This window comes from Nipponia nippon, unplaced genomic scaffold (assembly GCF_047370975.1).
Source record: "Nipponia nippon isolate SJK-2023a ecotype South Korea unplaced genomic scaffold, ASM4737097v1 scaffold_3, whole genome shotgun sequence".
NCBI classification, from domain to species: Eukaryota; Metazoa; Chordata; class Aves; order Pelecaniformes; family Threskiornithidae; genus Nipponia; species Nipponia nippon.
In genome coordinates this window covers 78,722,663-78,832,945 of record NW_028262347.1, presented here as the reverse complement: position 1 = coordinate 78,832,945, position 110,283 = coordinate 78,722,663, and the positions used below count along the sequence as shown (strand labels likewise).

The window sequence follows — 110,283 nt, the reverse complement described above, 5'->3', positions numbered from 1 at the left end:
TCCAAACCAGGGTATCTGCCTGGGCTCTGTGTTTCAAATACCTAAAGACCATTAGAAGAGGCTTGGCTTACTTTATAGAGCTTTCCTCGTGCAGACAAACCCTTTCACTGCTAGATTAATCTCTGAACATTTTTTTCCTCTTTCCATAGATCAGTTAAATATTCCAGACTGGGACTCAGAACCCTGAGCCCTCTTCAACATCACTGCTTCTAAGCATTTTGAGTGTTTACCCGTTTTGGAGTTTGTATCCATTTTGTAAGTGTTGCCTACATTTTCTTTTCTTTCCTGTCTGATTAAGAAAAAAATATATATAGCTATCTTGGACACTCAAAACACACGCTGGTTTTCTATTAATATGTATAGGGTCTGCTTCTAAGACAAGGAGGAGTTTATTGGGGTATAAAGGAATGCTTTGATGATCCATGTAATTTCCCTTGTGGCATTACTTGTAGAATTCAGGAATAACTCAATCTGACATTCATGGGGCATTTCCTGCCTCTCCTTCTAGAGATGCATCCTCCCAGTCCCTCAGATCTCCCTCTTCCCATAAATTTCCTTTCCCCTTCTAGACTCTCTCATGTCATTGCAGGCAGAGCTAGTCTTATGTGTGAATAGGCAAGGCGTTTTCCAGGACCTGAGGCCTAGGAAGGCTGGGATCCGTTTGGATAAGCTGGAGAGCAGTGCGAGTCATGCACACATGGGTTGGAGGGGACAACGGCATCTGCCTTAGACTCTGCTTGAGGCCTCCACAAATCTAACAACAGCAGAGATCAGTCATTATTTTAGCTGCAGCCTCTCAGAGGGTGACTCTTAAATTTGTCAATCAGCAACTGTACCCATGGTTATTTTCACTGTTCAAACAAAAATAAAATCTCATTAAAAAGGGTGGGGAAAAGCCATCAATAAAGTAAATGGCTATTCTGGCAAAAGGCCATTTCCCTTCCTGACATCCTTGATAAATCTGAGCTCCATCCCTGTCAAACAAAAGTAATATCCAAGTATGTGACCAAATGATCTTTGGGGAACAGAAAATATACAAGTGAATATAAGACATTTCAGGTTTGCATAAATAAAATTCCAGAGTCTGTTGTACCTAATAGCTTAAAATCAGGAGCACAGAGTTTTCTACGTTTTCTCGTGATCACTTAAAATCTGCTTCATTCAGTGCTACTTCATTATTGTTTTATGAATTTGCTGTATTATTTACAAATGTTTTTGCACTAGTCTAATAAAGAAAGAAGCCATCCTGCCCATCTGCAAACAGTCCCAGCCTGCCAGAAAACTTTTATCTTACCAGTAGAAACTGCGATTTAAACTCAGTATAATGTAAGCAGACAGTCAGCAGAAAGAGTATGAACACTGATAAAGCTCTACAACAAATTCATGTATACTGGGCTTCCTCCTTTTCCCTCAGCCTCATAGACAGCCTCTGTTTCCAAACTTTATTTACTCATGTACCACATCTTTTAGACTTTACAGCCTTGGGCTGTAATATCTTTGTTGCAGGAACCCAAGATCATCCTTGGTGGCCTGATTCTACAAACACATGTTAATGATATTATACACAGGGAGTGGGGCTTGCATTTACACAATGCTTACACAATTCTGAGCGGTGGCTATGGGAGGGCACCTTAATAGAAATTAATTTAGAAGTTATTGTAGTGTAGCAAACTTACCATATTTTCTGGCACGATTCTACAGAAGCTGCCATCTGGCATATGCGAAGTTGGTGGACACTGGCTCTTAATTGGAAGGGTGGATGGATCAGAATATTTCTGGACAGCTGCAAAAGCAAAAATAAACAGATTAGCCCTATTAAAATGAACCTAATGGGTTAAGCTGTTCCATGCTGCATGTACCCTGTGGCTCCCAGGTCTCAGGGCAGACATTTTCATTTGTATCTACTACATTATTAGCCACAGGCCATGTAGATGAGGAGACTGGCTCAGAGTCTTCGTAGAAGAGCTGTAGTATAATTTAAGTTTGGCATAAAAATTGAGTTTTCTGTCTGTCAGGGACTACTCTGACACTCCTGTCTTAGCTCCTGGCTGAGCTCCAGAAGCAGAGCTAGCAACAGAATTTAGGTTCCATCTAAAAAACCTCAAACCAACCAGCCCTGTACTACCCATTTTATTCCAGAAAACCCTTTCCTCCCACTCTTACTGCTTTCAACTGCGATCTCACAACTGTTCTTAGATCTAGTCATAGAGTTTGGGCCTGGGTCAGGGAGGTATTCCTACAAGAGGGAAGAATAGTCCCCAGTGCAATGTATAAAAAAGACGATGTGACATACAGACAGACAGCAGCAACTTATGCCAAAGGGAGGTAGAAAAAACATGCTCAGTCTACTCTCAAAAATGGCCTCCCACCCTCTGCAAGTCGTAACTATTTAGGAATTAATTATCTGGGAGAAATGTGGCCTGCTAAACAGCAAGTTTGAGCAGACTTTAACAGAGGTTCTGTTTCCAGCTCTCTCGCTGGCTTATGAGATGCCTTTTGGCAAGATACTTACCTCTCTGTGCCTCATTTTATCTATAAGAATAACCTGATTTGTAAAATGTTTTGAGGTCCATAAAATTAAACACACTGCATAAGAGTTAGCTGTTATAAACTAGCAACCTTGAGCCATTAACTTCCCATGAATGTGGTATGAAGTAATTTAGGCCAATTTTAGCTTAACTTCTATTTCCCCTGTTGAAAAGCAGCATCTTACATAGTCGTCTATATTACAATAACATTAGTGTTCAGAATAGCTCTCATATTCTTCTCTCTAAACTTAGAAATGTACAGACAGCCAAATTTCCAGCTGAATAGCAGATATATACATTTGCTTTGATAGTTATTCCATAATTTGTACTTTACTTCTGAAATGTTCCACAAACATACAGGCCAGTCATTGTGCGGATCTAACTTGTGCATGCAAGTAATAGCTTCATTGCAAGTCAGAAAACAGGATTCTCTCAAGATTTTAGATTTCCCATTAAATAGGTGTATTCTCTGTGTATTCCGGAGAAATACAAATTGTATCTTAACTCTCATAAAGCAGATAGCTAGTAAGGTAAGCATTTGCAGAATCATTAACAGCAATCCAGAAAAAGAAGTTTCTTTATTTGTAGCTTTCACTTTTTCCCTCAGTTTATGCAATATACTGTATTTAATAGCTCTGCTAAAGACGAGTGAAATCTTGGCTCTACGGAAATCATTGGCAAAATTCCCACTGACTTCAGTGGGGCCAATATTGCTGTTAACTCTTCCCTACAAGGAAAATCCAAATTGCCTAAGAAACTGACCTGCCTCTGTTGAGACCACGATCCAGACTGCTTACAAGTTGAGCTGACCTTCTACAATTACTAAGGCTGTTATTCTTGAGAGTTTGCCAAACCTTAAGACAAAACTAGCATCATAAATTATCCCCAAACTTTTACCCTGGAGTGAAACAAACCTTCTCACTTTATAAGTGAAAGCACGTATGCAGACTTAGATCTTCCAATAGTTTCAGTGACAGTTTTGCTTTTATAGAAATTGAAAAATTCATTCTCAGTTCCAGAAAGCAACTCATGTTTCTTAAATGAACACTGATGAAATGTTTTGCCCTCAGGTCCGACATTTCACTACAAATACACTAAAATATACAAAATTTAGTGAAATATTAGTATATTATTTTGTATCTCCTGAAGCTATCAGAATTAAGGATGATTTAAAGAGATGTTTACACCAGACCATTCAGTACTATGCTTGGTATGTTTCAGCTTGCTTGTTCCCATCAAAATATAAAGATGACTTTGTGAACAGGAAAAAAAGCACTTAGAGGGCATATATGCACAAAGTACTGAGACACACAGATAACACTTCCACACCTTCCATCGAACACTTAGCAATCTACTTCAGTAATCTAATCTACTGAAGTTTCTACACTCATTTAGTTATAGTGTACCTTGCTCCTCAGATCTGTTCCATCTAGCAGCAGCAATACGAAAAGCCAACAGTTTTGTTTGCTTCATTTACTGAAGCTAGGGCATTAGTATCAGTCATAACTTGACCTTATACTGCATATTCTACTACTTAGCTATACATTACAATCATGACTGGTTTGGTCGCATTATGTTTTACATGATGCATTGTGTGTAACTTAATTCTGCCTGTTCCCTGATGGCTACAGAAGGGTTGAAAGCCAGGTCCTGAACTGTCACCAGATAACAAGAAACTCTGCATTCAACATGTAACACAAAATTCAGCAACACTGTCATAGTGCAACAAAACCCCTAAAAATCCAGCCATGAACAGTTCTCTATAATGATATACTGAGGATCTTCCATATTTAAAGTGCTTTGCTAAACATCCTAAATGCAGATACATGTTACTGGTCGTTGAATAAATCTCTGTGTCCCCTTGATAAGTCTTTCTAGCTGCTTTGATGCATTTTTCTTTTGAACTCTGGGAAGTTTTGCAATAAATGTTAAAGCACTGTTGTTCTGTTCCTAGGTCAAAGAAATTTGACTGTTCGCTCTGAACCAGCAAAGCTAAGAATAACTTTAACTTTGCAAGTAACTGCCACTGAAGTAAATGGTAATATTTCTATTGGAGTGTTGTAAGACTTGTTCCCATGAGATGGTATGTAGTCTGATTTCAATATAGCAAAACACTTCATCATTTTTCAATAGTCTTATTAACTTCAGTGGGATTACTCACACACCTTAATTTATATATGCCCTTAAATTCTTTACTGAACTGGGTTATATAAAGTGTCCTAAACAGAAAAGCTCACTCATGCTTTTCATTTTTCAAAGTATATGTTGGGAAGTGTAGTCTTTCAATACAATTTCTCAAGAGCTATTTAAAAGCTAGCATTTGCCAGACTCCATCATGGGTCAAAAGAATCTTTTTCACATACACGCTACTCATGCCTCCTTCTGTATTTTCTGACAGCTCACACAATTTGAGGTCCTTTTGACTTCCTGTGTTGTTACAGTGATCTATTTCCTTTTTTAGAAGAGCCAACCGTACTAGAAATGTCTGTAAATTCTCCCTGTTTTGCTGTTCTGTTTCTAGTAACAGAATCCATGCTGGAGCTGCTAAAGTTTTCACTGCTAGATTTCTACTCAAGTCAGTATTGGGGAAGAGGACATGAATAATACCGTCAGCATTGCTTTTATATGTCTAAAACTGACCTTACATTTTGAAAAGGTGGAACAGTCTGTTTCTCTGATATCCTGAGTTTATTTCTTCTGTGAAGGAGGCAATGACTGTTCTCCTTTTTAAAGAGAAAGCTTGTCATTGAACTTTTCTTCAGAAATTACTTTCTTGGAGAACAGACAGAAGAGTGTGTTTCTATCTCAGGAAAGTATATCCCATATTCACTTTAATCAGGAGTGAAGACACAGTAGTAGGGACTTCCAGTAGACTACAGGCAAATATGCTGTCACATCAGCATGACTATTGTTCATTGTGTTAGCTAAATGTAAGCTGTTTCAGGCATGGTTATACATGGTAGAATCTCTCCTTTATTTGATTATGCAGACATTAGCTGTATACTGCTAGAGTATCTGGCAGTGTGGCATCCCATTTGTAAGACAGACCCCTAGATATGGCCTTGATAGAAACAGTAACTAATAATAGTAATAACAGTATATGCACTTTCAATAAAAACCAAGGGGAAACCCTTTTTGATGATAGCCTAAAGAATTCCTTTCATCTGTTCTCTCTTCCTACTCTCCATGGCTCCTCCTTATACAATATACTTAATATTTGCCTTAGATGCCAGTTAAAATACTTGAGTTTTAAGCCGTCAAAGTTGCTAACAGCTCCTCATCAGATTGAGGACTTCTGAGATGGAAGATTAACTAGAGATCTTTCTTGCTGGAAGGACAAGTCTGCTCTTAAGAGCACAGCAAGGATGGACATGAGACTTAATTGTGTATGTGACTGTATACAGTCCTCACTATCATGCTAGCAGGATAGCAAGGTCAAAAAAGTACTTATCAGAAAGACTTTATCAGCCTTTATACTCCTTTCAGCATGGACTCTTTCAAGCTTATTGTAAGTATTTTGTAAATGTTTTCCTACGGTCTTATGTCCTGTATGGCCCTTACGTCCAGACAAATGATGACAGTGGAACGTCAAAATACATCTTCCTAAATTTTTTTTTTTTTTTTTAACTAATATAGGTCCTAGAGAAAGCTTCTGTCGTATCTATGAACAATCACCTATAAAGCTTTCATTTAAGAATACAGCCAAAGAACGCAAGTCATTTGTACTTTTCCTTCATCTCAGGCTGTTGTTTTAGCTACTTCATACCTGATATTCTTCAGGTTTTTGCTATTTTTTTTTTCTTTACAGTCATTTTGATGATTGCTTTGGCTGTCACGGAACCATTGTATGCCATGGTTACTCTCTGCTTTTGTGACACACTGATTAGTAAAGTCACTTTAAAGTTCCTTTGTTCTGTTCAGAGTAATGCAAAAGGGGTTTGTTTACAATCTCTTTCTTACTAACAGACACAGTTGAGCAATATATACAGTAGCCTGCAGCAATTCTAAGTTATACGTTGTGACTGCAAAGGCCTTATACTGCTTGAGAACCAGAATACACACATAATAATTTCTGTCTGTTTGTCTGTCCCATGTGACACTGTTCAAAATTTATACTTTTTTTTTTTTTTGAAGATGAGAAAATGCTCAGTCAATGTGAGTTTGTCTGGCTCACATTTTACTCAGTTTGTGCTGCTTTTGGCTTTGGCATTCCCATTTACCACCCAGGTTGTATTTTATTTGGAGGCATTTTCATGGTGCTCCTCTCTTCTTCAGAGGACTCAAATAAAAGTAAAAGGAGTAGCTGTTTTCCATTGTACATAGGACAGTGGATTGACATTTCCTTTGCAATGTGGGATTGGAACTGTCACTATAACACATACAATTACATTTATACAATGAATTGTTTAAGCACTCTAAGCTATCACAAGAACAGGATATGTGTTTTCTGGGGGGGACACACAAAAATTACTTACATTTGCTTAAATTACCACCTTCTCTTTTGACCCTAATACATATGAAAAGCACCCATAATTATTTGTGAAACACCACAAAAATGCTAAGTTTGAGCATGTATTTCTTTGCTTGTTTGTGTATTTATGCATATATACATGCATTTTTATGCTGGCCTGGTTTTTGGATCAACACATCGCCAGTTCCAGCTAAAATGCACGGGAGGTTAATGTTCAGTGTCTCTCAAAATGAAGAATTCTTGTTTAAAAGACCATTTGTACATTTCAGCAAGTTAGATGTTTTTGCCTCAGGACTCCTGCGCTCCAGCCATAATTTCAGGGAAAGACTGAACAGATACATAGTCTAAAAAGTCATCCATGGCATGAAGAAAAACAGAAGTGATATAACCAAAAATGCAAAGGAAGTATAAATATATATATGTCAAGATTCTCAACTGTGTAAATCCTCATGGCTCCACTCGTTTCAACAAAACTGTGCCAATTTACAACAGAAGGGGATTTCCAACTCTCAGAAAAAAAGGAGGTGTAGTATCCTATATATTTCTGTATTTCTATATGTAGAATAGGAAGTTTACTAGTGTTTCTTCAAGGATATTCTAGCTCATCTCTTTATAAAAAAAAAAAAAAAAAAAGAAAAAGAAAAGCCTTTTAAGAAATCCTAGCCAAAGTTTTGAAACTTATACTTGGAAAAATACCAATCACTGTAAAATCAGACCTTTAACACATCATGGTATAAAGCACTACACTTAGCTGTAATACTTAAAGAAATTCTGACACTGCTTGTAAAATCATATATAGGACTTGGATTTAAAGTTCTTTCTGTTATTACATTTCCCATCTCCTTTTTTTATGTCTTTTTTTTTTTTCCCAGAGTCAAAACTTCTTAAAACCTCTGCTTCAAATGAAAGAAAATCTGGTCCCAGATGTCCCTAATTGAGAACAGGTTAGCAGAGAGATTTAAATAGAGATGCCTGAAGTTACAATTCATCATGTGGGATCTGACAACAGCCTATTTCACTAGGCTCTTTCATTTAGTTTGTATGATAATAAGCTTTAACTAGTACCACGCAAAACACAGAGGATACATTCAAGCAGGAAAATTGCATCAATACAGGTCTTTCTAAATGCTATTAGTGTTTGCAATGTGCTATATACCATGTAAACATCTCCTTTCTACCCATAGGTTTGGCACATGCAGAGATCAAAACAGAAATCCATTAAACAAAGTATTTTGTTTCTCATAGCAAGCAACCTGTTCCTTAACTTCTGATGTTTAAAAAGTAAATTTAAATTGAAAGAGTTAAATGTCTTTCAACAGATCATTAGTCAACGAACATTTTTAAATTAATTTTCTGTAATAAACAAGATATTTGGAAAGGGAAGGAGGAGTAGAGGGAATTGTGGTTAGTTATGATGTAGACTTGGTTTTGCTGCTGGAATCAGCAGGAATTTTGCCATTAATTTCAAGGGTAGAAGGATCAAGCTAACTACATTACAGGTGCACTAAACAAATCAATGGAAATACTTACTGCCCACAGGGTTAAAATAGGCCATACTTAATTCGAAATCTAGTCTTTAAAAAAACCAAAAACATCTAATTACAAATAATGAAGACAAGTTTTCTACTTTTACATGCAAGCTTGGTCCAAAGACCACTGAAGTCACCTAACAATTCTTAACAAATTTCAACTAGTTGAAATTGCCTGATACGACTTCCTATCTGCTAATCATTTAATTGAGTAAGATACTACCACTTGTGCTCAATTAAAAATGTTGAATTAGTATTTATAAGGCTTTTTTCCTACAATACAACATAACAATGTAATTGAACATATAAATTCTAGCATGCTCCAAATTACAGTATTTTGTGAGCCTTATTATCCATTCTCCTGTGTCTCATGTTAGTCATTAACACTGGTGCTAATTGCGAGTAGACAGAGTAACAGTGGGGTTTTTCTTTCATTTTCTTTGCTTTGTCTCAAATGACTATATAAGCATCTGGGCAAGAGTTAGGTCCGTTGAAGTCTATGGCAAAATTCTCCTTACTTCATGGGAAACAGGATCCAGTCCAAGTTATGTGAGACATTTTATGTTGTGGAGATGACTTTAGACATACTCTGTCCTTCAAATAAAATGAAAACTAGCAGGCAGTTGGTATGTACATGTATGCTAATTAACCATATATTTATTATTTTAGGATGTCATTTATTAATGCGTAAATTCTTTTTACTCTTAATGTCATGGTCTTGTGAATATTAAGATCTGCATTTGAATACTGCAGTTGACATACACTGGTTCTGAAAAGAAAGGTTTTAAATAGTGAGATCCCATTTTCTTTTTCAAGATCACTTTTTATTGCTGGATCTGTAGCTTATTATAATTATTCTGATATGCAATACTAAAGAGTCTGACTCTCTTTCCTGTTGTAGCAGTCTTTGCTCTTGCTGACATATTGTGAGGTATTGTGGGAGCCAGAGAACCTCTGGACATTGAGGAAGGTGTGTCCCCTTTGGAAGCCTCAGCTCAAGAGAAGGGGAGATGAAACTTAAAATTGAATTTCAACAAAAATTGAGTTTTTCACTTAAAAGAAAATAGAGGTAAATTTTTCACTTAGTGCAACTGGCAGCTGCTCCTGAATTCTAACATGGAGTCATCTTCCTGTTGGTTTAAAGAGATTCTGTAGTTTTCATTCATTTAATCCCTGGTTTCTTTAGCGGGTTCGTATAAAGTCTCCAAACAGAAGAGCTCAGAAGGCTTAACAATGTAGGCGAAATGGAGAAAAGCAAACTGCTGTCTTCTTATAACAATTGTGCGAAACAGACAAGTAAGGTCACAAGTAAGTTTTCACCAATTTGTCTTGCAGGATATTTCAAGATCTTGAAGGAAGTGTCCAAAGTACCCTTTCAAGCTCAGAATGTCTTATCTTCAACATTTAGTGAGGAAACAAAATGGTATCCACCCTGAACAATGGCAGGATTGGCAACTTTGGCTTGTAGAGGGAAGAAAAGGAAGATGTTAGGAATCGCCATATCTGTGTTATGTTATGTAGCCATATACCTCCACACCAAATTGGGACAGAAGCAGGCATAGGCATAGACATTTTCAGTGCATGCAGCAAGCTCGCATGAAGACTTAAAGCAGATTCTCATGACAAAAACACTGAGGTGGCAACAGCATTACTGAGTGCAGTGATATTTTTTTTCCCCATGAACTGGAGCAGGCAAACACTGACATATGCTACTCAGCTCCCATCAAATGGTAAGTATATACATGCAATGTGACCAAACACTGGAAATACATGAAGTACAGCTCTTTGAAGGAATAGCCAGACACATCCAGCATAACCAGGGGCTGATGTCTTGTAACTAGTAACGCAGGTACACAAAGGGATAGGAGCAACTCGTTGAAGTACTTGCCCTGCTGCACTGGAATCTGGGGCCTTCCAGCTCTGTGGCTGTTTGTACCAAGTCTGTGAGGGTCTCACAGGTCCACAGGTTCCACAGAAGTGGAATATGATTTTATCATGGACTTTGGAGGGGTCAGAATGAAAAATGTTAGTTGGAGGCAAAAGGTACAAATGCTGTTTCTGGTTTTATGACGTCCATAGCATGCTCCAAGCATTATTGGTAGTTACTGTTAGTTATGAGTTGTACATTAAATTCATTATGAAAATTAGATACAAACACTGAGATTACTATGAGAATAAAAATCAACATTATAGCATTTTTACAATTCTCTCAATCTTCTAGAACTACTAAGAGAAGACGAAAGATACTGTAACATCCCGAAGTAATTTAAAAGCAAATATTTTTGTTTGTACCTGCTGTGTCTCCTTTCAAACAGCCAGTTTGGCTTCCCAGTGAGGAACAGGAAAAATAAATCTGCTGTGTTGATTAGAAGTATAATTTTCAGATTACATTCAGTTCATATTAAAAGATATCCACACAGGCACTAGTCTCAAATCTGTCCTACAGGGCTAAAGAAAACAAGGCAATGCAACTTCTGCTGTAGACTATAATTTTCATTGCTCCTAAACTAGGCATTTGCAACCTCTTTAGAATCTGAATTTCAAACAGATTTGCCTATACTAGGCCCTCTGGTGTACTAAAGGTAATTTTTTAACAATACGAGAAAGATAATATAGTGGAGCCTTTTTGGCAATTTGCCTGAATCCATACACGTATCATCTGTTGGCAAAATAGAAATTGTTTGGTTAAGTCAAAAGCAGCGTACATTACTTTAAGAAACAAATCTCCTGCACAGCAAGGAATTTAAACATGAGTGTAACTTTTAAGTACCTGAACAATGCTCTTAATCGAACAAGACAACTCCTGTTTAAAATGACAAACTACATTAAGCATCTTCCAGAATGAAGGCCCAAACACAGGAACTGATGCACTCTATCTTATGATTTAAGTAATATGCTAAAATATTAAATGCCATCAAGCAAACTGGCTAATAGCATGATTTATTAGAGCTAGGGGAGGAGAAAAAAATTAAAATAACAAAATTATGATCTACTCTGCTTGTATTTTTAGACTTGAGTCTTGGATGCACTGATGTTGGTAGCAAAATTCTTAGTGAGTTTTCCCTCCTTCATTCAAAGCTTCAAAACTACTCTTATTCCAACTCAAAACTTTTGAATTTTTGCACTTTATTATTTACTAGATGTGCAGACCAAGAAACAGGCTGTTGTCTACTGCCTGATATTGTTTTATTGCACATTAATCTGACATTAAGAACTAAAGTGATGTGCTAACCGTACAGAAGATTATGATTATTGAGGGTTAATATACACTGCAAGCAACAAGTATAAGCTTGCATAAATCTCATGAAGTTGAACAAAAGAGAGGATTACTTGCTGTTAATAGCATTAAGCTGAAGTTAATAATGTAAAATATACTCTTCTTAAATCCCTGGAATTCATTAAAGAAAACGTTATGCATTGTAGCTGTGGTGGACTGAATGTTAATCTAATGCATATGCTTTGGGAATGTCCATTCATATATAAATTCTCAGATTAAATATTTGAAAGCATTAATATAATCTTGGACAGCAATGTTCTTCTAGATCTTAAACTGTTTAGTTTGAGGTTTTAAGAAATATATGCATTAAGGAACCACATAATTTTTTGTTGAGTCTTAGCTGAAAAAAAGAAAAAAAAACGGTTGATCTTCAGAAAATGACATTCTAAAGGTTACACATTCTGGAGTGTTATAGAAGCCTCAGTGAATCAGCAAATGCAGAGAGCACTATTCTGCGTGAATGAACAACAGAATACATTTACGGAACAGTCATGTTTCCTGGAAAATCATGATTAACATCAGCTTGGTTTTGAACTCTTTGGTTTTTTCTCTTTTTAGGCTTTGGGGATGAAAATTTAAAATAGAAACATGAGTTTCTACTCAGCCTATATTGAAAGTATGTATGGCAGCTTAATAATCCTAAAGAATAAGAGAAGAGATGAATCCCTAATTAAAGTGCAAAAGTCAACATAATTTTAACCAGAATCGTTACTCTCTAATATTACCTGTATGTTATTTTATGCCCCAGTTTTCAAGGACAACAAATACAATGAAATATCTAAACCTGACTGCAATTCAGTCAGATTTGGAAGCCAGGCTCCCGTAATGTTTTATGAAAATATCAGCTCTAAATTCTTATTTAGATATCTAAACAGCCTAATAACACAGAACACCACATGCCCAACAATCTCTAACTGAGTGAGTTAGGTCTTCATTTTTTAAAAAAGAAACACATTATTTGCACTTTTTATATTCTCAGCATGAGTGCTCAGCATCTGCAGCTGAGTAAAAGAAATAAGGCTCATATAAGATCAGAAATGCATCTATGGATTCAGACCAGGGGTCCATTTAGCTTAGCATCTTTTTTCTAACAGTGGCCATAAGTGGATGCTTAGCAAAGAGCAACAGAGAAAAAACAGACTTGACTTTCCCTTCAGTAGTCCCTCAGTCTCTGATTATATTCAGGTCACGCAATTTCCTGAGCTTAATGGAGTTTTTCTGTTTAGTAATCTTCAGTGGATTTCTTTTCCAAGTGCTTGTCCACTCTCCCCTAAAATACACATAAACATGAGCATCTACAATGCCTTTTGGCGAGCAGTTCCATGGGTCTACTACCCTTTGCATAAAGAACTACCCTGTTATATTTGTTTTGAAGCTGGCTTGGCCAGCTTCATTTGATGGTCCTTATTTTTTGTATGAGAAGAGACAGTGAACAGCTGATCCACATCAACTGTCCCCATGAAAGCCAGGATTCTGTGGATCTGTCATCAGCCCTCTAAATCACCCTTTACCAAGTTAAGAACGCCTAGGCTGCTAAAGCATCCCTTCTATAGACACTCCATACCTTTGTCACCTTTTTTGCCTTCTCTTAACATTTTCCTGTTTTAATATACTCCTTTCTGTGATCAAGGGATCAGAACTTGCACAGTATTCAAAACATGGTTGAACTATAAATGTACATGGTGGCATAATGGTATGGCATAATGGTGTTTTCTGTTTTGTTTTCAATCCTGAAAATGCCTAAGTTGATTGGGTTTTTTGACTGTCATTGAGCAATGAATCAATGTTTTATGAAACTAAAGATCATAACCTCAGAATCTTGCCCGAGTGGTAACAGCTGGTTCAATTTTACATACGATTCTAGAGTTGTTTTCACCAGGTGTATCACTTCACATCTATCTACACTGAATTTCAACTGCCGTTTCGTTCTATAAGTTCTTCTTCTATAAGTTCTTCTTCACAGTCTTCTCTTCCCCTTTCTACCCTGAATAACCTAGTATCTTCCACAAACTTTTAATCTCAATGTTCACCTCTGCTTCCAGGTTATTTATGAGTACATTGAATAGAGTAGATCCTAGCACAGACTGCTGCTGAACTTTGCAAATGACCAGGCCATTGTAAACCTAACTTTCTACACTTCTCCTCTGTAGTCGATATTTTAGTCAACTGTTTACCCATGCAAGGACCTTCCTTTTTGTTCTATAGCTGATTAATTTTCTTAAAAGCTTTCAGTGAGGGACTTCATTAAATGCATTACATATCTACACAGACTATATAGCCTGGAACAACGTCATCCACAAATGTGTTGATCCTCTGAACGATCACCCAGAGGTCTGTAAGGCAGAACTTTCCTTTATAGAAGCCATATTGAGTCTCTTATGTAGATCATATTTAGTTAGGTTTCCACTCATTTTAATCTTTATTATGAATTTATAACAGCATTCTGCATGGAACAGATGACTGCATATTATAAACGCTAACAAATTAGTATTTCCAAACCCAAACAGGTAATGTTTTTACAAGTATGGGGAGAATAAGGCAAAGAAAGAAAGGCAGTGACTTAAGGAGAGTCAGACAATGCATCCTTGCCATAGTTCAAGTGGCCCAAGGTATAAAAGATGGGGTAATACCTTATTGTCCTGCTAGATTGCTGGGGAAATAATTATGGTTCAGAAAATCAGAAATTCCTTCTTGCAATCTTGGCACTTCTGAGGAATACAAACTGACTTACAGGTTGCGCGAGATATAAATTTGCACTGTCATGTGCTAATGACATGTAGCCGAGCTCAGCAAGTAGCTCACCAAAGCTACGTTTAATCCTCCTCATTTATGTTCAGGCTGCCTGGTCTGGAAGGGGAGCAAATGAGTACATTGCACCTTTTGCTTTTGCATGTCGAATCCCAAAGTTGAGAAAGACGTAGAATGGTCTTACTGCTCTTAACTTCTTTGTACAGATCTGCAGCTGAATTGTTATCTTCTAATCTTCTATTCAGGTTTGAGAACATGTGAAAGAGACCTTGTTACTCAGTGAGCAACGTTCACAAAGCAGAATCCGCCATTCTGTGCTTCTGAAATCTGCAGAGTCAGCTCAAACAGAAGACACTAACATCTTCCAGGATGGAGACATGGCTCTGCTATCTTCAGTCTATATTACTGTAGCCTTAGCAGTGGACATAGCCATGCTATTTCTAGTCTTTAAGCTGCTAAAATATTAGATTTCTTAGTGTGCAAAAGCAGCAGCTGATGAAGCTGTATTGATTTACATCAATGGTAAACTGGATTGCCTGGCTTTTACTTTCATTGGAATGTACCATTCTGTAAGCCAAAATCAGAGGTTTTACCAAAAATGTAAAGTCAGATGATTCATTCTTTTTCTTTAATTCATGAGAAGGAAAAGAACTAAACAATTAATTGTGAAAACCTAGAAACCTGGAAAGCTAAAGTTGTCTGGAAAGCAAACTTACATAGTTATTATTTGAACACTTTCTAGCCAGACAAAAGGTTACTTAAAAGTACCTAGGAAAACCTAAAACCTTCAAAGAAAAACACAGCATTTAACTGTGAATCTTTTCCTTCCCTATGATACAATTTGATTTAAAAATAACTGCATTAGCTAAAGTTACTTTTTTAAAGTGATACCCATAGCCAGTGTTCCACGGCCAGCTGCACTACCCTCTATCCTCTATATACCACATTGGCTTATAATCCCCAGAAAGCTCAATGTAAACAGAAATATTTTCTTTTTCTACTGTGGAGGAAGACTAGTCTCCTAGGCCCATCCATGAAAACTCCCTACGGTGCAAAATCAAAGATGGGTGAAAAAATATTGTCTGGATCATGGCATTCCCAATGTAGTGGATACATTTCTAATTAATATTTATATTAAGGGTGGCTACATTTCTAAAGATATTTGTTAAGGCATTTAATTCTCTCTGAATTCAACATGAATTAGCACCTAAATACACTTAAAACTCCACCATGTAGGACAAAATGGGAAACAGCATTCTTTTTAGAGGCCAAACAAAAGCACATGTGTACCAAAATACTCCTTATCAAAATTTGGGACAGAAAACTACAGTGACAGGTGAACACACAAATGGACGACAGGCTAACGGAAAGATGGCAGGGTACACATACATTAGTTATCTTGGTTGTCATAATAGTTGAGCTGCTTAGCATCCTCTTCGTATTTTCAGCTTTTTTTCTTTTATAAATAAGAAGTCATTCAACAAAGTAACTATAAAGTAAGTTCAAGAGGTGTACAAGGACAAACAGCGCTAGTAGAGCAGCCACAGATTAGTGTCCTGCGTGTGGGCAGCAGCTTCACGTATATAGAACAATTGATTTCTGTTTCTCCTGTTTTAATGAAGACTAGCTTATTACAGGTCTTTTGCAAAAATGAACTGATTCAAGAGGCAAAGAGTAAAGAACGTGAGTTTCTGAAGATGTGTTGTTCATGTCTGTTGGTAATAGCCAGTCTTGTCAGCACTGAAGTGTGGAAACCATATGGTAAGCTTCACAAACACTCTGAAAATACTGCTGTGAAAACTACTTAAGACAGCAAGGAGCATGTTACAGTTACAGCGTTCTTACTGTAAGCTTTGTCAGCATGGATGAAAGAGGCAGCTATAGCAACAAGACGAATATCGGAATATTTTAGAGGCAATTGCTCTGTCTTTGGCAATAGAAGCTGTGCAAGTGAGTGAACATTCTGGCCTGTAGTCGTTATAATAATAATAGTTACAATTAAACACTATTGCATAGAAAAAAAAGTGTTGGGTTTTTTTTTTTTTTGTAAATCTCATAATGTAGTGTAATCATTTGAGACTGTAATGCGTTGTAGGTTTGATTTGTTTGCAGAGCATCTCAAACAAACAACATCTTCAGCATAAATACATTTTTTGTCTAAAGTAGTAACAAAACCCAACATCCATTCAACTTCATTCAAATAATTCAAATAGCCAGGCCAATGCCTATTCCCCACTCAATCTGCTGTAGAGCAAGCATAGTACCCCATAACCTTTTTATACCTAGATTTAAGAACTCGGTGGTGGAAAGGAAATCCTTTGCTTTTAACACCCCTGTGAGCACAAAGCCTAAGCTACAATTCTGCACATATAGCTACGCTTCTAGCTAAACTGATCTGTTAGGAATACTTAGCTGTCCTTGATAAGGGAGGCTTATCTCCAATGCAAGTTTGAAATTCAATTTACCTGCCTCTTCAGTGCACCATATAATGTGAGATTCAAGAATTTTCCAACAAAGAAGAATCTTCTTAAGAAGAAACTTCTTAAAAGTGAAGAATCCCATTAGAAATCCCTCCTTTCCCTAGCCAAACACTGTAACTCGAAGTACAAATACACAGTAGAAAACCCATAGGTAAAAGATCATGACTTGCCTTACCAATGGATGGAAAAATACTTCCCGCTGTGAACTGCTGCTTCCCTGGGTACACTTAGGTTTTGTTACATCTTAGGGAGCCAATGTAAGGGGACAATGGATCAGACTGGTCTATTCAGCACGCTGGCAAATTTGCAAAACAATTTTTACCTCAGCACGTTAAAATGTCCTGCCTACAGCTGATTCTTGCTCTGTGTCACTCCAACTGCATTACTGCAATTTCCTTTTACATTTAACTGTCTTGCGTGATTTCTTGTTGAGCTGGTATAATCTCTGTAGATAAAGTCTTCTGTGGCAAACATTAAAGGCTGAGAAAAAAGAAACAAAGGCAAAAAGGATGTTAGATTGTCTAAAATACTTTTTAAAAACTGAATTAAATTCCTCTTCTGTTTTCCTAGTGCGTTCACACTTCTGTCTCTTGTATGTTATTTTCACAGCCTGAGCCAAATTCAATAGACACATAAATGTGTGAAAGATTATTAATTTTCATTAAGGCTTGTGACAATAGGTACTTGGATAAAGAATGACCTTATCTGATCCCAGGTCACTACTTCATTAGATGCCAGAGAATCATTACATGAGAGGTAGCAGGTGAGAGAAAGAACGTACAAATTTCTCAACCTTGGGCAAAGCTAAATTAGCAGCTAGAACTTCTTAGACTCCGAAGTTGAGACACAAATATACATGAAACAAGCATCATTAGTTGTTATTTTGCACATAATTTTACCAAAAAAAAAATGCGATAAATTAGTAACTGGCATAGGAAACTGCAAAATGATCATATGCAGTTGCCTCAGAGATTCTCAGAAACAGACAATACAATCCAGACAGATTGCTTAATTTCAGTTTTATACAAGGAAGATTGCATTACAGATGATAAAGAGATTTTGTATCATGCTGGAGGGAAGTTTATTGATTCCTAATCACTGGGAGTGGGTCTGTGAACTGGAATGTGACATTGGCAAACATACATTTTTGTATGTAATAGGCCTATTATAACAACTAAAAATAAGCAACCAGATCTTGGATTCTGTCATTAAGTAAGAAAAAACCATGTCATTTGAAAAGATGGAATAAAGATGGAATTCCCCCCCCCCCCTCCAATTTTAAACAGCAAGTTGCATGGCATCTATACAACTCCGTGGCTGTCTCAAATTGTAAGTGAGAAGCCAGCCTATGGAAACTAACAACCTATCTGTGCTTGTATATTACTTCAGAAATGGCTTATAATGTCTTACTTGCCTTGATAATTATACAGTCATCCAAATGGTCTGGCGGTTGTTCTTTACAACGGTATGGTATGTAGCTGACATACAGATGACATACAGATGTTCCTTCTTTGTTCCACTGAATGTTACAGTGATATTGAGATGAAAAGATGTTTAGATACATAGATGAACATTTTAAATGAAAAAAAAAACTCTACTTCATATAGCTGCCATTTCTTCTCTTTTCTCCTCCAATCTTCTACTTCCTTTCTCGTTTTCTTCTCATCATTTTTCCTGGACACTAGGTAAATATTAAGACAAGTCACACTAAAATATCAAAACTAACACTTGGTTCCTGATGGTTTTTTCCCTGTCATTATTTGAAGCAGATGTTTAAAAAGATACAAACTCCAGTTGAAGTGTTTCCTGTGGCTGAAGAAATTAAGATTTTTTTTTTTTTCTCCCATGTAGTGTTTTTGGCAATGAATACAGCTGCAGGCTTTTCTTCAACTAGACCTTTAATGAATCCTTCTCCATTACCTATATTCAGACTCATGGGAACTTCTCGCTGAGACCTTTCCCATTCAGTCAAATGTGATTGAAATTGTCTAAGGAGTGCCAACTTATTAGGGGAGCCATCCAGATACAATGACACATAGAATAGTCATATACACTTTTCCCCATAAGGACATCTGTAAATTATTTTCTGTATTCTTCTTATTCTCACTTGCTGAATCTTGGCCTAGCTAGAATATCATACTGTCTGTTTGGTTGCACCCACCAATTAGGAGGAGTAAGGCTGTTCCTCTATTCTTTTGCTCAGTCCTTATCAGGTCCCAGCTATAGACACATCGAGTACGGTAGAGTCATTTGCCTCCTCTCCCCCTGACAACTAAGAGGTAGAGAAGAACTGAAGGACAATTAAGAAAATTGAGAACCATATTAATTTTTCTGCATTGGAAACTTTAAAAGTTTTTCACTGTGACATCCTGAGTATTTTCACAAAGATAGCTCTGAATGCTACTATAAACAGAATTCTTCATCTGAACAGCGACACATATATTCCGTTCTTTTTTTAGAGGCAAGAAATGAAATCACTGAATGGTAACAGTTGGAAGGGACCTCTGGAGACCACCTGGAGACTCCCTAATCAAAGCAGGGCCACCTAGAGCTGGTTGCCCAGGACCATGTCCAGACAGCTTCTCAGTATCTCCAAGGATGGAGACTCAACAACCACTCTGGGCAACCTGTTCCAGTGCTCCGTCATCCTCATGGGAATGACTTCCATCCCAAGTACAAAAGGACAGCCCCATGCTAAAATGGCACTATACATTGTTTTATAATGAAATAGAAATGTTTAGGTAAAACCGGAAAAGCTAAAACTGAAAATTCATATTGGCAGTCAGGTAAGTCACAATAAGAATACGCTGCTCATTCTACTTCATATCTATTTGTATATTCCTATCTACTATTAGGGATACTATTCTCAACTAAAAAGTTTCAGTCCTTGTTTATTCGCTGCAAAATGAATAGGAAGATAACTATATATTTGCACTCAATACCATCATATCCTTTCATAAAGTTATAAGCACTCATCAGAAAATAGAGGACACCAAAAGTACTGAGATCCCACTATTGACTTTAATGATTTTGGATGTAGACATTAACCACTTTGAACCAAAACTCACAATGTCTCGTCAATGTACATCTCCTTCAAGATTCCAGAAAAGACAGATATCAGTTTAATCAGATCAGTAAACTTGCATATTGATGCAGCATATGACTATTATACATACTATATATGTATTTTCTCTACACATTCAAGAAAATACACCTAAAACTTAGAAACTCAACTATACTTTACCTGGAAAGTAAGAATAAAAAAGACTTCCATGGTATCTATTTGTGCACAACTGACTCAGGGCCTGAAGCTTCAGCATTCGAATCTTCACTTTCTCTTGCACATAGTCCTAATTCAGATCACAGTACGACAGTGCTATTTAGTCAGATGATCAGAATTTGATTATTCTGTGCATTTAGGACCTCACGTTTTAGCATATTAAAACTATTAACATGGCTCCATTTTAATGATAAACAACACTTTCTAGACACAACAGCAGCTTTTGTTTGCATAAATGCTTTTTACTGAATCTGAGCAGCATTTGAAAACCATACATTCTTTGTTTAATGTTACTTGCCAAGAATGAGAACACCATTTGGGCTACAAGCATAGTGACATCATTGCTGAAGAATGAAATGACTTTCCCATCTACTTAAAAAAACCTGGATGCTATATAATGTTTAAAAAAGGTAATCTCCATTGTCTGTTCCTAGTATGTACATTTCTAATAATTTACCTTTCCTAGTGGATACACCTCTTGTATTTTTAGAGAGGTCAAACAGATCATGCAGAAGATAGGGCTCATAATTCTTTTTTTCCTTTATGCATCGCAGAAAAAGGAAAAACAAAACTAGCATTGAAAAATTGCTAGTTACAGGAAAATATAAGAACACAAACTACCTATTGGATCAGACCAGAGGTCCCTCTATCGTAATATCCTACCTTTGACAGTAACTTATGCTATTTTTTTTAGGGGAAAGTAAAAGAAAGATGTAATAGACACCCCTGAAAGAACCTACCCATAGTTGTATTATCTTTCTACAATCGAACTAGTAGCTCCTGAGCCAGTAAAGCACTTAAGTGCATACCATCTTTAAGCACGAATAGTTCCATTGCCTTGAATGAAACCACGCATGTTCTTAACATGCTTTAGTGATTTATCAGATGGTGGTCTTAATAATTGGCTTAAGCCCTGAAACATGACTGTTTACGTAATAATTTTGACACCGTGCCCAAAGTAGTTCAATAGATTTTCATTAACCATATAAACAAATTATTTTAGATTTTATTAAACCATCTCAAAGATTCTATTTCCTTATATTATGTGTTGCTTTCAAACATTTCCTTCTACAATTTTAAGCATATTGCCTTCCATTTTCATTGTCTTCTCTCTTACGTTATCAGAGAATAAATAAGATGGCCCATTCACTTGGTCTATGTTCTCAGCTATACGATTTGTAGAAAGCTTGAGTGACTGGAGACACCTGAGCTAGCCCACATCAGGCCTAATTTAGATTGCAATTCTGAATGAATGCAACTGCTCTACTTTCAAGGTTGGCTGCATTTCAGAAGAAGTTGGTGTTATCACATGGCTCAGAAAGCAGTTAAATAAGTCTCTGCAAACCTGAGAAGATGCCCATAAGAACTACAGAACTAGTAAGTCCAAATAATATGAGACCTCTACTGGCTCGATGTATGTGTGTATTAGCTGAGATCTTCGGGCCTACCAGTTGCCCAATACAACTTGAAATCCATTGTACCTTTCAATTTATTTTATGTATTTTTATGTCTTTCGATGGTAACATAAAATCTTTAGTGTATTTATCTTGTTCTAGTCAGTTCTTCCGCTTTAGCTGTCTTTATAATTTGATGCAATTATTTAATCTTATGTTTTGACAGTAGTGCTGTGAAATAGTCTCTTCAAATGTCAAGTGAGCATAGAAAGTAAGAGTAGATCTTAGATAAGTATTTGTTTATATTATTTGCTACAGAATTATTCTGATTTTGCAGACCGGAAATTAAAGTCGAGAAAGCTTAAAGAATGCTCTTGTGGTCAGACATGAAATGTGTGGCAGACCAAGGATATGCAATCATGGTCTCCACTGCTCTAAACTATTGCACAAACTATTTTTTACTGAGATTCAAACTTTTTTTTCTTTCTCATCTCCAAAACGCCCCTCTCTCTACTTCAGAATTTTTTGACAGAGGACAAGCAGAGCCAAGCATAAGGTATTGGATCATATGTTACTGAGCTACATAATTTCTTAATCTGTTTGGGTTTTGGGGCAGTATCAAACTGGCTATAAGCTTTCCCCCATCTGTCTGTACTTGTCTCAGCTATTTTTTCTTCAGTGGCTACAATTTCTACTTGATAGGTGTCATTATTATTTCTAGCATGCATTGTCTTTCATTAGGTTTAACGTATTATCATGCTGCTTACTGACTTATCAGAGAAGCGTTCTATGTAGTTACTATTATACGAAAGTGCTTCCTATTGTGTCTTATGTTTTCAGAGACCTGGACTAGAGAAGGTATGATATTTATGCTATGATGTCCATAGATCACCCACCGTAACTTGCATGTTTCCTATGGAAATAAGACTTGCACAGTCACAGTGCCCATATTGCCTATATCTTGCATTCCTGCTTTCTCTTCACAGTAACATATTGAATCTCTTGCCAGTTTCAACCAAAACAAAAGAAGGTAAAGTTTTCAAATATAAATTCCTTTGAATTTCACAAGTTGAGCTTGGAGAAGGGGGAAAGAACAAAGCTAATCGTCCCACTTAGGGAGGATGCAGCAGGAGCTCAATACTTCTGTTCAATGTGGCTTTGTAGCTAGTCAGTCAGCACACTTGGAGGTCTGAACAAACCAGTTTGTGGTTAGGTGACACAGGAGGGAGACTGGGAATTTTATTGCAAATTTGCATCATTGTAGGATAAGTTTAAATACCATTATTTCATTTATCAATGAAGTCTTTTCTATAACTGTATCGTATGGGAATACAGCAAGTCTCATCTGCTAGAGACCTATTGTACAAACTCATCTTTAAGTGGAGATGCTAGCATTACTCAAATACTTTCTCTTGACATTTACCTTCAATAGAACATCAACAATCCAAAATTTAATCCTAGAGTAGCTAGTTATAAACTACAAAATTTTCCAATAAACTGAAACATATGAATTAATGCACACAATGCAACTGAACAAACATTTAAATTAATAGTAAGGCAGGTCAATAAACCCTGGGACAATGATTGTTATACAGGCATCTTTAACAGTCCATCTCACTAACAAATAACTTCTTTCTAGTTATTCTAGTATTATTTGCTGTGCTGGCCAAACTTGGTACACTTCTATTGTTCATTAGCTTTTTCTAATAAGCTGATCTTTTGTACTGAAATATGACAATAAAACAGTCTTCTAGCACTTGCTAAGGCAGTGAAGAAAGAAGTTGAGGCCTTTCTTTTTCCCCAAGCCTTTGGTATGTTGAGCTATAGATTAGTAAATTCGGGATATATGGGTTTTATCTGACAGAAATGCAAAATGTATTTTCTTCAGCACAAATCACATTTCCAGAAGAGAAAAATGTGTACTATTTCTTTAAAATCTTTTCAGCCTTACTTATGTCTAACAGAGGCTTTTTTCTGCTCCATTCTGATGCATTTCCTCATAAACTGAATTATTTCACAGTTCTGTAGCTTATTTATAGACAGGCTAAATTTAAAACTGATGCTGTATTCCAGACTTAATATGACAAGGGCTTTTGTCTTCAGTGAGGATGCAAAATCCTTTGCTTCCTCAGGGTATACAATTCAAAACTTGAGTTTTATCAGGAAGAGAGGAAAGAAAATTGCAAGTCAGGAGAACATTGCTGCAACATCCTCTCTTTTTCTATACTATTCACTTTTTGTGCTTTATTTATTCCAACATGGAATATAACTTGAAATACATGCCCATTTGGTAGCCTGTGATTCTTCCACCTCTACACAACCTGGGTCTTGAATGTAATCATGCAGGAAGAAACTCGAAGATTTCTGTTCAATGTCTCAAAAAAGTACCCAGACTCTAAGAGCAGTAAGTCTCTCAAGTGTCCTTCTGTGTTAACTAAGCCTGTGCAGAACGTGTAATTTCTTGTCAAACTGGCAGGCATAAACAACTAAATCCGGAATGAGTAAGGAAAATACTATAACAGGCGCGTGGCAAACCATGACATCTTTGCAGAATACTCATGAATCAACGCACCTTGTAAACTACAGAATAACAGGGGCTGACTTATTTCAGAGTGAAAGAGAAGTTATGGAAACCATCACCTTCCGTTGTCTTCAGCTTGGTACATGCTGCTTCTCATGTTTTGGGAGAGCAGTCACATAGCTGTACACATTTTCACTTTCAAGTCATGGCTGCAGGCAACAGTGTCCATAATCACGACCAGAACCTCAGTGACCTCTGATCTATTTTGTTCATAAATTACCTCTCAAGAGGCTCAAAACAGCAAGAATTAGAAGTATCAATTATTTCATAATTTACTCAGATTTTCATACAGCCATGCTTTGCTGTTTCTGATTTTTCATAAATTGTTATTTACTAATTTTTCTATTTTTTTCCATTCTGTTTCTCAGTTAGATATCTGAAAACATAAATGACTTAGTTAACTAGTGTGAAATCTGTTTTCCCTTGTCTAAGACAAAACTTGCCACTAACCCTTGTATCAATGAAATTCTATCCCATCACCTTACAGAAAACTATTATAGTTATATTCTATATGAGATGAAACAGTGGCTTATCATCCTAGTACTGGGTGGCAAGTAGGAATGAAAAAAACCCTGCTGTTTTGTTAACTCCACATTGTTTGTTAATGTTTTTCAGGAAACACAAGTCCTTTATGTATATTTTTCATGTCCGCACACAATTTTACTAACTAAAAATCTGCAGTAGGCAAACACTTTGTAAATGAGAACAAAGTGTTCTTCAGCTTTTAAAAGTAAAGTATACGTTATGTAACAGAAACTTTTTCCTACTAACAATAGCAGTGCTCATGTTAATTTTGTGGCTTTTGGCAAGTTTTAGAGATTTTTCATTTACTCTTCATTTAAAATCTGTTCAAAAAGATTCTTGCATTTTTACTGTACTGTCATTTGTTGCTTGTTTCAGATCTGTCTCCTATTCTTTCCAGGTCTTAGAATGTAACATCGGTCTGGAAAGAGAAGAGTTTACAACCTTTTCCCTCTGTTTGTGTGTTTGTCTGTTTTCTTCCATCATTTGATATGGACAATCTAACAAATGAGATTCTAGTAATGTCATCTTCTCCTTTTTGTTTATATAAAATGTACACACTGAAGGCCTCATGTAGACCTGGGGGGGGGGGGGGGGGGGGGGCAGAACAAAACAAAAAACAACAGGGAGAGATAGGGGATGAAATTTTGGTTCCACTCAGGGGTTAGGTTTTCACATATTATATACCTTTTAAACATACATAGGTATACACTTGTTTGAGCCATATGTGATGGATGTTCTCAGTTTTGTAAGAACTGTTATACATCCTACTAAGGTCTCAAAAATAGAAAAGCTAAAAGCCTTTAGACCCTGCCTTAATCGAAGAAATAAGCTATTTCCCAGCTCTGCACCAGCTGTATAACACTTGGCTAGCCTTGGCAGAATCTCTCATTCTTCAGTCATTTAAGCTTTCAATGAAAACCACTTTTTTTTGTAGAAAAAAGCTTATGATCTCTGTCGGAATGAACTCTGTTCCTGGCCATCCTTCTGGAAGCCCAGTATTTTATTTTTTTTTTTTAAGTCAGCAGGAGCTAAACAGATGGCTTTGAAAATTGCACTTTCATTTATGTGTAAGTATATGCATCTACACTTACACATTACACACTCATATATACAGTGGCAGGCTAAAAAATTGATCCACTGCAATTTCAGTTATCCCGAGTCTAGACTTAGTACTCAGATCTCTTAAGCTGGACTTGGATAACTACAGACACAGGGAGACCTGAATCTCCCAAGAATTCACAACTCAAAAAACTTTTCATTGCTTCAGACTGACTGTTATCCCAGCAGGAGCATGAACCTGGGAAATGACAGTGGATCCTTCTGCATGTGATAAAACAGATAGCATTTTCCAGATAGATGGTTTGCTGGAGACTGCTGAGTAGCAAATGGGTAAAATAATCAAACTCCAATTATTATGTGTCTGCACAGTCTCGTTTAACTGACTTTTAGAATCACAGAATCATAGAATTGTTTAGGTTGGAAAAGACCTTTAAGATCATCAAATCCAACCATTAACCCAGCACTGCCAAGTCCACCACTCAACCATCTCCCTAAGCACCGTGTCTACCAGTCTTTTAAATACCTCCAGGGATGGAGACTCAACCACTTCCCTGGGCAGCCTGTTCCAATGCTTGATAACCCCTTCAGTGAAGAAGTTTTTCCTAGTATCCAATCTAAACCTGCCCTGGCGCAGCTTGAGGCCATTTCCTCTTGTCCTATCCTTGCTACTTGGGAGAAGAGACCAACCCCCACCTCACTACAACCTCCTTTCAGGTAGTTGTAGAGAGCAATAAGGTCTCCCCTCAGCCTCCTCTTCTCCAGGCTAAACAACCCCAGTTCCCGCAGCTGTTCCTCACAGGACTTTTTCTCCAGACCCTTCACCAGCTTCATTGCCCTTCTTTGGACACACTCCAGCACCTCGATGTCCTTCTTGTAGTGAGGGGCCCAAAACTGAATGCAGTACTCGAGGTGCGGCCTCACCAGTGCCGAGTACAGGGGGACTACCACCTCCCTGGTCCTGCTGGCCACACTATTCCTGATACAAGCCAGGATGCTGTTGGCCTTCTTGGCCACCTGGGCACACTGCTGGCTCATGTTCAGACAGCTGTCAACCAACACCCCCAGGTCCTTTTCTGCCAGGCAGCTCTCCAGCCCCTCCTCCCCCAGCCTGTAGCGTTGCATGGGGTTGTTGTGACCCAAGTGCAGGACCCAGCACTTAGCCTTGTTGAACCTCATACAATTGGCCTCGGCCCATCGATCCAGCCTGTCCAGGTCCCCCAGGCCTTCCTACCCTCCAGCAGATCAACACTTCCACCCAGCTTGGCGTCATCTGCAAACTTACTGAGGGTGCACTTGATCCCCTCATCCAGATCACTGATAAAGATATTAAACAGAACTGGCCCCAGTACTGAGCCCTGGGGACACCACTCGTGACTGGCCGCCAACTGGATTTAACTCTGTTCACCACAACTCTCTGGGTCTGGCCGTCCGCCAGTTTTTTACCCAGCACAGAGTGCACTTATCCAAGCCGTGAGCAGCCAGTTTCTCCAGGAGAATGCTGTGAGAAACAGTGCCAAGGCTTTACTAAAGTCCAGGTAGACAACATCCACAGCCTTCCCCTCATCCACTAAGCGGGTCACCTTGTCATAGAAGGAGACCAGGTTAGTGAAGCAGGACCTGCCTTTCATAAAGCCATGCTGGCTGGGCCTGATTCCCTGGTTGTCCTGTACGTGCCATGTGATGGCACTAAAGATGATCTGCTCCATGACCTTCCCCGGCACCAAGGTCAGGCTGACAGGCCTGTAGTTCCCCGGATCCTCCTTCCTTCCCTTCTTGTAGATGGGCATCACATTTGCTAACCTCCAGTCAACTGGGACCTCTCCGGTTATCCAGGACTGCTGATCGATGATGGAAAGTGGCTTGGCGAGCACCTCCACCAGCTCCCTCAGTACCCTTGGGTGGATCCCATCTGGCTCCATAGACCTGTGTGTGGCTATGTGGTGCAGCAGGTCGCTGACCATTTCCTCTTGGTTTGCCCTCCTAAACAGGCCAAAGTCTCCCCTCTGGAAGTGCAACGTAGCAGTTCTGCTGACACCCCTCCAAGAATTGAAAATGCTACCATTTTGTGATCGCTATGTGCCAGACGGCCTCCAACTGTCACATCACCCACCAGGCCTTCTGTGTTCACAAACAAGAGGTCCAGTGGGCACCTTCCCTGGTTGGCTTCCTCACCAGCTGTGTCAGGAAGTTATCTTCCACACACTGCAGGAACCGCGTAGACTGCTTGCCAGTGACAGCATTAAAACAACAACTAATATTTAATATTACCAATGAAATATTTTGGTTTAAAAAATGGTAATACCTTTATGTAGCTGGCTGTTTCTTTTTGTCAGTTTTTCCTGTATATGCAGTATTTTCCAGTCCTCGCTTCCTTGCTAGCATTTTCAATTAAGTGGTAGGAATTAACTCTTAAATTGTTTTGATGGAAAAATGTCATAGAAAGTTTAGTAAAGCTCAAAGCTAAATAATTTTCATTTTTATATGCTGTCATAAATAGATAGCTAGTACTTACAGTACTCTTTCTTTTTTAACATATTTCAAACACCACCACTGTAATAGCAAATATTCTGTCAAGAAAGCCAGAGCACATATTGGAGTGCTCTTTTGTTTCAAGTTGGTGTGATGATGATGTATCTGGATCCTCAATATTTCCACTCTCTTGTATTGTTGCAAAATGGCATAATTAGATTAGATCATGTATTATTACAAAAGAATTACTTACTCTTATCCATCTTTTCTATGGATACAAAGAAGGGGGCTATTAGGTTTTGGAGCTTAGCATGAGTATTTTTTGCTGTGTTAACTGCAATTGTGCAATTTCTACTATGACGTCTGGTGGCTGCTGTTTATTTTCTGTGGTTTCCTCTACAGACAAGATTTTTGTGGTTTCTTCTGTGAAGAATTAGGATTGCTAATAAGAAGCCACAGGAATTAGATTTCTCAGGGTCAGAGTTCACTATAATTTTGCTCAGCAGCATTACATTTCTGAGTTAGAGCATCAATAACAAGAAAAATTCTAACAGTAATGTCCTCTCCTGACTGGCAAATACTCATGCAAATACTTCACTTTCTATATATCAGTGAAGTAACTAGTGCGTATTTCTCTAGACCTGGGACAAGTATATATTCATACGGCACTCACTTTTCATGACTAGTCTCCTGCATATATTCTGATCAATTCTCCTGGCTTGTAGTTAGTCAAGAACTATGGCTTTAAACTGCAGTACAGAGTATCTTTCTGAAGCTGGCTGCATAAAGTGCAGGTAGTACATACAATCAGTAAGATGTCTGGCTGTGCAATGCAGTCCCATTTAATAACTCTTGTAATAAATCTCGTAAAAAAGAAGACAGTATATTTGAAGAAATGTTTAAACTAACAAAAAGTATGCTGAAGTCCTAAAAAAGTACTTAAAGATTCATGCAAAAATAGGCACAGATATATATCTGTAGCAACAGAAACATACAGAACAGTAGCAATCATCTATTTAAACTGTTTTTTAACTAAAAACCAATAAGCCAAACTAACCCTTAAATAAATCTGTATTTAGACAACTCTGCTTCCAAAAAGCAATATCTATCCTGATTAAATGATCACCTCATACTCCCAGTACATCAGCCTTTGAATAGAATGTCTGCTAGATATTCAATTTTTTCCTGGTTCCGTGTGCTGTCATCTGAAAAGCATTTCACTCCATTAATAATTGCAACATGGTATGACAGAAATCACACACACAATTTACTGGAACAGACTTAACATTAAATTTCTCCCTAATTCATACAGAATATTTCCTCGCTTCAAGAATTTGAAGTACAGTTTTGTTGTATTACAGGGCTGGGAATGAACACAGTGTCCTCAGGAAATAAATGTGGAGGTATATGAGAAGCAAATAAAGAACAGTAAAATTACAGTAGGCAAACCAGAACTAACCTGGCTTCCCTAATTAAGGGCTTTTATTCGTCTATTAGCATTACTAAAGTAACATTAGATAAGAAGAAAATACTAGTAACATTTCCCTAAAAGCTGCAAATAAAACTTAACTTTGCCCTTGCAGCAGGAAAAACAGGGAATCTTAGTAAAATGTAGTTTATCCATTCAGAAATTGAATTATTAATTAAATTTGTGATTATGTAACATATCTGTCTACATTGCCAAGTTTTGAGGTTAATGTCCTCCTAATTGAATTTGATACTAAACACTATCTTCAGTTTAACACAAATAGCTAAAACCTGAGACAGTGTTCTAAAAAGAATTCTTTTGAAAAGAGAAATATAAAGATCCTCACAGAAATATAAAACAGAATAGAAAAAGAGACTTATTACTTTTTCCCATTCTGTAACCAAATTTCAGTATTTGAAATGGCTATGTTTACAAGAGCAGAAATCTCTTCAATATTACTAACTTGAGTCTCCACTACTTGCTTATGCAACTTGCCAAAATAACAGCAGCAATTTACTAAGTGAACTCCTTCAAATCCATATTAGTATACCAACTTTACACATGAAGATTTGCACTCTTCCAGCAGATGTTTCTTCTATTTGTATAGAATTTAATGACTTGTGATGATACAACTAGAATGTCATTTATCCAACCAAATACAAAATTTATTAATATAATAGGCTTGATTCTGATTAGTTCAATTCAGAGGTTCATTTTACTCAAGTCAGCAGATGAGAAAATTTAGTGAAGGGTCAAACTCAAGCCAGAATAACACTAAGATGTTTTATAAGGTCTGTTTACTCCTTTTGGATTTATGACAAACTGTTGGGGTTTTTCAACTGAAAATTTGCTTTGTTCCTCAGCATGTTTTGATTAAGTTGGAGATATGCTTTAAACATCTTTCTTGTACTATGCAAACACCCTAACTTTAATAATGTATTAAATTTTACTTCAAAGCTGTCTTTCATTAGCTACTGTGATGTTTAATTGCAGTAATTTCTGATTTTTGAACAAAAAGGAGCTGAAGCTTGCTTACTTACTTCTGATCCAAAGCTCACTAATATTTGCAAGACTCTTACTAGACTCTTCTGAGTTTTATAAGTTGGAGAAAGAGATGACATTACATTATCACAACTTAGTAAGTCAGCCATCTCTTGTAAAATAGCAAATAAAACAGACTTATTTTTCTTTAAACTTTTAATTAACTGATAAAACTGGAAAATTCATACATTCATGGAAGACAATAAACTGCCCACTGGCATGAGGATAAGAGGGGGTTTTGTTTGTTTGTTTGTTTCATTTATTTTGTCTCTCTTACCTATATGGTAAAGCTAGTGGAAATATTTTTAAAATGATCTTTTACATTCATTTGCTAGAGATTACGAAAATTTATAGTTAATAAATTAAAACAGTAAGCAAAATTAAACATTATCAAGACCTTAGAGAGAACAAAACTTGCCCAAGCATCATTAGGCAACAAAGTAAAGGAAACTTTTTCAAGGATGCCATCTTACCTCCAATGGTCGGTGTCAGAAGCAGTGGGGGAAAAAAATTGAACTCTGGCAAGTTAGATGTAAAACTTAACAATACAGACCAAAAAAAGTTTAAGGATCTCTAAAGTAAAGGCATAAAATTCGTATTCATTTCTGAATACCTCAGTAGCAGGTAATCTGAAATAGAAGCCTGTAGGAAATGACATTTATAAGAGCAGCAGTCAGAAGAAATAAGGTCATTGCAAACAGATTTAAGAATTTTTTTGTGTGTTCACAGTGGAGGAGAGCAGGGATGTTTCCAAACCAGAATCCTTTATTATGTGGAACATACTGGTACATGTCTCAAGCCATTATGTTGATTACAGAGATTACAGAACAGCGTAACAAAATGGACAGTAACAGGTTGCCAGGAATGAATGGTCTGCTTTGAAGGGAAATAACTGATGAAGTCCCACAAGCCCTTGTCCTAGGTAAAATGCTATTCAACATACTGAAAAAGGAGGTAAATATTGTGATCATATACTTCACTGCTTAACTAGCTGATACCACTGAGGAAAAAGCTCTCTGAGTTAGAGTTCTATGAAAATGCATCTCAGTGCTCAACAATGGCCAAGAAAACAAAACAGATGTTGGGATTATATGGAAATATACATATATATACACACACACACACACACACACACTACGGAAAATATGGAATAAAACAGAAAATATCATTATTACACAATCTTCTGACTCCCTCATCTCAAAAAGGTTATATAGTAAAATTTTTAGAAGTACTGAAATGGGTAATGAGGGCTAAGAAATCTATGTGACAGTTTTTTAATGAGGAATAACTGAACTAAGACTAAGGATTCTTCAGCCTAGAAAAAGGAAAGATTAAGCGGTGATGTGACAGAGGTCTAAAAAACTGTAAAGAATACAGGGAACAGCTGTTCATCTTTTAAAAATATTTTCATAAAAAGATTAACAAGCACCAAAGGAAGCTTGAAGATGTCAGACTCAAAAACAAACAAACAAACAAAAGGTATGGATTATGCAACAATACATCCTGGATGCTAAATGTGTGTAGATTCAAAAAGCGTAAGACTTTTCTATCACAGTTACTAAATGTGATAACAACCACCTATAGCTCTGTAAGTCCCTAAGACAGTTTGCTGGAAACTAATATTCCTTCATCAAAGAGAGGATAATGACTTAGTTGGATACATATTCCATCACATTTCTTAATCCCTTTTTAGTGAAAGGGATGGAAGAAGGGTAGCCATACACAGAATTTCAAACTCATTTGCTCACACCAATTACTATCATTTCAAAGACTTAACTATGCACTTTGCACTACATCACAAATAGTGAGATACACCAAAAAATACATCTCATTTACATGTATAATTAGGTAGTTCATGTTCCAATGAAACACAAAGATTTGTACCAATCCAATTTAAACATTAAAGAACCACAAACATATCCAAAACCACTGACTGCCATAAGAATCTTTTACACTAAGAATTTCCTTGGGTCAGAGCTTTGCTCCAGATTTAGCATGGAGAAATTCCCCACAGCAGGGAGCAAGGTCACTTAACAGACATCGATGGCTTCTACAACAGCCAGAGTAATTTTGTGTTTTCTTTCCCTGAAAATAATCACCATTATCCTACTCAACAGCATCATGGACTAGCATTTTTCTAAGATGCATGTAAATTCTATCAATACCACTTTCACTCTTCACCCCTTTACCTGCCTGCTTATGTTCATCTGCGGATCCAATCTTCTTTTTTGGTACATGAATCTTGCTTACAGCAAAACTAAAAGCAAATACAATTATATGAGTGAAATTATATTATGAGGTATAGACAGTGACCTGCTCATGAAAGTTATAACTTGCCTTTTCAGTGTGAAAATAATACTGTCAACATTTAATATGTGATGTTATGGAAGTATAAACTTTGAAAATTAAAAGCAAGTAGATACTGTTAAAAGGATGTCCCAGATGTAACTCAGGAAGTATACAGCAACATTAGATTAAAACAGATGAGAGAATGAATAGACCAGGCAGGGAATAATCATTAGCCTTGAGAGTATCAGCTAGGCACATTTTGCTGTCATTAACATCCATGAATTCAATAGTATTAGAACCTTTTTTTTTTTTTAATGTCTCTATAAAAAGATCAGTTTCCTTCTAGCCTCTCTTCAGAGGAGGAAATAAAAGTTCAGCTATCACATAATATACAATATTCAAAGAAATGTAGCTTAATATGAAAATGCCTCTAATATGAAATGACTTACTCTTCAGTAGGTCTTCTAGGAAAAAGTGAAAAGCTTTTGTGCATACACTGTATGAAATTATTCAAAATACCAGTGTAAAAAATCCCAAGAAAAAGTAGAACACTGGACTCAGTTCAACCACTGTAACTTCTTTTTTAAACTTTAAATACATATCTTTTCCCAGATTATTAATCCAAATCCAGTAGTGCAGAAAACTGTCATACAACCAAAGTTTAAAAAAATTTAAAACACAAGTTTAAACATGATAGGGACTGATCATCGTTTTCCTCCCTGAAATCAGATCCTAGCACGTACATCTTTCCCGAATTACTTCAGTGATGCTCCATGAAGACCATTTAACATGTGGACAAGTTTGTAGTACCTGCATCTAATTAATCTGGCTAATTGTTAAAACAGTAACAGGAACTGATGAGTGTTAGGTATTTTTTATGCAGTACTCTCAGGTTTTTTTTTTAAGTTTTTTTAAAAAGGTGGAAAACAAATATAAATTTTTTAATAAAAAGATAGTTGCCAGCCCTCTAATTCCAACAGCTGTACTTATTCCAATTAGCTGTCCAGATCCTCATACAGAAGATACTGTGTTTTTCACTGCTGTATTTATTAGAAATATCTACAAATATCACAAAGAAAAGATGACCTCAGTAATGGAATCCAACAAACACTTTCAAACAGCACCTATAATCAGTTAATGCTCTTTTAATACAACTTTTCTACTTACTTCAATACTCACCAGTAAAATTTAAGAGTGATATTTCAAAAGCTGAAGATACCAATCTGCGTCTTGTTTGTTATATAGCCATACAGGTTTAAGAAGTTCCTGCACCTCAACCCTTTATTATCACCTACTCAGTTGAGATATGCCTACTGAAAACATGGCTTGCTTCGGTGCAAAATAAAATAAGTTGGTATAAAATATCAATAACAATTAATCAGACCTTTTTCACATTACATTAAGAATGTCCTCTACAATTTGATTGTGCTGCTTTTTTAACATCTACATTAAATTTCAGTTTTTGTATTCTGAAACAACAGGTAGAAAGTAGCATGGTTGTTCTGGCAAATATGATTGATGATGCCTGAAGTCTTCCAGGGAATTTAGTGATGCCTGATCCTACCCAATTATTGAATTGTCAGTCGTCTTATTTGAATTTCTATCTAAAGGCTTCTTTGTAGTATAACTTAGAAACCTATCCTTTTTGTAACTTCAGATAAAAAGTTTTCAAGCAAGTGAGTAGGTAAATACAAAAAGGCTTTAATCATATAGTCCTTCCTTAAGGAAGCTCAAATGTCATCTGACTTGGTCTAGCATATTTAGTTAAACTGTACAGCTGTCATAAAGTCTGTAAACACCTACTCACACGAGCTGGACAAATGAAGACAACTTCATGAACTTTTCAACACTTTATTCATTATTCTGTCAGGTAACTAAAATGTTAGTTAAAAAAAAAAAAAGTCAGAGCTTGAGATATTCAACACAGATCAAAACCAACCTTAGTTAAATGAAAACTACTATAGATAGCCTATTGTTTTATCCTCCCACCCCATTTGATGGCCTTTCTATTCTAAGACAAGTAGTTGCACTCCTGAGATTGTCAATTTAATACAGTATTTGGTAATACTTCAAAGACATCCAGCCATGTGTGAATCCCAGTCTAACAAATAAATCAATCTCTAAATGCTATCACATTAAATCTCTTGAATACCATCCCTTCTTACTTCTTCATAGTCCAGCTCATCATTAACGGTGCAAGCATGGTCGTCTCTCAGCTTTATCTTCTAACTTTTCTGAATAGCACATTCTTCAGTTCCTGTTTTCAGCCATACTGCTTTTCTATGTAGTTTCTATCCATACTACAATTAGTTCCTAGTTATTAGTTATTATATTAAAACTGAGACATATCTTTTTGCTATGGGTTATTCTGGTCCCAAGACACTTCTTTACCCATTTTTATATTCTCCTTACTTGATTTTCTTCCTCCTCTCCATCTAGAGGGATTAACATAATGGTCTCTTCTTCCAAACTTCTGTTGTAACTACCTGGTTCCAAATGGTAATTAGTCCTATCAGCCTGATCCCACAGGGCCACTCTTTCGGCTGAGCAAACAGAGCTGTTCAAAGAGAGTCCCCTTTCAAGGTATGCAAACAGACCTGTTTGAATAGTCCCCTTTCAAGGAATGCTTCCTTCTAACATGTCAAAATCCTCCTAATAATAGCTATCTTGAGAACTATGCATTCTTCATTATTTTCACAAAGATGAGAATGGCTCATTAGCGTTTACCTCAGCCTCAGTTTCTTTAAACATCTTTCCTACTTAGCTTAGTGCAGTCATCTTCACACTGTTTCATCAGAATTCGAAGTTACCACTTATCCTGATACGAAGAACAATCAGAGGACTCCATGCCAATATCATCAGGATGTTTTTACTCCAATATTTATTTCAGAACCTATTCTCATAAATGGCCTCTATTTTTATTACGGGTTCACAATGTCTTAGAGGTCTTGGATGTTTAGTTGGATCTCTGGTCATCTCTCTCTCTTTCTTCTGGTTTACATCATTAAGTCTTCTAACCCTTTTTTCAGTCCTCTGTATGTCATCTTTTTCCCTTCTGGATTTCATTTTCTGGATATCTCCATCATCTATTTCTCTTGTGCAGTTAGTTTCTTACATTGCTTCTCCATATTTTCTTCTCATGTGCTTCACTTGCACATTTTTCAAATATCATTGACTGGCTCTTCCACTGCTAAGTCAATTCTGTAACCAGATGCCCTTATATTTTCTCTGTTATTTCTAATGAGTGATGGTGTATGTAGGAATACTTTCCCCCACACTTTTCCCCATTTACTATAACACACATTCCATTTCTGTGTCATGCCTCATTGCTATAATTACCTTGGTAAATATCCACATCTTCTCTTCTTATTCCTACTATTCAGGAAATAAAAGCAATACTTCTGAACCAACTTGTCCATTTCTTCCTCTTTGCTTGCTTTTGTGTCCCGCTTTTTTTACTTTAAAAAACAAAACAAAAACAACAAACCAAAGAAACCCCCCCAAAAAAACAAACAGAAAACTTTCTGCCTAGGTCATCTTTCTTCTCTCCTATAGAATCTGCTAAGTGTGCATCACCTGTGATCTATGTCAGGCAGTATACCCCTCTGACCAAGTTGGATTAAGTAGCATTGTATTTTAAATTGTGATTCCTTTCCAGAAAATGATTTCTAAAGGCATGGATAATGTAAATATTACAGTTAAGCCTGAGACACAATAGCCAACCTACTACTGAATCTACTAGTACTTTTTAGAAAAACAATCAAGTTTAAAAATTATTACAGTGTTTTCCTCTTCTTAGCACAGATGTGGCCTAGCAGACTGTCCTTTAGTTTGACTGCACTGTTTGAACACGGTAGGGAACAGATGAAAATAATAAAACATGGGATTGCACAATTAAAAATTTTAATATGTCTACATACTTCTGTACATTTCAGGTTGATGTCTCCAGAATGTCATCGGCTGGTTGTATTAAACTGTGCATAATACTGGCTTGTTGGAGAATTTGAATATGCTTCTTCTTTAAGATAAATGTTCCTAGCAATAAATTAAAAAAATGCAGTTAGTAAATGTTTTCTCATTATAATATAGAAGTAACCTGAGAAACCTAAAGAGAATATAAGGCATAAACACTCATAAGTACTCATTAAAATTCAGAATTATTATTAGAAATGGAATTAAATATAACTAGATCTTTTTCTTCAAAATGAATGCCATGCCTTAATATAGGAAACTTTTTCATCCTAAAATAACCTTTCAAAAATCTCACACTGAAAAACTAAATTAACACAATTCCAAGTGTTTGCTTTCATAATAGGAAAGCACCAGGTACTGGAAATTCTTTTGCAAAATGTATGTATGCATGCATGATGGAAGAAAGAGGGGGGAAAAAAGAAAGAGGGGGGAAAAAACTGCAAGACTAGAACACCAAATCACTTGGTTTGATTTTTTTTTCCTTCACATATTATCTTCCTCCTTTCCCATTACAGCAGACACGAGACCTGTCCACCAAGACATATCCAGTGGTTCGCTAAAAAAATCATCTAGTTTTGTCATACATAATGGAAAAGCTCCATTTGTGCCATTAGCCTGACCCTGAGCTATCAGAAACTGGCAGTTCTACTGAAGTCAGTGGATACCCATCCTTTTTTGTTTCAGAAAACTAAGGTAAATTTAAGAAACACGTACTGTTTTGCACTTGATAATATCATTTTCTGCATAGTTAATTATGTTTATTCTCTGTTTTGCTATTTATATAAACCGTCTGTTGTGAGTGGAACACAAGAATTCCAGCTACTAATCCATACACGTAAGTCAGTAACGATCATAATCTACTCTTTGAAGATTGTTTAAATAATACTGAAAAACACACTTAAGCTGAAGTGTTGATTTTTTTAAAAGTATAAACTTGTTACAAGTTTATAAAAAAGTAACAAACAATACAAGTAAAAAAGCTCTTTGAAAGCCAAGCTTTGTGTTAAGTGTAAAGAGTTTTATTTGAAAAGAAGGAAACTCCTATGGTACTTACTTTGATTTCTGCTCCTGAGATAGCTCTGCATTTACGTTATCTAAAGCTTGGCGGCGTTCCCGATTCTGTCGTTGTTGATGCCGCTCTAAAACCAACTGTGCTCGTGCAGCCTGTATACTTTGCCTGTCCCATTCAGCATCTCTTCGGCGTTCTTCCTCTTTTAGTCTCTATAGCAGTGGAAAAAAATGCATCATTTTCCTCTTTGTTCAAGGATGAGACAGTATATATAAAGTCTGACTGGTAAATTAATCCATGCTTGCCTTTACTGAACACTAGGGGTAGCATTTGAAATAGGGAGAAGTGGTAAGCGCTTCCAACACATGGGTAGGAGCCCATGCATTAGGCAGAAGTAAGATAATGCAGATGAGAAAGCTGTCCTTTTCCAGGGAGCAAGACAGACTCCTACCTCTGCGCAACGTAAGAAAATTAGGATCTGCTGCCTGGCAGAAGTAAGTTAATCAGTAGATTACTATTTCTCTCTGACATATTAGCTCTCTCTAAAAACCCAGAGCAGCAAAACAGGTTTGTTTTGTTTTTGTTTTTAAGTTCTTGTTAGTAAGAGTTGTAACTTGTTGAAGTCAGAAGTTAGTAGTCATCAGTACAGCTCACAATATGTGTAATAACTGAGCCACCAACACCAGATGAGTAGATACAAACTGTTTTTTCCACTGCCCCTGTTGTACTACCACTTCCTCACTTGTCTGACATCACATTGAACTGATTCAAGAAACCAGACCTGCAAAAAAACTCACTGTTCTTGGTGGGACTCATTTTCTTCCAGCTTAACTACCTGAATGGGTTCACCATAGCATCACAGGACAGCCAGGAAAATGACAGTTCTATCTTCAGCTTTAATAACAGCAGTAGATGAGACATAGTGTAGCATATGGTATTGTAGGAATTAAAAAATAAAATGGAACAGCTATTCATTAGCTGTTATGAATCCAGCCTCTGCACTGAATGAGTTAAGTAGCTTCCTATTTCACAATACCTGGGCCTGTACACTCGTGACTGCCTAGGAAGGGTATATTTCTTCATTTTGACTGCCTGCTTCCACCCACCTTTAGAGCAGCAATTCTTAGCAATATTTAGTTTTTCTATTCTAATTCTATCCCAGAGCATGGCTCATAGTTGTGTGGGATGGTAGAAAGGAAATTCCATTGCATTCATGAACTTGTAAGACTATGAAATATGCATGAGCAGGATCACTGGACCTGCTCTGTTTGTCTTGCTTGAGTACCCTTGAGCATGAGAACACTGCTCCAGCCTGCCCTGCTCTCACCCTCAGGTCCTGGCTCTTCTTCCCCTATGGAGCAGCCCACTTTTGCTCATCCCTTGCAGGCAGCTCATACAGTCTCAAGTCCCAAACTGCACCATGAAGCCTGGCTCTCAGGCTGTGTAGGACCTTGCTCCTCAGCTGGACCACCATGGACCATGCCCCAAGATCCCCCAGGCCTCTTGGCCCTGGGCTCCACAGCAACTGTCCTCCCAGCCCAACTCCAAGGCTCCAGCCCCCTCCTGCTGCTCCATGACATTTCCCAGTTGCTTCAGAGACACTGTGCTCAGTTTGATTGATTAAAGTTTGGGTAAAATTCAGATCAGTAGAAAACACAGTCTTATAATGGGACACGCAGGGCAAAAAATAATATTTTCTTCTACATTGTCTATAATATTATTACAACCAGGAATACAGAATGTGCACATAAGCTTAAATACCAGTTTCTCCAGAACTTGTTGCTGTTGAGAGTACCGGATTGCCATCAGCTGATCCTGATTCATTCCCTTCCATCGATCTGTGATCACACGATGTCTACCAAAGGAACTGACTGCTTGTTCAGGGTTTTCAGAAAGTAAGTCTCCTTGAAGAAGGCTGGAAATTTCATCCATGTCATCTTTCATTTTTTGATACTTTTCCAACTTCTTTCTCTCAGCTACTTCAGCAGCCTAAATTCAGTGAAAGAAGAGAACTGATAGTTTTGTCAAGAGAAAATATTAACTAAGGGATGCAACAAAGTTAGCACATCATAACAGATTTCCTTCCAACTTGCATACAGTTGTCAACAGCATCACATATGACTACTATGATCATGGTCTTTTTGGCTAAGATTGAAAATCTATTAGTATACATTTCTTTAATGTTGTGATATCACATACAGCAAGTAATTTGGGGAAAAATAATTTTGTTTTATACGAAAAGCCAGAATTAAATAAAAAATAATTTCACGTTTATCCACAAGCAAATACCAGTTGATATTTGGAGGCCAGACACAATATGGAAGAAATTTACAATAAAAATTTACAATCTAGAATCACTAGCCTTGATATGTATTACATATCAAATCTACGTGGAGAGCATGGTTAAGCACTCCAAACAAACAAACAGATAGGAGAGGCCTGTGTTAAGCCTGAACATGCAGCCTTGAATCTGTTCCCTTTGCTGATGCAAAATGCAAACTTGAATCATATTATGTGAATATATCTGTAGTATTAGAAATTATAATATGCATTTCCTATGGAAATCACTGTTCCTAAGGTCCACTCTAAGGTCACAGTCAACTATTCAGAGGAAATTTTCCCTTATAAAACAAAAGCAAATATGATAATTTTACTTCAAAGTAATTACCTTCCAAAGAAGAATTAGACTAAGTAAACTAATTCAAGGTAGAATGATAATGTTATGCATCATCCATTTCTAATCCTGTCTCATTCTTCTGTAATGCGTAAACTAAACCACCTGGAACAATGCACAGTGCCGGCTTCCATCTGGACAGAGGACAGGTAATCTTCTTGCTAGGGCACAAAGAGCACAGGTTGCCAGGCCTGTCTCTCCCATATGTAGCTTTACGCATATATCCTGACTGGAACAGATCAGTGGGATACCTATCTCTCCAGTTTGTCCAAGATTGTCTCATGCTCTGTTCAAAAATCACTGGCTTGAGAATATTCACTTTACAAGTAAAGTGGAACAGCTCTGTACTTTTCTTGCCAATTAGTAGTTCACTGGGTGGCACTCACGCGTTTATGAAGTGGATGAGGACAAATGAAAAATGAAGGGTTATGCATCAAAGAAGTCATAGCAGGTAAAATAGTCTTCTGTGGCATATAAGGTGAAGTTGAAAATTAGTATGCAGAGTACCTAGAAGATATAAACAACTGAGAATGACAGGACTATCTAGACACACGTGTGGGAACCTGCTCCTTTGCAAATGTTATGGAGAAGAATCCTAACTTAGCAAGCACAGTGATCTATGCCACCAGAAGAGACTGCTAACCTGGGTTTCTCTCTACATTTATATTGATGGACTTCGAGTTTGGATGACAGCAGTTCTCCCAAGCAACAGGCCTGGAGACTGTCAAAAAGCGACTTCTATTTGCTGCAAGTAAACATGGACAACAACCTGTCAGGGATCAGACAGAAGAAGAAATAACAAATACTACTAAGTACCATATCCTAGATTAATGAATTCCATGGCTGAAAACAGACTTGGGGCTTTCATTAAAATAACAAAAGTATTTGATGTGCAAACAAACTAATAAAAGATAAATTAATTTTTTTAGAATTATAAATGAGCTAAGCCACAATTCAACTTAGATGATGCAGAAAACTGTATTTAAAAATACTTACCAGCCATCTAATAGGAATGTACACCTTACTCTAGAGCAAGAAAAGAAACCTCTACTTTTAGACAAATGGAAAAACTCAAGCAAAACAAATTTAAGTGGCAAAACTTCAGCTTCAGATCTAGTAATTACTGGCTCTGCCATCATAACATGGAATAACATGTTGGAAACTAAAGGCCACATTTTCATCTCACTGAAGTCAGCGAGTACAATTTTTACCAGAAGTTTCAAGCAATTTTTTTATCCAAAATGTGTTTCCCTGAAGTTTTTTTTTCTCCAGAAGAGTCAATAATAACTTGAGAGGAACTACGACATTACAATTTCCAAGAAAAAAGAAAGAAAAAAAAAAAATCAAAGATTTTCAATCATCTGACATTTTTGGGACACTGAACCAGAATATCTGAGTATGTACTTTTAGCTTATTAACACTATGAATTGAGCGATTATTTTTAGTTCTGAAAATGCTCCAGAGTAAAACACATTTAGCAGAAAGTCACGTTGGATGGACCTTACGTAATTACTGGCCTATGATGAAGAATTATTGAAGCTTAAAATGTGTAATTTTTGTTTAGATCACTTTATTAATGTCACTCCACTGTGATCTAGCAACAGAATCAAAAAAGGCACTTAGATCTTGTAACCCTAGCCTTCTCAGTAAGAGGGAGAGCCTGAAATTTCTGAGCTGCCTGGGAATCTTCCTGGAGGAAACTCCCAGCTCTATGCATAGCCATGTATGTAGCACTACTATGCAATGATTAATGACACTGCAAAAGAAAGATTTTAAACTCAGAAGATTCATCAGATTTAACCTATCAAGTCAAATCCCTAATAAAACATTATTCATTGGTGTAGCACGGAAAAAAAAAAAAAAAAAAAAAAGATGCACAAATACGTGCTCCTTCATTTCTGTTGATTTGTGATCCAACATTATATATCTTCCCAACTACTAAATGCTTCCTTATGCTGCTGATTCAAGTCATAAAGCAAAAGAAGAAATGCACATAGAAGCATTACGAGGCCAGGACTTCACATGCTTAGAATAACACCAAGTCTCAAGTGTGTGAGGAATTAACTGCTGCCAGCACAGGACTAAAGGAATGTGCAGCTTCTGAAGTCCTTATCACTAAGTCACAAAGCTCACAGATGATCAGACTGACCTATCCAGGGTCTTAGGAACTTGTGAAAGAAGTATTATTAATCTGTATAGTAAATACAATTCCTTTGCCTGTATTATACAGATACTTATCTCACAGTAGAGAATTGCACATCCAGCGCATTCAAGCTAGGAACTTCTGCTTAGCAAGGTCTGTTAAAAATCAGTACGTGCACTATGTTTCCTCATGCCTGGAAATGTTGTAAAAATGTTGAAATATTGATGATTCTAGACATTGAATATCAAGAATAGGATGTAAGTGATAAAAGATATTTGCACAGCACACTTCATAGAATGATAGAATGTTACCGTTCTTCTACATTTAGGCACTCAAATATGTAATTTCAGGTGAAAAAAAGGCTCCATGGTTAATACAAATACATAATTTATTCAAAGCCTGAAAAGCTATTTCTCTGAAGTGGCTTCTGGCTCCTAAAAGCATAATATTGAGGGAATAAGGAACCAGAATAATGCCATCAAATGTCCATGATAAGAACATGATCAGGAAAACTATCAAGCTGTTGTGGTATGCCCAGGAATAAATTCTAAGGACATAAGGTCTGTAAGATCGTTAACAAGTCTACAAATATGAAGTCATTAGATTAGAGATCCTCTGTAATCACATCCTCTCATTTTCCTAGCATTATCTACAAAGTGTCTTGGAAAGGATTCAAGTCCTGTTCTATATAAAGCAAGTAGACTCTTTCTTTCTGATTTCAAGAACACAATCGGTATATCTATGACTGTACTGCTAAATTGGGCATTCCCAGGTGTTATTACCCTTAGTGAGGAACCTCTTTCTACAACACGAAGACTCTGCTATGGAATCACACAGAAGTGAAAAATACATATTCTAGTCAGGTCTCTGGGTAGCCTTCATTTCTGTTACCTGGCTTGCCAAATTAAAATTATTACTACTTACGCATGAATGATTTCAGCAGCAATAACTGACAGTTTAAGATAAACTGTTTAATACATTTGAGGTCAGATACAGAGATTTCTTCTGTGAAGTTCATTCTCAGGCTGAATGCCTTGGGTTTTCTCTCTTGGGAAAAAGATGTCTAGAAAATCCCTCTGTAACATAGCTTTCTTTAAAACACAACATCACTAAAAGGCCTGGCAACCTGAAATCTCTAGCTTGCATGTTTAATAAAGAAAAGCAGCAACAGTGCCGGCACATCATTTCAGAGAAAAAGAAGAGGTTTTTTTCAACCATTCAGCAAAAAACGGAAACGCTGAAAACAGTATCGTGGTCTGGGGGGAACAAAAAAAAAAAAAAGTAAACTTAACTAAATACCTCAGAAAGAAAAAGAGTTGCAAGCTGTAACTCCAATCTATACAACATAGCAAGGGACAGTAAGAACTAAGAGGAGACTGTTGCCCCAAGCTCCATTATCATGCCCTTATGTTAGAAAAAAGAAACAGCAAGTCTTTTTTATATATTTAATATGCACACCAGTTGAGTAGAATGCATATGCCTGAACATTAAAAACCACACACACACAAATCTCCCACCCCATCCCCAAACCCTGTCACAAATTCAGGAATTTTTACATGGAATCAATTGATATGACAACTATTTGGGATACTACTGCTACCCTAAGTGCACCAGCCACTTAGGGTACTTTTGTGGCTCTTCATATAAAATACTGTTCAGTAGCCATGACTTCAAGGAACAAAAGCCTTTTCAATTGCCTTGGGCTATCAAAAATAAAATTATATGCCAAATGTGCCCTGAAAGGCTCAAGCAACACTTACACAAAGACTTGCACACTTATATACTTAAACCAAAAGATACCATACTTGATGTAGGTAATTCTAATGTGGCTTATTTTGATGTGACTAAATAAATTTAAAGCTAAGTCACACCAAATATAGTTTAATCAAACTAATAGCGTCCATGTAGCCCTTTGAGCTGTACGTATAAGCTGAATGGAAAAAAAAAAAAATCTGTGCAATAAGATAAAGAACCGGAGCATGACAGATAATGGTACCATGACAGATAGAGAAATGTTCATGTCATGTTTCATTAGGTTCCAAAGCATGCTTGGTAAACAACCAAGAGACATGTACACAAATATCAAGGAAGCAGCCAAAGTGCCAAAAACAGTGGTTGTAATTAATGTAAGTAACGAAGACAAAAAGCTACTGGTAGTAATGTTTCCACACAAGCAAAAAGAAAAGCAAGGTGACACAGCTAAGATTATCCGATGACTGATATGAAACCAGAAAGACGCATGGGAGGCTTTTGCTGTAGCCCAGTTTACAGACTAAAAGTCCCTGAGAGATTGGGAAGTTGTTGCTGCCCTCTAGTCAGCAAGCTGAGAACCAGGAGGGAGAATTTTGACAGAGGGTAACTAGATAGAGGATAGCTAGATCCTTGGAGAGGACAAAATGATAAATTCTACCTTCCAATTACTGAAACAACTTTGGAAGTTAGGTGCTAAGAAACCTCTGTGAAAACATCATTACATCTTATTTTCCTTCTGTGCCTCCACATTTTTAAAAACAAACAAACCAACCCAATATTAATTTACCTGGGTTCTATTGAAATTTTTAGTAGCTGCACAAACAGCACGCCTGTTTTCTTCTTCTTTTCGTTGTTGCTCCATAGTCTTTTGGTCAAGTTCAATCCTATTCTTGTCATAAAGATCATCTAAATTAGATTAAAATGAAATTTAGTCAATATTCAAGGACATGATGTGACATATGAGTAAGCCACTATAAGACAGAGAGAGAAAAAGACAGACAGACAAGTTACAGATACAGTAAGCTGAATTACATAACTATTGCCAAATCCTACCACCAAAGCTTTCCATCTTGGAATTTCATGTGACTCATGGAATCAGTTTATTATGTAACCCATCTTGTCTTAACAGTTAGACAAAGTTAAAATGAAAAAGTATGTTAAGGACTGCATAAAAAATGTTTCGTAACAAGCTACAAAAGAAAAATCAGTATTATTTTGTCTGCTCTAGAACAGTAAAGATCAAAAACTTTGATCTGATGAAGTAAACATGCCATCTAGCATGCAAAACATAGACGGTTTTTCAGAATGCTCTGATACTTGATTTGAGGCGTAAAACAGAAACGAAACCTAGGTAATATTACAATCATCACATGTTATTAAACATAGATTTCTTAAGTGAGACATTGAATACATTACAGCTTGTAAAGTAAAAACTGCTGCAGTGTTTCTAAAAGTCAAATATTGAATATACTAAACTACTGCTATGTCAAACTGAAACAATAGGCTATACCGTATTTTTGTCAGATACATCAGAATGTCAGAAAAAGCAGATTAAAACATTATGTTCTTTTGTTACCCTCAAATTTTTGATCAGCTAATGCATTCTTCCAGTCTCTCTGTTGCTGAAGAGACCACTCTCTTAACTGCTCCTTTTGAAATTTCATCCTCTGATCATAGTTTAAGTCTTCACCCATAAACTTCTGCAAGCCAGATACAGTACATCGAGGATCATTATCTGAAAGACGAGCAGGTCTATCCTTCTTCAGGGCTTGGGGATCAGACAGGTCAAATTCTCGTCTTGTTTCTGGCTTCTGAAAATTCTTCTGAAATTCAGTGATAGCCTTATTTATGTTTCTGATATCATTTTTCTGTCGTTCTTCTAACATACACATCATCTTGTCATGTTGCTTCATTTCATTAGCTAGAGAAAAATGAACACAATAAAAATACAACTCTTAGAAGTGCACATGTGTCACGGAAGTACACATGTAAGATGGAAAATAACATTTTGAAAAGGAATAAATAGAATATAAGTTGTCAAACTTTTATACCTTAGGAAGGAGTATTTGATCTATGAGTACCAGCCCAGCAAACACTCTAATGTTAGTAATATTTATTATATTTACTTATAAAATACTTTCAGTTTTTTAGGTATCAATTCTCTTAATGTTACAATAAAATATATGCACATAAAACAAAGACAATAATAAATACTTCTAGAACTATGAGGTTTCATTTGATTAAAACTTGCAGCAACACATGAAATGTACTGTATACTAATTCTTCCCATTTATTCTTAGTTTACAGTTACAACTGAAATACATTAAGTTGCTTATTAAGAAACAAAGAAAAATCAGGCTCCCAATGAAAGGAATATGGATAGTTATTTCATAGTTCCAGTGATTTTTCTAATCATAGCACTAAAATAATTGGCTGACACTAACAGTTTTTAAAGACCTTAATAGCTCTTGCCCATTTAATCAAAATGCTGTAATTGATTTAAAGAAAAACAAAAACAACCAAAAAAACCCCCACCCAAAACTAGCCATTTTAGCCATTTAAATATAATTCACAAGAAAAGATCATTTCCTCTGTTGCCAGACGACACACGGCTTCTGGCAGTTTCCTAGGAGTCAGAGTCTGACAGGTATTCTGCCAGGAAAATCACAAGCAGCCGTAGAAGCACAGCATGGAAGCTGGCAGCTCTGTTCTAGCTCTTCCTGAAACCCACAGAGAGCTCAGTCTGTGGGACCTTTTCACATGATACCACAGGAAAGCATTCAAAACACAGAGGGCCACAAAGGGTTTTGAGGTCAGGGGACACGGCTGAAATATTTGTTCGGCTACGTGTTCTGACTCAGCAATGGCTCCTACGTACAGTCCTGTTGTACATGACTCATGCTTCTAGCAATAATAATCTATAGAGGATTCTATAGAATCTATATATTCTATTGAAGAATGGCCAGACAGAACATGGGCTTACTCTACAAGAAAGCAATCAAACAGATTTGCCACTGCTGTTCTGAAAAGAACAATATTAAGTAATTTACGGGTTTTTTTAAAATGCTCCTGTATCTTCAGGTCTCTAAACAATACTATTTGTCAACATTTATTAAAAGAAAACACTGAAAATTCCGGCCTATTAGGAAATGTATAGCAGTTTAATCACGTCAATATAAATCTTAAGATGCTAAGGAAAACACATACTGTACCTATACAAATGTATGAACATAAATAGGACTACACATTATAGTATCCAGTTCGTATGTCTGAATTTAGAGAAAAGCCTACAATTGTGCTTACATATATATATTGACTGATACGTTTATATAGATAGAGCTATATAGCAAGATTCAAGGAGATAGGCTCCATTTGGAAATAAATATGGCAGTTGAAATATATGAAGGGAAAAAGAAAGCAGGAAACATATCGTAAATTACATTTAACTCTTCACAGAAATATCACAGTATCTATGAACATACCAAGTTCTTCATTTCGTGCTTTTTCAGCTGCTTCTTGAATTTTCCTATCCTTGACCTGGGTATCCAATGCATCTTTATCAACCTATTAGAATGAGAAAAAGCAGCTCTTTAAGAGATACTATGTTTGAACAATTAAAAACAGGCATTGTTAAGCTACATTGATTCACAGTTGTACAAGGTAGATATAAACCCACTACCAACAGAGTATATACACATCACTATTTAATGTAGGTAACATAAACAAGAATATTGCTGTTTCTGGATTTTCTTTTTGTTTGCTTGGTTTTAATAATGATAGGTATATTCTTGCACTGAATCAGAACAAAACACCACACTTACATGATATGTAGAGCTATAAATAGAAACATTTTAACCTGCATTACACAGAATATGTTTTCCCCATTATAGCTGTCATTTTTACTTTTTCCTTGTTGTTCTGCTTTCATTTATAAAGCAGGTAAGTATTTTGACAGTCAAGATGACAGGAAGTTGTAATAGTTCAGATTGGAAAAAAAGTATAGATGTTCGCTAGAAGTACATTGAAGAAATAACAGGGAATGGCAAGAAATTTTCCAGTCTTATCTGGTAGAGAGTGGGATTCACGTACTTGCCAAAATACAATATTGGGTGCCATTTGAGATATGTGCAGACATCTACAACGAGCTGACAGACACCACGCATAATATTCACATCCCTGAAGAGTGGTGGCTGAGCAAGGCATAATACCTTAAGGTATATCATCAACTGGTAGCAGCCACCTACATTTTAAGCAAAAAAAATCAAGTCCCATATTTGTTGACAGAAGGTGGCAAATTAATAGGCAGAAACTTGGATTTTATTTCTTCCTTTTTTTTTACTGGTCAAGTCACTTAATGTTTTTAAAAGATTTATCAAAAAACAATGACAAATTTTCAAGAATCTCGTAAACTATTTAGATAGTCTTTGCCTAAAAACTATTCAGATCAAGACAGAAAGACCTAAACAGATCATGGCTGAAAATACACATTGTCAATGCTGTAAAGGACTACTGACTATAGCAATCAGGCAAAGAAGTAAATCTGTAAGCAAGGGTGAAACCTTAAGAATTCTACAGGGTATCATTGTCCAAAACCAATGGTGTCATGGGCATTACATATCAACTCCTTTAGAGGTCTCATTTGGGAAACCAAGCTTTCAATGTAACTATAGGAAATGCTGTTAAGAGAAATTCAATATTACTCCATTAGTAGTTTCTGGCAATAATACAGGTAAGTCAATGTATTGACTTGGGTGTGCAAATTGAGTTATGCTATCAGCTCTCTCCCATTTGAACAGCTCTCACTTGACAAGAATACATCCCTAAACCAACCATTGCTAGCCACAAAGCTACAGGTTTAACTTCTAAGCATTAAAATAACAAATCCCTTACTATGAACAGTTCGAAGCAGCTAATTTCTAATCTACTTGTATTTATGTATAATAGTTCCTATATAAATGGAAAGTAATTTTTCATTTGGACTACTCATCTGAACTCTTTTGGGAAATTACTGAGGACAAATTCTTAAATCTGTAAGTGAAGAGAGCAGTATCTTACTTTTCCATTACTCAGATGAGGAAACAGATACAGAAGTCAAAGTAATAATAAAACTAGTAATAATCAAGGAAAAAAAAAATAAAATCTCGGTTCCCATTCTGCTTTCCAGTCAGTATATTATCTCCATGTTTTTAAACTACTCAATCCCTGCTTAAGGATTTGTGGTGTCTAAGTCAAATAACCACCTTGATTTTTTAATTTTGTCAGAGGCAGTCGCTCAGCTAAACTGGTGAGAGAGAGACAGAAAGCAAAGAATCTAAATCCACATTGGAAATACTGATATAGTATATCTCTGTATAGATTTGTTGACTTTTCATGCTTTGGACTTGGCCTAATTTCAAAGCACAAGAATAGCCCCTTCTGTCAGCAGTCATTGTTCAGCCAATGAATAAGGTACATTGAACGACATTAATCAAAATATTTACAGAATTCCTCCAATGGGCTCTCCTTCATTTTAGATGTTTGTCTCATGTAAATGGATCTACCAAAACCTTTCTGATAGTTCTGCCAAAGTATTTGAGAAAGACCTTCAGATGGTGTAGTTCAGTAGACCTTCAGATGGTGTAGTTCAGTATTGCTCAAAAAAGTACACAGAGATATGCTGATTTTCATTAGCTGAGAATTTATATTTTACATTTAATTCTTGAGACTCTAGAAAAGACTTCTTGCAGAGAAATTATGTGTTTCCTGATGAAGAAAGCTGAACTCTCTTACTATACCCATCCCGCATCTGTTAAAAAAGGTTATTGGCTCCTTCCACTTTATTGTTGGCTACCATATGTGCCATGGTTCTGTATCAGGTGGGCAACCTGTCATGTTCATTAAGTGGGAACTGCTACTTTGCTGTGCAACTAAGATGACTCTTGCATAACAGTCACAGAATAAACCCAAGAGATAAGGTGAAGATATCCTTCCATTAACATGAGACACATTTCAGTACCTGAGACAAGATGGATCAAATTGACATCTGTTGCAGTTCTGCCAGTCCAATGAAGTCAACAGACTGGACTTATTTTCACCAACTCTAAATTTGATTCTACGCTAGTTAATGGTGCAGCACTTATACATGATATATGCATCCGCATAGAGTCCTCAAAATACTTTACAAGCACAATTTAAACTTACTTCACCTCACAGCACTCTCCCTCCACGCACAATATGGAGTCTTAACATGGGCCTTTGGACACATTACAGGAAGATTAAATAAACTATTGCATGCCAAATTTAAATAGGTATAAAATACAGTGTAATTTCCTGACATTCAGAGTGCAAACCACATAGATGACTCTAGACAAAACCCACCAGACTGAAGCTATCATCCCCACAGATCTTCACAGACTGAAGGGCGTTCACATTCTGACATCCACTCCAGGAAAAATGAGACATATCAATTAAATCCATATATATAAACATGGCCTGATGGACCTGTCATATTTTGCCTGACGCAAAATAGGGACCAACTGCAGGATCGCTTTCATCAATAAATTTCTCACAGATGGTAGCTTCTAGTCAGAATCAAGCAGATGAGGGAAGTATCAGCAAAGCAGAGAGGTAAAAAACACCTATTTGTTTACAGCACATGGCGTGAGCTGACTCTGCAGGCTTCTGGCTTACCCCAAAGCAAAGCATACCACATTAACTTAAACTCCTACACAGATATTGAAACACAGGGTTTGTTCTTTCTTCCTATTAAGGAAACATGAAGTCTTGCCCTCGAACCCTACAGCAGGGAGGCACTAATCCCCCTCACACTCCCTCAGAAACACACACACCCCCTGCGACAGCTGCCAAAAATAACTCTGTCGACGATACCTACAGAATTTCAACTCGCTTTCACCAGCAACTTTTTAAAAGCGCCTCATCCATCTGACAGACACAACAGGGCGTTTTCTCCCCGCTTCCCCCCCTACCTGGCACCACGCCGGCTCGCACAGGCTCGTGAGGCGCTGAGGGGGCGCGCGCCGCCCGCAGCCGTTGTGCCGACGGCCTCCCGCCCTCCCCCGGCCGGTACGGCTCCCCCGCTCCAGCCTGCCCTCGGGGTCGCCCCCGCTTTAGACCGGTCTCCTCAGAACACATCGGAGCAGGGGGACGGCGCCATCCCTCCCCGCTGAGCCGCGGCCCGGGTGGCGGGCGGTTGGGCCGCGCCCTCACCCCTATGGTCCGGACTCGCGCGTTGAAGATGCGGCTCTGCCGCTGCAGCTCCCGCTGCCGCCGCCGCTCCAGGGCGGCAGCCTCCTGCAGGTCTCGCTGCAGCGCCAGCCTGCTCATGGCGCCAAGAAAGGAACCGGCCGCCGGGGCTGCCCGGGCGACGGGCAGGAGCGCTGCGCGGCCGGCAGAGCTGCCCGCCAAGAGACCGACAACACACGGCGTCGCGATGGGAACGGGAGCCCCGCCTCTTCCCCGTTTACCCCCGCCCCCTCCGCGCGCGCGCCCTCGCCGCCCAACGTGACGAGGCCGCGTGGCTGCAGGCTCGAGGTGGGCGGCTGTTGAGGGCGCGCCGTCGTCCGCCGCCTGCTGAGGGGAGAGGCCGCGGGGCGCGGAGGGGGTTTTCCCTCCGCCGGAAAACAACCGAGTAAAATACACGCGTTGATTATTTAAGTCTCGTGAGGGAGTGGGAAGTTTGTGGGCTAACGGCCTCAGCTCCTCCTTGCCCACAGCTGCAGGGATGGGTTACCTGAAGCTGCTCGTGATGGAGGATTTCAAGTCGTGGCGTGGGCATCAGGTCATCGGCCCCTTCATGAGGTTCAACTGCATCATCGGGCCCAATGGATCAGGTAGCAGGTTTGGGGGCAGAGGGTGGCTCAGCAGACAGCTGGCTCTGTTTCTCCACTATAGCTATCAGGATTGAGATTTCAGTTTTGGGGTCTTCGACAAGTCTTTTTTTGTGAACACCACAGGCGTGATGGGGTGGAAACACTAGTGGTGCAGGCCCAGGAACAGGGCTGGCATGGCTGCACTGAATGGGTGAGGATGGTGATAGCTTGCCTAGTGAGTAGAGTCACAGGGCTTTGTGGCTCCTGATCTGCCATTGCTTCTTTAATGACAGTATAGATTTTTGCAGCATGGAAGGAGAGAGGTGGGGTGGTTGAAGGAATTTCCATTTCTAGTTGTCTTCTCTTTCCAGCCCTTGTTGAACAAGTGGTTTGCAAACAGCACACCTTGCCTTTGCCACTTCAGTTTGTAGCTTAGCTTACTAAGGTCACATAAAGATATTTTTATTTAATTACTCTGGGTTGTAAACTGTAGCAATGCTTCTTGATTCGAGTCTGTGGTCTTCACCATATGAGTAAATGCCTCTGGGAAAGAGATAGTAGCTTTGCAGGATGGTAGCTGCTTCGTAGTTTAGCCTGCAAGAGTCTTTGTTTGTAGATGTGACTCCCCATTGTTATCCTGTGGGTGCTGGAACTTTTTAAAATTTTATTAACTTCTTCTGAAAGCTCCCTTCAGCAAATGGAATTTCATCTTCTATTTGCCAGAGAACAATACGATGAGAGGTGAGGGTTGTCCTAACAAAGAGCCCCAAGGATGGGCTTAGCATTTGGTCTTAGTTTCCTCCGTCTGCTAATGATTTAGTTTATTATTTAGCTTTTTAGATCCTGTTGTTTCTACACTTATCTAATTGAAGTGAGATCTATGAATGTAACTTTTATTTAGCATTATTATCATATTCTTTATTATCCTATCCCCACTGTTGCATATTGAAAAGTCTCGAAATTATGGATGCTTTACCCAGGTACTCTTCCAGTTAAATCTGAATACATTTTATAGATGAATCTGGGGAGGAAAAATTGTGAATATTGTATAATCTCTGAATTGAGTTTTTTATTTATCTATTTTCCACCTAGTATTGTTCCTTTTATGGTATTTTGGAGAATAAGTCAAAATATTGCTGAAGTAGCAAGGTTGAAGGCAGAAAATAATTAAGCTGTCAACAGAAGCACTCAAGACTAAAGTGGAAAAACAAAAAGAGCATTCAATTAGATTTTTTGTCTAAGAAGTATGATCTGAGAATTTTGCTGTGGTGAATGGATCTGGGAGAGTGCTTTACAACACTGGAGTTCTAGTGGAAAAGTTCTAGTTATGCAATAGAGTGCTTATGCAGCAAACCTCACTGACTGCATTATATAGAGGAAACTACCAAGTAAGGATTATGATGTTGGTTGCTCAGTTTAGATAATGTCCTCTAGAGATGGCTGTGTAAGAGAAATTTGTTCAACAAGGCTGAACAAATAACAAATTAGTTTTGTGATGATTTTTATTACAGACAGGCTTATTATCTGATGCCAACGTGTTACATCTTAGAAATGTGCAATACTTTTAGAATTAGAAATAGAATTAATAGATTTTTGCATTTCTGTATATGTTTTTAGTTAATTGTTAATCAAATGCCTCCATTTCTACCATGTCAAAGCAATTTTTTCTTTTTTTTTTTCTTTTTAAGGAAAATCTAACATAATGGATGCTGTTAGTTTTGTGATGTGTGAAAAGATATCTAATTTGCGAGTTAAAAGTGTTCGAGAACTTATTCATGGAGCACATGTTGGAAAACCAGTTTCTTCTACAGCTAGCGTGAAGATAATATATTGTGAAGAAGATGGGGAAGAAAAAACATTTTCAAGAGTTATCCGTGGTAGGTAGCAGATTCAGTTGCACGTACTTTCTGTTGTCAGATGTATAAAAAATGGAGACCGAGAATATTCAACTTTGAATTTCAGGTGCTGAATATTCTTTTGTATTTGGGTGGATTAAGCCCATGGTTATTGCAATACTTCTTATAGTCCTTCAGTAGCATTTTGATAGCCAAGTGTTATAATTGAAAGAAACATACTGAGGCAAAGTTAAAAATTAAACAAGTGATTAATATATGCTCTTTGCTTTGAACTTTGATCTGTAGGTTTTCACTTGGAATATGTAGATAGTGTAGGCTCTAGAAAATGGGGTCTGACACCTTGCTGCAGGCACAAGCACTTAAGCAGCTGTCAGTATGTTTTGGAAGTATGCAACTAGAATTTTTGTACAGAAAAATGAAAGTATTGAAATGACTAAGGGAATAATTGAGATCTATTTTCTTTTTTGAGGAAATTGCTCAGTTAAATTGTTCCACTAGTTTTGTTCTTTTACTGTGGATTTTGTGGTTTAGCCATTTTATAGTTTGTTTTTTTTCTTTCCTCCTTTAGGCTGTTGCTCTGAATTTTTTTTCAATGATAAATCTGTCAGCCGATCTACTTACGTAGCTGAGCTTGAAAAAGTAGGCATACTTGTCAAAGCTAGGAATTGTCTTATTTTTCAGGTGAGCATTTAAGGTACTTCATAAACAAAATAAAAGCTTCTGAGATTATTTTACAGGAGTACACAGTTATCTATTTGACAGAAAAGAGGGCACTCTTAGCTCATTGCAAGCCAATACATTTTTTTCCTGACCTTGGCCAAGAATTACAAGACTGCAAGATGGAGATAATGGGTTTTGTGTGTACATGAGTGCACTGGTAAGAAGGAAGCTAATCTGGAAGAAATGGAGTACTGGTGTTATTCAGAGTATATAAGAAAATGTGGGTCTCTATTCATTTGTATTAAATTCTAGGAGTTATAAATAGGAAAAGATAATTTGATCTTAAAACACTGCTATTAGTCAAGATGCATGAAAATTTATAGGATTTTTTAAGATTGAGAGATGAAAATCCTACTGGGTTATTAGTTCACACGTATTTAATGCTATAGGTCAGAAATGTCATGTACTTACGAAGAATATATTTCACGGGATTTTCTTCCTTACAGTTGCTGAGGAAACTTCCTAAGGAAGAACTCTTTTTTTCCCTTTTATAGAAACACTATATATGGATTTTTATTGTGATAATAGTTTCTATGATGAGGGCATTTACCCACTATACAAGTAGAATAAGATCACAAACCTTATTTCCTACATTTTACTGAAAATGGTAATTCCTTCAGATCGGTGAAGAGTTGAGCAGCTAATGCATAGACAAAAACTGTGTGCTGGTTAACTTTGGGAGTTACGTAATCTTCTGGTGCACTGATTTCAGCTGTTTTGCTTTTGAAATGGGGGGGTGGGTGTTAGTTTTGGGGTTTTTTTTTCATTGAAAATGAGTTTCAGTTCCTTTAAAGGGGCTAACAAGATTTAATTTTGTCATTCTGATACTGCTCACTGATTTGTGCAGGTTTGATTTAGTTTGAAGGTGTTTTTCGTAGACTGTATCTGACATTCTAAAGTTTTTAGTGATGTCACTTAATTAGGTGAGGTGGCTAGGTGATACTCCTTTTGGTACTAAACTTTTCCTTGGGTTTGAATCTAAAAGTATTTCCATCCAATTCTATTGACCATATATACATCAGGAGATAAATCTGTAGTATATGCTCTTAGAGAAGAAATTCATCATTAGACAACATAATGATCTACAGTGCTGCATGGGTGTTTTTGTTTTTTTTTTTTTCAATTTTGTTTTAGGGAACAGTAGAATCAATTGCAATGAAGAAGCCTAAGGAGAGAACTCAACTTTTTGAACGAATCAGTAATTCATGGGAATACGCTGAAGACTATGAACGAAAAAAGAAGAAAATGCAGCAAGCAGAAGAGGATGCACAGTTTAATTATAACAAGAAGAAAAGCGTTGCAGCAGAACGCAAACAAGCAAAGATAGAGAAAGAGGAGGTAACTCAAAGTTATTCCTTTTTTGCATGTTAAGATCTCAAATTTTGCATCTTTTATGAACTTAAATACACATTTTCTTAAAAAAAAATGTTGTTTTTCATCTAGTATGTTTTTCAGTATGGTATAATATAGAATAATTTAGTATAATGTAAAAGGATAGAGGAATACATGTAATAAAATCTAAGTAAATGAAAGTGTAGGTTTGCCAGTGTAATTAAATTAAGTTTTGACTTGCATGTCTGAGTTTTATGATTAGTGCATGTTACTGGAATTATAGCTACTAGTACATCATCTTACATCATTTTGGACTTGAAATTAGACTGCTAGTGATTACAAATCCTTTTTATAAACCATAAATAAAATTTTAACGTTGGTAGGCAGAGCATTACCAGATGCTTCTCAAGGAACTGGATGAAGAAAGGATACAACTGCAGCTTTTCCGGCTTTATCACAATGAAAAAAACATTGACTTTCTGAAAAAAAGTTTAGATGAAAAGAATATGGAGGCCAGTATCAAGAAAGAGACTCTTTCTACAGCAGAAGTTGCATTTAGAGACAAGAAAAAAGTGCTTGGTGTACTAAACAGAGACCAACAGCACATGGAAAGAGAAATGAAGTAGGTCTCTCAATCAGGTTGTCTGATATTTGAGTTAAAGCGTAGTCTGCACTGGGAATTGCTTGGCAGGTGTGCATGCCCTGTTAAAGCAGTTGGGTGATATCCCAGTGCTGTGAAAGTCAGTTTGTAGCAGTTTCCTAAAGTAATATCTAGACACTGATTTCACCTCCACCACCATGCCCAGGTTGTCAGTAATTTCATTACATAAATACTTGTTTGCTATTAAATTTTTTTAGAAGGTTATGCTTCACTTCTTAAATTTTTGTTTTCAGTGGATATTGAAAGATCACCTGTGGGTATTTCACCTTGCAGTTGACAACTGATTAGTTGTTTGCATGTGTGGTTGGGAGGGGCTTGTTCTTCTGTGTGGGGGTTTTTGTTTATTTTTCTTTTGGTGTGGTTTTGTTGTTTTGGATGTGTTTTGTGGTTGCTGGTTGGTTGGGTTTTTTGTTTGTTTGTTTTGGGGTTGGTTGGTTGGGGGTTTTTTTGTTTTTTTGTTTTTTTGGTTTTTTTTTAGGACTCTGGAAGCATCACTGATTCAGCAGAAACCCCTCTATATAAAAGCAAAGGAAAACACTTCCTACCAAATCAAGAAAGTAGAAATGTCTAAAAGATCTCTAAGGGACAAGGAGAAATCCTGTGATAAGGAAAAGCAGAGCATAAAAGAACTAGAAAGAGAATTGAATGATATTGAGAAGGCCTGGAGAGCGTTTGAAAAGAAAACTGAAGAGGAGATACTGCAGAGAGCAGCACGTATTGAGCTGGAAGAAAGTCAGGTGAATTTGGAGGCCAAAAAGTACTGTTTACTAGTGAAGTCCAAAAATCACCACTGATGACAGAGAAACCATTGTTTCACCAATAACCTGTAATTTCTAATGGTCTTCCTGCTGTTTGAGCTCAAACAAAAACAAAATTGTAACTTTTATTTAGAGACCATTTCATTGGATGAAGAGAAATGATGATGCAGCCGCTTGGGGGAGTGGGCTGTCTCCTGTCTGGGGGACAGCAGGGGAAAGTCAGATCTCACAGAAGTTCCAAATGTGGAATACTTCTAGGAAGTACATATAAGTTGCACACAGATTTAGAAATTTACCATTGTGAGATTGGAAACGGTAAGCATCTCTCATAGGGTGTGAAGTGCATCTTCTAAGCAATGTGAGAAGATACCTTATTAGAGGAAGCAGTGAATTTTCAGTGAACAAGAAGTTGAGAAGAGTTTGATGGAAACTTCAGAAGGGTTGTACACAGGGACTGTCATCTGTGGATTAGGATTATAGCTACATCTAATTATCCATGGTTAGGTTGTTCTCTCTGGTTTGTGTGGGGTTATTTTGGTTTTGTTTTGGTTTTTTTTTCTTCACCCTTCTTCATGGAAGTCCACATCGTATGTTGTGGGAGGGTAGGATAGAAAATATCCAGTAAGGTGTCAGGGTGAGAGGGTAATTATTGAGAAATGGCTTGTCAACTAAGGTACAGAAATATGTCTTCAATTAGAAAAAAACAAGAAGATAACAAAAATGCAAACAAGACTTGATAGTATATATACCATCTACTGTGGGTCAGAGTCTAAAACTGAGGTGGCACATTCGTGAGCTATTTTAAGTTGTTTTAGAAGGAAAGGACTACATCGCTTTACAGTAAATTCACATTTCAAGAAGCTATCTTTGCAACCATACGGCCAGAAACACTTTTAAAACCAAGTGCTAGCTTCTCTCCTTTGTCTCTTCCTTAAAATAGTTTCTGATCAATTAATGGAGAACCTGCAGGATTGTTCTTTTAGTTTGTGAATCTCCCTACTCTGCACTTTAGTTAGTGACTTTAGTTAGTCATAACTTTGCAGGATTCTTTAAAAAGTTGTTTTAGATGTTCACCTAAAAAAAACACCTGATAACATGAGAATGCTGTAATTATAAATACCAAAACTTCACTAATTTTGGGCTGTGCAAAAACTTTGTGTTAACCTTAACTGTGAAGTACTGTAAACTTTATAAACTTTCCTGAAAAATAAGTCGTTAGAAGTCGAAAACAAGACCGTAGGCAAGAACTATTAAGTGTAAGTTTGGGGTTGAATCTTTCTCTAATGAAATATAACTTCTGATAATGCAATTAGTAGCTAGAAAGGTCTTCTGGAGAATTGGGTGGTTTTCGTAATCTTAATTATGATAAAGTAGCCATTACTAATTGAGGCTGTAACAACATGAGTCTTTCCGCTTGCAGTGAAGTGAATTTTTTTTTATGTTATTTCTCCAGTTGGAGCGCTATAAAGAGCTAAAGGAAATAGCAAGAAAGAAAGTGGCTACACTAACCCAGCAGCTAGAAAAACTTCGTTGGGAGGAAAAAGCAGATCAAGAAAGGCTGAATCTTAATCGGAGGAAGAAAAAAGAAGTTGAGGTATTTGTATCAAGCTAGAATTATGTTTTAAGGAGAAAAATGCTTCTCCTCCCTCTGGTATAAATGTTTATATAAATGTGGTAAATGCTTTGACATAAACAAATCCTCAGCAAAGGAGATAGATTGCAAGTGTTAGTTCAGTTTTCATATTGCAACAGGTTTAGCAAAATGACTTCTAAATTTGTTCAGAGAATGGTTGCGTGGGCCCACACTGAGGATTTGGTTTTGAAAGCTTTGGCTCTAATATTTTACAGTTACTCAGAACATATGCTTAACTGTAATCGGTTCCTCTTTTTATCAGTGTGGCTTTTCTTTCTGAGCTGTCCTAGAGCTGTTGTATATCTGTATGATACTCACACCCTTCAGAGGTTCATTTTGATCACAGATACCTTTTTGCTGAGATGTTTTTAAGGTCAGTGGTGTGCTGTAGTTGGAAAAATCTCCTTGGTGTCCACTCTCTTATTGCACTTCAGAGGTGGGCTGTTTGGTGTGAATACAGATCGTTGCTGTCATTTTGTTTCTGATTTCTTTTATCATTGCAGATCCAAATATGTAATAATAAAATGCCTACATTTTTCACTATGACTTGGTCACCATGCCTAATGCTCTCTTTTAGAAAAATTATTTCGCAACTCATTGTTCAACTTTGCATGGTGCTTCTCATAGAAGTAGAAAGGACAGAAGCTCAGCTGATGACCTGTCTTTTGCTAGAAGCCTTGCCCTATTAGGTGTTTTGGTTTTTTACTTTTTTTTTTTTTTCCAAACTATGCTAACCTTGCAGTGTTGTCACCTACTAAGAAGCTGGAGAGGCAACATGCATTTCTTCACCATTTAGTTATGGAGTCAAAGTTTAGAGGAGACTCTTCATGTTCAGAAAACTTAACTTAAAAATCCATCAGATGAGACTTCACCAGTTCCAGAGTTCCTAACACCTCCTTCTTGTACATATAAACTTGCTTGTATGGAAAAGCTTGTATTTTACTGTGTATCTATGAGGATGTAAAGTCATCCTTGCCATGACACCGAAGTTAATACTTGTACATTCATTTGCTCTTGATACAATACTACTTCTTTTTGAAGTACTAGTTACCAGGAAAACCTAGTTAGTATCTGGAAGTGAAATAAATTCTATTGCTTGTGCCTCTAAAACTTTGCAAGTCCCGTTGTACTATTGAGAAGGAAATAAGGGATACTTGCGTGTCTGACCACTCAGAGTTGGCATTACTTATCTGTACAATTGACATTTGGTGATCATTCCTCACAATTCAGCATGTATGTGACCATATCTAGCATACTCTGCCCAGTTCTGGGCTCCCCAGTACAAGAAATGGAATGCTGTCATGGATGGCTACGTACTTTTTAGGAAAGACAGGCCAGCAAGGTGAGGTGGTGGAGTTGCCCTTTATGTGAGAGGGCAACTGGAATGTATTGAGCTCTGTCTAGGAGTGGATGAAGAACCAGTCAAGAGCTTACGGGTAAGAATTAAGGGGCAGGCTAACATGGTGACACTGTTGTGGGTGTTTAATGCAGGCCACCTGATCAGGAAGAGGAAGTCAATGATGCCTTCTACAGGCAGCTGAAAGTAGCCTCACGATCACAGGCCCTGGTTCTCATGGGGGACTTCAAACACCCTGATATCTGCTAGAAAGACAACACAGCTAGGTGCACACAGCCCAAGAGGTTCCTGCAGAGCATTGATGGTAACTTTTTGACACAGGTGGTGGAAGAGCCAACAAGGAGAGCTGTGCTGGTGGACCTTATACTAACAAACAAAGGAGGACTGGCTGGGGATGTGAAGGTTGGGGGCAGCCTTGGCTGCAGTGACCGTGAGATGGTCGAGTTCAGGATCCTGCGTGGAGGAAGCAGGGCAATAAGTAGGATTACAACCCTAGATATCAGCAGAGCTAATTTTGGCCTCTTCAAGGACATATTTGGAGGAACCCCATGGGTTAGGGCTCTAAAAGGTAGGGGTGTCCAAGAGAGCTGGTTAATATTCAATCATCACTTCCTCCGAGTTCAAGATTGATGCATCCCTATGAGTAAGAAATCAAGCAAAGGTGGCAGGAGACATGCATGGATGAGCAAGGAGCTTCTGGCAAAACTCAAATGGAAGAAGGAAGTTTACAGCATGTGGAAAAAGGGACAGGCCACTTGGGAGGAATATGAGAACATTGTCAGAGTATGCAGGGGTGCAGTGAGGAAGGCTAAGGTCCACTTGGAATTAAATCCAGCAAGGGATGTCAAGGACAACCAGAAGGGCTTCTTCAAGTACACTAGTAGCAAAAGGAAGACTGGGGAAAATGCGGGCCCACTGCTGAATGAGGTGGGTGCCCTGGTGATGGAGGATACAGAAAAGATGGAGTTACCGAATCCCTTCTTTGCTTCAGTCTTTACTGCTAAGGCCGGCCCTCAGGAATCCCAGACCCTGGAGGCAGGAGAGAAAGTCTGGAGAAAGGAAGGCTTTCCCTTGGTTGAGGAGGATCACTTAGGCAAACTGGACACACACAAATCCATGGGCCCCCATGGAATGCACCTACGAGTGCTGAGGGAGCTGGCAGATGTTACTGTTAGGCCACTCTCCATCATCTTTGAAAGGTCCTGGAGAACAGGAGAGGTGCCTGAGGACTGGAGGAAAGCCAGTGTCACTCCAATCTTCAGAAAATGGCAAGAAGGAGGACCCAGGAAACTACAGGCCAGTCAGCCTCACCTCCATCCCTGGAAAGGTGATGGAGCAGCTCATTCTGGATGTCATCTCTAAGCATGTGGAGGAAAAGAAGGTTATCAGGAATACTCAACATGAATTCGCCAAGGGGAAATCATGCTTGACCAGTCTGATAGCCTTCTATGATGGCATGACTGGCTGGGTAGGTGAGGGGAGAGCAGTAGATGTTGTCTACCTTGACTTCAGCAAGGCTTTTGACGCTGTCTCCCATAACATCCTTCTAGGTAAGCTCAGGAAATGTGGGTTAGATGAGTGGACAGTGAGATGGACTGAAAACTGTCTGAATGGCAGAGCTCAGAGGGTTGTGATAAGCAGCGCAGAGTGTAGCTGGAGGCCTGCAGCTAGCGGTGTTCCTCAGGGGTCAGTACCGAGTCCAGTCTTGTTCAACTCATTCATCACTGACCTGGATGAAGGGACAGAGTGTATCCTCAGCAAGTTTGCTGATGAGAGAAAACTAGGAGGAGTGGCTGATACACCAGAAGGCTGTGCTGCCATTCAGCGAGACCTGGACAGGATAGAGAGTTGGGCGGAGAGGAACCTAATGAAGTTCAGGAAAGGCAAGCGTAGGGTCCTACACCTAGGGAGGATTAACCCCATGCACCAGTACAGGTTAGGAGCTGACCTGCTGGAAAGCAGCTCTGCGGGGAAGGACCTGCGGGGAGTCCCAGTGGACAGCAGGTTAACCATGAGCCAGCAATGTGCCCTTGCGGCCAAGAAGGCCATGGGCACAAACTGAAACACAGGAAGTTCCTTCTGAATATGAGGAAAAACTTCTTTGCTTTGAGGGTGACAGAGCATTGGAACAGGCTGCCCAGAGAGGTTGTAGAGCCTCCTTCTCTGGAGATATTCAAAACCCACCTGGACACAATCCTGTGCAACCTGCTCTAGGTGAACCTGTTTTAGCAGGGGGGATGGACTAGATAATCTCCAGTGGTCCCTTCCAGCCCCAACCGTTCTGTGATGCTGTGAAAGATACTGGCATCCTGGAGTGAGTCCAGCAGAGAGCCACCAAGCTGGTTGGGCTGGAGCACCTGGCTTATGAGGAGAGGCTGAGAGAACTGCATCTCTTCAGCCTGGAGGAGAGGTGAAGGGGAGGCCTTATTGCTTTCTGCAGTTACCTTACGAGAGGGTATGAGTAAGATAGAACCACTCTCTTTCTAGAGGTGCACAGGGATAGGATGGGAGACAACAGGCAGAACTCAGAATGCAGGAAATTCCGAATAGCTATTAGGTAAACTATTTCATCTCAAGGACAGTCAAGCATTGAAGCGGGTGCACAAAGAGGTTGTGGACTCTCCATCCCTAGAGCTATTCAAAAGGTCACAAGGATTTTGGAAGTTAAATTAAGGCTTAATAAAAATGTGTAGGTAACTATTTTTTTTTTCTTTCACTTGCTTTAGTTTAATGTATTTTTATTCAATTTTAGTAATTGAAAATACTTGTTTCACTGTTGGTTTGGTTTGTTCTTTAATACAATGCTTTTGTGTCAGGTTGGAACCTCTATGTCAACTTCTTCATGTGTCCTTTTTAGGAAAAAGCTTCTATTAATCTTGGGCCAAGAAAAGCACCTTTTTTTGTTTTAACACCTATAATTTACTAACACTGTGTTTAAAGTTGTTTTATTTGATGGTGTCATGATTCTTTGTGCTGAAGAGGCTTTCTCTGAACTGTAGCCAAACATGAAAAATCTCGTAATGGCCTTGATAAAATAATTTCCTTTTATTATTCATGGTGCAGTTTGGCATCTAGTATTGAAAAAGAGATGCTATTACTTCAGCATGAAATACCAACAAGGAAGAAAAGATTTCTCTCAGTACTTGTTCTGAATTAAGAGCTTCGTATCTTGCTATAAAACTGTTGTTTTCCTCTAGTTTGTTTTTAACACATTCTATTTGTGATTGCATAGGAAAACATAAAACAGATTGTGGAACAGATAGAAGAGCATAAAAAAAGAATAGAGAAGTTGGAAGAATATGCCAAGATATGCACGTATGTTTAAAAAATTAAAAGCTAATTGGATTTCTTGAATATTACATGTTTTCAAATTAACGTAGCAGGTTTCTAATTCTTTCTAATTCTTTTCTATTCTTTAAAATTTAAATAAGAATTAGAATTCTTACTAATTTTAATTAATATTTCAGAACTTCAGCTGTCAAAATAAAGTAGGAAGTATGATGACTCATCCATATTTTGTTTGAAATCCATTTCGTAATTGCTTCTAATTTCTTGTAGATGGGCAAATTATGTCACTACAGGCAAGGTATGGGGCTATTAGTGTACAAATTCTGAGCAAAAGATCTGGGCAGTTCTGTAGTTGTGCTGCTCTACAAAGCATTAATACTTATGTTGTATATTAGGAGCACAGCTCAGTTCTTGCTTCCTGCGTCTTGTCTTCTATCTGATTTTTACTCTTTGTGAAATAAGATATATAAGCGCTTCATTGAGCAACCTGAACTAACTTTAACATTAGCCTGTGTTTTGTGCAGGCGGTCAGAGTAGGTGATCTCCAGAGATTTTTTTTCCAACCTGTCTTTTCCTATGCATCTCTAATGCGTGCTTTGGCTTAATGCTGTCTGTGTACTGAACAAAGTTCTGCCATGGACAGGGAGCAGCAGACCCATTGTGATTGGTGTGATGCAAAATTTTTTTAATTAGGTAGTTGTAGTGGAGTGTGGTAAAGCCTTAGTGATTTTGGTAAGTGTGTAAAGTGAGTAATAATTTTGCATGAGAATTCTCAGTCCTTCTTAGTACAATATCAGGCCTTTTATTGATGAGGGATAAAGCGGTATGGTTGTGTTAGACAAGCAACAACTCTCACTCGAACTCAATTTTGAAACCTTAGAAATAGCTTATACTATAGAATGCAACTTGCATAAGAAGTAGCTTCTTATAGATACTTAAAATCTTTCATGATTTTCATAGTCTGTGACCACAGAATGGCTTTAATTTTATAAGCTAAAAGCTTGTATAAATGAAGTAGTAAATTGCTTTCCTATTTTTGCTTCTGTTCAAAGTGAATCGTTAACAGAGAAAAAACAGCAAGTGGAAGCGCTAACTAAGGAAATTGAAAGTTCAACGATACGAATGGCTGAAGTGAATGAAGAATTGAACAAAATAGTTGGTGAACTGCAGAATGCCAAAATTGATTACCATGAAGGAAGGCGTCAGCAAATGAAAGCAGAGATCCTGGAAAGTCTCAAAAGACTATATCCGGATTCTGTGGTAATTGAATGGCGTCATTTAAATGCCTTATTTTAGAATTAAGATTTAAGAGTTCTGCCTTAGACTGAGTAAGCAGCTAGAGTAAATTGGACTGTCTTGAATATTCTTTTAAACTTTATGCTCGCTTGAGTGTACTTGGTGAAATGGTATTACTGAAAGAATAGTAGCATATACTGTCATTATTTTTCAGTTTCCGGAAATAGATTGCTGCTTACATCCAAGAATAATTTTGATCTCTTGTGTGATTTTGTAGTGTTTGATTTTTTTTTTTTTTTGCTTTTGTTTTCTTCTGTCCTCAAACATATTTTTGACCTACTTATTTTGAAGAAATGAATGGGAAGGTTAGCTGTGAGACCATTTATTCCAGAAAGGATACTTCTTCCAAAGGACAATTTTGCTTAGGTGTATGAGATTTTTGTTATCAAAATGGTCTGTCTTTGCTTATCAGTTACCATATGTTATTTAACTTACTCTTCACTAATGCCATTAAGTGCTGACAATTCAGAATCGATACACAAACCAGACATTGATTGTTTTATGAGGCATATTTGCACCTTTTTATTGACACTTAAAAATATTTACTCCAACATTGGAAGCCATTCCAAATAAGAACTTTTTGATAAATCTAATCAATTGAATAGTTGGTCTCCGAGTATGTCTCAGTATAATCAACCCTTTTTGATATACGTAGTCAGTTGAGATGTACAAGCTGGAAATCTTTTTTTTTTTTTTTTTTTTTTTTAAACGTTTAGAAGTAGAAGGTGACACATCTGCTTCCTAGTGCTGCCATAAGAACATAAAAAAAGAACATGTTTTCAGTTCTTCTTTGCTTTGGTCTTTTACAAAACTTTCTCAGAATCTGGCAAGTATTTGATCCTGTTGTTTTCTCAAGAGATTAAGAAATTTGCTTTTCAGCTGTTCTTCAGAATTTTTTCATCCAGTTAACAAGGTGTTCCAAAAAAATCAAAAAGATGATTGATGTATTTTGTTTTATGCTCACTCTTTGCATTGTATCCCTATTTGAAAAGAACTGGATCAGACTGGTGATATCTTGCTGGCTTAGGGGAGAGCTGGTGTTCAGGATGTTCTCTTGTCATTTTCCTTCAGAGGCTGCAAATTTAAGAGTACTTACAGATGTGATGGCTTCTAACAAAAAAAACTAGATAAGTCGAATTGGTTACATAAACTATGTCATTACAGAAAGTCTTAACAGTACCTGCTTCAGTTACCCTTGTTCCTGCATTTTCCCAACACCAGCATAGGAGGCAACAGTTGCTTCTGAGCTGCTCTTTAAGCTCTGGTGTACTAATTGCAGATGCTTGAACACAATCTAAATTGAAGTGTCAGGATGGAAGGGTCACGACACATTTCACTGTCCGGTCCACTAAGTACTCGGGCAGAACTGGAGGACATCTTGGTGTTGGTCTTCTGGATTTCATAGGCAAAAAATGGCATACTGCTTTTAAATGTTTAGTTCTTATGTCCATTTTAAAGTTTCTGTTCTTCTGTTAAAACATTCTTGTAATGGTTGGTGAACATTCCAGGTACTGAAATAGCCATGCAGCAATGTGATTCCGCTGCATGAGTGGCATGTGCATTTCCATGGATTTGTCTGATCAAGAAAGTGAATTTTGCAGATGATTACAGTTTTTTACAATTTAATTTTCAAAATGGCATTCCTGCATAGGTAGTGTTAATTGGCAAGATTGCTATTGTGACAGATGCAGTTGGGCTGTCAATATTTGTTTTCACAGAAATGCGGCATTCCATCTGGACTTAAATGCCTGTGTCTGAAAGTATATAGATCCTCTGTATAGTTTTGCATGTCTGAAACATCACGTGTCTGAGCTGCAGATAGAAACATCCAAGTAGATAACACTGTGTGAGAAAACCAGGAAACTAAATAAAGACTTTTGTGGTGTTGGGAGTTATCCTTGCTTCTACTGGTTTTCAGAAAAGGGAAGACATTTTTCCAAGAGAAGGGCAGGAAAGTAGATCATAGTAGGCTGTGATTTGATCTACTGGAAATTATCTCTATTATGTAATTCATGAGATAATACTGTGGATGACCTATCACATATGACTCTTACCAGTTGTCTTCCTGTTCTCATTTGTTTAAATTTGGTAAGGGTAAAACTGTAGATACGCAAGAGGAGACCAGTAACTATATGTCAATGAGCAGAAAAATTGTTCTTGCATGAATTCAGAGGTTATAATGTTCAGAATGTGCATTAGTAGCCTTAATCATTCAGGGAAAGCTCAACTGTACCTGTAATTACAGAAATGGAACAAAAGATCTTCAGGGAGCATGTACAGCAAAGAACTAATTAGTTTTATCTATGGAGGTGTTATTTCAATATATGGCAAAACAGGCTTGATTATTTCAACTGTGCAGTACAAGAAAAGCAGGTTTTATTCTTTTCATGCTACTAAAGTAAGCAGATACTTCTTTCTTGGGTTGAAACTGGAATAGTGCCTCTCTTGCTACGATTTTCCAGTTAACAGTCCTATTTAATTAAGACCTTATTGTCATTCAAGGATCTTATTGTGTGTTAGATACTTCCTTTCTCTCCAAAAAAGGTACTTAGGTAACGTTGCTGTTGTCACTCTGTTATGCTTCTAGAGGTGTATGCTAGAGACTGAGTAAAACATTGAGATATGTAACTGTAACCTCAGGGAAAAAATTAAATCCCTTCAGATTTTGAAGGCATACTTTGCAATTTGGATTGATGACTGCTACAATTTCTGTTTTTTCTGATGTACAGCCCTTGTAAGAGAGTGCAGCTGGTAGATATGTAACACATTTTTCTCTTACTATTTCAGTATCTCGTATGCAGAAATATTATTTGATATCTAAAGTAACATATTAATATTTCTCTATATTTTTATCTTCAGTTTGGAAGACTGCTCGACCTGTGTCATCCTATTCATAAAAAATACCAGCTTGCTGTTACCAAAGTATTCAGCAAATACATGACTGCTATAGTTGTTGCCACTGAAAAAACAGCAAGAGATTGCATTCGGTTCCTAAAACAAGAACGAGCTGAACCTGAAACTTTTCTTGCTTTGGATTACCTTGATGTAAGTACATTTTTCTTTTTCCTGTCATCAGCAAGTTAATACACTTGTAAATCTTTATATTGGCTCATTTAAGCTTAACTAAAATAGGCTTAAATGTTAAGGCAAAGCACTTGTGAGGTGAACTTCATGAGGTTCCTGTCAGCCCATTTCTCCAGCCTGCTGAGGTCCCTCTGGATGGCAGCATGACCATCTGGCATATGAGCCATTCCTCCCAGTTTTGTGTCATCAGCAAACTTGCTGAGGGTACATTTTCCCCCATGGTCCAGATAATTAATGAAGATGTTAAACAGGATTGGTCCTGATATTGACATGGCTAGTTACTGGGCTCCAACTGGACTTTGTGCCACCAGTCACCACCCTGTGGGCCTGCCTGTTCAGCCAGTTTTCAGTCCACCTCACAGCCCATATTTTGTCAGCTTCTCTATGAGGATCTTGTGGGAGACAGTGTTGAAAGACTTACTGAAGTCTAGATAGACAATATCCACTGCTCTCCCCTCATCTACCAGGTCAGTCGTTTCATTGTAGAAGGCTGTCAGGTTGGTCAAGCATGACCAACTTGGTGAATCCATGCTGACTGCTCCCCCAAGACTTTCTTGTCATTCATGTGCCTGGAAATGGTTTCTAGGATTAGTTGCTCCGTCACCTTCCGAGGGATCAAGGTGAGGCTGACTGTCCTGTAGTTCCTTGGGTCCTCTTTCTTGTCCCTTTTTGAACACAGGAGTGACACTTGTTTTTCTTCCATCCTTAGACACCTCTTTCAGTTGCCGTGATTATTCAAAGATTATGGAGAGTGACCTTGCAATGACATCAGCTAGCTCCATCAACACTGGTGGTTCCATCACATCAGGGCCCATGCATTTATGTATGTCCAGTTTGCTTAAGCATTCCCTGACCTGATCCCCTTCCATCAAGGGTACGTTTTCCTTGTTCCAGATTTTCTCCCTGGTCTCTGGAACCTGGGATTCCTGGAGGCTAGTTTTGCTAGTCAAGACTGAGGTGAAGAAGGAATTTGGTACCTCAGTCTCTTCCATATCCTGTGTCACCAGGTCCCGTGCCTCATTCAACAGCAGGCCCACATTTTCCCTAGTCTTCCTTTTGTCACTTGTGTACTTACAGAAGCTGTTTCTTTGACATCCCTTGCCAGATTCAATTCTAGTTGGGCTTTGGCTTTCCTAACCCCTTATCTGCATGCTTGGACAGTGCCTCTATATTCCTCCTAGGTTACCTGTCCCTGCCTCCGCCTTCTGTATGCTTCCTTTTTGTGTTTGAGTTTTGCCAGGAGCTCCTTGTTTATCCATACAGGTGTCCTGGTATTTTTGCCTGACTTTCTACTCCTTGGGATGTTAGCTCTTAAGGCTGGAGGAGGTGATCCTTGAATATTATTAACCAGCATTCTTGGGTCCTTCTTCACTCTTGTGGCCTTATCCCATGGGACTCTACCAAGCAGATGTTTGAAGAGGCCAAAGTCTGTTCTCCTGAAGTCCAGGGTTGCAAGCTTGCCTTTTGCCCTGCTCCCTCCTCTCAGGGTCCTGAACTCTCCTATCTCATGCTCACTGCAGCCAGGGCTGCCTTTGACCTTCCCATCCCCAGCAAGCCTCTCCTTGTTGCTGAGTATGAGGTCCAGCAGACCACCTCTCCTCATTGGCTTCTCTGTTACTTGGGTGAGGAAGTTGTCATCAATGCTTTCCAGGAACCACCTGGATTGCTTATGCCCTGCTGTGTTGTCCCTGTAGCAGATATCGGGGTGGTTCAGGTCCCCCATGAGGACCAGGGCCTGTGAATGTGATGCTGCTTTTAGCTGTTTGTAGAAGGCCTCATCCACCACTTCTTCCTGGTCAGGCGGCCTGTAGCAGGCACCCACTACAATATTACCTGTACCAGTTCTCTCTTCAGCCTTTACCCATGAGCTCTCAGTTGGCTCACCATCCTTACTCAGGCAGAGCTCTGTGCATTCCAGCTGTTCCCTCACATACAGGGCAACTCCACCTCCTTGTCTTCCCAGCCTGTCCTTCCTAAAAAGCCTCTATCCCTCCATTGCAGCACTCCAGTTGTGGGAGCTATCCCACCATGTTTCCCTGATCCCAAGAAGATGGTAGCCCTGCAACTGCACACAGATCTTGAACTCATCTTGTTTATTCCCCATGCTACATGCATTAGTGTACTTGCATTTCATGCACAGTGAAATAGGTTACACAGATTCAAGGACTATAGTATACACAGAATAAGAAAACCAGATCTGTTTCTAGTCTTAGAGTGACTGAGACCCCCATTCTGTTGATCTGTACACCCTGTCCCCAGACCACTCAGATTTGGACATACTTTGCTATTACAACATGGGTTCTGAACACCACTTATTTGCTTTACAGGTTAAACCAATCAACGAAAAGTTAAGAGAGATAAAAGGAGCTAAAATGATGGTGGATATTGTACAAACTCCATTTGCTCCACTGAAAAAAGTGATTCAGTTTGTGAGTGGGAATGGCTTGGTCTGTGAAACAGTTAAAGAAGCAAAACAAATAGCATTTGATGGACCAGTGAGGTTGAAAGTAAGAAGCTGAGTTTTGTTGCATATGTTTTTCATTGCAGTTATGTATTTGATGCCATTTAAGTAATTCTTCTATAAACATTGCAGATAAACACAGAATGGTACTGCACTGTCTAGTCTATTCCCACATAAATAAACCCCCAGATATTTCACATGGTGATGTTTTCCCCTGTATGGTAGTACGTTTAAATGATTTCTTGGGAAAAGGAGGAAAATTGGAGGATAGTTAGTGTCCAAATATGTTTCTAGGTATGGTCCTCATGATGAAAAGGAGGATGAGGAAGGAGGGATAATCCTGTTCTTAAAACTGTATGATTTAAAAATACAAACTTTATCTTGCTAGTTTTTTTATGAAGAAATGCTTCCAAAAATTCTTTACAACTGGGAGATTCTGTCAGATATTTTAGATGTAGACTGTATTGAGGACTGGAAGCTTCTCTGTCTCTTCCTGCAGTTCTTTCTTCTTATCCATACCTCTGTTGCTGTAGATAGTCTGTGGAGCCCTGTTATGCACTTACTAAACCTTTTAAAATCTTGATTAAAACAGCTTTAAGTTGAAAGTGAGTGTGAAATCATGTTTACTTGGAATCAAGTCACAAAAACACCCATGTTCTTTACTAAAATTTACACTTTCTGTTTACAAATGAGCTGTTCTCCTTTGCTCCATTATCACATTGCTTGGTTTGCTCTACTGAGCCAGACATGGCTTTCTAAGTTGCCAGGGTATTCACAAATGTCTCATATTCATTTCCTAAGTACAAGGAAATTATACAATTTCATTTCCTTTTCTGATCAGTTGAAATAATACCAAAACGTGACTAATGCCAAGAAACAACAGACTTTTTTTGTGGCTTCATGTATCTTGTATTAGCAGGTTTGGAACAGAAAAAAAAAAACGGAGTCCAACTAAAATGTGGTTGTTGCTTGTCTAACTACCATATCTTGGTGCACTAGTTCATGGGATATTTTGGCTGCTTTGTGTTCAGATTTATTTGGTTTTAATTTTTTTTTTTCTTCCAGACAGTGGCTCTTGATGGAACTTTATTTTTGAAATCTGGAGTGATTTCTGGAGGATCAAGTGATTTAAGATTTAAAGCTAGATGTTGGGATGATAAAGAAATGAATAAAATGAAAGAAAGAAGAGATAGCTTGATTAATGAGTTAAAGGTAGGTCTCTTAAAAAGCACTTAACTGCTAAAGGCATAAAGGAGTAACAGTTGTGTCTAATTCAGCTATGGGAAGATAATTTTCCAAAAAGGTGATTTTCAAAACTTCTAGAGGATGCAGGCAGAACATAGTAGCTGTTTATCCTCTTCTAGTTAATAATAATCAACTGTGGGTCTCTGTCTTTAGCTGGTGGGTTGGTTCATGTGTCACAGAGGTGGAAAACCTGGACAGCACTGTTGATACAAGTTCCTTCAAGGAAAAAAGAGCTGTGGTTCAAAGTACCTGAAGACTTTTAGTGAAAAAGATGATATGTTCTGTCAAGATGAAAATATTTGCACGGACCAAAACCTGTCAGTGTAAAATGATTTGTCATACCTAGTTATTTTGCAAGAGGGATAGAGTAGGAACTTAGGAATTTGTAAGCATATGCTTTCTTTTGAGAAATAAATCTGTTACAAAATTACTATTGAATGCGACCAATGCTATCAGCATTTACCTTGAATGGGGCCTATGTCAGTGAGGCTAGCTTTATGTAGTGTGTAAATCTGAAAAATGAGTAATTTCCAAATAATTCACCTTTTGTTTAAAATGCTTTTTCTCCCATCGTAATATTTTTCTAGGCTTTAATGAAGGTCAAACGTAAGGAGACTGACTTGAAGCAGTTGCATGCTCAGTGCCACGGAATTCAGACACGACTTAAATATTCACAGAGTGAATTAGAGCTTATTAAAAAGAAACATCTCGCTAATCTCTACACGGTATAGTACTAAGCCTTTATAATTTTCATGTTTAATAACTGTATTTTTTTACCTAAGCTGCAAATACCAGTGAAGTAAATACCACTTCCTTATGTAGCTTTATTTAATGCAGTTTAAGTTTTACATACAGTAATAAAATATAAAAAACAAGATTAAAAAGTAATTTACATGAGGCTTTTTCTATTTTAGGTTTTAAATTTGAATTTCTGGTAAGCTTGGTTTATCATTTAGTAACCTTCAGAAGTCTGTAAGTCAAAATGCACTTTAAATGATACTTAGGTAATTTGCTTTTCTGCTCATTAAAACTGTAATCATCGCATACAAATTGGCAATAATAGTGCGTAAGTGGCATTTGAGAAGAAAATATTTAATGTTTTTAATCAGAAAAATACAGGTTAATCTGGAACAGAGCTGTCTCCTAATTTCTAGAAAGTTGACCATCCTATTAAGAAAAATCACTCGCTCTCTCTCTTTCTATCTAGGAAAAATCAAAACTGGAAAGTGAACTGGTAAATATTGAGTCTCAGCATGATATGCTGAATGAAGGAGTAGCACAAAGAAAAGAAAAAATAGAAGAATTTCAGAAAAAAATTAATGAGGTAATGCCTTCTGTCATAGTCATGACAGCTTATGCTCTTACACTACAGAAACTTCTTTCTGTTCCTGCTGACCTTTAGAAATCGGAGAACTTTTAACTTTGTAAACTGCTTTGTTGACAAGGATTATAAGTTACTCCAGCAATCTTCCTACATTCTCTACCTTTCGTACCAAGGTAACTGTGAACAGAAAAGCCATTGGATGTTAGCATATATGTATCATAGCTTTGCAAATCAGTTTCCTTAAAATCAAAATACTGTGACTTCTATGTGCCAAACACAAACCCAACCAACCAAATCCATCTACTTCTTAATGTTAGATGAAGCTTTGCTTAATATATACACTATAATTTCATTTGACATAGGAGAAAATTTTTGAGTTTGAAGAAGATGGATTGTTTTTTCCCCACCTTTTCCTGCTCTGCTAATAAATATGGTTTACTCTTCGAAGTATTGAGCAGGGACAGTCCATCAAAGTTCACAGCTTTAGAGCTCTAAGTGCAAACTTTCACTGTAGATCAAATCCCAGAAAAATACTCTGTAGGTCTTTCCTGGCCTGAGGGTAGAATTTGTTAAATCCCAGCTTATTCTTTCTCAGACTCTGATATCCAGGTTCTTTGTAAGAAACTGTAGTTACAGGATCTCTCCTTTTTTTTGGAGAGATAATTTTGTAGTGTGACTGCATGACTAGACTGTAATTTTCTTTTGGCGTGAAGTCTTCCTGGCCAATATGGATCTGTGACAGTGTGTACGTACACTAAACTCTACATGCACCCACAAGATTTGCAGGTCTCTCAGTCATCAGTGCAGCCACTAGGTAGACAGTCTCTGCGTGGGTGACAATCCTTCTGAAAATCATTCTCATTGCAGTCATAGCAGGACCCATTCAGTGTCTACGTGGAAACGTTCTATCAATATCTTTTCATTGGGAGAAGAGAAGATCCACCACTTTTGCAACCCACAGGCAGAACAGATTAGGCATGCTCATGCTGTTAGGAAGAGAGCTCTGTATTGGTTTTCTAGAGCTGAGAACACTTCTCAGCACTGCTGGAGTGCTTTGTTCTGAACTCTACAGGTGTCATGTCTACATCATGACCTGTTACACCACTATATACTAAAATAGATAAAGAGCATCATAGTGTGAAGACTCCTTTCTCTTCTTGGAAGTAGCCAATATCTGTGCTTTGTTTTCTGTGCACTCTAACTACCTCGGGAGAATGGTTGAGGTATGCATGATGATCATCAGCAAATTCCTCATTCCACTGTTTTGGGGTTTTTTTTTTGTTTGGTTGGTTGGGTTTTTTGTTAGGGGGGTGAGGAGGTGTTTTGGGTTTGGGGTTTTTTAAATGTTGTGGTTTTGGGCTTTGTTTTGATTTTTGGTTTTGTTTTTAAGACTATTGTATGCCTACATTCATTTTGAGTCCAATTCATGGAAGATGGAGCTAGCTTGTGATCTAACTGAGTCTTTGCTCTCCCTGTTTTTTGAGGGGTAGCTGATGCAGAGCTTAGGGACCTTGTGCTATCCCCACCTGTCCAAAGTCATTATCTGTTACGGTACTAAACAGCTTTTGTCATTAGAACCTGCTCCTTTCTGCTTTTTATCAGCAACAGGAAAAGTTCTCTATGATATGTGATCCAACAGTTAAGCCTCCCAGCTGTTTTTTCTGTAGACTGTTCTGCCATCTCATACCTCATTTTCCTTATCATTTTCCCATCTTCAGATGGTCCCCAGAACAGTTCATACAGACAGCTTACAAATTCAAAAGCGTGGTTATCACGAAGAGACTGAAGGCATTCAGTGAGGCAAATAGCAGTAAAGCTTAATCTGGTACCAAGAGGGGTTTCATACTGTGTTCTACTACAGCAGACAATAACGCTGGCCTCCGTGAAATAAGTACTTCATCTGTACTTCTGTCTGGAAGCTGCCTTGTTCCTACTCTTGCCAAACAAAGGAATCTGGTACAAACTATGGAAAAGTGGTGCTGCAGTTTTATCTGGAAAATTCACAGCCCTGCACCTAGATGCCTGTGTAAATGTAGATTCTCAGAGAAAGAGAGATTCCTCACCGCTGTCTGGAGTTAACTTGAGGTGTATAGTACATGTGTAACTTAGTTCCTGGCCTCTGACCCATTCTCATCAGTCTTTCTTGGATTAATCTATGACTGGAATTCTGCATGTAAAAAGAAGTCAAAACTGCTGCATGTTCTCTCTCTTACTTGTGGTGCAAGCATGAGGGAGTGCAGATGTGTGTCATTGATCATTAGGCTGTAAGAATCCCAGATCCAGGGAACTTTTCCGAAGAATAGTGTTACTTGAATAGTATAACTTGATTTGATGTAGTAGTTGATATCTGGTTAAACAAGCCTGCATACCAAAACAATATAAACAATACTGGGTTTTGATCTGTAAAGTTTTCTTAAGATTTTGTTCAGTCCATTGGGTTTCCTTTTAAATGCTGTAGGCTGTTGCTATTTCTTTGTTCAGTCCTGCCATATGCACTGTACCTATTTGCCTGCTTAAATTTTTCATTACAATTTTAGGACTGTTTTTGGCTTTTTTTAGTATATACTGTATAATTAGGAAATGAGAGATTCTATAGCATGTTTTTGCTGTGGCTTTGCTATAAATGGAACATAGCAATTAATATTTATGGATCACTTGAAAGGATTAAAATGAAGAACGAGCTACACCAAGATATCGGGTGTATCTGATTAGTGTCTTGTGTACCATTCAGCTTTCTCTTCTTCAGTTGACTGGGAACCACAGACAGAACCAGGGAAGTTGGTTACATGGTGATGACTTAAATTGTCTTTGGAATGACCAGGTGCTGTCAGTAAGAGCTTAGATAAGAGTTACCTTTTGCAGACCATATGCCTTGTATCTGGCATTTGTACTGTAACTGTTATTTGAAAATGTCAAGTACAGATTACTACTCAGTAGTTCAGTTTGCTGTTGCTTAAAGTACCTTGAAAATCCAGCATGTAGCATGAAGTGATCATCTAAATGTTTTACTTCTGTGAGTGCCAAAATAGGATAAACGTTTTTTGTTCCATTTCTCTTCATTCAAAGGCTGAAGATGCTGTTTTCAAGGAATTCTGTGAAGAAATTGGTATAGAAAATATTCGTGTGTATGAACAAGAACATGTGAGACAACAAGAGGAGATTGATAAGAGAAGGTGGTATTTGTAATTGAAATGTAAAAAAGTGGTTTGTATTAGATTGGGCACAATGATAAATGAGTAACTCCATCACAGGAAATAGCACAAAAACCTAGAAGACTGTAAAATGTTATGTTATTGCAAAGGTTAGTTGGCAGTTGCACTGCTATGGTTTGGGTTTATGGGACAGTTATAGTCAGTGACATTTTGCTACAAACTTGAAAGGTAATATTTACTATTTTGGTAGCACTAGTGTAGAAAAAGCAAAGAATAGTTTTCCAAAATCCACATTGAAAAATGGCTGTATCACAAATTGAGGATGACATGGAGGCTCACTTATGTATCAAAGATCTTAAAGGAGAACTGGGTGTAAGATGTGGTGATTTGGTATAGGAACATACTATTAAGGAAAACAGGATCTTAATTTTCTCACAGGCCACCTCAACTGGTATTCCCCTCAAACAGGCACGTCACAGGACGACAAATTTATATTTAAAGAATGTGTACGTTAAAATGAACTGTCTGCTTGTACTACAGGCGTTTCCTGACATGATTTACAGAAAATACACCTTTTTCTACATGACCAGTGTAATGGCTAGCACTGAACTCCGTTTGCTTTTCAGCTGTCTCTTCAGCTGCTAAGAGACTCTCTGGCTGGTTTTCAGAAACTGGTCCAAATGTATGTTTTCAGCTAGGGCTGCAGTGAGGTAGTAGTGCAGTGCATTCACTTGCAGTTAAAGCACCTGCTGGCTAAAGTGATTTGATCATTTATTTATGTTTGCAAGAACTGAAGTCTGGTGAAGTGTAAGAAGTTAGTAATAGAACAGTGAAAAGAGGAGCTTTTTGCGTGACTTTGTATTACACTGCACATACAGCCTTGGCCTTGCTTGTGCCCTAACTTGCTATCATTAGTCCTGTAAGCCTGTGTGATGGTGCCTTCTTGCCCAGGTCTAAAGAGCCTGTAGCTGGTGCCGTGCCAACCCTTTTGCCTGAACAACAGGTGCAGCACTAGTAGTAAATCATTTGGGAAGCTCAAAGCTCAGAGCAGACAGTAACAGCGGAGAGGAGACCTTTCTGTAAACAGCCGCTTAGTTTTACTTCAGTCCTTTCTTACAGCAGCATGTGAAGAAGTTTCTGCCATTGTACCCCTATAAACAAACACAGATCTCAATTCAGAGATGATAAGCAAGGCTGAATATGGCTTAAAAAGCTCTGGTCTCATGCTTCTTAATTGCCATCTCCCACCCGAGATAGGTTCCTTCTAATATTCAGATAAACATACATGCCAGCTGACTAGGAGGCTTGCGGAGGCTGAGCAAAGAGCACAGGCGTTGGATAAATACACAGCATCAGTGTAGCTTTTGCCCAGCTCGTATCTGCATCATTTACAGGTATATCATTCATATTGAGATACTCGAACTTCTAGTGTTACTTTCCATATTGAATGTGGCCATACTGTATATTGTATTTTTTTAACTATTATTACTGTATTTTTGTAACTTCCAGTATATCCATAGGATGTGGTGTAGTGGAATCGATGATCCAAATGTATGCAAATTTTTACGTTCACGTAGAGATATTAAAATGCTATCTAAATAGTCAAAGTGAAAATGTATCTCGTAATAACTTAAAATCACAGTTACTAGCCTGCTTTGTAAGCGTTGGTTTGAAATACTGTACTTTCACTAGACTGGAGTTTGAAAATCAGAAGACAAGACTAAACATTCAGCTAGAATATAATCGTGATCATCTACAAAAATTAACAAATGCAGTCAGCAAGTTGAGGGAGACCATTCATAAAGATGAAGCTGAGATTACTGGGCTACAGAAGGTAACTGTAAAGTCTATATATCTATATCTATATATCTCTTTACATATATCTCTGGGACTGAGAGGAAAGAATGCATTGAATTACAGTTTTGAATAAACGTAGTTGATGCTGTTGAGTAATTCTTTGAGGCCTTAGTTGAGTGCTAACTTGTAAATGTTAAAAAAATGCAGTTGCATATTGTCATTTTAACCTTGGAATAACCTGCCATATTAGGGTACTTATTAAAAATAAGCTTACTAAAAATTAAAGTTGGGTTTACTGTATGTACAGTGTTATATTGTGTTTACTTTCTATGAAAAGGCAGCATGACTACAGATAAAAATAGTAGCATGTGGCTGAGATTCTTTAGAAGATTTTATGAGTAATAGTAAACAACTCTGGTGCTTGGCATCTTTAAGGTGCTTCACAGCCACTAAGAGACTTAAAATAACTCTATGAAAACTAATTTAGGTTTTTAGTTGAAGTAATGTGTATGGATTCCTCCTTCATAGTGTTTTTCATTCATAAGTAATTTTTTGTTGTGTTAACGTTGCTTGTTAAATAAACTATGCTTGTGGTGCACTGGAAAGTGAAGGAGAAAGTGCTTTGAATAAAAAACAAAAGTGAAATGTGAAACTGCCCCCCAAGAGGGCAAAAAACCCCCACATGCATCATTTGAACTCTATATTTTAACATTAGAAAACACGTATTTCTGATACTGAGGAAAAACAATAGACCCTTACTCAGTCATGCACAAAACCACGTCTGACTTCATGCCTGTGTGCATAATTCTTCTGAAATATGACTTTGAGCAAATTCAGGTATTTTTGTCCTAGAGAAAAATTTTTTTGTATAAAATTCTGAAGGTACTTTGTTCGGATACTGCAACAGCAGTAAGTCTCGATTAGGTTGCCATAATACTGGTCTCTTAAAGACTGTGTCTTCATGCATGTAGTTTTAGGTTTTTACTGTATTCTAGCACCTAATTTCTAGCAATTTAGCAGTGGTATGGGTTATATAAGGGAAGACTCTTCTAGAGTACCTCCACAGATTCTTTATTCTCTGTGGATTTCCTCAGGATTTATCTTTAATGAGCAGTACTTTTTAAAGGATTTCAGGTTACCTTTGTGTTATCCCAAAAGCAGGGTCGTTCGCCTGGTGTGCAGATGCCAATTAACACCCAGAGCAGAGGTATTTTATTTCATGTCTGTGCAGAGATGGGTGCTAGGTGGTAAATCCACAAAGCTGTCACACCTTCATACAAAACTGCAGCACATTTATCCTACTACATGATTAGTATAATCCCACCTAATTTTACACTTACTGGTTAGTGATTTCATACACTGTCGGTTTACTATATTAAAAGTAGCCTCGCTTGCTATGTAAATTAGCATGCATGCGCCTTTCAGGTGGCGGGGACAAGTCTTTTCGGTCCTGAATTTGAGTCATTCGTCATCAGCTCCCCTCGCCACATTTACCTTTCACCCAGTTACTGCAGTTTTATCACTTTTATGTTTTTCTGGCCACCGTCCAGTCTTTGGTGCCAAGATGTTCCCTTTTATCAGTCCGGTAGCTCTTCTTCAAGGGTATAGTCATTAGTTTTCCACGGTTCATTTATTAAACAAATACTCTTACATTTTTTTAGCTCCCTCCCAAATTCCTTTCCCAGAACACAGGTGTTTCGTAGTTTTGCTCAGTGGAAAATTTTCACTTTCTGCAGGATATCATTAGGTGTTGTAAATATGTTGTACAGCAGATGGGATCCTTCTTGCAGGGCTAAGAGACTAACTGAGGGAAAGGGAGTGGCTTACAGCTTACAAGGCATCCCAAGATCCCTGCCTTGTTTGATGGCTTTATATTTTAGTCCAGTACAGTCACAAAACATCTGGATCTTCCCATGTCTAAGACAGGCTGTTTTCCCAGTGCCTTTCAGATTTTGTGCTATAACATATTTGAATGTATTGTAACAGGTGTAAACTTTAACTCTTTCTTTTTGTATAACAAAGGTTCCATGTCAAGATTTTTGGTGAGACTTTAAAAATGTGAATATTTCTATGCAGGAGGAGGAAAAGCTTCTAAAAAACGTGAATGAAATTGTGGAGGAGCAGCAACATCTTAAGGATAGATTAAGTGCTCATAAATCTGAGGTTATAAAAACCCAAAATGAAGTTGAAGAGTTTAGAAAGACGTTGTTAACTCTTAATAGGTAATTACTAATTGTACTATTGGGAAAATTATTCATGTGATAATATTTAGAAGAGTGTTAGTGATCAGATGTTTGAATTTCTCTTGTTCTGTTTTCTTGTGAAAGATTCATTAGACGTGGTAATTTTCATTTACAGTATGCATTAGTTTAAAAGTGTTTTTAATTCACTATATGGTTCCCACAAGTAATGTGAACAAGATTATTTCATGAGAGCCATCCTGTAAGCCATATAGAATAACATTATCTACCTAGTGTTAGGTCTCATTGTGATTTCTGATAAATATATAGTGACTTCTGATAAGTCTGTATTAGCTTATGACTTGATTGGGGGAGCATATTAAGTTTGCTGGTAGTTTCATATTTTTGTTTGAGTTGTACAGTTGGTTCCATTAATGAGAATTTTTTTTTTTCCTATTTCAGTGTTTTTATTTTCTCCAGGCTTTTCAAGTGTTAGATACCTTAAACACATATTAATTTTAGGTTACTAGTTTGTCCTTACTGCTCTTTTAAATCAACTGCTTTAAGGACAGTTTATACTTCAGTTTTCTTATGCTTGCTTATTATTGATGTGTTTAATGTCTCTTAATCAGGAGTCTTAAACTTTATGTTTAAAAAACCTGACATGTTGGCACAGTATGGCTAGGTAAACTTCTGGAATTTTATATAAACTCATAGATTGCATGCCTAGTAATTCATTTGATAGCGTGTAATTTTAACAATATAAAGCTGTTATGTCTCTTCCTTATTTAGCAACCTGATGCTATCAAAGGAATTCGTTGGAAAGAGTCAAGGTGTATATCAAGTAGAGTAATAATAGAAGATACTTGATTGTATTTTGAAAGGATCAAATCTCCATATATGTTCAGCAGAGCTGAACAGAACAGAGTTTAGTTGTAGTTAGCAGGTTCAAATATCCACCTTTCCTATAGTGTGAATTTGTCAATATACTGAAACTATGTCCATGCTACTAGCGTTTACCTTGCAATGGAGTTAAGAGTTAATACAGAACAGCAGTGTTAGCTTGTGTTCTAGAATAGCATGTGGTTCTGAGCACCCTGTTGAGTAATTTGGGAGAATGAAGGGGATGGAAGAAGTGAAGTACCATTTTCCTTTATGTTTGATGGGGATTACAGAGGAAAAAGCCCTCTTTGTGCCTGGTAACTGTTTTTCATGCTGTATGGCAGTGGATGTTATTGGCAGCAATGCTTCTGCTCTTCAGTTGTTTTGTGCCTTTTGTGTATGTAGGGAAGCTACAAAATTACAAAAGGAAGCTACAGCGATAGAAACCTCTCTGGAAGAGAAAAGATTAAGACGACATAATATGCTTCTCGAATGCAAGGTGCAGGACTTGAAAATAAAGCTCCTGTCTGGATCACTGGATGACATCAGTGAAGTAGAGGTACTTAAAATGTTTACAGACAATGGATATCAGGGAGGAGCAATTATTCAATTAGTCTTGAATTTAAAGATATTTATCTTTTCCTTACAGGACTGTTTGTCTTACATAGTAATGTTATAATAAATATATTGATTTCGTGCTATTGGGCCTCATCCATTCAAGAGAAGGATTTTTGTTTGTTTTTGTAGACAGAAATATTGTTTGCAGGTATTTTTGCATGTGCTTGAAATGTATTCCTGTGAAATATGTAAAATCACTGTGGAACAAGAAAATTGGTATGAAGGAGTATTCTAGATATACATATGTAAGAGGACACACAGGGGTCAATTCAGAAATGTAAATAAATATGGCATGTACATGGATTGAGATAATATTTGGTTAATCATCCATAATACAAATGCTGTCTAAAATTATCCTTTTGTCTTCAGTAGATGTAGATATTCACAGAAATCAGGGATAGGCTAAAACAGAGAAGTACTCCTGCAATCAGAGGATTGACCCTCATTATTCTTCTCAGTCTTCCCTCTTTTTTCCAGCATTTTTTTTGTAAGGAGAAATTAAACTTTCTCCACTCTTTTAAAAGAAAAGAGCTATGGGTTTTGAAGGACTTGTTACAAGTCTGTGAACTTGGAAGGAGTTTTGTTGAACCCATTCCTTAGAAAAGTACTTTTGCTGGAGGATAGGTAGGAATGAGTGGGTCAGAAGACAAAATGAAGGCAGTGAGGTGGGCAGTCATTGAAAGGAAAGGACATGAACTGCTGATCATCAGAGTATGTAGGCAGCTCAGCTCTTGCTGTTTATGAATAAGGAAGAGATGAAACCAAGGAGGTGGGCAGTAGGAATAACAACTTAGATTCCCAATTAATATCTCTGAGAAGACCAATAAGATTTGGTTCTGAGAAAGAATCTTGGTGGGAAAGGGACTGATAACGACATGCAGCACATGTTTCATTCAAGGGAAAGTAGCTGTTTGAAATCCAGGCTTACAGTGTCCAGAAGATATCCTGCTTATGCTGTACAGAACTGAAGCTACTCATTTCTTCTGAGGCCAACTGCATGGAAGAAACGCCTCGACTTAACACACTTCAGAGCCTTTCCTTGAAAGGGGATTGAAATATCATGGAAACGTAAATCTTTCCAATCAGGAGATTTACAGTACGCACATTGTTGTAAATATATTACAAATAAATTACTGCTACTTTCATCTTAGCTTCAAACTGAAATTAGCAGATGTTTTCATCTTCATTTAAAAGGTGCGGTTTTTAATTAGACTCATAAGATCTTAACTAACCGTTAATTCCATTTTGGCTAGGGGAGGCGCTATGGAATAAGTTTTACCTCGTACCGTGTTACCATTGTCTCCTCATTTTATAGCCTTTTAATGTAGTAACAGTTTAAAAGTTAACTGTCATATTTCTGAACTGGAATGTCCTTCATACTTATAGCTAGGAACTGAAACAGAAGGCACTCAGACTACATCAGGTATCTATGAAAGGGAAGAGGCAATTCAGATAGACTACAGCAGCCTAGCAGAAGACCTGAAGGTAACCTTTTTTGTTTGAAATTATTAGAGATTGAGTTTTTTATTTTTATTTAAAATATTTTATTTGTTGAAATTATTTATTCTTCACCCTAGTCTTTAAATGAAACTTACTAGAAACACTGTTCAGCTTAAGTGCATGTGTGTGTGTGTTTTGGTTTTACAATCATATGTAGCACTAATGTATGGAATTTCTGGATAGGTCAATTTCTTGTATAACTAAATTTAATTTAAAGCTTACCTAAACCATAAAAATAGAATGGAGAAATAGTAAATATAACTGTTTTTTCCTTTAAGTTCCAACACTATAGGTTGTGACTGAAAACTAGAAAAAATGGTTGGCTGCCAGGGGAGTTGTACGACCTTCTCTCTGTAGTATTTTCAGAGACTGAGACTTACCGTACTTCCCTCTGTAACAGTCCATTAGGTCATGTTTTCTCAGCAGTGTTTTGTAATTTTGTTTTTCCCATTTTAGTCATAAGGAAAATAATTAAATGTCAGAGGCTAGGTACAGAGCAAGGGACGAATCTGTCATCACTGGAAGTTCTCGAAGAATTCATCAAGAACCTGTCTTCAAAGGTTTTCTGAACAAATCAAGTAGTGAAGCCACCTGCTCCTCCTCCTGGATTGTATTTTAATCCAGACTTGTACGCTGAAGGGAATTTGTTGTCTGTTTTTAAAGGTCTTGTGGAACAATGCTTAGGACCTAGTAAATTTATTCTGGGAACTAAGGCTCTGAGTGGAGTTTTTTGTTTTGTTGCGTTTCCAGTTAAAGCTATTAGATGAGTGGGGTACTTCTTCCAGAAAGCATGAGTGCTTGCTGTATATGTTGAAATGTCTTGGCCTAAAAGCAAATTTTATGGCTGTAGTATTTTTATTTTTTCCTTAGGACTTAGAGTCTGATAAAGATGTAGAGGATCATCTGAGCCAGATGCAGCAGGAAATAAAATCTAAAGAGAGTACTTTAATGAAGACAGCTGCTCCAAACCTGAGAGCAGTAGAGAAATTACAGATAGCTCGAGACAAGTTCCAAGAATCAACAGATGGTAACACTGAGTCTTTCATACTAATCTCTTTTGTGACTGTGAGAGTTTTCACCCTAATTGAAATTCCTCATTCTGACGTTGGTCCTGCTGGCTTTGCTTCTTTCAGATATTAAGGTGTTTTTTGTGCTCAAGTGTTTATCCTCAGTTGTCTTTTTAATTCTATGTAAACAATTTATTAACATATACTTTACTCTGCAGTAGTTTATTGAAATACAGTTTGAAGATTGAAAAGATACTTGCTGGCCAAACGGCATCATAAAATATTTTTACTTATTTTCTAAAAATTACTGACTTTAATCATGAAATCCTTTAAATTTTTCTTAAATAATGGAAGGAACAGATATATGTTATCCAGAACTCAGACGTGAGCATGACTGCAAAATTATTGGTATCCTCAAAGAGCATTGCAGACATTAACATATTAAGAAAACCAAGGACAAGTAAATGCTGGTGCTGCTTAAGGCTACCCAGCTTACAGAAGGAACTGGGAGAAGAATTTTGTTCATTGCTCCAAGCGAATGTGGCATGGAGCAGATTGAATACATCCCAACTTTTCAGGTTTTGGGGCCTCCATTTGAAATCTGGAAGGAAACTCATAATATTGGTATGCACCTTGTATGTGCATTAGAACCTTTTTCTGCAATATTTTCCTTGATGCTTGTTATGGTACACGATACATATTTGTTCTGTGTTTTTGCTTAGAGGCTTATTATGGAGTAATTTCAGTAATTTTTTTCATAGCTTTTGAGACCAGCAGAAAGGAGGCCAGAACATGCAAGCAAGAATTTGAACAGGTGAAAAAAAGGAGATACGAGCTTTTTAGCCGGTGCTTTGAGCATGCCTCCATAGCTATTGATCAGATCTACAAGAAACTTTGCAGAAACAGTAGTGCTCAGGTGTGTCATGTTCTTAGGTACTTGGCTTAAAAGGCCTACTTGGTGCTTTGTTATCTAGAATGAGAGAACTTAGTAGCACTTTTATTTTCCAAAGACAGTTTCAGTCCTGAAGAAGAAAATTACACAAATAATAAAAGACTTCAGAATTTTAGGGTCGGAGGAGGAATAGGTAATATGCCAAAGCATGCTTGACATTAGACAGAGAAATGCAATCTAAAGTGTTAACAAATTTGGGAACTGTTCAGTGTGGGTTAGTTTCACTCTTTGTATTTAGCAGACTTGTAAATTATCATGACACAAATGTGAAATATATTCGAGTACTTCATTTCAAAGTAACATTGATTTACAGATCCAGTGATACCAATAATAAGTAATTAAAAACACTTAATCATTAGTATAGATAAAACTAAAATTCATAAATCACTATTTCAATGCTAGTGTTTTGTATGAGATTTTGAAGCTCCTTATACCCTACTTTAAGTATTTATAAAAGATAGACTTAATATGTTTGCAACTTTTAAGAAACCTGTAGAAAAATCATGTCACAATTGTATTAATCTTTGCTGGTGTTCCGGTATTAATGCCAAAAGTAAAGAGGAAACTCCCAAATACTTTGGTTACCTCAAATTCTGTAGACGGTTAAATGTTTAAAGGGCTCAGGCTTGAACTCTTGTCTGTCTTAAACTGATTTTGTGTTTTCCCTTGGAGTCAGATATTCAGTGAACACCTTAAATATCTTTAAATATATCCTTTCTGCTTCTAGGTTGGACAGGATATTAAAGCATTTCTTTCTTCATGATTACTGGTCACGTACCTTCTGCCCTAGACTAAACATGAAGCAGGTCTTGGCTTTGCATCACTCACACAAACAGTATTTTCTAGATGCATTGCCAAAAATACTTAGTTGCTTTCTTTCTGAGGTCTGCGATGCTGTGCCTTGATTTGAGCCATAGTGGTAACCTGGTCAAGAGATTATCCTGTGATTAGCTGGGAAGCTAAAACTGCCTGCTAGATACTAACAAAGCAGCTGAAGGAAGCTGGTCTAATGGCATTGAGAGAGAAATGATTGCTCTGTGTGTGGTGATTGCTCTGGCTCGCTAAGGAAGGGGTTGGCTCTGAGTTTTGCAGTCAGAGGAGGTGGCCGAGGTTGCAGCTTAAGCAGATGCTTTTTAAGCAACCTTAACAATTTTTAACATGAACATTTCTTAAAATTAATATTTCTTAATTTTACTATATTAATAGCATTCATTAATAATGCTTTACTATCCAGTCCAAAAAAGAGAAGCTTTAATAGATTGAGTTAGCTTAACTTCCAGAGATTCTGGACTCAGAACATTCGTGCACTGAATATATTGCTCAGTAAAATGTACTTCATCAGCACATAGTGTGTTAGAAGGACTTTAAAAGAAACTACTGCCTAAGAAATTGTACATATGTAGATCACTGCTGGGTTCGCCATCAGTTCTCTTCCATTCTTCTTCTGTGGAGAGAAATGTCGTTCCTTTCATACCTTGATAAGCGAGGAATATATGCTAGTAAGCTACAAGATGATTTTTGCTGACAGTGTCCATACATCTGAAAACTTCCTCTTGTGTAGATATATGCAGTGGCGTAGAACTGGGAGTTGCATTGCAAGATATTTGACATGTTTACAGCCTGAAGAGTATTGTAATAACAAAGACAGGCATTCTCTCAGCAGAGAAAAAGAGGAAAATAAGCATACCTCCAACAAAACAAAGATACTACAAGCACTGTATCATACTTCCAGGACTACTTACCACAGAAATAATTTTAAATCAAAGTACATGTAGTGTTGTGTTTTGGTTTGGTTTTCTTCCACTGTTATCTATGATCCAAGAGGAGCCATTTTAGATGAGTGTCAACTATGGAAATTTTTCTTCTATCTACCCACTTGTGCAGAGGGGAAGAATCTGTATTTTTTTTATTGTCTCTTCTATTTAATGGGAAAAATAAGCCATGTAGCAATTAGCTTATCCATCATACTTTTTAATGGTTTGGTAAAATGGCCGTTCTTTTAAAATAATACTTTTAAATTTTGGACCTGGGAACCAGGATACAGAGTACAGAGGAAGCCTACCTATATTAAAATCTTTCTCCATCTCAAAGCTAGATTTTGTAAAACTGACCTTTCACAAAAAAGTGTAATTTAGAAGTATATTTACTTCCAAACAAAAAACTGCTTTTTAAGTCTAAAATATTATTAAAAAAAAAAATTAAAGCAATTACATAAAAGGTGATAAAATCAAGTTTATTTAGTAGTTGAAACTTTGTAAATAACAAACATTTGGAGCTGTTTCCAAAATGGTTTAGTTAATTAGCCTCCTGACTCATTAACAAAGGCATATTCACTGGGAAACTTTATAGTGCTGCTCTTCAGTATAGATGAACAGGTGTTTCCTACAAATGAAGCTAACTTACCAGTTTCAACACTAACTCAGTCAGTATTTAAACCTAAAAAATATCCATCTTAATAATTTTATAAATGTCACTCCTAATAATGAAATGCATGCGTTTCCAGGCATTCCTTAGTCCTGAAAATCCTGAGGAGCCTTATCTGGAAGGCATTGGCTTTAACTGCGTGGCTCCGGGAAAACGCTTTATGCCAATGGACTGTTTGTCAGGAGGTGAAAAATCTGTGGCAGCTCTGGCTCTTGTGTTCGCTATACACAGGTAAAAGAAATGTTATGGTATTATCCAAGTATGTGGCTGAGTAAGTGGCAGGAAGATAGACAATGTTACACTTATAAACATGTTAAAAAAATCTGCTAATAGAGTATTTAAACATTACTAAAGTCCTTATTCTTTACCTGTCATTACTTCTTATAAAAATCTTATGATGGAGTAAGTGAATCTCTAAAGTAATTAGAATGTTAACATTTTTGCATCTAAATGGAAGATACTGTCTTGTCTTCCACAGTTTTCGGCCAGCACCTTTTTTTATTTTAGATGAGATAGATGCTGCCCTGGATAACACAAACATTGATAAAGTAAGTTGGTTCCTTTCACCTTATCCTTTTATCGACAATATAATGATATCTTTTGTAGAAGGATGGCGACGTTTCATTACAGGTTGTTGGGATAAAGGGATGGATTACACTGTCTTAACCTGTTTTAAAATATATCGGGTTTAGGACTGAAATAATGCTTGTATGAGATGTTAGACTAGGGCTACGTTTAAATCTGGGAACTGTTTTAATCAGTCCCCAAACTGCGAAGTTGAGAAAAATAGGTCAGGAGTGTGAAGGTACACCGCATGACCACGTGTGGTACAATCTGACATGAAGGTCACTTGTGAATTGGTGGTTGGGTTGGGTTGGTTGGAATTTTTAAGGCCTTTGAGTTCCCTTACTTCTAAGAAGCAGAAAGGAGTGTGTATCTGCATGTTGAAAATCAAGTCATTCTATCACTGGCGTATTTATTTTATATAATTGGCCTACTAAATATTTTTATATTAACACCAGTTAAGGGCTATTACTCCCATTGTTTTTGTCACATGAATTCTTGCTTGATTAAAATAGCTTCCTGTCTTCCTCTCAATTTCTTTTTCCCTTTTTACTAATCATTGTTAACTGTAACAAAAACTTATGATAGAATACAAACAGTAAAGATTGCCAACTGTAAATGTCAGCCTCTGGGAGGAGACTCAATACAAGGAGATTGTATGTAGGAGAGGAATCAAAAAGATCTCCACAAGTGCCTGGATTTTATTCTATGGAAACATTCCTTTCCACATAAAGTAAGATCAAGCTGTAGTTTTTTTTCTTTTTTTTTTCTTTTTCTTTTTTTTTTTTTTTCCCTTTCCTAATGGAGTTAACTGTGATGTGCCAAGTACACCAGAGTTTGCTTGGAGGGTACCTCTATAGTAGACAGCTGGGGAAGCTCCACTACTTGTGCCTGCCAGACAGAATTCCTTCTCGGAGATCAGTGACTCCACATTCCTTCTCGGAGATCAGTGACTCCACATTCCTTCTCGGAGATCACTGACTCCACATTCCTTCTCGGAGATTACTGACTCCACGTAGCATTGTGAGAAGTGTTTTCCTGAACCAGAGTTCCTTAAACATTCCTTAGGATACAAGTCTGTGAGGGATACCTATCATCCACTACTTCCAAGCAGATGATGTGCCCGGAGTTTGTTTTAACTCGGTCCAGTGTGTTTCAGCAACACCAGATGAGACGTAATGAGTCTGTAAGGAAAATAACTAAGCAAGCTTTAGGGTTTGGCTCTCAATGACATGATTAGAAACAAGGTTACACATCAAGTGATCACAAAACACCTCTGTGATCTAAGCTTTTTAACAGGATACTTTTCTAGTTACTATTCTTTCACTCAGGACCACCATGAGTTGCCATAACAGTTGAAGATCATGGATTCTAGTTAAATACCAGTGTTGTGCTTTCTGGATGTTATTCTTAATTCTGGAGTTAAATATATCATGGCTGATGACTTAGAGTTACGCAGGCTGCCTGCAAGGTTTCCTTTACTGTCTTTCTTGTCTGCTATTATACTACTTAATGCTAAATTTCACCTTTTTGCCTTTCATCAAAGCTGCAGTGTATTAGGTGATGAGTACTTCCTAGCCCTGCAGACTTCTGAGGTGGTCTTTTGGATGCAAACGTAAAATTCTCCATGGTTCTGTCTGGAGCTGGGCAGGGTTCCCAGATCACGCCTAACAAAATTGCAGTCATTACCCGGATGACTTCAGTTTATCCACATAAGTTCCTGTTGCAGTTATAGACGCACCAGTCATCAGTTACGCACACATTCCTTGAAGTTCACGATTTCTAGTATGTTATCAACTTTCCATAGAGACTACAAATGGTGCATTAGCACAGCTGATGAGAGGCACAGTAATGAGGCACTTTGCTGCAGTTTGCCTGAGTAGGCTCATTCTGACACCTCTGGCAGAAGAGATGTCTACTTTATACCTAAGAATATGCTAAGCACCATTCTTCTTCAGAACACTATAAACAAAGAATGGCTGATTTTTCTTTTATGCAGCTGGGCTTCTCAATTCAGACATATTTCAAACCTGGTTTACTTTTCTTCAGATAAAAATCACATTTGTGGCCCACGAAAGATGGTCATATTAAGTCGTTCCAAGTGGTTCCTAGGCTTATAACCTTCAATGGGTAGTATTTTTACAGTTTGAAAGTGTCGTATTTCGTTTGACGCATCAGCAACAATAATGTGTGGTTTTAAGATGTATATTCAAGAAAATAAAGAACACTAATGCAGAAACTTTTAGGTATTTTAAGTTCTGGTCTAATGTATATTTATAGAAATAACATCCGTAAATACCACTTTATGGCCAAAGAGCTGTTAAACTTGGATTATGTTACACATTAGCGTTAACCCTGAAATTGCCTTAGTAGTCTACATTAAGCCTTCAGTTGAGTCCTTGGGGCCCACCTCATCTGACTGGGAAGTTATGCTGAGCTTCCTGCTTCGAAGTGGAATGGGGCTTATACCTGTTTTGCAACCTCCGTGGCTAGAGCTGCCCGCCTCCCGTGAGGCTGGGGCATCCCGGCTCTGTGGCCCCTCTCTAGAAGGTCCCCTTTGGCTTCCTGCCCTTCTGCGGTCCTTTCCCTGCCTGCTGCTCCCATACCGAGATGCAGCGCGGAGGGGTTGGGGCAGGATTACTAAAGGGGCTGCTCTCTTCACAGAATCAACATGAAGCAGGCAACCTGTGATACAGGCTGTGATATATATGCTGCCCATGTAATACAGGAAGAAGGTGACAGAATAGTGGTTTCCTAGAAAATTCCTTTAATTGGCTTCATTTGTCTAGGTATTGTTATAAGGAGAGTTAGATTACTCTTTAAGCAGGTGTGAAAAGTGTCTTAAATTGCAGAATGAGCAAAAGCAAAATTGCAGTGATCTGCAAGTATAATTCACTTAATGCTTCCCTGCTCCCAGGTTCTTTCATATCTCTTTCCTTATCTGTAAGATGCAGTTGTTATTGGAAAGCACCAAAACCTTCTGACGGAGGAATGAAATATTGCATGATGTATGGAAGATTATATGTTGCTAATACTCAACTGGTATCCAGATTTTATGCTTAGAACTAAGTCTTTTTCCTTCCATTCTTTCAGTTTAAGGATTTACTAAAGGAGATCTCCAGTAATTTACTTGTAATTATACTGTAAAATGAATGTGAATTTTGTAACTCACTAAAGGCAGTTCTGCCATTAAAAAAAATGCCTTCCATATCACATAGCTATAACTGTGCAGACAAAAGTCTAATTAAAAATGTACTGGTTTTCCTTTATTCAGCATTTAATTTATATTGTGGGATACTGCCTTATTCAGTCACCAATTTATAACTTAATATTTGTACCTTTATTTTGCAGAGCATTGAAAAAATGTCACTGTCTGCAGCAAACGAATACATATTTAAGACCTTAGTATACAGCCAGTAACAACCTTTTCACACTTTTTTGCCTTATTCAGGAATTTCCACCTTCCTTTGTAATTACATTAAGTAAAATATTTTTCAGTGGCACAGGCCTTTTTCTATAACGTTATTCATTGGAGTGAATGGTTATTTTCTTATGCATTTTCGAAAAGCACCAAATCTGAGGGCTTGTCTTAAGAACATGCAAAGTATCTGTCTTAAGACCATTTCATTTCTCATTTTATCCTGCTTATTTCATAACTGAATTACTGAATTCTGCAGCTAATGTAGTTCAGTTCTTTCCTCATCATTCCCTAATTACAGCATGGTTTCAGTCTGCCAGAACTAACTTATTGAAATATTTGGCTTTTTTCCAAAGGTATCAAGTTTCATTAGAGAACAGGCACATGAACAGTTTCAAATGATAGTTATTTCTCTAAAGGAAGAGTTTTATTCCAAAGCAGACGCATTGATTGGAGTGTGTCCAGAGGTAACAATTAATTATTACCAAATTTTGTTAAATAATACACGCTGGTTTTTGTTGAAGTACTGATTTACACCTTAAGTGTTACTGCAGTGAATCATGTACATAATTGTGTTGCTGGATTTGAACTACTTTGTGCTCAGAAATAAGTGCGGGTACTGGCTTGATGAAAAGATCATTTTGGTAACTCAAGCTCATTATTGTATCTCATAGTCATTTATGAAATGCTTATTTCAAGTAACAGAAATGTTTTGAACTGTATGATCCTTCCTCTTCTCAGCGTGATGACTTTATGTTCAGTCGAGTACTGACTTTGGATCTTACGGAGTATCCAGACATGGAGGACCAGGAAAGAACAGAGCAGCACAAACGCAGTTCTGTTTCAGAATAAAGTATGGATGATTTCAGGGCCAGGTGACAACAGCAAGAACTGCATTTACAGCTGACTGTTCAAAAGTTTGAATGTGGCTATTAGAGGTTGATAGAGAAATGTTTACTGTTCAAATGAAGCAGTTTTCTAAAATATTGAAGGAAGTAACTTATTCATTGATAGAGTTTTGTTAACAAGTAAGAGATAGCTGGAAGTTGTTATTGAAGCCTGTACATTCTGGTATGCAGAGCTTTCTCTTCAAATGCTTTGGGAGGGTTTTTTTGCCTTAAGATGAAGGATTACAGGTTCACATAAGCACACTATTACAAAGAATAAGCCTCTTGCTTTTCTTACGAAAAGCAATGTATTCAGCCGTATCTCCAACGCATGGTTTAGATACGTGCTACCACTGGTCAAGATTCTCATTCTTTTGTGTTGCATCTGCATCTGTTTGCTTTCAGACAGGATTATTTCCTGTTTTTTAAAACAAGATATTGGAATCTGCCCATGATCTTATGTGACTTTTGTGACACCCGGTAAGACTTCAGTCTTCCACTGCAACCTTATGAAAATGTTAGTTAACTTTACAAAAGCTCACGATATATTGCTATAGGTGTAACCTGGAAGAATTTCACCTTTGAGGCATTCTACCCCACACAAAAGTGGAAAGAATAAAATGGGTGTGAGTCAGATGCCACACAGGTAGCAGCCTTAGGGAAAAAAAAAAAGTATATTGGTTTGCAGTTGAGGTTGGTTATTACCTACCTGTGCCAGTAAAGTTTATTTTGATGGCCATGTTTCATCTAAGAAGCAAAGTTAATGAAGATGGTTACAGAACACTCTTTGAGAGAGCTTGAATCACTTCATCTGGCTTATGTTTCACCTCAGCATATGCTGAAGAGCTTTATTCGGTTTATGGTTATTAATAATAATTATATCTTCTTATGTTCATACACTAGCTTCCTTTTGTCCACCATGCTGCTTATACAAGTCTGCCTTGTAATGTGTTGCTAATACTGTGCTTGCTGCACACAGCTGATGATGTCTGGACATGTGGGGTTACTGCATAAGGAAGGAATGACATGTGAGCAGCAGATAATGTGTTCCTATGGGAACACTTCAACAACCTAACTGTGTCCACTTACTTACACTGTAGACAGATGTTTATCAAATACTTACGTTGCTGCCACACTTCATTTAATAAAATTATTTACTCTGAGTGCGAGTCATAAGTTAGCCTCAGTCCCTTAATTCAGAATCCATTGACAGATGTGGAAATACTTCTAGTAGTGTGAAGGATGAATAGAAAAGCGGCCTCTAGTGATTTTCAAAGATCTTTGACCCACTTCAGTCTGTATATTGTAAATACAGAAGGTCTGTTTTGGTTTGTGTGTTTTTAACCACTTGCTGGGAACTGTTGGTTGAAATAGAAAAATACAGTAAAGAATTGAACAGTCTGAAGAATCGTGAAAACTACATGGTTTGGCTACTACACAAGAATGGTCTATTTGGCTTTAAATATTTTATTAAAAGAGTGTATGCCATCATCAGACATGTCCTATCAACCACGTTCATTACACAGCTTGAGCAAAACGGTCAACAAGTTGGTTTTCAGTAAGTGTCTTACTCCCCTTTAAAAAGAAATTATGAATTAAGTAGAAAATGAGCCATCTATGGTAGAATCAGCAAATACCATTTAACATGCCAGTTTGTATGGTTAATTCTTTCACAATACACAGGTAGTAATTTGAACAGGGCTTTAAGTTACTCTCTCACTTAACAGATAAATGGAACAGACAAGTTTCAGGTTCTGTCCCTTTTGACAGTATTTTAAACCCTGAGGTAGCTGCAAGGCACTCCCATCCCTAAGATGACTAAAACACATTCTTTGATGGGGGAAGGGGAAACAAAACCAAAACTAGGCATTTCTCCCTTCGGATTGTATATGTTAGAAATTAAAAGCAGATGAGTTAAATAAGGGGTTATTTTCAGGATACAAGTAAATGGCACTTGAGTCAGGGAGGCGGCTGTTCAAGTCGCAGTTCAGCAGTGTCTACAAAGTGGAAGAATCACCAATGCTAGGTGTTAAGTTGACCCTTACCAAAGGGAGGGGACGTGATTTCCTAACGTGGATCTGACTTCAGGCACAAGATAAGGAGTTACCTGACTTTAGGATTGGGCTTAAACGATTACAGTAATCAGGGTCATAAATAGCTCAGCTCATCTGACTGATTTTGCTGCAGCTTGAAGCAACAATGTAAGTGTGCTAAGCTGATACATCAGCATGACTGATCACTTTTCAAAGAGCCAATTCATGCTGACTAGAGAAGCAAACTTTAGAGGTTAGAGTCTTACAGATAGTGCTACATGCAATGCTGAAAGACTTAATTTTCAGAAGTGATGTATGCATAAATGCATCTCTCAGAGGGAGAGGATCAGTATGGTCTATCTTCAGATTGGTTTTGCTTTTTACCTTTTAAAAAACACAGCGGAAACCTTGAGAACTGATACTTGAGGTCCTTAGCAATTATATCGTATACTAAAACCCAAGTATGGTTTCCAGACTGTCAATCCTGAAAGACGACTGGGTGTTTTCTTCTGACGTAGGAGAGACAAGAGTCAGTGTGCATGCATTGTTTCAGATTGCTTTTCTAGGTAAAATGTCTTCAGATCTTTACCTACTTCAGAACAGGGACAGAGACTTCCACACCACAAAAACTCGACCCATCTCAGTAGTTATTAGTCTAGAAAGAAGCATGCACCTCACTTTTAAGCTTTTCATTTTGCACGCATACATACTAGAGAACAAGCAGAAATCGGTTTTGTGACACAGGAGTAAAGAGTTGCCATACCGCAGTTCAGACAGAAAGGTCACCTGACAGACCCATCACTTCCTCTCCCTGTAAAACCTCATTCGAGTGCAATGGGATCTCAGAAGGCACAACAGATCAAATCCACAGGGAACATAAGCAGAGAAACCTGACTGAAGCAGGCCTCCAGGACTGCCAGATACAAATGTGCCAGTATCAGAACAAAGAATCATCCCGAACGTGCTCTCCGGCAGACATTCAGGTGAGAGGCCGCTGACTAGAAAATTGCAGATTACCAGTGTTCACAGCTGGATGAGTAATTACGTCAGTTCAGTGCTGAGACAATTCAGTGGTAGGTGAAGTAACAGCACCTCAGAAAAAAAACAGTTAATGTAGTGCCTAACCTTAATCATTTGAGTAGTTCAATTGAAGTCAAACTTATACACTAGAAATTGTCTACAGATACATAATTAGACACTAACTGCTTTTAATTCTGCTGCGTTAAGACTATCCATTATCTGCTTTCTGAGATAACTGGCAGCATACTCTGTAATTTAAACAACAATATTTCAAATATTTCCGTAGAAATACACTGCAAATACGTCAGTAAGCCCCCATGTACACACGGTATGTCCTTCCTGATACGTTACTATTACGTCCATTTCTCCCCATGTGATCTCGTGCCTTAACAGACTGACAAATGAAAACAAATACCCATGCTAAAAGTGTAAAATAGGCAGGTTATCATGATGCAGGTTCTATAAATGTGAAACAACAATTCCTGTTCCTAACAGCTTCGGGATCTGAATCTGATGCTTGCAAGCAGCCTTGGGCTGACAGACCCCTGAAGAGGTCAACCTCCAGCAGCCAAACGGCAGTTCAGCTGAGAGAAAAGAACAGAAAACTCTTCATTTTAAAAGGCAACTAACAGGTATGCCAAAAGTCATTTTTGACAGATTCAAACATTACCTCTGTTGTGGCTTCCCCTTGGTAAGAGCTTGGTCCAACTGGCTTCAAGCACAGGTAGAGAAAACTTGCACCTGCTTCTAAATGACGCTGCAGATACAGTTTTAGTCACTGCACAGTGACTAGTATGACTCTCAAGCTTTACATACATTACACGTTTACAGCCCTAGAAAAGAAAAGGCTAAGATACACAATTTTTACTCCACTTAAAACCATGGAAATAGTCAGTTCAAAACTTTCCATGCAGCAGATGTAAAACACCTACTGTTAAAAAGCTTCTGGGTTGGGTCTTGGGTTTTTGTTTTTTTTTTTTTAATTACATAGTGGGTATACCATTATCTGACTGCTTGATTCTCTTGGGAGAGTCAGTGCCATTTTCTTCTAACTTCCTTTTAGCACAGTCCACACATGAAGTTCCTGTGGAGGGGGCGGGGGAAAGTATTTTAATGTTGCTACGTTATGTGTCCTCTGTATGTTTTTATTACAAGCACCAAATATTACAGTAAACACAGTACTGGTCCGCTGAGGTTATTGTCTTTGGATTCTCAATTACAACACTAACCCTACTGAAAGTCTGCACTAGTTCAGTGATCTTGAGTTCTTCCCCAACACTGAGCTCTGGTACTAACATAGTAAAACAGGAAGCAGCTAATTGCACAGCTGCCTTTTGAAGAAAATAATTCTTGATTTTGTGTGATAATGCCCGCGGAGTTCACAGGTGAGAAGCTTCTTTAAAAAGTTTGGATCCCTTATTGAGAGGAAAAAAATTCTTGGTGTGAGCTACTGTTGAAAGTATGAACAGCATAGCTGGACAGTAAAAACTACTGGAAGGGAAATTCCTTCAAAATGAGGACATCCATCACTTAAACCTCTAGGCATATTTTTTTGCGGGGTATTATACAAGTCTGTGTTAAGGAACAATTCTCTCTTTTTTTTTTTCTTGCTATGTATTCCAAAATACAAGTAAATGGGTGCTAAAATTACTTGTAAGGAGGGTGCTAGTAAGTTAGTAAAGGAGCTTCATGTTAAGGGGAACTGGAATAAATTGTGCTCAAGTTTTTGTTTTTTTCTCCACTGATGCCTAATTTCACTTCACTGAAAAAGGGATTTATGAACTCATCTGAAAGACAGATAAGCTTAAAATCTAGTTGGAATTACAAAAGTAATCTCTGACTTTACACCTGCCCACAAGTATCTTGGACCTTGTATATTCTTTGATTGTGAAAAAGTGGGGGGTTTTAATCTCCTGCAATGCCAAAGACCCTTCCTTATATGCAATAATGAAATGATAACTTTTATACAATTTTATTTGCAGCAGCACTAGTATCTTAGAAGTATAATCTTTTGGAGTTGAAGTGTTGTTTCAAAGGGAAGTTTTGCTGTTTTATACCATAACTTGGAATGTATTATGAGGCTTTGAGCAACCTGGTCTAGTGAAGGTGTCTCTGCCCATGGCAGGGGGATTGGAACCAGATGATCTTTAAGGTCCCTTCCAACCCAAAGCATTCTATGATTCTGCGATTGCTCTGCTTATTCACAGAAGTATCACAAAGATACCTAAACAATGCTTAGCCAAAAAGTCACCTTCAGAACTACATGCTTAAGCTTGAGATTCACTCTTCTATACCTTCTTAAGGAAGGCATTCAAAATAGCCAAACATATGTTTGGAAATTTAAGCCAAAACCTCATGGATCTTAGAATACTCTGATCAGCATTAATAATTTTTTATGTACATTTTCTGGAGCTTTTCCATTCTATCATTTGTCATTTTATTGACAGCTGAAAGCCAGCAGTTATCTGCTAATATGTAGAAAGAAAATAAGAGGATAAAAAGAGAATCTGTTAAGCAGGCTTTCACAGCTAAATCGGATCTGCACAATATCATTTAATTACTTTGTAAATAAGAGACTTATTTTTATCTCTCTGATAGATTTTGGAACTTTCTGTGGAAATAAGAACATTACTTACCCAACAGTGTGGTGCTGTCCACTTGATCAGCATCTAGAGAAGTGTAAGAGACAGCAACAGCACAAGTTAGCATCCAAAAAGTTTTTATGCTTTTATGCAACATCCCAAACCAGCAAGGTTGTATTTAGAATCATAGAATGGTTTGGGTTGGAAGGGACCTTAAAGATCATCTGGTTCCAACCCCCCTGCCATGGGCAGGGACACCTTCACTAGACCAGGTTACTCAAAGCCCCATCCAGCCTGGCCTTGAATGCTTCCAGGGATGGGGCAGCCACAGCTTCTCTGGGCAACCTGCTCCAGTGCCTCACCACCCCCATAGTGAAGAATTTCTTCCTAATGTCTAATCTAAATCTACTCTCTTTCAGTTTAAAGCCATCATCCCTCGTCCTATCACTACGTGCCCTTGTAAAATGTCCCTCTCCAGCTTTCTCGTAGACCCCCTTCAGGTACTAGAAGGCTGCTATAAGGTCTCCCCAGAGACTTCTCTTCTCCAGGCTGAACATCCCAACTCTTTCAGCCCGTCTTCGTAGGAGAGGTGCTCCAGCCCTCTGATAATTTTCATGGCCCTCCTCTGGACTCGCTCCAACAGGTTCCATGTCCTTCTTGTGTTGGGGGCCCCAGAGCTGAATGCAGTACTCCAGGTGTGGTCTCACAAGAGTGGCGTAGAGGGGGAGAATCGCCTCCCTCGACCTGCTGGCCACGCATCTTTTGATGCAGCCCAGGATACGGTTGGCTTTCAGGGCTGCAAGCGCACATTGCCTGGTCGTGTTGAGCTTCTCATCAACCAACACCCCCAAGTCCTTCTCCTCAGGGCTGCTCTCAACCCATTCTCTGCCCAGCCTGTATTTGTGCTTGGGGATTGCCCCGACCCATGCGCAGGACCTTGCTCTTGGCCTTGTTGAGCTTCATGAGGTTCGCACGGGCCCACCTCTCAATCCTGTCAAGGTCCCTCTGGATGGCACCCCTTCCTTCCAGTGCATCGACCGCACCGCACAGCTTGGCGTTGTCAGCAAACTTGCTGAGGGTGCACTCAATCCCACTGTCCGTGTCACCGACAAAGATGTTAAACAGTGCTGGTCCCAATACCGACCCCTGAGGAACACCACTCGTCACTGGTCTCCACCTGGACATCGAGCCATTGCCCACAACTCTTTGGGTGCGACCATCCAGCCAATTCCTTATCCACCGAGCGGTCCATCCGGCAAATCCATGCCTCTCCAATTTAAAGACAAGGATGTTGTGCGGGACAGTGTCAACTGCTTTGCACAAGTCCAGGTAGATGACGTCAGTTGCTCTTCCCTTATCCACCAACACTGTAACCCCATCGTAGAAGGCCACCAAATCTGTCAGGCACGATTTGCCCTTAGTGAAGCCATGCTGGCTGTCACCAATCACCTCTCTGTTTTTCACATGCCTCAGCATAGTTTCCAGGAGGATCTGCTCCATGACCTTGCTGGGCACAGAGATGAGACTGACCAGGCTGTAGTTCCCCAGGTCTCCCTTTTTTCCCCGTTTTAAAAATGGAGGTTATGTTTCCCCTTTTCCAGTCACTGGGAATTAGCCCAGTCTGCCATGACTTTTCAAATATGATGGATAGCAGCTTAGCAACTTCACCTGTAGGCTGAGAATTCTACCAGGGCATGATTGCTGCAGCTCAGGCTACCTCCAATCTTGACCTCTCTGATAGTGAGCAACAGGTCCAGCAGTGCCTCTCCCCTGCTCGGGCTCTCCATCACCTGTAAGTTGTCCTCAACGCACTCCAGTAGTTTCCTGGACTGCTTTCATTCCAGTTCACTGTGCTGCTTTTCCAGCAGATGTCCTGGTGGCCGAAATCCCCTATTGGGATCAGGGCTTGCACTTCTCATTTCTTTCACATAACCTTTTTAACAAACTCCTCCTGCTATTTTTTTAAAAGAGGGTTTGTAAATAAGCATGGAAAAAAAAGAAACCTAACAGTTTTGTAATGTGAAGAGCTGTTAGGCACATTTGAAAATAGTTTTGTTTGGGATCTTGACTTGTAAACGAGATCAAGAAGATTTTGAAATCAGAGTAAGGTCCCTCTTCTTGCAAGTATTATGCCAATCAGTAATTCACTGAGCGAAAAGGGGAGCACTACAGTCTGATCTTGCAGTCATTTCCATTTAGAGCTTAGGTCAATGTATCTCCCGCCCTGTTTTGGTATCAGTGGCTGCTTTGCAATAAATTGGATACTCCAGACTCAACAGGCTTTGCTTCCCATGCTCTGCCAGGTGCACCAGAAGAAAAGGGGGAGGGGAATGCACCACCACAACACTGCTCAGACTATGAAAAGTCTGTCCATCACACCCATCAACAGCAGTATGTCAAAGAACAAACTAGCAGGCTGAGGCTAGTTCAGTGTCTGAAATTGCACCCCAACTTACTTTTAAGGTACCGCAGACAAACTTCCTGAAACCTAGACGCTGTGCTAAGTATTTTCTCTAGCCTTCATGGAAGGAAAAATCTAATCCAGTCTAAATGTAATATTCATCCACTTACAAAAAACATTACAAAATCTGGGCATACACCTGCAATTTTCTTTTAGGGAGGGCAGTGGGAAGGCTCCTGCTATGCACCACTTGGGAATAATTTTAGACAAAACAGTTTCACTGACATGATAAATAGAAGAGCTGTGAACCAGTATTCTTCCTAAGGTCATTTACTCCAGTCATTTTCCTCAGTTGTCTGGATAAGCAATAGTAAAACTGTCCTTCTTTGGAAAACATTAAAGAAATCTCTTTCCTTCAACATACAGGTGGTGTTTTTCCCTGGTTTTGTATTAAAGGCTCTTCATTGTTACAGCTAAGGAATTTTATGAGTTGAAAGACGACAGGGTGGAAGGGAGCGGGGCGGGGGAAGTAGGCGAATGGACCTAGTTAGTAAAATTTAGCTCCCTGTCAATGCAGAACTGTTACCTTCAGCAAAGGTATCGAGTTATTTCCCATTTTACCATTAAACACCCTCTACAGAATGCCATTCACTTTCACAAATGGAGTATTATTCCACAGCCTCTTCTATTCTATTGTCACAAAATAGTATCCTCACACTCAGGTTTTCTCCCCGTTAGCCCTAACTGTGTTAAGCCAAACACTATTGGGTGTACGGACTTAATTTCCCATTCTACGCTTACTCAGATATTGTGGCTCAACCAGCTTATCCCACCAGTTAATTCCTTCAATTCTGTTAGTCTCTTTTACTGACATGTCATATTTTATATAATGTAATACTCAATATAGGGGAGTAGTTCACACCAAAAATATACACAAAGTAAACATCTTAACCAAATGCTAACAAAAAGACAAATTCAGAATTAAAGATTAAATTTGCAAGAATCCACAGACCTCACAGAAAGAAATTTGGTTACAATTTTGTCACGTGTTCCAACTGCATGCCATTCATAAGCAAAGATGCTGCACAGGCCTACTGCTAGCTGCGCACGAGGTCAACACCTCAGACCGACTGCTGATTGTTCAGACACGGCATCCTGCTACGCACCTACTCAAAATTTTCTTATTAAAGAGGATGCGTTACCTGGACTTCTCTGCTTGCAGATTTGAGCAGTCAGATCTTCTACGTACTCTGGGAATTGTTTAAAGCAGTCCCCGTAGGACACTACTTTTATTCCGTGCAGCAGCATATCTGCCTGTAGCTTAAAAAAGTGGTCTTCATTTTCTTTAAGCACCAACATATAATGTTCTAAATCGACTTTATTCTTCACAGTATAAAGAAAAAGAGCTTGGAATATCTGATCACGCAGAGTCTCTCCGCAGCCCAAAAACAAAAAAGACTTGGTTCGATACAAATTTTGAAGAACTTCCTGTTAAGAAATATAAACACACAAGAGCTACATTTACTACAGTAATCAAAAGGCCAAGGTAAGAACTTTCAAAATACGTCAGACTTAAAAGGAGAAGCAGAGCAGACATCAATATTGAACTGAATTAAGCGTATGTTTTAGGATCAGGGCAAACTGACATTTCATAAGCACTGTTTCTACAAAAAAAAATTACATTCAAAATCAAAGTTACCATGCAAAATTAAGTACACATGTGAATATTTCCAGTAAGGGAATTTTAATTTGAAAGAATCATGATGACAGAATATTAGGCTCCTGTTAGATCAATCTGTAAATAAGGAAAATTAATATTCTTGATTAAATGTTTGACTTCTTAAAATGCTGAAGATACGACATCAAGTCCAGGATCCAGAGCTGATAACAGCTTAAGCCCCTAAAAAGTGAATCCAAGCAATCAGATGGTGATGAATCCTTGTTCTGGTGTATAGTATTTTGGGGCTAATGTTCTTTCATGAGATAAATCCAAAGAAGTCTAAAACTACGACGTGCAGCTGAGGGGTTTGATTGTGGTCTACAAAGAAGCAGTATACAAGAGCATATTGCCCAAGCGACATAGCTGGCCATTCTTCTGGGCTCCAATTATTTAATTTATATGATCTGACAAAACCCTAGCCTTAGGTAACATGTGTGCAGTGATTACAATAAAACAGTTTGGCAAAACATAGTAAAAATTTTAAAGATCATACGAACCATGACTTCAGGATCTTGAGTAACATCTTTATATCCCGAGGGATCTAGCACCATTCCACAGGGATCTGTATATAAGCCGTGAATATGAAGAACTCCATATTTTATATGGCCTCTTGCCCACTGAAGAACCTAAAGCAAATCATGCATGTTACATTCTTTTGCTATAATACACTACAATAACTGAGATTCTCCAAAAATACACAGCTGTCCTAACTTACTTATAAAACCACTTAAAGCAGAAATAACTTCTTTTGCATTTTTCTGCAGCAAGAGATAATTTTAATTGATAATTACACAGCTTACTTCAAATTATAATAAAGAGGTGATTGCCGATACTGGAGATATCTGGCTTTTTGGTCTCAACAAGCATTCAACCAAGAAGCAAGTTCCAGCAACATTGACAGAAAAGATATGAACAGCAAATTAACTACCAGCTAGGTGAAATCATATTTACGATTGTAAGAATTACTTTGCGTAAGTTAAATAAATTGTGGGTTTTTTCCAGGGAGCAGGGGGGGAACTGGTTAATAAGCGTGTCACTGAAATTCTCTTTGGTAACTGTTACCAGATTATTCAGAATAAAAAGAGACATAAAATAAATGCCTGTGCATCTGCTGTTAGCTTACAGAAGTGCTTTACCAATCAAGAAGTTTTAGCCTTGGCACTCTTTAAACAGGAAAAAAAAATCTTTCAATGGAGCTTACGAGCTGCCTTTTCTTACAATAAGTCTAAAATTTTTTCTGCTCTCATCATACCTTATCCTTGTCTTTCAAGTCTAAAGATTCCATAGGTTTACCCTGTTGCTGACCAAATATTTCAAGTAAATTATCATAGTTTGTAGTCAGAACCATTGTGCCTCTCTCCATGAGTCTCAGGATCGATTGCAGAACAACAGGATTCTGAATGTGTTGTTCTAAATTATCAAACACCTCCATTAAGCAATCTTGGAAGAAGTTGGGCTTCGTATCCCCAGTACGCTGAAGAAAGAAAAAGATGAACACTTCATAAGGACCACGTGTACCGTTGTAACTGCCTCCAACCGAGAACCCACATCACTTGTCTGCTTAATGCCAAATCATGTCTTTAGAAGAGGGCTTACATAGTATACAAAGCATAAAGGTCTGAATGTACAAAACCATCAAAAACAATCTCAAATTATTCAGGTGCTCTTGCCTCCACTTAATGCAGCTCAAAACAATAGTCTGGTTTTCTCAAGACAGCTTGTAATACAGGTGCAATAAAACAAAACTGGCTTGATACAGTTAAATCCTCACTCGTCACTTCTAAACAAACACGAAGGTATGCTGTCCTAAAAGCATAGGCTGCATTTCCCCAGAGTATCTGCTGAGACTGACAGGAACGTGTAACGGTTCTATAAAATATACAGGCTTCCTATTCAATAAATTGTATTACACACAGAACAAATGTCTGTTTATAAGCCCAATATAGTTACTGGCCTAACTACATGGAAACCTCACCTTTCTCAGTATGCTTTTACTGCTTTGAAAATCAGTTGGTGTACCAAAATTATCATTCCCTGGATTCAGAGTCTATTAATGGGTTTGGTGTTTGTTTTTTTTCTTCCTGGTTGAGAAAAAAATGTATGAATCATTAAATCTGCTACAAAGCCTAACCATACATGCAGACTCCTCCCAAAAGAGAGAGGCTGTTATTACCTACACTTTGCCTGTAAAGAAGCTCACCACGTGCTGCAAAATGCTTAACACACCCTACAACTTCGCAGTGTGTATGTCACTCTGATTATTTCAGCTAGAAGACTTGGCAAACCTGTTAACACAATCGGAAAATCTCTGGAACCTAAGATGAGCGGCTGAGAAACTGGGTCTGTATGGCCTGTCCTCAGTGAAGTGCGAGCTGCAGCGGTGATTAAGTCTGTGTGATCTAAGGCTATCAGCAGGGTCAAGGTCTACCCATATTTTCAGGGTATCTCTAGTTTTAGCCAGCAGAGCTATAAATTCCGCTTTCATATCCAAGAAACATTTGTCAGGCACTGGAACAGGCTGCCCAGGGAAGTGGCTGAGTCCCCATCCCTGGAGGTATTTAAAGAACAGATAGATGTGGTGCTTAGGTACGTGGTTTAGTGGTGGACTTGGCAGTGCTGTGTTAACGGTTGGACTTGATGATCTCAAAGGTCTTTTCCAACCTAAACGATTCTGTGATTATCAAGGACTTTTTAGCCTCTCCAAAATGTACAGTGTAGTATATGACTACCATCAAATTTTCAATTTTTGCCAGAAAAATTTCAAGTTTTAGAAAGCTGAAAAGAATTTTTGTTGGTAACAAAGTAAAAGTATATAATAAGGTTAGAAATCAATGTAAGTTATAAACATACTCACTGGTGACATTTTCCTGATGAGATCATGGGCAACCACAAGCAGGTCTCTATCTTTGATTACTTTTTTACGGAATTCAGCAACATCTCCCGGATGAAGCACCTCCAGTTGTTCAGCTGCTTCAATTACAGCCTCAATGCAGCTTCTCCAGGAGCACAGCGCTGGGATTCCTGGTGCTACTGCAGCACTTACCCCAGTTCCAATCACAAGAAGAAGGTCCCGAGGCTGCTTCCTTATTAGACTTTTTAAGAATTTTCTTGAAAACAGAAAACAAAAATCTTCATTTTTTACAGTGCATTTTCTAACGTGTCTGAAGATCTCATGACTGACTCGAGAAGCCCATATGAACTATTACCACTTGTGCAAAATACTAACCAGCCAAAAGGAACCGAGTTCTCCATTTCTGCGCAGAAGAATGGTATTGGCAGCAGTTCACAGCCTTCCCCAAACCGACAATGTACTTCAAGGCTCGCTGTCATTTTAGACGAGTAACTGTACATAATTAATTTAAGCCAAAAAATGGCAACGACTTCAAATCGCTAATGTGTTTGAGATCCAAACTGACAATTACCAATTTTCAGTCTACTGGGCTAGCCAAACACCATTTCAAATGAAATCTTGAAAAAAGTAGTCAAAGGACTGTCCAATAATTTACTTAATACATGTCTGACAGAAAGTAAGTAGAACTATTTCAAAGGGACAAGTCACAGTATTTCAAAGAAATTCTTGTTTTTCTGGGAAAAAGCAGTATCTTTTCTTCTCATTTATTCTTACTTTAGGATACATGAACATGAGAACAGTCGTGCTTGTTCAGATCAAGGGTACATCTAGCCCACTATTCAGATGTTACTTTAGGATACATGAACATGAGAACAGTCGTGCTTGTTCAGATCAAGGGTACATCTAGCCCACTATTCAGATGTTACTAACCACAGATTACTCTCAAAGGCACATTTGGTTCTACGTCAGTATTCGCTGCCCAAGCCAGCACAAGAAACTGTCGAGCAAGCCTGGCTTTCATGATTACTTTGCAAAGAAATGAAAATGTACTTAAACCACACAGTGAAATCACCGTATACAAACAAGGATTTCACTAATACAGAACCTCAGAATTCCCTTGACTTTCAAAACTACCTTTACAGATTTTTAATTCCTGTTAATCTGGTAATATGGATGTTTAACACCTCTTATTTCACAATGATCTGAAACTATCTAGCTAAAGCTGTAATGTTTAACTCGAAATGGCCTCAGGCAAAGCAATTAATAAACACGTAGGTAAGGTTGCTAGCTGATGCCTACAAAGAATATGTTGCTCATAATTCCCATGCCTTCCTGCTACATTCAGCACAAATTGTTTTCTCTCAGCAAGTATATTACTCATTCCTCACGAACAGCTTAACTGAGTATGAAGCACTCGGGCAGTGGAGAACCTAGTTTCTGGGATCATTTCAAGTTTTCAAGCATGATGTCGTTCTCGTATCCAGTTTCCAGTAATGTACTTCCACTGTGTTTTCAGATTTTCATTAAGAGATGGTTTTGTATAACCTTTGCAACACAAGTTACCTGGATTTCTGCTCACTTCTAATTGTTGATCGTTCTGATGAATCCATCTCTGAGCCCTAAGCAAAACAAAAAGTAAAATAATTCTTAATGATTCTACCTTAAAAAAGGCCAAAATTAAAACCAGATGTATTACTGTTAGCATTTTCTATTTATTCTTATCAAGTATTTTAAAATCAAGGCTCTGTATGTCACATCCTAGTTAAGCAATGCACCGACAGAAACAAAGCTGACAACATATGAGTGTGCAAACCTATCACAGCTCCATTTAAGCTCAGTCAATGGCCATTTTGAAGCTAACGGAGATATGGCTACTCATGCAGCTGAAACATACTTGTGTCTAAATTCGAGATAAAATTTATCATACCCACAAAAATCTTAATTCATTTCAAGTAAATAAATGCATTTCTTGAATTTATTTTTTTCATAATAAGTTGATTCAACCAAGCTTGTGGAAACCGGACTTCTGCAGCACATAAGGATCATGAGAGGCCCTTCGCTAGCCACCTGGCTACTCCACCAGACCATATAACATGAAAGATTTTTTTTCTCAGCAAGTATTTTAAATAAAAAATTATTTCTGCATCATCTATATTGTCTTATGTCTAAACCATAAGAAGGACTGCATCTTGGCAAGAGGATTTGGCTATAATATCATCACTCAGAAATCCCCAAGTTTCGCTACATTAATTCTTGGTTTTGTTTTTATAAGGATATATTTTTTGTTTGGCTTTGAAACACATCTTAGTTTGTGGTTGTGGAGATTGCAGACTGCAGACACTAATCCCCCAAATAAGCATTCTGCCAGACCCTATGGCTCGTAAGGCTACTTGCCAGCTCTCAGGTTCACATGCTGGAAGCTAATTTGGAAGCAAGAGGCCTAAGTTTGGAGATCATCTGACCAAAAATAAAAAACCCAAAGAAAAGACCAAAACCAAAAACACCCCCCCCATGATACAGGGACATCAGCATTTCTGAGGAAAACACACAGATCTCTTCTGCAAATGCACCCAGGATGCCTTTTCAAGTGGAAAAATCTTTTCTTGTTGTAATATTTATTTTCTCCACGCTCCCTTCCTTCACTGGCGGTATCCTACAAAGATGCTACACTATCATCTGAAGAACGTTGGCACATTCAAAATTCAGAACAATAACCTATCTAGAGCAAAACACTTCCAAATCTAAAGAACAAGATTCCTTTATCTATTAAAAAGTTATGAGTTCACAATGCAAAAACAACACATGAAGTGCAACTTATTTATTCTGAAAAAGATGACTGTTATTTTATAACCCCATCCAGTGAAGTATTTGGGAAAGAATCCCCAAGAAAGCTTTAATGATTACATTAGGCACTTACCAAAATTAATAAAACAAGCATCTCACCACAGGATGCTGTCAGTACCAACATTTTAGACCTCATCGTTTCCTTTTATCCCTTGAAGTTGCTTCTTGGAAGCAGAAGCTGTACAAATAAGTGGCAGCAATTACCGCCAACCCCTAACAGCTAAATGGCTGCAAATGATAAAGTTCAATTTCCTCCGTGCCTGTTGAGTACTGAGTAATTGTGACTAGTCTTGAATATTCTCTTATTAGATGCAATAAACGCTTCTTCAGTGCGGGCACCTAGGAAAGCAGAGGACCTGGGCACCAGCATTCAAGTCTGGTTTAGTTTCCAATGACACACTGGACTAACCAAAGGCCTGCGCAGTCGCTTTTCAGCCGCCTTTCCTCACGGCAGCCCGGACGTCGGACCCCTCTACAACCTAATCCAGGTACCCCTCAAAGCGCGGAATGGGAGCTGGGTCCTTACTTCACACACGAGGAGGGTTCAGCAGAACAAATTCTGATTTCATATTTTCTTCCCGTTCAAGACAGTAAGTTTTATTTAAGGATCTATCACTGACTGAAACGTCCAGTCAGCGGTTTGGCTGAACCAAGCGATTTTTCCAGGCAGTTTAATACAAGACAGCAGCCTCAAACGTTCAGCGCAAAGGAAGCGGCGGGCAAAGGAAAGCCTCTCGCCCCTGCCCACCCCGAGTGCCCGCCGGTTCTCTCTGGAGAAAGCCCCGGAGCGCCGGGCTGGGCAGGGCAGCGGTTCCTGCGGGCGTGCGCTCCCCGTCTCCCTCCGGTCACTGAACCGGCGCAGCCAGCGGGCGCGGCGGGAGCCTGCCGCCGCACACCGCCCCCCGGCCCGGCGGCACCGCTCCTCCCTCACCTGCCAGCGAAGAGGAGCCGCTCCCCCGGCAACGCCGCCGGCGCCGGAGGCCCTGCTGCTGCCGCCTGCCCTGCCCGGGAACCGCAGCCCCGGTTCAGCTCGGCCTTGCCGCCCCGGGGGGACGGCTCTGGAGGCGGGGGGGATGGCGGCGGCGGCGGCGGCGCCGGAGGCGGACCCGAGCGGTGACACCGGTCGCCCCGCCGCCGTCGCCTCACGGGAGCGGCCCCGCTCTGCCCCGCCCCCGCCGCCCTCCGCCAGGGCGGGGCCACCGGCACGAGGCGCCCGCCGCGGCGCCCGCCGCCCTCGCCATCGGGGCCGCCCCGTCCCCTCCCCTCCCCTCCCCTCGGCTCTCCCCGCCGGCTGGGAAACAGCCGCCCCAGGAGCAAGATTCCGCCCCAGGACGGTTCCCGCCCGGCGCCGGCGGGACCCCTCGCCCGGGCGGGTGGGGGCCGGCCGATGCCGTGGGGCCAGCCCCGCGTTAAAATCTGCGTGAAAAGCCGCGCAGCGCTTCCCTCAAGCCTGTGCAGCGGTTGAGGGGCAGCGGGGTGGAACGGGTCCGCGCCCCGCCCGGCAAGCGAGGTGGCGCTGGGCGAGGCGGCGCGGGCCCCCGCGGCCTGCCGCCTGCGTGCGACGGAGGCCCCCAGACCCCCTGAAACCGCCCGAGGCTCTCCGCAGGCAGAGACGCGACTGAGCCGCCGGCCAGTCTGCGTGAAAGGGAAGCATCAGGGGCAGGAGCTGGACTCGATGGTCCTTGCGGGTCCCTTCCGACTCGGGACATGCTGTGGCTCTCTGTACATCTTATTCCTAGCTTTGAAAAGGTGCGAGAATCTCGGACCAAAAATCATGGCGTGTTTGCGTGCAGAAGATCCCTTTAATTAGAAAAACGATGGATTTCGAAGAACCTTGGAGACCAAGTTCAAAAAGTGAAACGATGATACCGGGACTTCTGGATGGCAGGTGCTAAATATTTAGCTACACGGACTGGCAGAGATCAAGTCATATCAGTAA

At 38.3% G+C, this 110,283-nt stretch overlaps 3 protein-coding genes across 7 annotated transcripts; 1 reads left to right on the top strand and 2 right to left on the bottom strand.

Moving 5' to 3' along the window:
• Positions 1-32,833: 32,833 nt before the first annotated feature.
• RIBC2 (RIB43A domain with coiled-coils 2) lies at positions 32,834-52,271 on the bottom strand. 2 transcript variants are annotated; one of them, XM_087766110.1, is made up of 8 exons: positions 51,896-52,131; positions 48,172-48,253; positions 46,266-46,610; positions 45,477-45,595; positions 39,882-40,109; positions 38,166-38,332; positions 37,060-37,174; positions 32,834-33,107 (listed from the first exon to the last, which is right to left on the bottom strand). In XM_087766110.1, the coding sequence occupies exons 1-7, from the start codon at positions 52,010-52,012 to the stop codon at positions 37,093-37,095; spliced, it is 1,140 nt and encodes a 379-aa protein (XP_087622236.1). In that variant the 5' UTR covers positions 52,013-52,131; the 3' UTR covers positions 32,834-33,107; positions 37,060-37,092. The 2 variants fall into 2 exon arrangements, with proteins under 2 accessions (XP_087622236.1, XP_087622237.1); XM_087766111.1 differs by lacking the exon at positions 32,834-33,107 and having other exon boundaries at positions 35,138-37,174; positions 51,896-52,271.
• A 114-nt stretch (positions 52,272-52,385) lies between these two features.
• Positions 52,386-93,109, top strand: SMC1B (structural maintenance of chromosomes 1B). Its single transcript, XM_087766878.1, has 25 exons — positions 52,386-52,518; positions 54,186-54,374; positions 54,922-55,034; positions 56,208-56,411; positions 56,789-57,027; positions 57,545-57,803; positions 59,278-59,418; positions 64,047-64,129; positions 65,155-65,362; positions 68,258-68,443; positions 70,810-70,989; positions 72,009-72,155; positions 72,776-72,913; positions 73,396-73,512; positions 76,579-76,685; positions 78,357-78,498; positions 80,538-80,683; positions 81,929-82,082; positions 83,528-83,626; positions 84,512-84,668; positions 85,410-85,564; positions 88,104-88,255; positions 88,503-88,572; positions 92,363-92,473; positions 92,748-93,109. The coding sequence occupies exons 1-25, from the start codon at positions 52,410-52,412 to the stop codon at positions 92,856-92,858; spliced, it is 3,717 nt and encodes a 1,238-aa protein (XP_087623004.1). The 5' UTR covers positions 52,386-52,409; the 3' UTR covers positions 92,859-93,109.
• SIRAL2 (SIR2 antiphage like 2) lies at positions 88,064-109,553 on the bottom strand. Of its 4 annotated transcripts, none has more exons than XM_087766879.1 (9): positions 109,276-109,407; positions 107,064-107,119; positions 105,504-105,756; positions 103,902-104,123; positions 103,147-103,275; positions 102,132-102,417; positions 98,583-98,615; positions 96,617-96,703; positions 88,064-89,772 (listed from the first exon to the last, which is right to left on the bottom strand). In XM_087766879.1, exons 2-9 carry the CDS (start codon positions 107,108-107,110, stop codon positions 89,744-89,746), a joined length of 1,086 nt encoding a protein of 361 aa, XP_087623005.1. In that variant the 5' UTR covers positions 107,111-107,119; positions 109,276-109,407; the 3' UTR covers positions 88,064-89,743. The 4 variants fall into 4 exon arrangements, 3 of the variants coding, with proteins under 3 accessions (XP_087623005.1, XP_087623007.1, XP_087623006.1); XM_087766881.1 differs by lacking the exons at positions 88,064-89,772; positions 96,617-96,703 and adding exons at positions 94,345-95,924; positions 96,947-97,030 and having other exon boundaries at positions 109,276-109,552; XM_087766880.1 differs by lacking the exon at positions 88,064-89,772 and adding an exon at positions 95,800-96,530 and having other exon boundaries at positions 109,276-109,553.
• Between the last annotated feature and the right edge of the window lie 730 nt (positions 109,554-110,283).

Coding starts and splice junctions, on each gene's coding strand:
- SMC1B (XM_087766878.1), top strand. CDS start 52,410: ATGGGTTACCTGAAGCTGCTCGTGATGGAGGATTTCAAGTCGTGGCGT. Junction 70,990..72,008: donor ATGGACCAGTGAGGTTGAAA/GTAAGAAGCTGA, acceptor TTTTTCTTCCAG/ACAGTGGCTCTTGATGGAAC. Junction 72,156..72,775: donor GCTTGATTAATGAGTTAAAG/GTAGGTCTCTTA, acceptor ATATTTTTCTAG/GCTTTAATGAAGGTCAAACG.
- RIBC2 (XM_087766111.1), bottom strand. CDS start 52,012: ATGAGCAGGCTGGCGCTGCAGCGAGACCTGCAGGAGGCTGCCGCCCTG. Junction 40,110..45,476: donor AAAATTTCAATAGAACCCAG/GTAAATTAATAT, acceptor CACTGAATTTAG/GCTGCTGAAGTAGCTGAGAG. Junction 37,175..38,165: donor TCTCAGGAGCAGAAATCAAA/GTAAGTACCATA, acceptor ATTTATTGCTAG/GAACATTTATCTTAAAGAAG.
- SIRAL2 (XM_087766881.1), bottom strand. CDS start 107,110: ATGGATTCATCAGAACGATCAACAATTAGAAGTGAGCAGAAATCCAG. Junction 102,418..103,146: donor CTCAAGATCCTGAAGTCATG/GTTCGTATGATC, acceptor ATTTCTTAACAG/GAAGTTCTTCAAAATTTGTA. Junction 95,925..96,946: donor AATCAAGCAGTCAGATAATG/GTATACCCACTA, acceptor GCAATTTTCTAG/TCAGCGGCCTCTCACCTGAA.